The sequence below is a fragment of the Poeciliopsis prolifica genome, unplaced genomic scaffold (genome assembly GCF_027474105.1).
Source record: "Poeciliopsis prolifica strain line A6 unplaced genomic scaffold, Auburn_PproV2 SCAFFOLD072, whole genome shotgun sequence".
Lineage (NCBI taxonomy): Eukaryota > Metazoa > Chordata > Actinopteri > Cyprinodontiformes > Poeciliidae > Poeciliopsis > Poeciliopsis prolifica.
Window position 1 is genome coordinate 1,377,368 of NW_026562447.1, and position 132,446 is coordinate 1,509,813.

At 37.2% G+C, this 132,446-nt stretch overlaps 1 protein-coding gene and 1 long non-coding RNA gene across 7 annotated transcripts; both read left to right on the forward strand.

Moving 5' to 3' along the window:
• Window positions 1–12,492: 12,492 nt before the first annotated feature.
• Window positions 12,493–119,816, forward strand: LOC129352060 (RNA-binding Raly-like protein). Of its 6 annotated transcripts, XM_055020859.1 has the most exons (10): window positions 12,493–13,324; window positions 13,425–13,499; window positions 64,281–64,554; window positions 101,747–101,822; window positions 103,904–103,951; window positions 105,562–105,746; window positions 109,716–109,829; window positions 112,011–112,180; window positions 114,581–114,619; window positions 117,837–119,816. In XM_055020859.1, the coding sequence occupies exons 3-9, from the start codon at window positions 64,299–64,301 to the stop codon at window positions 114,611–114,613; spliced, it is 882 nt and encodes a 293-aa protein (XP_054876834.1). In that variant the 5' UTR covers window positions 12,493–13,324; window positions 13,425–13,499; window positions 64,281–64,298; the 3' UTR covers window positions 114,614–114,619; window positions 117,837–119,816. The 6 variants fall into 6 exon arrangements, with proteins under 6 accessions (XP_054876834.1, XP_054876833.1, XP_054876835.1 ...); XM_055020858.1 differs by having other exon boundaries at window positions 12,493–13,499; XM_055020860.1 differs by lacking the exon at window positions 13,425–13,499.
• On the forward strand, window positions 71,961–77,204 carry LOC129352063 (uncharacterized). The gene is made up of 3 exons (XR_008604849.1): window positions 71,961–72,101; window positions 72,835–73,044; window positions 76,357–77,204. It is a non-coding gene; the product is annotated as an uncharacterized LOC129352063 (long non-coding RNA).
• Window positions 119,817–132,446: the final 12,630 nt, after the last annotated feature.

A 132,446-nucleotide genomic window follows, 5' to 3' on the forward strand; every position in this document is an offset into this window, starting at 1 on the left:
TTTTTTTTTTTTTTTTTTTGTTTTTGGAAACCTAATTTTTCTTCTGTCTCACAGCAATGTTGGTGATGCAAGTTTTCTGTAATATTTTTATAAGTACATCAACTTTGCCTGAGGGTTGTTGTATGTCGTGTTTGTATGACTACATGGGATGATGATGAAAAAATATAATTATGTATTATATATATTATAATTATAAGGGCATTAGTAGCAGGGTTTTTTTACATTCTGTGTGAGTTGCTTTGGCAAAATAGTAGGAGATCTTTTACTGGAACTCATTTTGTTAAAGGGGAAGTATTATGTCTTTTTCAGGCACATAGTGCCATTTTGTAGCATAGAGAAATAACTGTTAAGATCATTTATTTAAAAAATGGCTACATATATCAGATATGACTTAAAATTATTTTTACTTTGTAATTTCACACCTTGACATTGGGCCTCTGTCTCTTTAAAAAACTGCTGACACTCCATCTTCAGGAAGTCAAAACAACATGGCTTCTTTAACAATGAAGAAACGATTTTATCAGCGTTGCAATGAGAAGTAGTTTTCTTACTGAGCTCAGCAGATGTCCAGTTCCACCAGATGTTTGCTAATTGCGACTAGCTAGTCTGGAGGAGCAGAGTGGGAGAGTGGCTCTGTGAGACATAAACTTTGAAACTGCAGCTCGGAGGAGGAGCCGCATCTCAAAGGTTTTACACCTCAACTGACAGTAGAGAAGCAGCATAGAGAGGTCTGTGGTGACTTTGGAGGAATCACAGAGATCTCCAGCTCAGGTGGAAGAATCTGTCTGGACCACTCCGTGTCATTATCGTTATTTAATACTGCTGTCAAAGAAATCATTATTTGAAAAATACACATTCTGTTTGCAACTGTAAAAAAATCTTTCTGAAAAATATCTCAAATAATTGAGTAAAATCCTTAAAATAATGACACTCCTTCCCAAACTGAATGTAAGTAGACATCAGTCTGAAACTGCACATAAAATATCAACAGATTGTTGAGATATTTTTCTGCCTCCCTCCGACACAAAGCAGCAAGCTTCTGTGTCGCCTCCTCTGATACATTTTCGTTTGACGTGCTCACTTATTTATATCCAGCTGTCATTAAACAAATTTCGTCGTTGTTTTTCATGTTCAGGAAACTGTTCCAGACTCAGAATTGCATTTTGTGCAGATTTTAAATTGCTTCAACCAGGTTTTTGTCAACAATGAGCCAACATCAAGAAATCTGGGTTATTATGTACATAATTACAGCATGATGAAAAGCTCTGGAACAATAACAAGGAGTTTGTCGTTCGTCTATTTGTTTTTCTTGTGCTCTGGTGATTCATGTATCGCCTAAAGAAAAGTCTCTAGCTGTTCATCTTCCATGGATGTGGCTGTTAAAAGAAACGCTTTAAAACACAAATGGTCGGAAGATGTGAACAGAGTGCAAAAACAAATTGTTTTAATTTTAATATTTGTTTTCATGCATATCTGACATATTCTTAGTGGTGTTAGGCTTACAGAGAAAAGGAGATACAGACACGGTTAATATTCATGTGCAAATCCCAGCTGACTTAACGCTTCGTTCTTGTTAGAAGTGTTTGTTTTTGTGGAGGAACAGAAAGAAAAAGAATTGCTGTTCGCATTTCCCACTTCATTCTGCATTTTTTGGAAAAAAAAAGATAATCTGCAATTATGTCAAATTACACAAATGTAGAATTTTTTTTGAAAACAATGTAAGAAAATGTCTTAGAGAGGACAATTTCGGATGATTGTTGATGATTGCCGTCAAAGTCGAACAAACAAGACAGAGAAAAACTCTGCCTTCCTCTTAGAAACACTAAAGACAAATCCTGCTTCTCTTATTTTTATTCTGATGAAAATATTGAAACACAGTAACAGCAGAGAAGCACTGAAATCATGTTTCTCACATTGCCAGTTCATTTAAGTTCAGAAAAATGTACATTCTTGGTGTGCTTTCTGAGTGGGAACCAATCAGTTTTTACAGCATGAACTCACGCCTGAATAAACCCGAGACTTGTTTTATATATTTTTTTGTACTTTAATTTTTATTGTTGCTGTTTGATGCCATTGGTTGTGGTCTAAATGATGGTGATTTTTTTCCTTAGAGGTTACGTCCACAAATTAACGATTAGAATATTGTATCAGACCGTTGAAAGCAAATCTGGGTTTAATGAAGTTCATGCTTAAAGGTTATTTTCAAAAGAAACCTAATCTGACAAGGATTCACACGAATGCATTCAAATTTATTGAATGTGACTTTATAAAAATTTAGCTGTAAAAACAGTGAAAAATGTGATGGCGGTTGAAACAGAAGAGGACAGGACAACGAGAGCTACAATAAAACTACAGTCTCAACTTCATCGCTTTATTCCCCCTGCAGAGACAGTAGCTTTGTAGCAAAATGAACCAATAAAATCATTAAAAAATAATTGTAAATTACAATAAAACACAACAATAACACAAAGTGTCATCATTGTAAATTTTAAACATCAACACAGCTTCAATCTGCACCTCCATGAGGTCCTGCAACAGTCTCTGCCCTACAGACTCTCTACATCTTGCAGCCAAGAGGTTTGAGGTAGCAGACAGCTCAGGTTGGACGTTTCCCAACTAGCTGAGCATCACAAGCCAAATGCACCAGGAAGGCATTCACTACCAATACGGGGCCTCACTGCAAGGGACAATTGTGGGCAAACAACCTCAGACACTGTTGCCCCCGTCTTTCTGCAAACTGGCTGCCAAACTACTGTTGGCCTCTTTCATGTGTGTTTCTTCCTTTCTTTCTTTTTTGTTTTTATCGTCTCTCTCCACTATCAGCTTCTGCAGAATCTGATTAAGAAGGATTTTCGTGGCTCCCGCCACGGCCGCTGGGAGCTCTTCTTCCAATCGCACCTGAACTGGCGAGCCAAAGACATTTTGGTTTGGCTGAAGCAGCAGAGCAAACAGCCTGGAAACCAGAGCACAGATGCATAAAGAAACACTTAATTTCTTGTATTACTTCACTTTTTAACTCTGAATCATTCTCATAGTTTATTTTTTTGCTGAATGAATGCTCTGTGTATTTTTAAACTTTAATGCAGCAGAGACAACTGCTTGCTTTCTTTTCAGATTCTGCTTAGTAGCACTTTGATGTTTTGCAGAGAAAACAGTCTGTCTTCTTGTCAGCAAAGAGTGAAGTGAGTGAGCAAAGTTTTGGCACTTCCTCAGCTAGAAACTTCATTCTAACACAAAGGAAAACCCAGTTTGAGCCAAAACTGACCTGCTTTATTCCAGACAGTTGTGAAAAACAAAAACATCTACACAACTTCTGCTTCTTTCAACTCAACCACATTAAATATTCTTTTCATTTTTCACTTCAGTGCCGGACATAATCAGTTAGGTTCATGTCGTGGCCAGGATTGCTTTGATTACTGTTTGAGTGAAACTTTTTATCTTGGAAAAACAAGCAGAGATACCAGGATCAAAATGTGCCACAATAAAAGAGAAACAGAATGACACTTTGAAATGTAGCTAATCAATTACAGTTACTGTCTTTAGAACAAGACAATTAGTTTGCACTTGCATAGATTTATCATGTTTATTCTTTTTTTTTTGTTGTTGCACAAAAATGTTTAAGGGCAAATAAATGTCATGTAAACCTCTCCATATCCATAGTTGAACAAATAAACTGTAATTAACCCAATTTTAATTGCATTTCACTACCAGCACCCAGATCTGTTTACTGCCACACTTACAGAATCAAGAAGTCACCTAAGTAGAAATTGTATGACAATTTGACAAAGGCTGAAAGTTCTGGAAAAACAACACATCATACTCCAGTTTTATAAAGTTAATAATATAAAAGAAACAAAGTCAATGCCAACATCATTTCTAAGGCTTTAGAACTTAAGCAAACCATATTCAGTCATTCTCCACAAAGGGAGAAAATACAAAACAGTAGTGAACCTCCCTGGGGTTGGCAGGTGCAGAAACTGATCAACTTATTCCAGAGATCACAAAACATCCCAGAATCTAAATAACATCTTCTTTTAATCAGCTGTGCTCATTATGAAAGTGAAAACTGCTCTAAAACATTTGAAGGTGGTTCAAATTGACAATGAAGCTTCACAGGCAACCTTGAAAATACAAGTCAACTAGAAAACTGATTTTGTTTTAACTCAAATTAAAGTCCACTAAGTTGATTTAACAGGAAACAAGTTGAGTATTGTTTTCCAAACCCTGATATCTGAAGTGAGTTATTACATAAACTGCAGTTTAAACCAAATAATTAGTTCACATTGTGCAGGAAAACAGCCCTCAAGTTAAAATATCTACTTGTTTTAAGTTCATTTTAATTTTTCAATCAGCTTGTATCAACAAAATATTATTTCAAACTGATCGTATCAATAAAATAGACATTTGCCTTGGTAACGCACAGGAGGTTCTCATGCTGCAACACACTGAAGTTCAAAATATAAAACTTGCTAAATTTATTTTGATGTAATGAGTAGAACTTGGTGGAAACAACTAAATGTGGCAAAAATATTTTACAGTGCACAGCTGGCAAAAAATAAAAAATTAAAAAATAAATTAAAAAATTCCCCATGAAGTTGTGATTCAAGTTTTTGTTTGTTTTCTTGACATTGCTCAGATTAGCATGTGCAGCAGGTAAAAACTTTTCAAAACACATTAAAACCCAGTTATCACATTTCATTTCTACACAATTTATTCCCAGATGTCACAGCTGGACCAATTTCATGGTCCTGTGAACAGACCAGTAAAATGTTATCCTGCTATCATCTTCCAAAATAAAAAAATCTTTCATAAAAAAATAAACAAAAAACAAAAGAGCCCTCTTTAAAACATTGCATCTCGCCATATGTTCCAAACATGAGCACACGAGGACAGCAGCACTGAGTGAAAATAAATTAGCGGTCATATTCTTCTATAAATGAATCATCATGCTGGTCCGAGCAGCACAAAGCACAATCAACCTGTGTCAGTCATACGCCGCTGGTTGCTGTGGTGAATTCAGGAGAGTCCTGTTACTTTGTGCTGAAAAGGTCAGCCTGCCTCGGTCTCTGTTGGTTCCTGCCACGGCCACGCAGAAATAGAAACGTCCCTGTGCGATGTGACAATTAAGCCGACAGCTGTTAACAAGCTAAGTACATAATGTGAACATTCTTTCAGCGTGACCTCTCCACTTCGGATTCACCCTCTGCTCCATTATCAGGTTTGTTTGTTTGTTTGTTTGTTTGTTTAAGATGTGAAGAAGTTCTGACGCTGTTTACCTTCCTTATGTTGTTCATCTGAACAGCAGTTGTTTTCTACTTTCTTCACAGTTTATTTAAACTGCTGTTAGACAAATTGATAAAAACAAAGAAGCAACTTTTAGATTAATAGAACTTTCACACTTTCCAAAAACCCTGTTTTTGGAAAGTGTGAATTCTTTCCTGATTTATTTTGGGTGTTTATATCTTATCGATTATGTTTAATTTTATGAACTTGTACAGCACTTCAGTCACCTTGGACATGTAATAAACTCTATAAACATATGCTAATTGATTGATTGATTGATTGATTGATGGATGTGTTGTCTAAAATCTTTTCTCTATCGATAATGTTTTGCAAAACAGTTTTAGTGTATTTGGTATTCATCAGTATTCAGATTCAGAATAACTTGTGTTAACTTGTCATTTGTCAAGTTAACACAAAGTCAACAATGCATTGAATGTTTGGTTATAATGTTAAGATGTAATAATAGCATCCAATAGGACTAAAACAAATATAGTAAACAACATAGTAAAATATAACAGTGTGATTATGAAGTATTTCACAGGTGGAAATATTATTTAAATGATTATTATTATTATTGTGTTGCAGGTTATTGTGAGTAATAAGTGACACTGAGACGAGTTTTAACAGTGAGTGGTGATGAAGTCATCATTGAGCATTGATTCAATATTATTTTGACACAACTGAGATCAAACTAAATATAATTAAATCATTTAACAGTGGATTGCATGTGAGCATTGTTGTCTTTCCATGGACTTAGTTTGCGGATTTAAATCCTTTGCTGCAAGAGCAGAAACAATACAAACCAAAATAGAGAGGAAATTACTCAACGTGACAATCCGAACGGCTTTTGTGTTGAAGAAAAGCAAAAGAAAAGAAGATTTGAGCGGAAGGAAGAAACTTGTAGATAATCTCTTAATGGAAAATTAAAACCATCTGTTTCTTAATTGAATAACCTTCTAAATCAGTCTATAGTAAGTCATAAAACCTTAATGGTTGGTGTAAGGCTGCACCAGAGGCAGATGTTAGAAACTCAGACACTGACTATTATTCATCCATCAGTAAACATGCCTTTGGTCTCGGCAGACTGAGAGGGGTCAGTCAGCTCCCTCAGATTTGAGGCATTGACAAGGATGAAAGAAAATGAGGCTGCTACATAAACACTTTGGAGAAGCATCCTGCCGAGTCTGATGGATGTAATGCACAGGCTGACATTATACCCACTGACCTAGCCTACACAAGCACATTCCAACCTTTTAAAATATGCATCATGGTGACAAAAAATCTTTTCCTGTAACGATTTCTTTACCGAGCCCATGCACCACTGCTCGTATTTGCAAACACAAACAATGAGAAACGGTTTCAGAATCTATTTATATTTTGTGTTTGTTTTTCTTTTTTCATAATCCTTCCATGTCAAGCTCCGGATTTGTAAAAGCAACCTATTTATTATAATGAGCGTTAAATCCACTTACAGTTGTGTCTGTACACTCATTTCACTTTTAATTAAAACATCTTGCAGAATCTATGCAGACTTCTTGACAATTGCTAATCAAAGAATAGAAAATACTTCCGTGGCTTTATAAAGACATTAATTCCTTCCTTTTTTTGTGCATAACAGGGTCGCGATGAAGTGGTTCTCCATGTAGCATGGGTGATAGTAATGTCATGTCTCTTTCTAAAGAATAATTAATCTCATTCTACATTAAAAGGTTAGCCTGGAAGTGAATATTGTGCTATTATATGTTCATCTTGAGCTTTGAGGATCTTTTTTTCCTTTACTACTATCTTATAACAGATCAGAGTACAACTTGACTGAAATTAAATCTCAACTTTCTCTTTTTTTCACTACACGGTGCACACTATTTCTATAAATAATGCAATATTATGTATCGATTCAGGAACCTCAAGAGGAACAAGAAAGCTCAAAAGCCCCAATGTTTTTGAGCTTTGCCTCAAATTGAAATTTTTTTTTATGGCCAGAGGCAATGCATGGTCTTTGCACTGTATTTCTGCTTATCACAATTTCATTTCAGGTAATGAATTATTATTATTTATTTAATTTTTTTGGCTTCATTTCTTATTTAGCTCAAGAAACATCCAGCAGTATATACACAAGGATTGCAAGTGGTTTTGGCGAGGCAGAGGTTCAGCAAAACTGAGCGCGTCACTGGCCTCGCTGAGCCTGCCGATCGGGCCGACTCCGTGTCAAAAGGTTGATATGATTGATACGTCTTATTTGAGAGATTCACGAAGGTCGTTAACCTTGTGAGTCTCTTTCTGGCGTGCAAGCAGGACCCTGATAACAGGAGCGAACCAGAAACCCGGAGCGAGCTTCACCGTAAAAGTGACAGCGTTCTCCAGCGTTTTACAGCCTGATGTGTAAATCATGTCGAGCGAAGGGTTCAGTCCTCACTCCTCTGCATATTTCACACAGTGTGAAAGTTATGCAGATTTAGAATGGAAGAAAAGATGATTTCAAGCCAAATGACTGTTAATAACATTGAGTCAATAAAGATGTCAAGTATTAGTCATAGTTTATTATAGAGTGCAGAACAGGATTAGATGGAATTATTTTGGCTGTGCTTTAATTGCTTAATTTTCTTCATTACCTCTCTGCCTACATCTTGGCAGCTGCATCTGTCTATGCTCCATCCAATACCTGAATGAGACCTATGTGTCTTTTTATCACAAGCAGCACGGCTACAGGACATTAGTAAAGCGACACATTCAAGTTCCACTGATCTATTGAGTTAATATGCAAAGTTATACCAGATTAACAGCAATAAAAAAAATGTATGGGTTTTTATTCCAGTGCCAGCAGTAAAAATGCACTACTGTCATATTTTATTCAAACGCAGAATTGCTGGCAATTAAAAATTTAAACCTTAGTCAAAACAAGATATATTTATAGTTCATTTAGTGAAATAAACACCCAAACTAAACAATCTAAAGGGCATAAATCCTAAATCCAGGCTACAGGCAAAGAGGTTACAGGCCATAAAGTTTAAAGAAATCTGAGATTCGTTAACCGCGTAGATGTCTCTCAAGAATCTTAAGAAAGAGCTTTTATAAACAAAGTTTTAGACTTTGAATGTTAGAAAATAATAATAATAGTAATATTTTGCAGCCAGTGCAAAATATTATTATGAAGAAGAATTAAACCAGAAAGAGACCGAAACAAACAATTAAAGTAGTCACAATGATTGTAAAGACTGCAGGTGTTTTCCCATTCGAAGTTTCAAACACAAAATCAAATCTATCTGGATATAAGATGTCCAGTACAGACTATTGCATTATGGGTAATGGAGGAATCAGACCCAGAATGGCCCAGAAAAGGTCAAACAAGTTTTATTGACAAGAAACAGACTGTGCAAAATGGACAGAAACTTTTTTTTAGTTTTTTCCTATGAAAAACATAGATAGTTGAGCGATTGATAAAATAAATGATTCATTATTCATCTTTATGCTCAAGCTAGCAATGGAGTTGCACTGCTGGCTGTTGCAAAAAGAACAAACAAACAAACACTGCTTGAAAAGTAAGCCAAAGGCTCATTAGGTTGTTGAGCTTTTGTTTTTTCAAGGAACATAAAATATTACAACAGATATTGAATCTTCATTTCTTATTCAAGGTCACTTAGAAGTTCTCGTTAATACAGCAGCAAAGCCAGATGCTAGCAGTGAATTAGGAAGTAGATGCTCAGAATAATACCAATTATTATTAGCTATTCTGTTATTCTGACGTATTATTTCTGCGTCAGAAAAAAAACCTCAGTTGCATCAACTGACCCTCTGGTTGGTATATTTCGTAGAAAAGCAAAAGAGAGAAAACACAGGTTGCTTCTCTCTGTAGAGGCTAGCGCCAAAACAGCATCACTATCTGTTAGCAGAAGCCAGAGTTTGAAAACTTTATAAACTCCAGATAACTATTTATAACAGTGAGTCATCAAAAACATCAGGCATTTTTTATAGTGTGTCATATTTGGTTGGAGGGAATTATTGTAGCTGTGCTTTAATTCCTTAATTTTCTTCATTACCTCCCTGCCTACATGTTGGCACAATAAACCATGAACAGTCCAGTTCCTGAATCAGACCATGTGCACCCTCAGGCATCAACAATTAAAGTGATGTCCTGCACAATGACTCACAGACCACTATCTTTAGTTTTCAAGCCCTGGACTGCCATGCCGTAGACAAACAGGGGCTGAGCATTACTAAATGCTGCAAAAGAGACCTCGAAGCAGCTTCAAGGGCTAAATGAAGAGAGGAAGCAAATGTGTGCGGCGGTAATATTGCCAGAGTTTGATCACAGTTCTTGAATGTATTCTTTGGGGATGGCAGAGCATGTTTTTTTTTTTTTACTCGGTGCCTCCCACAGGCATGGATGTGTTTTGAAACGTGAATTAAATTAGACAGTGCTTAAGGTGGGAGCACTGCACCGACCTCTGCTCTGATTTATGAATGATGACAGTTGTCTCCAACGCTGTGTGTTGCATAAACTTGTTCTGAATTCTGTCTGACAACCGCAGTCAGACTCTAATGCATCAATAGCACATTATTACTTTTCTGTCTGTTGCCATCAGCGATAACCTACATTTCTCAGGTGTATTTACTTAACGGATAAGAGCGGGAGAGCTGTGTGTGTGTGTGTGTGTGTGTGTGTGTGTGTGCGTGTGTGTGGTGTGTGTGTGTGTGTGTGTGCGTGTGTGTGTGTGTGTGTGTGTGTGTGTGGTGTGTGTGGGTGTGTGTGTGTGTGTGTGTGTGTGTGTGGAGTGGGGTCTATAAAAAAGTTGGGATGATGCTTGAAACTTTAAATGGCATGATACAACTTAATATTAGGTATTGTTTGGCCCTTTTCATGTAAAAAAAAAATACAAACAAATACATAATTAGGCAAAATCACAGTGTGTCTAAACATAGCAATTTTAACAACCTTCCAGCAAAACAATCATGTCGAGCTGTGCAGCAATTACTCAGTTTAGCTCCACAGACAGGCTTCTAATGCACGGCTCATACATGGGTTCAGAATTACAGCCAGCACAACCTTTAGGCCTAAATTGTATTACACCAGGTTTATTTCAGAACCAGGGACAGAGCCTCAACCACACACTGCTTGGTCTAATTGTTCTGGTTCTGTTCAGCTTCATCCAGGAGACGACGACCCAGAGCTCTCTGGGTTTCAGCACCATGGACAGCAGACTAACTGTTTCTGTGCTGGACAATTTCAGCACCACTGAAGAGACTATTAAACGTTTTCTCTCTTTTAAATTTACCACTTTGGTGAAATTTGTGTGCTTTACTCTCACTTGTTAAGGGCAAAGGTATCTTACGGGAAATTTGTTTTGTTGTATAATCCATCCTACTTTCAGATTCTTAGAAAGCACACAACGTTTTTTATTATTATTATTATTCAAATGTCATAGACAAGGTAAGCTGTGCTCTAATGTGTTATGCTTAAAAATTTTATTTCTCATTAGGAATAGAAAGCCAAGGATTGTGTGGCATAAAAATTCCTGTTTAATATTCAATTTGGGAGATTGAAATTGTACTTGTGTTGCTTTTAGGAAGCAGAAACAAACTACCTGCTGCAGGAAGGTGGAAAACCAGAGTAAAGTAAGCCAAAGACTTAAATTAAATTAAATTCTGTTTACATATCCAGCACTAATTCACAATAAATGTCATCTTAAGATACTTCACAAAAAAGGAGATCTAATTTATCTAAAAAATTATGATAAAGCAAATTATTTATGTAGATTTAAATCCAAATGCTTTTATTTGTAGCAATCTGTCTGCTGGAGCAAGTTTTCAAGATGGTTCTGATTTGATTATTTCTCTAAGAAAAGCTTAGTTATCCTTCCGATGTTCCTACGACTAAACGGAGTTCACCTGAGGTAAATTCAGTTGATTGAACTTGATTTGGAAAGGGACACGCCTGTCTATATAAAGACTCATAGGTGGCAGTGCAGGTCAGAGGTCAAACACCAAGCAGTAAATCAAAGTAATTGCCTGTAGACTTCTGAGACAGCGCTGTCTTGTGGCACAAATCTGGGGAAGAAACAAACATTTCTGCTCCTTTCAAAGTCCCAATGAATTCAGTGGTAAACGGAAGAAGTTTGGAACCGTGAGGAGAAAACATGAGAAGTGAGATTCTCTCCACTGATGAGACACAGATTGAACTATTTGGTGTGAATGTCAGGCATCATTGTTTTGAGGGAACCATGGACGGCTCCTTATAGTGAAGCACGTTGGTAGCAGCATCATACTAGGTGGCTGTTTTGCAGCAACAGGAACTGGCAGTCTGCTCAGGAAAGAGGAAAAGACGGATGCAGCAACGTACGAAGACATCCTGGATGAAAACCTGCTGCAGAGCACCTCAACCTCAAACTGGGGCGACTTCTCATTTTTCAGCAGAACGACGACTCCAAACACACGGACAAGATCTCAAAAGGGTGAATCTGACTGAACATCTCTGGAGCGAAATGAAAATGTCTGACAGATGTTTCCCATCCAACCTGATGGAGCTGGAGAAGAACAGCAGAGAAAAGATGGCTGAGCTCAGCTGAATTCAAAAAGACTCATTGATCCCAAAGATGAATCAACAAAGTGTTACACATGTACTTATGTGAATGTGATTTCTTGATTTTCTACTTTCAATAAGTTTGCAAAAACGTCAAACTATTTTTACCCACATTGCCAAGAGATTACTTTACTTGGAATCAGGTTGTAACATAAAGCGTGAATACTATGTTTGATTTATTCATTTTTGTTTCTTATTGCACCGTATTTTGTTCTAGGATCCATATGTTGGCTGATAACTCAAAGTGTTTTCTAACCTGCACCAAGGCTTCACCATATAGGACAAAGCTTTAATCAAAATATGACGCTCCAGTGTTTTTCTCCCCCCACCTTAACTGTTTATGTACTGATCATCATCAGACTGGTTCTGCTTCTCCCATCCACGCCTTATGTACAAGCTCACGAAGCCAGCGAAGGAATAAAAGAAAAATCCGCATGGCTTGATCGTCCCGTGGCGCTGACACAAAGAGAGAGCTGTGCACGTTCAAAATGCAGCAGAGAAACATAAAACCAGCTCAGTTGTAACCGTGGCATGATAAGGAGCGCATCTTTCTTTCTGTTTCCTTTCTTTTTTTTTTTTTTTTTTTTTTTTTTTTTTTGCTCCCCCGTACTTTTGTAAGAAGCCAAGCCTTTATAGGAGAGCATTCGGCATCATCAGCTGTTCGAGGTTGGACTCTCATTGCTGGAAGTCGGAGCTGAAGGAGTCACATGACAGAACTGGAGGCAGGGAGCTAGAGAGAGGGAAAGGCTCAGCATTCCGCCTCGCACCGCCATACTGTAGCCTCTTTTGAGCCATTTCACATTTTTATTGCAACATTTTACTCCCGCTCGGTGAGTACACTTCCACTGGCTATTTTTTTTTTCTGTTTTTATAAACAAAAACAATTTTTTTTGGTCTTCTAAATTCACCCCCTTCTTTTTCTTTTTTCCTTTTTTTGGGTTGTTTTTCCTCCTTTTGCTGGTGTTTGAATTGAGCATTTGCGTTGCTGGTTTGAAGCGTTTTTTCACCCCCCACCTCTACAGTCAGTCCATCCAGGCTTCAAGTTTTCAGCATTCGGTGATTCAGATCGAGAGGGTATAAAGAAAACGAGCGCGTTATCGGTCTCTGAGAAAGCCTCTCACTTTGCTTGCAGTTTTGCAGAAACCGAGCAGATTTTATCAGTACAGAGATTTTTCTTTTTCCTGCGCATTTACTGGTGGGTTTTGGGACATTTTTTTTTATTATTTTGATTTTTTTTTTTTTTTTTTTTTTTTTTTGGTTTTTGTTTTCTGTCGACTTTTGCTGTGGCTTTGGTTTGCATTTTGGCAGTGTGGTTTGTGATTTTGATGAATCTCGCCGGTGAAACCTCTCGCTTTCACTTTGTTGCTCTTTTCTTTGTCTTTCACCAAAAAAAGAAACAAGGCAATCCTTTTTAAATCCCCTCTCTGACGTTTTAACCTGACACTTTTCTTGCAGCTGAGCTCACAGGTTTGTGCTTTTTGTTTGATCTCTTTTTCCCCCCTATTTCCTGTTGTACTCTTGCAGATGGCAGTGTCAAGTATTTTTGGATGTAATTTTTTCTTACTAGATTCTTGGGAGAGTTCAATGCGTTTTTCTTGTTTTCTATTTCAACGAGGATGAACAGACATTTTCCCATTTACAGGTACATTAACAAATGTTTAAAATAAAGAATGAGGTACCTGAATTCTGCACCTGTGGCTGATGTGTTATTTTGTAAAGCTGACGAAAGTTGTTCCCTAGAGCAAACAATTTTTCATTGATTTCACCTGCTGAGATCACAATCAAGTTTCATTCATTTGGATTCTGTTTGCAAATATATTGACATCCTTTGGATTTTTTCATATTTTGTCACCTGACAGTCTCCAACTTTAATGTGTTTTACTGGGATTTGACTCGACAGACTGACTGACAGTAGCGAATGCGAAGACATAGTTGTAAGGAAGGATGCATGGTTTCTTAAATAATAAAACTGACACCCCTAAATAAAATCCAGTGTAGTTAATGGCTTTTAGAAGTCGGCTAATTTGTAAACCGAGCTCAAAGTTTGTCTCTTGTCAGAGCTGGTATATTTCTACCAGATTTTTCCATCCAGGGACTGAATTTTTGCCCATATTTCTCTGAACAGAAGCTCAGACTGTTAGCTTGGATAGATAACGGTCACTAAACTTGTCAAGGTTGCAGTCGATGGGATTTAAGTCTGTCTTACAAATGTGTACAGATACAAACTAGTAAGACAAGCATTTCAAGGTTTTTCTGACCTCTAAAGTTTGATCATCTGAGATTTGAACTGAGTTGTTAGATGAAATGAATTTGGAACAACAAATTGCTAAAAATGAATAACTAAAATAATAATTAAACAGCTTGATGCTGCTAATTATTGCAAGGGATAGCAATTGTGTTCGAATCTGGATTTCTTTCAGGATTAACAGTTTTTTCCCATCATGCTTTGCATTAGTTTTGACCTGTTTGCATCCCCACAGGATGATGCTGCCTCCTCCATCTCTCATCATAAGAGCAGCTGGTTTAAGTGATGTGCAGTTCTTATTGCTTTTAGGTCATAAAGATGTTTTAATTAATCTCATCATGAATGTTGACTCCATCTCATCATTACTTCAGACAAAATCTTACCTAAAATCCCTTTAAAGTATGGGATTTTACTTTATTTGCCCATCAAATAAAGTGAGCAACACATTATTTGACGGGTTATGAGTAAGACTGTCATGACACCGTCATAAACATGAGTAAGCCTTTGTGAATATTTATGACTAACGTGTTATTCGGTACAATTTTAACACAAAGCTGACATTATTCAAAATGTCTTCATTATGACAACTTGACATTAACCAAGAAATCATAATCTGACATACATTTGTTATAAAAGTAATACTGATTAAACTATAAAAATGATGTAGCTTCATGTTATTAAAGCTAAAGATTCATTCATAAAGACTTACTCATGTTCTTGACGGGTGTTATGTCTTATTCACAACCTGTCAAATAAAAGTGTTATCAAAGTATGTTCAAATTTGTGTTTACAGCTTTGATAAAATGTTGAAGGAGTTTAAAGGTTATATATACCTTTAAGTAACTGTTTTCAGAACCCTTGGAACGAATGCACCTATGGGATTATAAACTGGTATCCAAGCTGTATCCATAAATCGATCGGGAAAGGGCAAAAATAATCAATTCCTCTGAGTTGCAAGCATAAGTAGCTGAAGCAAATATATCGCCACTCATAAGTACCTGCCTTATTGCTGGACAAACTCAAATCGGCTTTCCCGGCCCTGCAGATACATAAAATACTTCCTGGATTTGTCAAATCTGATTTTTGCTGGAAATTAATAGAACCACAGACAGGACTAAGAGAGAGGCTTAGAGGAAATAAATCCCTCAACAGGAAGGTTTGACTTCAGATTATCGGTATGCTGAAGAAAATGCAAAAAAAGACATTGTATGGTTGCGGTGAAGGAGGGATTTGCAGGGAGTGTAACTGAGCCAACACAAGACTATGTCAGTTCATGACAAGTTTATTCCTGTTTGCCTTGAATCTCGTCTCAAATGCTATTAAACGTCACCAATTAACTCTCCGTATGTATCCAGCTTGACAGAACAGAACAAAGGTTTCATCGCCATAATATGGACCCATAAAACAAACGAGAGCGGACCATTAAGTCCGTGTATAGACCGTTAACTCAGGGAGTCATTAAACAGCTCACTGCAGTAGACCGGAAACAAGCATTTCTCTTTTTTTGACCCGATGGAATTGAATATTGATAAATACAGAATGCAGAACTCTGTGGGTAAACTTACATTTTTAATAAGGCCGGCTAATTAGAGCAGTTAAATTAAACATTGTATCCAGAGCTGAAAGGCTGTTAGTGTGTATTGATTCTGCTGCTGTCTGTTAAATCTATGCGGGTCATAAAGCAGGGGTGGATAAAAAGACGGGGTTGCTTTTAATGCCTTTTAATTTGCGAGGTATTTTGAGAAGTATTGCGTATTATCAGTCAGGGCTCACTTGTGTTTGGACTGACAAAAAGATTACAACTATCAGTAAATGTAAAAGGAAAAGTTACCATAGTGACTCGTTAGTTGTTTCAGAGCGACACCAGTTTGATTTGTGTTGTATATTTTCTGTAATCCACACAGTGAAATTCAAACGCACCTCCACTAATGTTTGGCTAGATGTCAAGTTACACTCTGAACTCAGTTTTTGTAAAACGGTAATTGGTCTTCACTTATATAGCTCTTTATCAAGTCCAAGGACTCCAAAGCACATTACACTACAATTGGTCTTTGTCCCGCAAAGGGCAAATGCAGGTGTCGCAAAGTGACAAGCAAACAAGCATGTAGATTCACACAGAGTCAGAAATATAATTAAAACAGATTAAAATATGAAATGTTCTGCAGCACGAGTCAAACTCAAGGTCTGCGGGTATTTTGAGCCACATAAATAGAACTGAAGAGATTTATTTTATCAGTCATTTTTTATTTGAATAGTGCCCACTTACATAAATGTGAAAAGATGCTACATATTTTAAGATTGCAGAGAAGGCTAATATGTTTTTTACCTTTGGATTCTGCCACAATCTGCCCTTTGTATCTGATTGTATGTAATCTTGAATAAAAATGAGTTTGGTAACCAGGCGTGACTGCAAGGACAAAAAATACACAAAAAAAAAACCGTGCAGTTATTTTCTAAAGCGTAATCCGATCCAACACAGATCATAAAAGTACAATTTCATTGAAGTTAAAGCCGTTGATGTGAAGTTAAACAATCTCCCAACATTTCATTTACTGTTTGGAGTGTGTCAGTTATGCTAAGAGTGAACAGACCTCAGCATGATGCTTCCACCTCCATGCTTACCAATCAGTACGATGCTCCGAGATTGAAATATCTCACTTTGACTACATAACTTCTGACCTTGTGAATAGCTGAATCTTTGTTCAGCTTTTGCATCTGACATTCGGCAAGCTTGAAGGAGGTGTATCTTCTTACTGAAAGTCTCTTGTCTCAACATCTTCTGTTTGTGTTGGAATTGATGCCAGGCTTTATCTTGAACATTTGAAGCATTTTTGTGTACATAGTTTGGGTTGGATTGGTCCAGTTGGATGTTCTGATGCAACAATGGACCCAGGCATGTGAAAATTCTCTAACATTATGCTTGACCTGAGTCCAACAGTGTTGAAAAAGAGGATCAGCTTTTTAAATATCCATCATCTATCCCGGTGGTTTCAAACTCCAGTCCTAATGTAAAACACCATTTAAAACTCAAGTTTATCCAAAAGTGTTTTACTGGGAAATAAAGCAACAAAGATGAAGAGACTCATGTTAAAACAGCATTAGTACAATAATGACTTAAATGAGTTGAATGCATGATAAAATACCACTTTTGGAAATATTTGTTCAAATATTGGGATAAATTTGGATATTTGAGCCTTTAATTGTATCTCTGTTTCCTAATGAATTCCTTCTTGTTTTTAAAATTGATTGACTTTATTGAAGAGACCAAGAGCTCAAAATTAATTACATCAATCTGAACTTTATCATATGTGAACTTGCACTGAAGTACATTCACTCTAATATTTGTTCAGCAACTTCCAGAAATCATTTAAAAAGAGATTTGAATTCATTCTTTTTGCACAGCCTATAGTCCTTTTACACATTTCCCATCCCTTTACCTAAATCAGTCCATCTTGTCAGCTTTTAAAACCTTGAGCCACTGCATCAAAACAAACCGACGTGTCCTCACACTCCGAGCAGAGAGGCGTTTCCGTCTCGCCGCCACGAGCCGAGCGCCTGCTAAGCATTATGATAGCTTCCATTACGTCCTGCAGTGTTGGTGTCTCTCGCCTCCAGGCAGGTTTGCTGTTATCTGGGCCAAGCCAGAACTGCACAGGAGACTCAGATAGAGAGAGAGAGAGGAGGAGGGTGTGAGAGCTCATGTGTGCCTTTACCTCTGCTGGCATAAATAAAATATCACGAAGGAATCTGCTGTATGCACCTAGCATGATCTTGGCTCTCTCAGGTGTGAGTGTGACCACATGGCTGCTTGTGGGTGTGAATAGAGATTGAGTTTTAGGGTAACACATAAAAAAATCATAAAAAAAGCGAATTACTGTGTATTCATGACAGGATGAGATGAGAATGGCAGATAGGTACTATTTTAACTTATACAAAATTCGCATTTTGCATGTTTTTGTATTTCCATTTGAGTCTCTACTGTTTCTAAAAGCAGCCCAAACGCTTTAGAAAAACCACCCAGCTATTTTTTTGCAATAGGTTCATGTGTTTTTAGTGTCTGGAAAATGACCCGTTTCAAAAATCTTCTGAATGTCAGTCAGCATGCATGGCCCGTCACCTAGCAATGCCAGTAAAGCCCAACCCATTACCAAGCAATAAAAACCACCTTTGGTCAAATGCCTTTACCACCGTATGCTGCTGGAAAAGTGTTTTGTTGTTGACTTGCCATCCAGAAACCACTTGCTGTCTTCCTGTTGATTGTGCAGGAAGCTCCACTTCTGCTTTTCAAAGATTTAGTGTTGCATAACTGCGCATCTGTTTTCATGTGCAAGCGTAAACATTGAGTTTGGAGGCAGCTGCTTAAAGTGACAGAGACCCTAAAACAGCAGAAAGGAGCTGAAAATAGGCAGAAATGACCAGACCAAAGAATGAATTTTGTGCATCAAATGTGAAATGTATAATCCGTGGACCGATCCTAACCTGTTAAAGGAAGTATAACAGGTCACCTTTGAACTTCCTATGCCCTAAACTTTTATTGGCTGCCATAGTAAAAAAAATATTCTGTTATTGTTCATTATTGATCTCAGTTTACCACGACAGAAAATTCATTTTGTCTCATTTCTGAGAAATGTCTCGGTTCATACCAAGACATTTAGAAACAAATTTCATGATTAGAGAAACAAATCATGATCATTTTTCACCCTTCAGACAGATGCCAATAGATTTTAATTCAAATTCCCCTGGTATTTAGAAGATTTCATTGATTTCATTCCCAGGCCCACAGCACCACACTTAAAAAGTCCCTTATTTCTCTAGCGTGTGTAAGTATGTATGTGTGTGCACGAATATGGGTTCATCTCCAAAATGCATTCAAATTCGGGTTTTAGGTGGGTTACTCCAGTTCATGTTTTTTGTTTATTGTGGATAGTGCTGTTGAGAGTGAAGAGAACAGCAGATATGAATGAAGTTTCTCATGTTGGAGCACAGATTTAACATTTTTTTGAGTCAAAATCATTTTGGTAACATTATTAAGATACGTGAAAGAACTCAATTTGGCGTCTTTACCGCCGAGTCTTTAGGGGAAATTGCTCATTTGCTTCTATTTTTGTCAAAATCTTGGAAATAATCACATATTAACGATGTGTTCCAGAGCTTATTTTGCCATCCCTGTCACCACGAGAAAAAGCTGTGATTTTAATTGGCTTTGGCAACATTCGGTTGTTTTCCTTAAAGATGAAAATTTCAATGCAGATCAAGCCTGCAGGAATTCAGGAAAAAAAATAATAAAAATCTGATTGGAATGCAGCAGAATTGCTTCAAAAGTCTGCAATTTTTTCCATTTTGTAATCCAACTTCAATCTATGTTTACAAGTTGCACTGTCTGTCTGTTTAGTGCAATATTGTAAATGCTGAAAACCAAATAGCATCTCAAAGACACTTCATCACTTTTTATAAAAAGTAGGCTCATGGAAGCATCTAAGCATTTATTACACCAGATAGTATCGGAGCTGCTTCTACTATAAAGCTAATGAGCTGTAATTAAGTCGTATTACCAGAATGGTTTTCAGTTATTCAGACTAGTTTCAGTCCTCTACACAAGAGATTAGTTTCCAGGATTTTAATAAACATATTTATCTTCAAGGCCTGAGTTGACTTCTGTTTTTTTCTAAAAGCAGATGAAATCTTCTTTTAAACCATTTCCTGTAGTTTAAACTCCTTTCAGTGAGAAGGCAGAGGCGGTGGGGGGTTTTCCTCAGGCCAGATGTAACCTTGAGTAACACTTGTCTTACCCCGCCTGCTGCTGCCAGCTGTCAGTCAGCTGCATGCGATCGCTGAATGAGCAGAAACCTCCTGAACTTTTACCCCTGTTGAAAAAGGAACACTGGTTTGTTGCTGTTTTTTTTTCTTTTCTTTTTGTTTAGGGATAAAAGGGACAGTCATGCCTCGGCTGTCTGTTCATTCTGTTTGGCAGCAAACCTCAGCAGCAATAAGCTGTTTTTATAGATATTGTATTTGCCTTTAAGAGTATTACTGCTTTCGTCACATATGATCATGTTACAATTCAAAATATTAATGTGTTTTATTGGGGTGAACAAGACTTCAGCAAAATCTGTTTGTCAACAAAAAAACACTTTTTGCCTCAATCCAAGTGCAAAACTTAGGGTTTCTACCTGGAGCTAAAGAATGTATTTTTTATTCGTTTATCTTATGATGTAGATTCTCTGTGAACGTTGGTTTTCTAGACTTTCCTCAGATTCCCAACTGGATTTAGATCCAAACTTAGACTGAGCCTTTCTAACACATAAGAACTTCTGGCCGAACCTTTCTAAAGTAGCTTCGACTGTTTTACCTCTTAATTTAACAATGAGTACAAAACACTTCCATTTTGCAAGGATTAAACTACAATCTTCACCCTTAAGTGTATTCGAAATCTGCAATCTGTGTTTTCTTAAACTTTGATAGCCAAGAACAATATGAATCATGTTTTAGTGACATTATTTAACTTTCATGTTTTAGTTTCAACTAAAACATGAAAGTTTCAACAACCTGAACCAGTTCAGATAGGTGTTGAGTACCTCACTACCCTTTTTCGAGCTCTTAATTTGATAAGTGAGGGGATGTCGGCTCATATTCTGGGCAATTAAACTCGTATTAAAAGAACTGGACCACAGTGAGTGTCTTCCTCACATTTGTACTGCTTGCTTTCGACGTACAGGGCAGCACTGAAATGAGTACTGCTGTCTGGCATGCTGAGGCCTGATTGTAATTTGAGGATCACACCAGAAAATATAATTTTGGTTTGTTTTATTACTAATTAACACCGACTGTGTCCTCATACTCAATATAATAGAGACAGGTCTATAAAGAAACAGATTATAATTTCATTTTTGATTTTTACAGAAAACAAGACAGATACTGTAGATGTGGTGTGTATTTGTGTAAAATGCTTAGTTTAGAGGTTAGGAAGGCCTAATTAGGCAAGAGTTACATCTTGTTGTGGAGGGAAAACTAATTCAAAAAGCACTTTTACAAGGCAAGCACAGTCTATTCACACCCGGATATTCTATAGTCAAGCTCAATCCAGGCAGGTATGCTCAAATCCATTTATGTCAAGTCAAATTTATTGCTGTTATAATAAAAAGTGAAATAAAATAGACTATAATATGGCAATTGCCTGTAAAAATGAAGCGCGCTGTCATGCTTCAAGCAGAGGAAGCATGTTGCAACAGATGAAATTTTCAGCAAACCTCACTTATTATGAGGAGGCAATTTAGAGGACAGGAAGGAGAAAATACACGCAATTCTCTCAGAGTCTGGATAATTAACAATGGGATTAAAAAAAAGAAACAAACCATATCTATGAAATACTATGTTAAACATTGAAGCACTGGGCCAGGATTATTTTAAACTCAGATTTGTTTCTGTGCCAGTTGCACTTTCTACACTGTAAAACATTTGAGCCTCATTTAGTTTCTATGTCCTACTCTTTAAATCAAATAAATTTACAATTTCAGATTTTGATCCTAAAAGTGTTTGTGAAAGATAAACCTACAGTAGTAACTTGCATTAACTTTTTATTAATTTTGTCAAACCTCCAAGTTGAATAAACAAGTTTTTAAATTGGCATGTAATTAAAAAAAACTGACAGAAGAAAAGGACAGGAGTGGGAACTATTTCCCAGAATGCTTAGCGGCATATTTCTGTATCCTGAGACGGAAGTGCAGTACATTAATCTGACTCTTGTGTTATTAAGGCAAATATTTATTTTAAATTCCTGTAAAGCACTTTGTTTTGCCTTGTTGCTGAAAATGTGCTACTTAAATAAAATTACCTTTAACTAGTGAATAAGAGACTTTAAAATTTTGGTTTTGTTTCTGATTAATTTTGAACTGAAAAGATAAAAAAGGTTCATTCTGTGCAAATCACAATCAAAAAGTGGAGTTTAATCTGTCATCATGCCAGTGTTATTGATCAACTTCATTGCCTGTTTCCCACATCTGTGTTGAGGGGCGAGTTAAAACATCCAGGAAGACTTTTTAATCAAATTACAGGCTATAGCAGCGTCACCAGGGATTCAAACATGAAAATTTGTTTTTAGATTATGTATAGATTTGGCGCCGCTGTCCCCGATACATATTGTTTCCTGATGACTTGGTCGGCACCACAACAAACTCTCGCCACAGCTCCTTGTAATTAAACTGCAGTGCTGGAGAATGATGGTCTGCCTGTGTGTAAATCTTGCTCCATCAGTCTTCTTGGCATATTAATGCGTGCTGCTCACATCCGTCTGCCAAATATGATCATTAAAGTTTAACCCGCAGGCAGGCGGGTGACCTTGCCAAAGATGATTCCCTCCTGTGTTTTTTCATGTGCTTGTCTTGTCTGAAAATGATGTGAAATCTTGGCTCCTGTACATGCGGATTGTCTGGAGATGTGACAGAAGTCAGCGTTGCGCCGTGAAACCTGTGAACGTGACATAAAACCTGCTGTATAGTAATTTAGACGAGCAAGAGCAGCAGAAAGAGCAGCAGAAACAACGACGCTCGGGAAATTTTTGCATCTGCTGTCCTTCAAAACACAAAAATTTTTTACTCCCTTTTTATTCACATCATTTATATTTAATTTCATTTTTAATGAGCAAGTAGAAACTAATTTAATGAGCATCAAAACTCTTTGTACTGTAAACTTGTAGTAATATTGAGATGAAAATATGAAAAAGAAAAGCAAAGCAAAACATTTAAATCATTAAATTATTCTGTGCAAAGCACTTTAAAATAAATGTATCTTTTAATGCAGCAGTCTAATCTCACAATGAAAAAGAAAATTAATCTTTTCATTTTGAGGGGAATTTATTCAGAGTGATAAAAGGTCAGGTTACCATATAGATTTTTACATAATATGTGCCACACATTTTTTTGCAAACAGGACTTATAACATGCAATAGATAGGAATTATGTCTAACTTTGTGATTTTTGTCATTTTAACCATTTTTGTGAAGAGGTGAACAAATGTTTTAGAGAAGGATCTAGTGATGGTGTGAAACCTACCAGAGACAACCATATATTTATTTAAAATACCCTGGTATTCCAAGAAGTTTATGATTATTCACTTAAATAAACTAAAAAGATTCATAGCTTCACAGTATGAGGTGCTTTTCTGTGGATTAATCCCGTTTCACATTCCCCTATTTTAGGGTCTCATTTAGAAAAGCTTAACTGTAGTCTCATCAGAACAACATACACAGTTCAGGTTGCATTTAGGAAACCTCACATGTTCATACATGTGATGGTAGAAAACTTGCCTGTTTGGTGCAGCTGTGTTAATGATGGAGAAAAATCATCCAAAGTAATTGGTGGCCATGTTAGCTAGAATGCACATTCACAGTAGAGGCTCCTCTATGGGTGTAGTAGCGCAGGAGAGAGCAATGGGCAACATACACGAGCTTGATAGACAGCGCTAAGACACTCCTTCTGGCTCTGATTGGTAGATTCATGCAGGAAGCGGTTTACAGCAGCAGGACCACAGGAGCTTGACTTTTTTTTCACAGATTCTCATATTGAACTGTCAAGACATAATGATAGTTTTCCTAAACAGTTTTAATATTGGATTTAAAGTAAAATTGAGCTGTGAGATTAAGTGGCGTTTTTAAAGCCACTTCTTAAAAAAAAAAAAACTCTAAATAAAAGGTGAACATATTTTTAAGTGGAAAGCAGAAAACACATGCAGTTTATATATTTTTTTTAAATCACTGAAACCCAAAGGTGCATAAAGTATGGAAGAGCAACATAAAATAGATACCAAGAAACAAAAAGAAATCCTCCAAAAATTCAATATCATTATATGTCTGGGAGTGGAGGCTAATTTCCGTTTAAGCGAATAGACTGAGAGGCAAATCTTCCATAATTATTTTATTGCTGTCGTGCAAAAGCGAATAATATACTGGTAATTTCAAGCTGACCAGAGCATGAACGTAGAAAGTGTACGACCAACATCTAATTGGTGAGATCATTTCTGTCTGCAAGTGTAGAAGCAATTGGGCATCGCTAACAGCAATTATTTCAGCTGAGACAGTTAGAGGACTGGTTTGATTGTGGCAGCACAGCACAAGTCAACAACTCCATACCTGCTTTTCAGGCACATATGGTGTCTAAATGGCTGTGTGATGTTATTATCTGGAAAAGGGAGGCAGAGTAGTGGCATGAACCCCTCCAGATGCTGCAGAGAGCCACCGAAGCAGATAATGTCCTGCCTGGATTACCACAGGGTTGGTGGTTACAGCGAGAGTCCTCCCCTCCTCTGGGTCCGGTCCAGCCGGTTCTGCAGGGATCAGCTGTTCTCTCCAGCCTGCTGCTGGCCTCAGCTGTCCCTCACCTGGTCCTGACTGGCTGCGGTTGTGTCTGCATACTGACACTCTTCCAAATTATTGACAGCCGTGACGGCTGGGTTTATTTATGGCTTGGACTGGGCAGTTTTTTTCTCGATGCCAGCTTCATCTGTGAAAGTTGCAGCATTGCAGAAAATCAACCAAAACGAGATGCAGCGTGATGGCAAAGTGATGCAAAGAGACAAAACTCTAAGCTGGGATCCAACACATTCTTCATGTCTCATTTTTATGCTTTTCCTGAGTTCCCGTAGCTTTCTTAAGCCATCCCTTAGAGCATAATTACAAAAACTTTCAACTAATTTTTGGCAGAAATTTCTACACTTTATGGATGAGTGGACGCACTGTAAAACCTAATTAGTTCTTACTTAATGCAAACTCATTGCCTCAAAATTCTTCAGCTTTCAATAACTTATGCAATTTTAGTAAATGTAACTTAACAAACTTCAATCTGGTATGTTGTAATGACATAAACAACGACCAAAGTTTTTCTTTTTTGCATAAACTGGAAAGATTTCTGAAGGCACTTTTTAAAAACATATACAAAAAGAAAATTAAGTAGTTGAAGCAGTACCTGACTTCTGCTTTTTACTTGATTCTCTCTAAAAAAATTGACAGAAAATAAAGCAGTAATAGTTTGCTCACTTTTTTCAGTAAGAGAGACAAAAGCATATGCAAGGCTGCACCCTCTGGCGAAGCAGGTTGTTCATAAAAATAAACATACGACTCACTCGTGGTGCATCTTCATGCATGCAAATATAAATTGCAAAAAAATCGCCAATAACAGCTGTATTGCTCCAAAGTCGGCTCATTATTGATGGACTGAATGCAAATGAAGTTTTGGAATCGCTTTAAACATCTCAAAACTAATTTTCATGACATAAAAAAGTGGATTAATTAGTGGCTGCTGGTGGTGGTGTCTTAATTCACCAGTTAATTTTTTTAATGTTTTTTTACATCAAAAGGCCCTCAGTTTATTTAAATAATGTTCCTATTATAACTGAATTTAAAAAAGTAAAATCCACAAATTAATTTGATTAAAGTAAAAATTGTAATTCACTATATATTAAAAAAATTCACTGGACTTTAACTGAGCGTTACCAAACGCTAGCTGAGAAGAAAACACACACAGCAACACTAAACTGCTATTGGGGCCACAAAATGGCCACACAGAGATGCAAACTATCTGTTAACAAGCTAAATGCCTGCAAAGAGACCAAAATCAGACCAAATATTACAGCATAATGGCTTTAATAAAATACTAACCACCATTAAGGAATACAAAAATACACAAGAGACCAAACAACAACCACAGAGAAGCACAAAATGACCACAAAGAGACAGAAAATAACTGCAGAGCGCCACAAAATGACAAAGACATGCAAATGGGCCCAAAAAACAGCTGCAAACAGACTTAAGCAAAACTCAAAGAATCACTTGAAAGCAACCTGAAAGAAAGATTAAATAAATCTTCTTAAAGAGACAAGATCATTGTGGAAAAGAAGAGAATTAAAAGATGCAAAACAAACCTTTCTGGGGGCAGTTTGGAGGTTCTGCTCAGCTGCTTTGCTTTGTCTGGACATCGTGCTCGCTTGTCGCTTCAGTGAAGAAACCGCTTTGGACTTAAATTTCAATTAGTCTTTCAGCGTTTGTGGGAGTGCATCAGACACAGAGCTAACCCTTACACACAGACTGCAAATTGAACGGGGCGTGATGGTAATTTTGTTGCAGTGCTTTTAAAAGGATGCGCTCCAGTGACTCAGGTGTGTTTACATTAAACACTTCCCCCAGAGCTGGGTGCAGCACGAGAAATTAAAGTGAAACTGTTCAGGTTGTAATTTATACATCATCAGTTGAAAGCCACGTTTGATTGTTGATCAATTTAAAGGTGATCTCTACAATTCCAGTTTGTCCTTTAGTTGGCTACAGTTTTCTAATTTCTGCAGAATTTTGCTGTAATATTTTTATCGTACTGTAATGAGATCCACATTTCATAAATTGACCTTTTATCTCCACAGATTTTCTGCCCACTTCAGCTAACCAGCTGAACTTTATGAGTTAGAAAATTAACTCTTAGTTTGGTTAACAAAATATTTGTCTGCTCTCAAAACTGTTATGGTGTCTGTGTTGGACTCTGAGGGGAAAAAAGCCCATAAAGGATAACCAACCATAATTATTCACTGTAATATTAAAGTTGTATCAATTTTAAAAATAGGATTTATTAATAATCTTTTAATTGAAATGAAAATCTAATTAATTAGAGGCTTTAGAATGAAGTCATCTCCATTAATCTCTCTTTTTTTATGTGTTTGTTGTGGTTTTAGATGCCAGATCTTTCATTTTTTTAATTTCAAATTGTTGCCCCTTTTCCTTAGAGTGGAAATAGGTAATTAAACTGAAAATGTGAAAAAACTGAAACACTGTCAAAAAGGTTAGTTACAGGTTTGTTTGTTTTTTAAATAATAATAATAATAATAATCCTGTAATTTAAGAACAAATCTGTTTGATCAATTCCCTTTTGATAGCTTCAGGTCATGAAATGTGACAGATCTAGGAGAATATAAATTTAAACTGACATTTTATACATTTTTTGCAACACCAGAAGTTAAAAAACTCAGATAATTAAGAAGATGCCCTCACACACTGAAATATCTCAGAGCAACTGTGGGGAAAATTTCCCAAATAGATATTTCAGGAAGATCCGCACTGAAACGGAGAATAAAGACGAGCATTTCCACATCGAGGCATCTTGACTCACATACTCACGAGGAGCATGACCTCAATTTTCAGCCGCCGTCACTGTAAGAGAAGCACAGGTGCACTCGAGGAGAGACGGCTATGCTAGCACGCTAGCTATTGAGTTTGTGTAACCCTCAGGGCAGAAACATGTTCACCGAGCAAACCTTTTTATGTTTCCCCCAACAAACGGATCACTCTGGGAAGCGAGGGGACTGTCGGCGGTGGAGGAAATGTATTCCTCCGCACGTTCAAAGTTGGATTTCTGCTGACAGCAAATCTTTTCCAGAATGCAGCATATGGATAAACATGGGGCTTAGTGGCAGGAGAGATTCACATGCAGCTTAATCTGATGTAGTTTCTAACTTAGAAAAGTTATCCACATCTATTTTGTTATCTTAGATTTTTTTGTTCTGTTTTGCACTAAGAGCAGAAGTGATCTTGGCATATCTTCGATTCACAGATTGAAGTCTGGCGTTCCAACTTTGTGATTACTGAGCTGTCTGATAACTCAGACTCCGTTTCCTCTGAGAAATCTGCACTTTAAAGAGAAACTCTCTCCCTCTGGTTTAAGGTTAAAGCAGAACTTCTGTTGCTTGATTTCTCCCAATTTGCTTCAAAGAAGGAGTCCACTTCAGACACATTATTAGTTTGTCAAGACTTTGCAGAGAGACACTTTAACTGCAGCTGGTGTGTTGCAGGTTGTCACATCAGAGGAAATCCAGGCATACGTTGCAGCATGTGTCCTGTGTTGGTGGCAGACGCTTCTGATTCGGTACTTAGCAATAAGTGTGAAAACCACTGATAGAAGCTCACCAAATCTTGAGAATCATGTCCAGTTTGTAGTGCAGCTAAAACATTTAAACAATCTTTGTGGAGAATTTATTTTCTTCAATTCATAAGTACTTTATTAATCCCATAAGGAAATCAGATGTTGTCACCCATATTTGTTCAGATGATGGAGGCCGAGGGCAGGAAGGATGAGACAAATATTTATTGTTTTTAATCTGTCATGTTTTTTAACCATCAGATTGATTCAAACATCTATTGTGGTCATTTGACGCAAACCCGGATTATTCTTTGAAAATATGGACTGTTGACGCTGACGTTAGCTTCCAGGATGTCGGCTCTGCTGCTGCATGTTTACCATCGACTTTCTACTTTAGGCAAAACTCACTTTAGAACAACGTCACTCTCAGTGTCCCGTCAGATTGAACAAGAGAGAAGCTGCACAATTCTGTCAGATTTACGGTCGTACTAGAAAAGACTGAATACAAATGTTCCATTTGGAAACTTCTGGCCTACCTATGTGTCTCTTCTGAGTGTGTTGTGCCTGGAGACCCTCCACAGGGAGCCACCCTGGAAACGTCATGATCTGACGCTCAAACCACTTGAACCGACTCTCTGTGATGTAGAGAGGGAACGGTTTTACTCCAAGCTCCACTTAGATAATCTCACCTTCACCTTTTCTCAAAGTCTGAGCTCATCCACTTGACCTAGTAATCTCATTTTTAGCCACTTCCCTCTGGGATCTTGTCCTCTCAGTTAAGTTTTCTGTCTCTTCACTGGAGACATACATGGACTAGTAAATCATGAGCTTTGCTTCTTAGCTCAGCTCAACCGAAGGAAGCACTGCGTGGATTCGATTCCAAGATGTTTGAACTCCTCTTTTTCAGGCAGACGCTGATCTCTTACTTGAGGGATCCTGCTTTGGAATAGTTCAAAATAAAGATTTGTTGTTCTCTTTCCATTTTCTGTGCTCTTTTTAGGATTGTTTAAAATTATGCAGGGTGCGAATCAAGGCTAAAAATAAAGAAAATAAGACTTTTTAAGTCAGAAGAGAAGACTGGTGCATGTATAAACAAACACACACACACACACAAAATCAGGGAAAAACATTTGACTTTTTCAGCTTTTTTAAATAGTTTCAACCAGATCACTAAAGAGATATTTTCTGTAGATGCTAACTGAAAAGAAAATCAATATCAGCAAGTCTGTGACAAGTCTGTGACAAGTCAGCAGATGACGGCGAATGTACTTGACAGGAATAGATGTAAAAGTCTGGAGCTGCAGGAGCTCGACAGCTCCACATTACAGGTGGAGTCACAGTTCCTGCAAGATGCAGAGCAACATCTGCACAGATTTCCACGTCTATCCCTCTCTCTCTGCAAGACACCTGTCAGTGACATCATCAGGGCGAGCATACGTAATTAAGTAATCAAGAAGATGCATCACATATGTAAATGACATTAATTGCAGACATGGGTTTGGAATACTCATTCAAATTAACCACATCGTTTAGGCATGGATCTCCTGCCAGCGTTAAAATCATTGTACTAATTGGGTCAGTCGGTGCGAGTTGAAACAATCTGAAAAGCAATTTCAGTTCCAATTAATTGTAAACTGAGAGAATAGGAGCAATAAGGGATCCACATGCGTGAAGGGACAGGAAGGACACAATAACATAGTCGCACGCACAAAAATAGACAACAATTACTGGAAATCATAAAGCAGAGCTGTGTCATTATTTGTCAAGAGCTACTGACTCAGATGTGACAGTCACCATTTTTTGGGCGAAAAATAAATGAATAGTTTCTAACCAGTTGGAAGAAATTGCACCATATTTTTTCCAAAAACAACTGTTTGTTTAGCTGTCTCAATTTAAAATATCAAAATGTCAGCTAAAATCCCATAATATGTTTATTTATGAAGAAAAACGACTTTAAAACGGCAGCTGGAAATATGGACATGGATATCGCTGCATGTTGGGAAATGGAGCATATTTTTCTTCGATTGATGGACTGTATGTTGTTGCTGTTATGCATATTGGGGTCAAGGCTGTGAACAATGTTTCTCTTTGTGTGTTTGGTCAGAGAGAATGGTTGCAAACTACGAAGGGCTTCATTAGTTGCTTCAGGTGTGTTTAAAATGGTTTTCAAAGGTCATAAATGCACCTAAAGTTACAGTTGGAAGCATCGTTTGCAAGTTTAGAGGTAAACTGATTAATTTGTTTGTTTATGGTGCCGCCATGGAAAGATTTATCTTTCCAAAGAGAAATCTTGAGTTGGTAAGCAGTCCATAATTTTCTATGACTTAACTTCAAGATGTACAGAACTACTGACTTCAGAAAAGTGAGCTCCAGTTTTTGCACAACTGTGTAAATAAAATAAGGTTTCAGGATTTGATTCAGTAAATGAAAGTTGCACGAATAAACGGATGATGAACAGATTAGTGATACAAACACAGCTCTGGAGAAAAAGAAGAGCCCACTGCACTGAACTCCACTCATTATTCCACCAAGTATTGATTTCTGGACTCTCCTGAGTTAAAACATTGGTATTGTTGTTTCTAAATGATTATAACTTTGTTTTCTTTGCATTATTTGAGGTCTGAAAGCGCTGCATCTTTTTCCATATTTTGACCATTTCTCATTTTCTGCAAATAAATAGTACATTTTTGCCTGGTATATTCAGAGACATGTTGTCTGTAGTTCACAGAATAAAAGAACAATGTTCATCTTACTCAAACATGTACCTAAAAACAGTAGAATCAGGTAAACTGGTCATTTTCTCTTAATTTCTTCCAGAGCTGTACATATGTGGATCAATTAATGTTGAACAAACAGATCAGTAGATGAATAAATGGATGCATGGCTAGACTATCGGATTTGGAATACACTCTGGAAATAAAAACATTTTTGCAAACTTTTATAGATCTGGAAGAAATCTAAATTCCTTGTTTTTTCCATGCTGTGTAGCAGCCATGTTTCCTCTACTTCTGCTGTGCTTGTTACATTTTGAAAACATAACCGATGGAGGATAATAAATCTGCTGGAATTGGTATATAATTCATGCTATTTGCTTTGTGAATTAAACAGCGGCGCTCTGCAGCAGAATATCTACATATACACTCAGGTGCAGTGCAGTCTTAGTGCTTAAGAGCTTGTAGGTCTTCACTAGCAGAAGTGAAGTTCAGCATTAGCCTGTGGGTCTGTGGATAAACACGTGAAATATGTCAGTCTTTATTTTATTTTATTTATGTCGACATAGCATAAGAATGGGCTTCCTGGCCAGTGCTGGATTTTTCCAAATCAAACAATAACAAGTAAACTGTTTCTTTCCATTGGACAGAAATGAAATGAGAATACTTTTCCAAACTACAATGAACCAGCTGCTGCTGAAACAATGCGATGTGTCCTTGGAGATCCTCCTACACTTGTTTTGTCTTTTATTTCCTCACCTTTCTGTTCAAGTTATCCTGATTCTCACTTCCTTCCTTCCTTCCATCCGTCTGTCCTGCAGCACTTCTTCACATCCCCTGTCTTAGAGATCTCACCCAGAAAGACAGCTGCTTTGTCCGTTCGTTCCGTAATTACATTCCTCTGCCAGATCTTTTCCAGGCTGATTATTTAGCTGCCTGCCGCGCTGCCTTTATCTGCTGCCAAGCCACTTTGTGCAGGTTAGTTCTGATTCGATAGAGAAGGAAAAGACTAATGTCATGTTCAGACATTAAAATCAAGGGGAAGAACTTGAACGGCCTGCCCGATTTGTGTTTACCTCATTAATGCGAATGTTGGTGATGAAAATAATGGCGGAGAGAAAAAGAGAAATGAAAAATCCTGTCATTTATTTCAGCTGACGACGCATTCTGCAAAATGAAGAAAAGGAAAAGGCATAAAGTTGGCTTGCAGGAAGCCAGGATCACCCGCCTGCCGGCTTTATTTCTTGGCTTCCTCTTTCGTACTCTCTTTAAGTCAGAGCATCACCAGCTGTTATGGCAGATGGGCAAAGCGGCATCCAATTCAGCATCTATCCATTTCTATGCAAGCACACATGAAGCCACGCCTCCCGCTGCGTGCCTCACTCCCCCTCTGGCTCCAACACCGTCTAAGTTGATTTCCTCTGCGACCCCACAGGAGGATGTCGGGTCGCTGCCTTTTTGATTCCAACACACAAACACTGTCAACTTCAGATGCAGAACTCTGCAACGGCAGCTTGTCAAATAAGAACTCCTTTGTGTTTTAATTTTTAAACATTCAGTGATATGATGTGTTTTAAATTCGAGTTGTGCCAATCAGATGGCTCGAGGTCAGATTGTGGTTCTAGTGATAAACTTTGATTTAATCTGTGATTGTTATAATAAAAATTAAAAAGTCACAATTTTATAATATTGACTTTTCTCGAAATATTATGACTTTATTCTCAAATAATTTAAACTTTATTCTTGTAAAATTCAGATTTTATTCTCATATTATTTCAGCTTTTTTCTTATAAACTTTTTGTGACTTTTTTCATATTACTACAACTTTATTCTTGTAATATTGGCTTTATTCTCATAATATTATGATTTAATTCTCATGATTTAATTTGATTATTTTTTATTTTTTTCTTACTGTGGCCGTAATACTTCATTATTTTAATCAGCTGATCAGTACTGAAAAAAATATTTTTCTTTCCTTTTGTTTCCAAAAAAGCATTTTGAGTTGAAGATGCTATAAATTAACTTGTCTAGCTTCATTCTATTTATTGAAGAAAAGAAAACTATCTTAACATGCAATTTATTAATTTAGCAAAAATGAGAAGGAAGTTTAGGGACATTTGATCGAAGTGAAACAAGGTCTGATTATTTGTGGAGCATCATCCAAAGACAAGACAACCCAGCAAGCTTTAGTGATCGAATATCAAAAACCTTTAAAGCTTCTCTAAAAAGAAGCTCGGACTTTATACGTGCATATGTGCATATCAGTATGTGGAGGAGTGAAGAAAATAGGTGTAGATGCTCATTAAACCAAGGTGAAAAGTTAAAGCCAGAGGAGAAACATTGAAGGCAGTGCTGGTCTCATTCTGAAATTACCTACAGCAACTTTTAAAGAGCACACAGAGTGATGAGTGTTGGGTTTTAGAAGACATTTCTACCCTTTTATGCATATTTTACTAAAGAAGCCTTTGGTGTCAAATATTCAGTTTCTCATGCAATACTTATTAAATACCTGCAATACCTCAGTGGAATGGCACACTTACCTGTCTGCTTGCCGTGTGGTGTGATATTAACTGGAAATGGGAACGCTGTGTTCATTTTCACATACAAAGAACTGTCTTTGCCAGAGCTTCACTTTGCTGCAAAACTGCATTTAGTTCATGGATTCTGCAGGATTCTGAGCAAATTCACTATCTTCCACTTCACCGCGTATTATAGTAAGGCGGTGCTTGTTTTCTGATCATGTTGAGCCTTTCTCAGATTATCGCAGGATGCATTGTATTTCCTTCTATCTACAGTAGAAAGCACTGCATGCAATTTAGGGCATTTTAGTAGATTTCAAATCATTTTGATCCAAGACTTCAAAGTAACAACGAAATACTATTATTTTGTCATTGCTGTCTCTTCAAAGTAAAAAAAAAAATACTTAACATTATAGAAAAATAGCTTTTTTGAGTTTTACATCATGTTATCATGTTATTTCTCAACAAAAACGTACCTGGAGTGTTGCTTTGATTCTTTCATCCTTTAATCTCCTGTGGCAACCACTTGCAGGTACCTAAATGTTTGGGGGACCAAGCAGCACCTTCTGCTGCTGCTGCTGTACCCCTCCTCAGAGTCTCCCCCACTCAGCTCCTTCAGACTAGCCAGAGGCAATCAGCAAACACCTGGTTGACCTGCACATCTGCTGAGTTCATTATACAAGCTCCTTCTCAGTGATAAAAATGCTGTTAAACATCAGCCTGTCACAATAAGGACTAAATTAAATGATTGCGTGATAAATTAAAACAAGCTCTAATTTCATCGTTTATCACTTTTATTTTTTCTCTTTTTCTACAAAAATCTGGATGACGAAAGTCTTCAGTCTGATACTTTTGTATGAACTACCCCCTTTATTTGAAGGGCAATTTGGTTTACAGAAACTACATATTTAACTTTATTTGTTGTTTCTGTTGTTTTCTCTATTCATTAATAAATTATTGAAATTATTTTTACAAATGATTATAATTTTTTTTCAGTTCCAGTGTTCATTTGAATTTATTGGCACTATACATAAAAAGTCCCCTGTAAATAATAACACAAATGGTGATTTAAAAGAAGAATTAAAATAAAGTAAATTGAAAAGGAAATAAATATATACAGAAAATGGACAATAATGAGTATTTGCATCCTTAAAACAATAAATATTTAAATTTCTTACAAAATATTCTTAGATAGGATTTCTTGTGTTAATAATGTATGCCGTTGGATACAGTATTTTGATTTTCTGGTTGTGATTGGTTGTTTTGTTTGTTTTTTATCCATTGTTTGCAAGGAATACTCTTACTGGATTAAAATGGCTGTTTGTGATTGGCTAGTGACACAGCTCATTTACATAATGATGGACACCTGCCGTTAAGGTCAGACTTTAGATACCAATGTCTTAAACCTTTATTGACTAAATTCTCACTTTATCCTGCACAAGTTTTATTCGATTGCATTTGTTGAAAACAATGGGTTTACAAAGAAACTGCAAGTATCCAAGAAAATGACTGAAACGCTCAAACCATCTCGTCTAAACTCGGCTCACGTTGGTGATTCAAGACCCAAAGTGTGCAAAGAAAATAATCCTATTGCATACAAAATTTTACTGTTTAGCTAAGGCATGTTGGCTCAGTGGAATTATTCTCGTTTTTTCACTTTTTTGTCCAGCTTTTGTGACTTTCTGCAGTGTCACAATATTATCTTTTCTTTCTGGCTCAGTATTGAACTCAGCACGGTTCCTCTGCTGTTGTATTTCTCATTACATGTCCACAGCAACCATTGTCAACAGGACTTTTCTGAATTCAGTTTTTCTTTTTGGTGCAAATTTCAAGGAAAAAACTCAGAACTCGAAGCACACGGTGGGGGTAAGGTGTGTGCATGTCTTGCCTCTCTGGTTAAACAAGTGGGAATGGAGAAGGTAACCTTCCAGAGAAAAGCCTTTTGGGACAAAAACAATTCAGACCTAATAATGGTAACAAGGTTGTTTTAATCAATTTCAGTTTGTTTCTGAGGCTTTATGCGGTATTGTTTGGCTCTCTGCTAATGGACGGCTGCTCTGGCGCACAGTACTTGGTCAACATCCCATTCTTTCTCCTTGTGAAGATAAATTTGTTTTTCAACCCGAGTCTACCCCTTATCTGAACTCAAGTCTAAAAGATTGATATTTAGTTAAAAAAGGAAAGAACCATTAAATGTAAAACATTTGTATTTGATATTGATATGAAAAGCTTGTTGAGCTTGCATGGAAGGCTTTCAGATGAATGGCTGGTTAAACACTTGTTTTGGAGCTGAAAGAAACTGAATAAACCACTGAAACAGATGAGAAACAGAGAAATGTTATCGTGGGATGAATAGTTTAAATAAACATAACAGTTTCAAGCTACTCTGGTGTCTTCTCTGCCTTTTAGAAAATATTTTTCTATAATATTTTGTACGATATTAGAAATACATTAATAAACAAGTAACACAATTCTCTTTCTAAATAGGAAAATGAGCATCACGTTACCTAACATGCAAGTGTACGCTTGTTCATTTGTAACATAAGATGCATCTGCAGATAAAAAAATAGCATCAACATATGAAACTCCTTGAGCTTTTCTTGATATCTATAAAATTCAAGGCTGATTTCTTGATTATTTTTTTGATTAACCAATTAATAACTGGATAGCAAAAGTTGCTTTGATAGATTTCTTTCATTCAGAATTGAAACCAGGTGTTCTGGGTAGATATCTACAGAAAAAGAAGGATTTTGTCTTGTTAATATTTATATATTTAAGCCAGTTGTGGCTTAATTGCTTCTCAGAGTGTGTTGTTCTTGCAACAAATGACATGCAGTCTCGACGATTAACGAATTAGTAAATGATTATTTCAATAGTTGATTTATCACTAATACAGCTCTGGAAAAAAATTAAGAGACCAACTCAAAATGATTAATTGTCTGATTTTACTTTTTATAGGTGTTTGGTCATGATAACATGTTTCTGAAATTCAAACCAAAATTTAGTGTTTATTTGCAGAAAATGATAACAAAAAAGATGCAGTGCTTTCAGACCTAAAATAATGCAAAGAAAAAAAGAAAATATTCATTTAGAAACAACAGTACTAATGTTTTAACTCAGAAATCAGAATTTGGTTGAATAACCAGCAGGTTTTCTATGGGGTTCAGTGCAGTGGGCTCTTAATCGGGGCTGTATAGAATCATGCTTTCAGACTGCTGTCCTTTCGCCCTTACCACAGCGCCCAGCTGTGGCAGTCTGCTGACTTCAGGGATGTGGGAATGTCTTGGTTCGGGTCCAGCATCAAACTCCTGCTTTGCACTGGGCTGGGCATTGCGTCTTATTGCAGAGGCTCGTTCTGTATCGCTCGCCTACATTTGTAAACAGCCCAATACTTCACATCCCCAACAAACTGCCTCCTCAGAGAGCAAAACACGCTTAACATTTTCAAGCAGTGCTGAATCATGTGCTTTCATATGGGAAATCAGCACATCAGAAGCAGCAAAAATACCTCATGTAAACTCTCAGGATGGCTTTCTGTATCCTGCTCATGCCTTCAAGTCCCGACTCCTGGCTTGGATCTTTGCCAGTGTCACAGCGATGTGTCAGAATGTGTCATCGTCTTATCCCTGCAACACTTTGGAGAGGAATGAGTCGAGAGCTGCTTTTTTTTTTTTTTCTAAGAGAGCTGTTGTGATGCAGCAGACACAATATAGACAGACCTTGGTTTATTTTTAAATGGCCTTTCTGCTGATTGTGATTTGGCTGATTTAATGGTGTCCTGGAAACCTTACTGGGTTAGAGACGTCAATCCAGAAAGGTCAGCAGTGAATTGTGAAGTAGGAGAGAAACTTAACCTTTCCTTGGTTTGACTGGCACACAGATGGCGGTGGCTTGATTGCAGCCATTGTGTACACTTGTGTTTGATGATAATTACATATCCTGTTGTTTGCTTGGATCCCTAAATAAATCACAAGCCCCTGTCGTAGACTCAGATGGAGCAGAAGTCATCCATAGCTCTAAATCAAAATACTCCCACCCTCAGTTTTTCCAGTTATACTGCCTTCCATAAAATTCACAGATTTCTCTTTCCTCCAAGTATAAAAACAAGCATTTTTAACCAACTCATCTGCACAGCTGTAAAAGGGACCTATTATGCAAAATTCACATTTAGCATATTTTTATGCTTCAATTTGAATCTCAAATGCTTCTAAAAACATCCCATAAAAAAAAAACACACACCCTGATGTTTTTGGTGCCTGGAAAATGAGCCGCTTCAAAATGTTACGTCACAATCGACCACTGTTACTTACCAACCCAAACCATGAGCTGTACAATGTCTGCTGGAAAAGACAAGTGTTTTGTTGCTGATTTGCCATCTAGAAACCACTTCCTGCATTCCTTTTGGTTGTCCAGGATGCTCTACTTCTGCTTTTCAAAGATGTACGGCTGTATGATTTTGCATTTGTTTTCATTTTCATTTGAGTGTAAACGTTAAAGTGACAGTAGGCCCTAAAACTGCTCATTCCAAAAAGAGCTCAAAATAGACAGAATTGAGCAGATTAAAATCTCATTATATAGAAATAAGTTTTGCGCAAACAAACCCAATGATGATGTTTTGTAGCCTATAAATCTACAGGAAATAACAGGCCACCTTTAAATATGTAACCTCCAAAATCGACAGACAATGTATGGATTTATTTAGACAATGCAAAACAGACCAAACTGTCACTATATATGACAATTTTACCACTCACATGCATCTGTTAGCTCTATTTTGCATGTAGTAACTAAAAGAGAGGAAGAACCCCCTTTCAGCTACATTGCTATGTTCTTTCAGAAGGACACAAGAAAAACAAAAAACTGACATGCTGCAGCATGAAAACGCTACATGATACATCTTGATCAACAGCTGCTGGGATGCCAACCCAGAGCTTCTGGCCGGGCTGCAGGATCTAAAAGGATAATTGTTACAGCACCTTTCTTCCTGCAAACCGCAACATGTCAGTTTTACAATTTGCGACCAGTACAGATTAGACAAATGAGTTAATTAGCGAGTTTTTAGAGGCTGGCTGTATCCCTATGCTTCCAGTCCTTAAACTAATTAGCTAATCAGTGCCTACTGCCTAACCCAATACACAGATATTGTGTATTTCTTCCAGATTATGTTCGTGAGCTCAAAAGAATCTGTAATAACACTCTCATTTTAAAGTTGCAATCTATCTTGTAGACACTTTTTAAATTTAAATTTTAATAACCCTGGTAGTCAGCATGTATTCATGAGATGATACAGCAATTTGGCACTTGCGTTATTGACTTTTTCAGATCCAAATTGCAAAATGTTAACATAAATTTGCATTTCCTGAGTTATTTGTAAACACTGTCTTTAAATGGGGGGCTGGGAAATTATTGTACCACCTTTCTGTGGGGATACTAAGTTGAGTTTTATTAGCATCCTTAATTAAATCCAGGTGGATTCACCTGGTGAATCCACCTGGTGAATATAAAAGACTGCTATGAAGGGAGTTTAGTGATCAGTGGATTTCCAGAATCCTCTGCAGAGGATTACAGGACACTCATTTCTTTTTTTTTTACCTGTTGTACCTGTTGCTCTCATGAAATGGTTTAGTTTAATCTTACCTTGCAATGCACATTATGGTGTGTGAAAACTAGCCACACATTATTTATGCTTTCTTAATTTTTTATTTCATTGATTAAGCCACACAATTAAAGGGGCAGCATGTATTTTCCAGGCACATAGTCCCATTTGTTACCTTCAGCTGTTAAACAAAGGCCAATTTCACACCCTGAAATTGGCCTCTGATTCTTTAAGAAGCTTATTTTCTTTTTGACCATAAAAAGATAGAAATGATTCAGATGAGGAGTCAGGAAGTTGATGTCAACAAAGAAAATACAGTTTCATAGAACAAAACGTGAATTTCTGCCTTTAAAATGTATTCTACTTAAAAAGAAAACAAATAAGCTTGCCGCTTCATTTTACAAAGAAAACTGGAGGATTCCCTGACTATTTTTCTGTTATTTATTGTCCCAGTAACTGGAGATTTATAAGGCTTTTCGCAGTGCATAGTAAACACACATAAATCCTGGCGAGCCAAAGCACCGTGGGTCACAAATGCACTTTTTTTTTAAAAAGCACTATGGATTGCTGATGAACATACAGTTAGACAAAAGTAAACACATTCAGATGAATGTTAAGTGAATACTTACTGCAAAAGAGTATCAATCAAACACTTAGGTAGGAGGGAATTTCAGAATAATCCACTTTAAATTAAAACAATTGAAACTTTAGCTGTATATTCACAGGATTGGTGATCTGTTTCCTACATAAAACCTGGTATTCTGTCACTTCCTAAACAGCTGTTGCACCATGTGTTTACGGCCAAAGTACAAACACTGATCACAAAAAAAAACTTTAGCACAGAAGTACTGAGACATAAATACTTTCTGGACACTTCCATGTTTCATGAATGTTATACAACAAGAACATTAGTTTTGTTTATAAAGAAGGGATGCATTAAGGTAAGTGTACTTTCTACAACAAGCGAAAATAAAGAGTAAATTCAAACATATTGCAAATGATTCATATGGAGAGCAGTAGGAGAAAATAGCAAAGTGAAGAAAAGTGGGCCAAGACTGACCAGAGAGACCTGATCACTCTGGATAACTTGTCTTATGTAAATAGTTACTTGACAAATATTTATGAAAGTGGGTATGCAGGATCACACATCAATCCAGGTCTAAGTAATTCTTCTAACAATTATAGTATCCAATAATTTGGATTTTTAACATCTTTGTTATTCTGTTTGGTTTCGCTGCAAAAAACAACAAAATCTCATCAAGTAATTTTTGTCTAGTTTCTAGTGCAAATATCTTAATACACTTGAAATAAGACAAACTAAAAAGTAACTTTTAAGCAATGCATAGAGGCTTGTTTTGTGTTAGTAATTCCTTAATATTAAAGAAAAAGTACCAGTTCCATTGACAGATAAATCAACTTATAACATGAGAAATATGTTTCTATATCTTTCTGAAAAGTTATTTTTAATTAATTTGGCTTATTTCAAGTGTAATATAATATCTGCACTAGAATCTAGACTAAAATATCTTGGTAAGATTTTGTGTTTTTGTAATGTTGCAGTGAAGTTTCATTGTGAAGACCTATAAACAGACTCAGACTACATACTGGGAGACGCTATTTATACAACAAAACATGTTTTTATTTTTCTATATTTCATAGAAATCAGTTTTCACTTTGACATCATAAAGGGCTTTTATTTTTTTTGGTATGAATTTGTGAACATAATTGATATGTAAACAGAAAAAGACTAAAACATCCAAGGGTGTGAGTACATTTTACATACACTGTATTTAGACATTTATACTAGAAGAACAGAGGTGAAATGCTTAAGACTGTTTGTCAAAAGCCGTCTGTTACTAACAACTCATAAAATCAATAACTTGGTGCTTTTCCAAAACACCTGACTGTCTGCTTCAAGAAATGTGGATGTAAACTGGAAATTGGCTGAAAGGAAAATGTGACAGACAAGGAACAAAGTGCTTCTAATTAATCCAGTTGATTTTTTTGCAGCGTTATTTTACATCATGTTCCATTGGCTTGACTTCACTTGGCTTTATGTGTCTATAAGAATAACAAATAGCCTATTTTATCACCACATTAGCAAGTTCAGTCATTAGTTTCATCTAATATTCAGATTTTTCTTCCAACTCGCCCTGAATGTCAACAATTTTGCATTATGCATCTGCAAAGGACCCACATCCAGGAAACTGCTCCCTCATCAGCCTCAACTGTAGGAGTTTTATTCCCAATTATTTCAGTTGCTGCTTGAAAATCCATTAGTTTGGGCCCACAATTTATGTAGTAATTTTGCTCCTACTGTGCAGTATGTTTTTCCTCAGATCTGTTCGTCATATATTTTATACTTTTGTCTTTGCGTGAACCTAGACGCCTCGATTGCTTGTCATTGTGCTGCTGACTTAGCACCTCCTGTTTCCCACTGTGGGAGAATAAAGGACTTATTATTTATTTTATTTTCTATTCTGGTCTGAATGGTTTAGGTTCTATTTTGGGTGCTGGACACAAAATAGTGCCATTTTGCTGTGACATATAGCTTTGTAGAAAAAAATAATTAAAAAAAGCAAAGAATATTGAAACATCTTTGCTTTTGTAAAGAAATAACAAAAATACCCATATTAAAACACTTTAAAATTAATGCACAGAATGTCTAGGTTGGTGCTGCACAGTTGTAATGAAAACCTTTTATTCTTTCAGATGGATGCTGATAAGCTGCTAGTTGAGTTTAGGTTCTTATGTTACTGATACAGAGCTTTTAATGAGAATTCAAAGCAGATACGCTGATTTTCACATAAAGAAAGATCCTTTCTTGTTTGAGTATTTTTATATTTAAAGATTGCCTTTACTGCACTTTATGTTTAATTACATGATTTCTCCATCAAGAAACACTTCGTCCATATTCTGTCAGGCAAGTCAAGTCATCTTTAAGCCAAAAATGTCTCTAAAAATGTTCTGACTAAATCCTGAGCTTTAGATTTAGCAAAAGTGTTTTGGGTGGCTTTTTGTTGTTGTCAGTGAACATTGGATACCTCAAGCCAAAAAGCTGCTCACATTTGAATGTTGTTTTATGTGACCCTTCATATCATCTGGGATTTAATCTGAACTGACAGTAGTGTCAAAGAGGCACTCACACTCTGCAGCGTCACATTTTAGAATCACGCAGAACCGCTGCTGTTCTTTCCATTTTCATTCAGCTAAGTCAGATCAAACTACCAAAAAAAAAAATCTAAGAAAGTCAATAAATTTACATTTTTCCTTCAGTTTGAAACAGATTCTCTTTTATGGTGCATTTTAAATTCTACTCCATCTAATTTTAATCCAATGCCAGATGCTGTTTTTGCATTAAAAAAAAAAAAAAGTTAAAGTCCCAGCATGCCATCTGCCCAGGAGAAAACAACAGACAGAGCCAGCGTGCAGCCAGTGACCATAGCAGAGGATTTAGCAGCCACAGTAAAGAGCAGACAGACATCTTCCTGGGGGTTTAGGTGTCAACTAAAGCAAGGCTAAAAGGAGAGTAAATATTGAATTTACATTCATAGCTGTGGCTTCAAACATGACTGCGGATGAATATTAATGTGGCACCATGTTGAGTGGATCCATAACAAGTGACTCTTCTAGTAATTAAGTGTTTTGTGACAAAGGAAGAATCAGTTGCATGTGATTTATCTTCCTCGGCTTCTTGCTCAATCTCAGATAAAACGTTAGATTTCTGCTTTATGTTTTGTAAAAAAATAATAATAATCAAAGCATTTGAATTGTGCTCTGAGCCTGGAGAATAATTTGCCTTCTATAATTTGTGCCTTTAAGAGTGGTAGTGCATAACTAATAGAGATTGAACAATTCAATATTAATCTCTGCATTTATGTCTGACGGAGGCAGTCAACCTATTGTGCGATTATTTATTTTAAATTGGTTGTTATGCTCCTAAATACACCGACTGAACAAAGTAAAGTTGTTTTTACATGTTTGACTAAACGTATAAAGCTTATAGGTGCTATGCTGGAGCAGAGTTATCAAAGACATTTGTAATACAGTAGATTTATATCTGTGTTTTAAATAAAGAAACGTTTTATGTTTTTGTGTCTCGATATCGATCCCAATTGTCACACTGCAAAAACACAAAATATTAGCAGGTATTTTTTGCTTAGTTTCTAGTGTAAGTATCTTAGTGCACTTGAAGTAACATTAAAAACTAACTCACAAATTTCTTTTCAGTAAAATTTATCAGCTTGTTAGCTGTAAATAATTTCTTAATATAGATGAAAAATGATCATTTCCATTGGCAGATTATTTCACTAATAACAACACATTTTTTTACATGTTATAAATGAAATAATCATTGTCATTGAAACATCTTATATCTTGCTGAAAACTTAGTTGTATGTTAATTTTGTCTTATTTCAAGTCTACTAAGATATTTGCAAATACTTGGTGAGATTTTGTGTTTTTACAGTGTAGATATGTGGATCGGTGCATTCCTAATGTTAACACATAACTTTAATACTAAGTTTTCTGTTCCAAATTATTTCAATCTTCTGCAACAACTACTCACATGTATGCTATTAAAGAACAGATTAGAAACATTTTCGATGGTACTGTTTAAAATATAACACATAAATTGCTTCCTAAAAACACTGGACAAAGACCACACAACATGTAATATCAGAGACTTGTTAAAGTCTAAATGCCCTGGGGACAAAATCTTCTCCATTCTGTGTCACAGCCAATTGAGATGCCTCCTGTTGCAGAGGCTGTGAAAATGGTATATGCTGTTGTCCATTATTTCTCTCAGTTTGTCCGATGTGGTCCTTTGTAACACCGTTTGTAATGACTTCAGGTCATTGCCAAGCACAGCACCGGGCCTTTTTCACCGTCTTATCCAGACAGCGTCCCCGAAACACCTCAGCAAATGTTTGCCGTGTGCTTCTGCTGGCGGAAGCCACTGAGGTTCTCACAGTAGGATAAGCTTTAATTTAAAAAAATGGCACGATTCAATAGTGTCTCAGAAAACTTTGAAACAAAAAAATTATGCATATTATAATCCGCTTGCTTTAAATTAAAACAGAAATACAACATAATGTTTGATGAGATGTTAAACTTAAAAAAATAAACCTTTGAAATCCAAAATTAGTTTTTGAAATCTTTAAATTTCACTTAATAGTACAAGAAGAGGACTTATGATGCAACTTTTTTCATGTTTTCACACTTTGATTTGGGTCTCAACTACTTCTAAAAACAGCCAGGCAGATTTTGGCAGTTTATGTGTCTTGGTGTCTCTGAAATGAGCCCTTTCAAAAGATTTCAGATTGTTGAGTCACAATTGACAGTTCCAGCAATAAGAGTTCCAGCATGTTTGCTCAGCTGGTTTTACCGCTGCATGCGCTGTACAATGGCTGCTGGAAAAAAGAAGTGTTTTGTTTCTGCTTTCCTGTTGTTTGTGCAGGAGGCTCCATTTCTGCTTTTCAAACATACATGGTGGTATGATTGAGCAACTCTTTGAAGACATTTTTCTGTGTGGGTATAAACATTGTGTTGGGGTCGTGGCCACCAGTTAATAGAGGCCCTAAACCAGCTCATTGTGAAAGGAGCTCAACTTAAAAATAAGGAACTGATTTGGTGCAAAAACATTTAACGACATGTTTTGTGTAGCCCATAGATCAGTCCTAAGATTGACAAAAGAGATTTGCTCTTGTATTGTGATGTATCATTATCAAATATCATAATTTTTTTTATCAAAATAGGATTTATTTTCCATATCACCAAGCATACAAGTGATTTTGATGTTTTTCAGTCAGTGTATCAGTGCAGCTTCATTTACATTCGTCCAAGACGGACCTTCAGTTTCCTGTCCCATTGGATCTAAACGAAGAGGACTGCTACAGTCCATAAGCCAGATCAGAAATCCTGCAGTCCGATGGAGCTGTTTGCATTGATATAATAAAGGAGAGGTGCAGTGCAGCAGGTATCAGTGAGCTAAGGAGGAGCAGAGGTGATAGACGGAGACACATCGGGCCTGCCGAAGCCGTGCTTTCAGCTCCTCTGAGAGATGTGAGGCAGTAAACACTATAAGCCGCCTGCAGCTGTGTCATACATATTATTAGGTTAGCTGAGGAAACCCGAGCCTAATCCTCTTCAACTCTGCAAGGCAAAGCAGGGAATCTGCGCACATTCATTATCGCACTACGGTGTTTATAGATTTTATTCAAGTAAATCCGTAACTTTGCGAGTGGCAAATAATAGCACGTGATAAGCAGGAACTTGATACTTAAGGTATTTTATTTGCAATCATTACAGGACTATAAACACCTTAAGAATCGTAAAGAGGAAGGAGGAACATCTCAGAACAGGAGTATTGTAATATTTCCTTATATATTATTTGCACAAATTGTCAAACAAATACTATGTTTACATGTAGTGTTGAAATGACGACTCACAATCAAAAGCATTTAACTGTTTTATTATGCTGCTGATTGATGAATTTATTAACCAGTAGAAGTTCTTAGTTTACAGAAAAGAAGAATAAACAGATTTGTCAGTATTTTTGCCTGCTGCTCACACATTGTGCGTCATAATTGTCCAATTCTGGGTGATAGTGGGTGAAGATTGTCCTATGACTGAGCCTTGAGGAACTCCTTATTTGGCCTCATGTAAAGTCGAACTAAGTGTTTGCTCCACCCATTCCCCTAATCACCAGTTAATCTTCTAACAATACACAGCTTGTTTAGAGATGTTTATGTTTTTATTTCCAGCAGGACTAAGTAAGAGAGGAGAGTAATGACCTTCTTTCTGCCAGTTGACTAGATAGGAGGCAGCAACCTGTGGGGGAGGGGGCATTGATGAAGCATTGCTCTGCTTCATCATTAAATACAGGCAGAGAAAAATGATGACTCTGCAGTTTTCTGTGGCCTCTGTAAGGCTGAAGGATGAGAAAGTTTTCAGCTTATTTATTTTAGATTTTCTTTTCTTGACAAAAAAAATTACAAAAAAATCTCTATTTTCCTTTCTTTGACCTCTTAGTGACCCTTCTGCCTCATTGGTTTATTTACATAACCATTATCCCACATTACACTGATTATACAGCCTGACAGTTTAGCACAAGGGGTCACTCAAAGCAAAAGACGAAGATGAGTGACAGGGAGAGGAAGATCAAAGGTTTAGGGTTCATTGAACCTCAAGTTGTTTTAGTATTTGACAGATATGCAGCTGCTAATCCTCATGAATAACGTTTCCTGTGTCATCGTTTTCCACCAAAGAAGTTCACAGACATTTTGGGGGAAAGTCTCTACATGGAGTCTTTGCTCCAGTCATAGTTCTGACTGTTCTCCATTAGTTTCAGTTAAATATTTTTAAATATTGTTTTGATTTTGACAGTCTGGACTTCTCAAGCTGTTACAGAAATTTGTGGGATTTCATACAGTCATAATTTATGCACCTTATTTTTGGTTTTCATAATGAGGGTGGAGCACCATGCATTTATAAGATTATTGTGTATAGTACACTCTATACTGGATATATTATTGGACAACTAAAGCATTTTTGGTGTCAACAGAAAATAACACATTTCCTTTTTGATGCAAAGGTGTTCACTGTTTTTAATTTGTCATTCAGGTTAATCAATCTGTGCTTTTATACCTGGTGAATCAGCCATATAACTGAAAAGAAAAGTCAACTGTGATAGTAGCGTCGGGAACGTTGGTGCTACTGCAACATGTCTAGCATTGAGTTGATACTTTAGCCTTGAATATCTTTGTTGTTAGGCTAACTCCCGTTAGCATGATGGTGCTAAAATAACAGTAGTTTTATTTCCTGCGTCCCATCAGATTATGTTTTGAAACAAACCTTTCTTAATTCCCGAGTGGAACTAAGAAAGGCGGCTTTGTCGTCCATCACTGTTTGCTGAAGTTGCTTGTGCGTCAGATTTCCAAGTGTACCAGAAACGTTCCAGCTGGAGTTAACATTTTTATCTATGCAATCGAAATTAACATGTTAACGTCACAGCCCTAAACAACACATAAATCATTTTGATAGCCATAATGCAGCTGAGAGATCTAGACCCCCTAATCAAACTTAAATTGTGTATTCAATACACAATTGTATTATCATTGCATATTGTGTATACAATAATAACTGTGTTTGTCTGTCTCTGAGGAAAGGGAGATTGTGCTGCAGTTTACTGTTTTTTTTCCTCAGGGAATTGATCAATTGAGATTTTAGTCTTTTACATCTGTGATCAGCGCAGGTTCAGTTATAACAGGGAGCCAGAAAATAAACAAATACTATGAAAACTGAGCCAAAGGTTGAACTGACAGGTCCAGATAACTATAGTTCAGGTTAATAGTTTTGAGATTTTTTTCCCCCTCTTATTGGCATCCATGTTTACTTTGTAATATCTCCAAATTTCAAAAGTGGTTTGACTTTCATTTGTCTCATTTTATTGCACATTAATTGCTTCTTCTTTATAAAACTACATTATTATTTGGTGAAATGTTTATGAATATCTTCCAGGGTTGTTCTTAAAGGATTGTATGTCTTTCAGACTTTTTTACTTTCAAAACAGGAAATATGTCTTGCTGCGATAAAAATAAATTCACAGATTTGCAAACCATTTTTTTCCAGAAACATCAAATGATTCTTTTATGACAACATTAACAAAGAGTGATGTCTGACTTCAAGTAGAGCAGTTTCAAATACATATGATGATGCCCTCTCTGACACTGAGTTGGTAGTTTTCTTCAGTGTCTATTTATACTTATTGTGTTTATTTCTTCGCTTCCAATTGAAGTTTTCCGAGCTTGTTGTGCACAAAGCCAGATGCGGCGCAGATTATATTTTTTCTTTTGTTACTCGTAGTTGCAGAATAAGTGTCGAGGGCAGCAAACTCTGTAAGCCTCCCCCGCAACACAAAAAGCAAGCGTGTGCTGTCAAACTGTCAAAACTCAAACTTCAAGGCTTGTGATCGGCCTGCCGTGTAAGGGTTCTCCGTCTCTTTCATATCCGCGGTGTTTGTGTACGCTGTTCTGTATGAGTGACTACAGGACTCCTGCTCATGTTTGTGTATTTTCTTCCTCAATGTGTGTGCATTTGAATATCCTCGACTTGAATGTTTATGAGTTTCCCTCATGTGAACAAGCCTCACCCTCTGATCCACTTTACTGACATTATACTCCACAAACAGGCCCGATAAATGGAGATATTACCCAGCGCAGTTCACTTGGGCAAATCTTATAGCTGCTGCAGTTTCTGCTTTTGAGCACAGATGGAAATTTAATATTTACAGTCAGAAATGAAGCATGTGCATGAGAGTCCTGATGGTGATTTAAAATATTAAAAACTAAATATACACTTAAAGGTCTTGCTTTTTTTTCCTACCTATTCATTCCAGTCCTGCCTTCCTCTCTTGTGTCCTAGTTCAAGTCCTTGCATTCTGCCTTCTCTTTTTGTCCTTGTTTCCTCCCATTCTTTTCTCCTTTCCCTCCATCATGTCTGCATCTTTTCCTGATTTCTTTTTATCGCTTTTTTCTTCCTGTCTTGTTTTCTGCAGGTGGCTTAATGAAATCCACCTCTTTGAACTTTCATATTTTACATTTTTAAATGAAGGAATGAGTTTGAGACTTCAAGTTAAATACATTTTCAGGTTGTAAACAGCGAAAGTTGAACTGGAACTTGCATGAAATATTTCAATTTGATTTGTTTGAATTAAACTATGATGTACCCCTTTGTTTAATCTCACACTTATTAATCCCTCCTGTCAACACCTTTTAAAAAGGTTTATACATCAAGTAAACAGATCAAAGACTGTCTTTGAGCAAATGGGTTAACACTCTTAAGTGTGTTTTCCCCAAGTCTGTGGGGTTTAAAAGAATGGAGTCGTAAGAGGCGTGATGGAAGTGTTTACAGATGGAGAGGGAGGGAGCCTTATGCTTCATATTAAATATAGATTTAACTGCTGCTGCACATGTCATCTCTTTTTGTTTCACATTTAATTGCTCCTGCAAGGCGCCCAGCATTTAGCATATTGGTGAGAATACAAAAAGCCCATTTTCTCCGCAACGACAGCAACTGGGTCCTCGTGGTATTAAGATTCAACTCTTAATCTTTGGGACAGCAAAGGCTGTGCCCTTCACCACAAGAGGCTACTCTGATATGCACATTCTGAAAGGAGAGAAATCAATTGAATTGAACTCCTAGCGAGCTCAGCTTTTCTCTGGGTTTTTATTGAAGCTTGCAAAGAAATATTTGATTTGCACACCTTTTCTAAAAGCTTATAAAGGCTTCAAATGGGATGAAGTGGGAGTGAGGATTAGGTTTGGCTTTGACCTGCTTTGCAGTAACATAAATAAACCTCAGATGGAGCTACGCAACATTTTATCTAAAGAAGTATGTTGACAACATTGGATCAGCAATAATTGAGAAGTTTAGTTGGAAAAGGAATACAGTTTGTTATACATTTATTTATGCAAAACATTCATTCTAAGACAATTACACGTTTCACTGAAGGATGTTGTCATTCTCTGCAAAAAAGTTCAATGTTTGACTCACAGATGAGAGTAAGATCAGAGATAGTACAGTCGACTTTGTACCAAATCTCTGACCAGTTGATAATAATTTCTCTTTAAAAATCTTGAATGTCAGAAAAAAAAATGTCAACACACCCAACTCAAATGATGAGGCGAGTTGAAAAATGCATTTTAACTCAATCAGCATAGAAAACACACAAAACAACGACTAATGTGAGCCTGAATAGTTACACCAAGACTTTAGAGTTTCACACACAAGGCAGTGAAGAGTTTGTACAGAAAGCTTTTGGGTGAGCAAGATGAACCCCCAGATCACCAGTAATAGCCCAGTTCACCTCAATGTTTAACTTAAAGCTCTAATGGGAATTTCATTTGACTTATTGGTTCTCTGCTGGCTGTAATTACCGAACGTCTTCAGCGAGGCTTTGTGTTTTCTCTCCAGCCAGGGACCGACTTTGTCTCAATTAGCTCTCGTTTTTATCTCCTCTCCCAACGCCTCACACCTCAGTGGCAACGTCGAGCATGTTTGTACCTGCTGCCTGACACCACGCCGCTATCAGTTCCATCCTTGCCGTGACTTTGAAGATTAGTCACTGACGTGTGAAGGAGCATTTGAAGTGTTGCCGATTCTTTGAAGTTTGTGACGCAAGGTTGGTCGGGGGTTTTATTTTATTTATTTTTTTCTTTCCACCTTGTCAAAGTGTTACACAAGGTTTCTGCCAGCTTTCAACATTTAAGGAATAAGTGGAGGGAGCAGTCAGAGGAATGAACATAACATGAGAGATTTGGATCATCAAAGTCCATCTTAGAGCTGTTTCAGACACCAGAGTACAGATGCTACTGGTCCCTTCACACTGACCTGTCAGTGTCATTTTTTAATAGCAAAACTTTGCTTGGCTATGAGATCCGCAGGTACACGACAACCTTGTATTTACTCATGTTCAGATTTAAATGTTACGTATGCTTCCCAGACACGAGTAGTGAAATGGACCTGAGGGAAATATGTCTCGATGTCTCCAGTCCTTTCACTCAGGCCTGTGTGCTGGTTTTCGCAATGTGTGTGTGATATTTAGCAGAGTTGATTCAAAGATGGAAAAATGGAAACTCTTTATTTCTAGCACCATAACAGTATAAAATAACAAATATAAACAAGGAAGGCAAGAGACAGATTCTTTTTCATGGCCACAGAAATTATAACATGTTTGAAACGGAGTTAAAAAAAACTTATAAACCATCCCATGAACTCATATTATGTTTTCAGATAGACCTTCAAGAAACAAGACATTATTCATGGATCAAAGGATATTTTTTAATATATCATCAAAATGACAGTTTGATAATTTCTGCTTAATAATGTAATGGGTAAAAGTTCCAAATGCCTTTTTAAATATGGAAAAATTACTTCAGCCTCTATTTTATGAATCATAAGTAATTGGCTGTTTTAGAGTCCCTATTCAGTGATCAGTCTAAGTGTTAATTCAATCAGGGTTGCAGGATTTTAACTTACTTGTAAAAAAGTCAGTGAAAAAGTAAATGTGACACAGAAATCATAATTAAAACCACATCTCAAGATTTCATTCTTCTATTTTCTCCTCTTAGAAAACAGAAACACACCATAAACACAATAGTGTTTTCTAAGACGCTGTTATTTGTCCACTGGTGTGTTTTTCACCTCAGGGCCACCATCTAAATGCTAATACCTTCTTAATATTTATTCTTCCCTTGAATCTGGCATAAACTTTGCATATATTGTGCACTTGACTAAATGATTATGACTAAAAACAAAATTGACATTGGAAACAGCAAAACGAGAAAAATCTGCCCACACAAAAGTAAAAAAGGAAAGCCGGCGCCAACGTTCCCGGCCAAAAGTCCACAGCTACGCTGCACTTCCCCGGCTTCGGACTTCCAAAACGAAACTGATGAAATCCCGGCGACTTGATAAATCGTGCCGCTTGCGGTGCAAACGTATGTCTGGACCGGCTGCATGTCACAGCAGAACCTTGCCTCTCGGTGAACCGATCAAATGGCTTCAGCACCCAGCTGTGCTGCAGGGAAGGGGAGCAGCTGCTGGACACAGCCTCTGCTGACCCTTTGGGTCACAGCAGCAGTGCAGATGTCCGACCAGCAGCTCTGCGTTGCACCACCAGAGGAGAAACCATGCCAAATTTATCTTCTTTGTATCCTATTGAAATTTGACTCATAAGCAGAAGAAACTGCTGACTGCAAATAAAAGACTAGCTGCATTAAAAAAAGGGATTTTGTTTGTTATTTTCATTTCTGCTAATAATATTTTAGGTTTCTTCATAGAGATTCTGCAAACAAACTAATTTTAAGGTTATTTAAAATCCTTTTAGCTGTTGCCAAGCGTTTGAAGCCAGAATATGTCTGTCATCGTCTTACAATACAGGCTCCTGAGTGCACGGCTCTCAGAGGCAGCAATAAATTGTTCTGCAAATTGTTAATTGTCGTGAGCTGACAACAAAATTAAATGAAATGCCCCGTTCAGTGGCGACATTTCACTGACTAACTGAGATGATGAAGCCAAGGCTGCAGCTTGTTCATTCAATGCGGTATATTTCAGATGGATGCTTTTAGTGAAACAATTGAGCATTTTAATCGTTCCTGAAGATGACAAATGGTGTTTTAACTTCATTTATCAGAATGCTGTCTCAGAAGCTGCAACCTTGAATAAAAATGATATGTTTGTCAAGTTTACTGGTTGCAACAGCTTTAATCTTACAAGAATATTTCAATATTTTAGTTGGTGTTACTGGTTTGACTTTTCGTCATGTTGATAAAACAAAATATCATCAAACAGTACATTTTGATTGAATTAAAATTAAAAAGTGTGCAAGCATGCAAACTGCATAAAGCTTGATAGCTCTAGCTATATCTACCATGAGGGCTTTCATTTTTTACATTTTAGGTTGGACTAAAAGTACAAAAGCGAGTTATTTCATGTACCATGAAACCGATTTTAAATTGGTGTCCAAAGACCACGACTTAAGGCTTTATTGCATCTTAAGCACTAAATTGAAAGTGGAAGTAAATGCCAGCAAAACACCCTGGAGCCAAAAACTTGTTGATTATAACAGTTTATACTTTTTATTAATAAGTGTAGGTAGCGGTGGAACGCCGTAATAAAAATCCAGGGTAAAAATCGGCTTTACTTATAGCTCTAAAGCAAACTTCCTAATCTTAATAATTGTTGTTTTTCTTTCTTTTCACTGTAAAATAACAAAGCGCTGTTAGCTGAGGTAGCTGGATAGCAGCAACCTGTTAAATCTCATCGGTAGACTTATGCAGCTTGTTATTAACGTCTTTTACAAATCTGAGATATTTTTCTGACAAAAATGTTGCTGTTCATTTAATCAGAAAAGTGGATCCAGATGCTTCTGTGGTTTATTTGTCTCAGTCGTTTTGCTCACTTTAAATGAAGATTGTAAAGCTAAGATTATGTCAATAAATATTACGTTCTATAATATGATTAGTGGTAAGGGTTAGATGCAGTCAAAGCAATACAGCTGCCCAAAAAGACAGAAAAAAAGTTTGAAATGCTTTTTTTATTATCACAAAGTGTCAAACTTTACGTTCACCTGTAGCACCTTGTTTTATTGCCACACTACCTCGCACTCCATCCACTGTATTCTTGGTAATGGTACTGAATAATCAATCATGTTATTAATCTCTCATAAAATCACAACAGCTGCAGTAAAATTGTTTGTTTTTGGATGTTGTGTGCTTTACTTTTTAAGTATTCTTTTCAGTAAGTGGTTAGCAGTTAGCTAACTTTCAAAATGCTTTCTTCCTTCACAATTATTGTGCTTCTTTGGACATGTCAACTTATAAATAGTCTATGCACAATTTACCGATGGTAATGTTATTATTGTTACATTTAATATGCAGAAGTTGATGCTTCCACATGTTTTTTGTTTGTCTCCATATGAAAATAATAAACTAAAAGAACTCAGGTGGAAACAAAACAATCAAAAATAAAGTAGAGCTGCTAGATAGAAAACAGATTTTTGAACTTTTCTATTCTAAAATGATTCATGTCTTTTTACACAATGCACTAAAACACGTTTATTCAATTCCAGAGATAAAATAGACAGATTTTTACATTTTTTTGGTTAATCAAATTGAATTAAAAACATAAATTATTTATTCTTATTCAAAAGCTGACCAGATTATTTTCATATTTCCATCTGATCATTAATTTTGAAATGCTCCTCGTCTCCACCAAGCACCAAACTGTCTTTGAACCAAAAAAAAAATATCAAAATCACACTTATCACCTGACGTCTAATACTCTGCAGCATAAATGAGTTTCTCCCAACTCCCAGGTGCAGGTAAATGAGAGCCAGCAGAGAAATTACTCCATTTGCATGTTAGCTAATTGTGTCATTGCTCTAGGCTTCCTAATAGTCAATGCATTTTCTGAGGAACAGAGTTCAGAGGGAATAAAAATGGCTGGAGCTTCAAAGCATGTAGAGACTATTTGTTGTGAAATGGGATTTGCCGCAGGTGAAAGGAAAAAGAGGTCCTGCTGTGAAGGGCTGTGGTATTGAAGTTGGGAAAGATATATGAGGCAAACATGGTATAATCTTTCTCTCAAGTCCATAACCACCCAAGTGAAGAAGAAGAAGAAGAAACAAATTATTAAGCCCATATAAAACACTGACCATTTATGTGGTCAAACTTTTGCATTTAACGTTGCCTTCGAGTTCCATTGTTACGTTTTCATTTCACCTCACCTGCTGCTAAATAAATGTAGCTAAAAATGTGAACCTAAGTGAATTAACACCAAAGGTCTTCTAGAGAAAACGTTTTTCTACTTTTACCATGTCGCAGTCGATGCACCACACAGTGCATCACTCAGTTATCATTATGAAGAGTGTCGTCTCTATAGATGCTTTAACAGATTGAAGGACGAATGGAAACAGTTTGAATATTTTATAGTTACTATTTACTCTGGGAAAGTATAGAAAATAAAATATGACTATTGAAAAATATTTTCACACTGTTGTCTAAATCTGACTTTCGTTCTGTCCTTCCTTCCTTCCTCAGTGTTTCTCTCTATGGTTTCTTCTTTTTCTTCTCTCTGTCCTTCTTCATGTCCTGTCTCTTCTTTTTGTTTTATTGCTTCATCCTTCACCTTTCCTGCCTTCCTGTTCCACTTATATCCATCCATCCTTCTGTCTGTTTTTCTTTCCCTCTTCCCTCATCACCTCGACCTTTACTTCTCATGACCTTTTCTCCTTCCTTCATTTGGTCCTTGTTTACCTTTTCTTTTTGTCACTTTTTTGTGTCCTCCTCCCCTTTTCATTTCCTAACATTTGTCCTTCTTCTCTTTCTCTTTCATCCCTCATTAACTTTTTGCAGTTGTTCCTCACTACCTTATGTCCTCCTTCCTTCCTGATGCTCCTATTTCCTTCTTTTCTTTCTTTCAATTTCCTTGTGTTCTACTTTCATTCTTGTCATTTCCTCCTTTCTTTCCTCACTTGTATCTTCTATAATTTATGTCCTTGTTTGCGTTTGCCTGTCCTACCGCCCTTTCTTCCTTCCCTCCCTATATTCTCTCATTTTCCCTTGTTTCCTACCTTTCTTATTTTCCATCTCTCTCCTTTTCTTACCCTTTTCTTTCTTCTTTCCTCAGGTTCGTCCTTCCAGTTTTGTTCTTCGCTCTTTATTTGTTTCTTTCACTGGAAAAACACAAAATACATGATATAAGACATGACTAACTTACAATATTTTTTGCAAAAAATGAAGGTTTATTTGAAATAAATAACTCCTTAGTATTGATAAAAATTAACTTATAACGTGGGGAAAATGCCTTGTCATAAGTGAAATATCCTGCCATTGAAAGTAGAACTTTTTTTTATCAATATTAAGAAATTATTTACTTAAAGCAAGTTCCTTTCTCTTGTTAAAAAATTACTTGTCTTTTTTTTCCTCATTTCAAGTGTACTGAGATATTTACACTGGGCATTAGACCAAAAGTACTTGGAAAGATCCTTCACCCTGTCATAATTTCATAATGATTTATTTATTTTTAATATTTTATATTCTAAGACCTTTGATCCACATTTTTTCCGTTTGGACATGAAAGATGGATAAACCCTTTCCTGTGGTGTTTTTAACCTTCTGGACTCTGCATTGCCATTTGTATAGCATCTAATTCCAACATTGCCAACAAAACCTGCTCCACATGAAAGGAGGAAAGCTGTTTATCCTCACAGCTGGTGGAAAGCTGCCATGACACAAGACATACAAGTTTCTTGTTTCTCTGTTTATTTGATTGCACTGCTTGTACATGTTTATCCAAAGCCACTTGGGGGGAATAAATTTAAATATACATATACTTTTTGTACAAAAATAGGTGTAACTAGCATTTGTTCTCATCATAAAGGAATTTGGAGAAAATGTAATACAGGAAGTAAAATATTGTTATGATTTTTACACTTGATTACTTTTCATTTAGACTGCCAGCTCCACTGAAAATATTCTATTTTCTGTACATGTTTTACATAAAACAGTTATCCTCTTTGCTATTTCATGTTTAGGTTTATCTTTGGTTCAGATTTGTGATTTAGATCTTGTTCATTTTTCAGTTAAACATTACTCCCAATTATAACCAAAACCATCCCTATTCATGGATTTTTTTCTAATATCTAAAATATTAGGGGGACAAAATGCAGATTAGGAAGCTGAAACATGTAGGTTTAATGGTATTTAAAGCCTTGCATTGGTATTGAAGCCAATGCAGGAGTGCAGTTCATTTTCCTTTTAGGTAAAATTCATTTTCAATTGATATCTGACAGGAAAAAGTTACTTGAAGTTAATCTGGATTGACTGTGAGTCATAATCTCCCTCATTCAGAGTTGACAGGGATCAGAACCACATCAGTGGAAATAAGTTGTAATAAAATCCTCACAATATGATGTACAGCTGTGTGACTATCGGTTTGTTGTTGGCATTTTTATGACTTTTTTTAAGGATTCAATGATTTTATTGTCATGGCATTTCGCAATTGCTTACTTGTGGTACCAAATTTGAACTCAAGTCCCAGATCAAAAAGTCTAATAAATAATGGAGTACTATATACTGTATATGTGTGTAAATAAATAAATTAATTTACAAAAAGCAAGAAGTAGCTGAATTATGTGCAGCTGGAGTACAGCAGTCTGACTGTAGCAGAGAAGAAATTGTTCTATATAACAGTTTTACATATACATGCTATCATTTCTAGCAATTGTCAGTGAAAATATTTACGCAAAAAATAAAGAAGAAGTGCATGGATATAAAAGATTTTGCAGATAAGAGACACAACACAAAAGCCTGTTGGAAAAACACTTCTGCAGAAATTAATAGACTGCATGGGAAGCATTGTTTTGTTTAGGTCAGTGTATTATGATCTGCTGGAGGCAGAGTGTCGGAAAGAGTAGAAGCTTCTTAAAGAGACAGAGTCCAATGTGAAGACGTCAAATGTCAAAGTCAAATTTCTTTTAAGTTGTATTTGATCAGCAGAGCGTTTTTATAAGTGGCAAAATATTGTGCTATAACAAAACACACAGTACCATCCATTTAAATGTTTTGTTTATTAAATACATTTTAATCTTGTTTGTCTGATCACTTTTAGGAGGGTTCACCACTTTCCATGTGACTCAGGTTTTCTGAATATTGAAATGTCTTCGTTGAAAAAAAAAACAAACATCTTTTCTCTGTATATAATTACGGAGCTCTCCAAGGAACATAAGAATTTTGTTTTTCTTTTGCTGATTAGTACAGTAAAAGGAAAAAAAAATCCCCCCTGTATATAATAATATAAATTCTGTAGTCAGATTATTTGATGTAATATATTTTGATATCAGCTCAGGAGTCAAAGAGGAAAAATAATGTTATGTTCAGTTTCAGGGGAAGTACATTTTACCTTTTCTCTATCAAACACACAACTGAAACCTCAGGGATGATTTATGATAACCAAAAATTCAGAGGTAGGATTATAGTCCCATCGAGGGTAATTTATCTCACATTTACTAAACTTCAAACAGCTTTTAAAGAGAAAATTCAAGGCATTCCTTCTTCTTTTTATAGACCCATGTTGCTTAGCCATTTTAAAATGTTGAATTGAATTCCAGCCCAGCAGTGTGCACCTCTACTCATAAAGCCAAAGGCAGTGGGTGATTGAAAATGTGGAGAAAATTAGTTTTATGTCTTTCCGTCTTGCGGATGGGAGCCATTTTTCAGGATAGGGGATTGATATGTGAAATGTCTAATTTGACATTAAATTCATTTAGTACCTCCTTTTTTTCTCATTGTGGATTTAATTTCTAACTCCAAATAAGGCAGAATGTGCCGACTGCAGGTTATCTTCATAGGGACGAGTCATTTTCAGTCAAGGTCCACAGACGTGCTCATATGAACGACGTGCTGTGCAGCAGAGATGCTTTGGAGGCCATCATACAAATAGAGACATTGATTTACAAATAGATGGGGAGCATTTTCACAGCTGTTCGCATTGCTTTTGCTGCAGAGACATGCACACAGACAAGATATTAATGGACAGAACCCACAAGGCAATTATTTCAGCTCTGCAGTACATGGCAGCGAGACCGATGGGAAAGGTGTATCAGGTTACCTTTCAGTGTTCTGAGTCAGTAAGCAGCATCTCCAGCTTCCTCTTGCCAGTCAAGCTGCCTTGGCAACAATCAGAGCAGAGTGGCTGAGGAGAAATGTACAGCGGTGGAGATTGCAACAGGAATCAATTCAGTCAGCTCCCTCCATGCTGAATAAATAAAGAACAGTGACATGTACTTATGTGTGCAGCTAGAGGAAATTATAAAAATGATTTAAAAAGATCAAGTCATAAGGAAAAAAAAAACAGTGATTCCTTTAGTTGTGGTTTTCTGTCTGATCATATCAGTTTTTAAGTTGTTTTGAAGGAATTTTCTCTCACTTTCCTCGAAGCTTTCGCTTCAGTTCTCAGGTATTTCTGATCGGGTCAATTAAGGCTGCAATATGTGACTTTTTTTGTACATATTTGCTAAAACTGTCACCATCTCGTGACAAATGATGTATGAAAAGAGCGAGCTCCTCCACCTCCATTCCAGAAAAGAAGCTTTTCTACAAAACATTTGCTCCAAGTCATACAATTTAAAAATACTCAGGAAATGTGAGTACACTTCTAAATTTGAGGAAATAAAAAATAAATCTGTATTTATCATCATGTCTCTAGAAATAATTTTGGTGATCCTAGCTGACAACATGAAACATTTGTTCCAATGTAATGTCAGACGGAATAAAAGACTTTTTGTCTTTTTGTGCAGCGTGTATAAAAGTTTGATTTTAACTGCTTATTAACTAAAAGTCAACGTGTGTCAGATGTTTGCGTTTGTCATTTTTAAAATGAGACCTTTTGAAAAACTGAAACAACCTTGCGCACATGAACATCCTGGCATGAAAGGAAAACTAAAGACCTGCCTGTTTTGTGCTCTTTATCGACAAGTTGTGATGCTACAAAAGCTGCAGCCGATTTCAAAGATGAGAGTCGCTTCAAAAGAAATCAATGAAAATCAAGATTTCTGGGATGCGGTTGTTTTATTCTGCTCTTTATCGGGGCAGTATTATGTAAAATTCTGTTTTTTAGCTTTAAATCATGTAGTCTTTCATGCATGTCTGAGAAATCCTATAATCTTCATAACAACCATTCACCATTTGTATGATGGACCTTCGAGGTGCACCTCTTCCTTGAAGCTGCTGCACAGAGCAGCCCTATCCCTTCTTTCAACCACTATGCTCCTTCAGACTAGGCAGCGGCAATTAGCAAACACCTTGTGGAACTTGCGCACCCGCTGAACTCGTCATATGAGCTACTTCTCAGTGCAACGCTGGCAAAAACATTGCTGAAAGGGTAAAAGAGGAGCGCTGTTGTGGTAACTTCCTGCAAGTGGAGTTTCACTTTTAGAGACAGAGGCCCAATTTCAAGCTGTCAAGTTACAAAGTCAAATTTCTTTCAAGTTCTATTTGATATATATAGCAATTTTATAACAACTGAAAGAATCACATTTACTTGACTGTGCTATAAAATAGCCCCATGTGCTTAGAAAACATGCTACTGCCCCTTGAAGTAATAAAGGGGCAATAGAAACTTAACTTTAATGTTAAGTTTTCTGCAACTCTCATCATGATGTGATCATGAGACGCTTGATGTAGGTTATAATTTTAGTTTAAAAAAAAGCAAGGTCAGATGGAGAACCACCGATAAAATAAATGTGCGTCCTTCCCCTAAGAAAACAACAGAGAGTCAGACATGAAGTACACCAGTACGGAGCTGTAAAATAGCCCCATGACCAGCAACCCCCCCTGATTTATCTGACAACAGAAGCAATCTAACGCTTCTGCTCTGATTTGTCATGTTCGCTGTGACCTGTCTGCAAACATCAATTTGAAGTTGGTGTCAGACTGCTGGTTGCATCCACCATAGGATGGAGGGGGAGCATGTACGTCTGTGTACCTGCAAGCACATTAATTTTCGACGTCGGCTGCAGATAAACATCAAGGCCACTTGACAGACTGCGAGCAGCTCTGGTTCCCCCCACATACACCAACCCACACAGAGGAACGACAAACTGGAGCAACATTATAGACATGAATCATCGCTCAGGCATATTGTTGTACATAAAAACAACCGTCACAACCTCTTATCTACCGATGAGTCGCTTCTGTTTTCATATGTAAGAACGGGGAAAAAATTAATTAAAAGGGATTTAGTCTGAAGGCATTTGCTGGGCTCTCACACAGGAAGGCGATCGTTGGATTTATGAGGCAGCAAACGCAGCATTCAGAGGTCAGAGGGGTCAGGTGTTGAACCTTCACACATGATCATAAAACTGCAGATCATTGTCACCGTGTGTTTGACTTAGAGCTTTTATTTGTTATCTCTTTTTTTGGTTTTAGTCACATTGCTGTGAAAAAGTGTGTTCTTCACTATTTCAGATCAAACAGATTTTGATATTAGATACTATGAATAAATGCAATGTTCAACTGATATTTTGATTTAATCTAAACAATGGTTTATGATTCTATAGCTTTCCTGAAGAGGGTAGAGTACCCAGATATTGTACTCAAGTAAAAGTAAAAAGTAACCAAGGAATTACTCAAGTAACAGTAAAAAAAAATAGGAATATAAAATAGGAATAAAAAAGTCTTCTCAAGCAGTAAGTGACTAATAAAATTATCAATCAACTAATATTTTAAAATGACAGAATAAGACAGATCAAAATACAAAGTTAGGTGAAAATGTGGTTATTTTAAAGACCAAAATGACAATAATTGATAAAAAATAATTGGTTTCCAGATTAGTTTCTTTCAATAAAAAAAAAAAACTTATGAAACTTGAACAGAAACTGAAGGTCTGTGTCTGGTAAAATTTTGGAAAAAGAACATTTGTGTTTTTCATTCAGTGGGAAGAAAATCCAGAAATTTAACTCAAGTAAGAGTAGCAAAACTTGATAGTAAAATTACTCAAGTAAAAGTAAAACAGAGAGCTAAAATACTCTTTTTGTTTTTGTATTTTTTAAAGTTTGTTATTGAGTAAATAAAACTAGTTATTACTGCACTCTGATAATTGCCTGGATGGATGGATTGTTTTTGCTGCAGTGCCACCACAGGCGAGGAGGGGAACATGTTTTTTCCAAAAGATTAGGATTGTTTCACAGTGTGGTGTGAAAGCAAACCACAGCGTCTGAAAATGTAACAAACGTTGCAATTTTAGTCCCAAAGCGAACTGAATCTACTGGACTGTCAGGTGTGAAAACAGCCTTCGATCCCAATGTGATCGGTGGACATTAATTGTGACAAATCAAAACATGTACTCAACAGCCTAATACCAGGTTGTTTAACTTCTTTTTTTCTGTATAACTATGGTATTTATGTGCCAGATGTAAGTAAGTTTGGAAGACCACCAACTCCTGGAAAGGTTCCCTCACTATTCCATGTTTTCTCCATTTTCTCTCTTTGTGGTTCACTGGAGATGAACCTCATTGGCTTTATTTATCTTGTTTTTGATAAAGCATATTCTCCTTTTTAGATCCTTTAGTTAACTTTGTGTGAACAGAGAAATTCAGAAAATACATTTATGATTTTGCAGGTGTGAAAAAATTTTTACTCCATCCCTTCATCATCTTCCACTTAATCTGGGAATTTCTGCACATCATCTCCAACCCAGAACGGACACTTTACCCTCTGAAAGCTGTCCATCACAGAACCAAACATCAAACTCGGCTTACTGAAAGAAACATGGTTAATCACTCATTTCATGCTTTAACAAAGGAGGCAATTATTTTCTCACATTTATATATAATTTCCGCTTTATTAAATTAAATCAATTGGCAGTGAGGATTTATCAAGGTTTTCATGGGCGCAACCGAGGAAGTCCTTTTTTCTAAAAATGTGGCACCAATTAGGAATAAGTGGGTTTCCAATGGTGTGAGATTTCTTTGTTGAAACAAAGAAACTAATCAAATAATCACAACTGTTTATTTTTGTTCAAATCAGTTAACATTGGTAGAATGAAAGGTGTGGATTATGTCTTTTATATCCTCTCCTGCTACAAAATACACTTAAAATCCACATTTCTCCACGCTGGGTTAAAGGAAACTAATAATCTGTTGGAAAAAATGCAAATCAAAATGAAATTTATGTGCCTGATAGAAGAAGACTGTTTAGCTAGTCTTTCTGAGTTGTATAAACTAAGCGTCGTTTTACCATAAAGAGTGCGTGCAATAAAGGAAGAAAGACACAAGTATGAGAAATGTGTGTCTGTGTGTGAGCATGATATTCCAACATCAGTGTTTCCTTGGTTACTAATCCTATTTACTGAGGACTGGATCCATTATTTAGGTTCTCAGTCTCAAAGCTGAGTAGTTGTTATCACCCTGTGTCAGGGACAGAGACTCAGAGCAGGTAAATATTGAATATTTAGTGTTTTCTCCACACCACTTCTGAGTGATTAATTCACTAAAGGGAAACAATTCGGGAAGCATAAGCTGTCATAAAAACCTAGATTTTTACAGCTAAAGTGAAACAAGCATTGAAGAGTGTCTTGTATCCATTCACCTATTGGTTTAATAATAGCTACGACAAACACAGCTGTAAGGTTGCATCCTTTCCACGGACTGGAATAGTTTTTCTGATCCTGCAGCTCCTCGTCTATCATTTGGGCCGTAAAAAAAGAATAAAAAAAACAGCCAGTAAAGTAAAAATAATCGCAGAGGGCTATAACAAAAGCAGAGGATGGTGTTTGCTGCAGAGTTGACACAAACAGAAAGTCTGAATAAAACAGCACCACAAATTACAGCCTCCTCACTTTGCACTCGATAAAAGGACACAATTGAAACAGGAAATCTTTCAAACTGGCGGCCTCTATGTTTGGCTTCTCACAAAGCAGAGATAACCACCATGACATTCACATATTGTTGCTCCTTCTTGTGTTGCCCAGTAATAACATTTCAGCCATGCAAAAAACACTGCGGCATGGTTAAACAGTTGACTGGCCAATGACCTCGTGTGTCACTTTACATTATTTACAGAAACTAAAGTGGATCTTTAACAAGACCCTCTTTCAGCAAGACTGCGTCTAACTTCATTTTGTTTCCGGCAAAACACTCAGCATGTCATGAAGCCTCAGGCTTTTCCATATAGCACAGATAAAAATGAAATATGTAATTGCTAGAGTAGCGGTAGTATAATTTAGCTCATCAATTGACAGATGTGTACAAGAGATTGGAAATAAATGATGCTACTCTTCTTTAGCAGAGTCTGGAGAAGTCTGAATGAAATTTAAAGTTTTTTCCCAAGTTTGGATGTAAATGGATTTAAAAAAATAATAACTTATAGTTTATATTTCCATTCTACTTTTTTCCTCTGTCAATCTCATTTTCATTTAATTTTTCTGAAGGAGATGTTGGTGGATTTCTCACTAAAATCCTGCTCATTACCAGATTTTGTACAGTACAATGTGTTCGACTTACTTAATGAGATATAAACCATCAGAAGTACAAACTACCAGTGCAAAGTGTATCTGGAGCCTGTGGAAGCCATTTTGAGCACAAAATCCCACCTGATTCAAGATTCAACTAACAAAATAAATTGAGATTGTGGCCAAATGGCTAATTTCCAATTGGAGGTTTTATTATGTTTAATAATAAGAAGAAAAAGCAGCTTCAGATTACTGCACAGTTAACTCTTCAAAAAAGAAAATGAAACAATTAAACAGTCATTTGCAAAAAATAAGTTACATCAGTAGTAGTACTCTGTAAGAGTTACTTAGGAATAACAATATTTTTTTCTTTTTTCACCTGGACTGGATACTTCTGATTTGGGTTTTCGTCTGTCTGCCATATTGGATTTAACCAATAACCAATTTTCTTGTATGTTAAATGGATGGCCAGTAGTTGATAGTGTATTGTATGATGCACTAGTGTCCACTTCAGTGGTCGGTGTGCATTTATTGCATAAAAATCTATAAGAAACTCAAGAAAATGGCTTTCGGAAAATCATTTTCAGAAATAGAAATGCAGTGATACCTATGCATGAAAATTGGATTTTTAATTTAATTTCGTTTGGGTACATAAATAGTTGTGTTACTCAGCTTCTAACCCACCATTCAATGTAATCTAAACATCAGTGCATTTTGATTAAATTACTAATTTAGTCAAAAAAGTTTGTGCCCCTTTCTGACCCCCCCTAAGCAAACAAATCTAGATACCCTCTGCTAAAAGCATTTGGTCCATTTTACATGTTATTTTAAGATTGTGCTGTTCAATATCAAACATGCTTGGTGTATTTTTCTCAGGTGCAGAATAAGCTGGAGCTGGCCTGTCAAGCCACTAAAGTTCTTCCCTTCCATTCCTTCCTTCCTCTGTGTCCCAGGAGGGCAACTGGAGGAGAATGACTGGTAAAACCCAGACCAGCAACGTGACCAATAAGAATGATCCTCGTTCCCTCAACTCCAGAGTCTTCATCGGGAACCTCAACACAGCCATCGTTAAGAAGACCGACATAGAGGTCATCTTCGCCAAGTACGGCAAGATAGTGGGTTGCTCTGTGCATAAAGGTTACGCGTTTGTACAGTACATAAACGAAAGGAACGCCCGAGCCGCCGTGGCAGGAGAAAACGCCCGGATCATTGCTGGACAGCCTCTAGGTGAGTCGTTTCTTACATTTCAGTTTTCATTCGAAACTAATGAGCGAGTGGAAAACTGCAGCCATTGCTGCACTTTCCCCTTGAAACAGAAAACATTTCAGCCAAGCCGGGAACAGGACTGCCTCCCCTGGGAACACCGAATGCCTCAGGCTTTCCTCAGACTTTCAGTTCAGAACCTCTATTGTCTCTGAAGTGCTGAACCCACTGAACTGTCTGTTTGTTGTCAATCTGTTTTGGAGAAAATCCCCTCTGAAAGTGTAAATCATCCACTTGGGGGACTTGATTTTGCCATTTACCAAACAGCAACTCACGTCAAAGCTCTCGTACCAAACAATTTAGAGCAGAACATGATATGTTAAGTGGCCTGGGATATCGCCGCAGTGTGATGTTTGAGAGTTTCCTTTTCTCCTGCACACAGACTTTGCAGTGGATTGTTTCAGAGGATTTTGAGGCTGTAATTTATCCTCTCTTTTATCACATCCAAAGAAATTAGAAAAATGTGGAAAGCAATAAAAAAATCCTGGTTGTTCAGATTTCCCTCTCCAAATTTAAAGCTGGAGTACGTAATTTTTATGAGACAGATAAAATGTAAAAAAATCAAGCTCCTCTGCCTTCCCCAGTAGCAACTAGAAGCAGCCAATCAGAGCCAGAAGGAGGGTCTTAGCGTTATCAATCATCCTCTTGTATGATACAGCTTCTTCCTGAGTGTGCCAGGACGAGTTATTATTGCCACAATGACAACAGATAAACAGTTTCCTGCAATGTTGCATTGTTTCTCCACCACTATCACAGTTAGCAGCGTGTAATGAAGTTGACTAGCAGCGCTAAGACCCGCCTCTTGGCTCTGATTGGCTGTTTCTGACCGGGAGCAGTATATTTCTGGAAGATCACAGAAGAGTTTGATCTTTTCACAGATAATCTGTCTCGTATTATGTCATTAGAACATGGTAATAGTTTAACAAATATGTAGAAATATATATTTTGTAAAAGTTACAAATTGTAGCTTTTAAAGAGCTGTTGCTCCTGTTTATTTTTTGAAGACGTTTTGTCTGTTCAGGTTGTATTTTACATTATATTACATTATTTATGGGCGGCTGTAAATGTTGGTAGTCCACTGTTCGGTTATTTTAGTATGACTTATGGCAGCTCAGATTGCTGGTGTTTTTCTTCCAGTTTTTCCACCCACTTAACTTTCCTTGTACTCTGTGAATAGCTATCTTCTTTAGTCGAAACCTGTTGTTACTTCTTGTCATTCGGAAGGGTGTCAATGATTGTCTGTTTGATTGTGTTGGCCAAGACATTTATGATTATTTGCTGGTTTTACGTAATAATATAATTTGCTCAAAAATTTAATTTCGGGTTTTTATTAGACATGATGAATAAACACTTCAGAAATATAATACTGTATTTGTAAGTTTCACTTTTTTCAAATAATTAATGAAATATGTCATTTATTGAGCTCCACCCATATATCCACCTTACAGAAACTTGCACAAATAATGTTTACGGTCATATTCTTTTACAAGAAACTCACTTAAAAAAGCAAAACTACCCCTTTCACTTGCTGATGTTAGAAATGTTGTTGCTAATACAGACACCAGAACTCAACCAGCTGGTAAAAAAGTAATATTTTCCAATAAAAAGACAGGAAATACATGCAGCAGGAAAGCTTCTGATTTTGTTGCAAAAGTCATTATGCATTCCTCGTGCGTTATCTTCTGCTTTTTTATTATTATTTATTATTTGAGAGAGAAAATAGAATTGAAATACTTTTATCCCCAGTGAGTTTGGTTCACACCAACCAGGGTATTGCGCCCTCGCCGTATTAGTCAATCTACAAGTTAGGTGGCGGGGGCAGGGATGGGAGATACATCCTTAATTGACAATTAAAGCCACACTCGGCCTCATCCTCTCAAGCTGATCCTTCTAATAATAACGCAGTGGAGAAATGAATCGGCTATATAATGATTTGGGTCGAGGAAGGACCTCTGCAAAGGATGCAGCTTCCAGCACAAAAACATTTCATTAAAGTGTTATTACTTGCAAGTTGATTGCATGCCGGTTTCAAAGGTAAGCGCGTATATTGTTGTTTCTGAAGGGACAGCGCTCATATTTTTCGATTTCAAGACATTATTGAGCATGTTTACTGAGTTCAGTTACACTGAAGTTAGAAAAAGGTGAAAAGGAAGTGACTGTTTTGACTTCAGAAATTGTTTCCAAGAGGTCAGAAACCTGGATCCACTAAAAAGTGCCTCTTCTCTCAGTGACACATAAGACTGTAGAGTCATCACAGGCTCCCACCACTGGAAATGAGACTGCGTGGAAACTGAATGTGTTTGTCTGCATCAGGATGAAGAACAGGATGAAAAATTCTACAATAACACAGCTGGAAGCGCCGCCTTCCGCTGGCGCTGAATGAAAAACTCAATGGTCCATTACTCCGTCAAATATGAAACGGAGTTAATGACGTCATAGCTTGCATTCAGAAAACAGCTTTCATTACTAAATAATGCTACGTGTAATACTGTTCTGAATTGCATTTTGCTCCTCAGTGGTGAAGATTGTAAGTACTTTGCATGAGGCAACATGTAAGATATTTTTAAATGCATTTTCTCTCTAAAATATACAGTTAAAGAAATCTATAAACGTAACAAAATGACAAACTCAAAAAAGTATGAAAGCCTATGTGATGTAGATAAACATGTTTTTCAGTAATAAGAAAATGGTTTAGTAAGATGATAATGTATTTTGATAGAAAAAGTCTGCTTTTAATTTAGTTTTTTAGATTTACACATAGTCCTAGATTCATCTTTCTACACATTTACAAACTACTAAAGATGTGCAATTAAACTTAAAATAAATTCCTTTTGGACTGGATTAGCAATATACTGGGTAAAAATGGCGCTTTATTCTATCTACTCTTTGCTTCATCTAGAGGCAATTACTTAGTGGAGATTTAAACATTTATCCATTTGCTACTTCTTTTCCAAAGATATCTGTGATGTGCTAGTTGGATGCTTTGAGGTTTACCAGAATTTGCCTCCACTATAAAAACATCCAAACAAGATGGCTGATATTGTTAATTCAATATTTGAAAGCGTGACCAACATGGACTGAATGTCTTTGTTCTCCTCCTCTGCTGCTTTTAGTAAAACTACAAAAAAAAATTCTGAAAATTGACATCATGATTCACAACATTTCCTTTTGTTCTCTGATTGGACCAGAAGAAATTCTTCAGGAGAAATCCAAGTGAATGGGAGAAAGTCCTAAAAGAGCACTGTAAGTCCAAGGTCCCCCAAAATAATACAACCTGCAGAAAGTATTACCATTACAAGAATGTATTGCTCAATGGTAGCTAAATATAAAGAAAAATGGCAATATAAAAACCCCCTGCTTTTTATTGTTTGCTTTTGCAATTCAGTAGATTTTTTGGGCTGCTTCGGTGACAACAAAATATATTTTACTTAAAAAACTGCAGATATGAACAAAATAGAAATCTTATTCAATGTCAAATAATCAGTCAACATGAATTAAAATCGGTTTATCAACATTTTTAGACCTTTTCTGCATTAATAGATGTTAAAACACACTGCTTCATGCGCTCTCAGCAAATATTGCTGGAGCTTCTGGTCTTATTTATGGTATTTATGACTTCAGTCTTGTTTTTCCCATTTCTGAAGGTGGTTATTTCAGCCGTGTCTTGTTGTGGCTTTTTGTGTATCTGCCCTGAGCCGGCCGATGAGTGATTGGCAGGAGGTGATTGAAGTCCTGATGGAAAAGGACAATGAAAGAATAGCATCCTACATTTTTCTGAGAGAGGCCTTGTGTAAAGGTGAAAGGAACTGTGCAAACTGGAAAGATTCAGACTAACAACATCTCCAGAGAGCCTGTCTTTTATAGTAGCAACGCATGATAAGCTGTCTGATGTGGACTTATTTTGAGTAGTTTGACCCTCCCTAAAGAGATCTGCACTCCCTTCACCTGGAAGTTTCATGGTGAAGGTCCATCCTATTACAATATTAATGACCACAGTGAAGGATAATGTGTGATGGATCACCAATCATCCTGCCTCCAAATGGCATTGGCAAGAGTTGGGCACATAAATAATAAAGTGATTTAGATGCAAAATCCATCCTAAGCGGATTACAAACGCAGTGGCACTGCAATCAATCGTCATTTTGGGCCAACAGGATGCATAGCAAACAGGATTCTGAGAGTAAACTATACGAGTAAGCAGCAGAGGAATGAGCAGAGAGGAAGAGGCAAAAAATTCAAGGAGTATGCAACTGAATGGCGTATATAGTCACACTTACCAACTCATTATTTTTCAAGAACAAGCTTTTAAAGCAAACCCTTGCACAAAGAATTACAAAACCCTGCATAACAAACATAGTGACTTTTCAACATTTTTTTTGAAATATCTTACTTTGTTAATTAATTTGAGTATTAAATAAAAGAGTTGTAAAACGTTAGATCAAGGCGTTTTTTCACAAAGGATTGATTTTGATTGATATATATATATATATATATATATATATATATATATATATATGTGTAATTTGACTTTTGTTTTCTTTAAATATGCTTGTCACTTATTTTCTATTTACATTGTGTAATTTTATACCATAATCAACCAGGTTATGTTACCGTCAGTTGATATAAAAATGCTGTATAAAGAAAAGAAAAACAGCTATATCTGATGCCTTGAAATTGGCCTCATCTCTCTCAGAAACCCCTTTCTGATACTCCCACACCGGTGCTACTCTGTGATAGAAGTTGGACTGAGAATTAGTTTGCATGATAAGCTCAGCAGATGCTCAGTTTCAGGTGTTTAGTAATTGCTGCTGCTAGTCTGGAGGAGTTGAGTGGGGGATGTGGGAGCTCCAAGAAATAGCTTTGTGTAAATAGGTGACACTTTCTGTTGCCCCTTTGCAACTACATCACTTAATTATTGGAGGCTCCATGATGGAAGTCAGCAGTGAGGGACGGGAGTATTGAACAGAGCAACTGAAATTGTTTTCCAAAGTTGTTTTCTACAGTTTATTCGTGGCTTTCACTTGTTCCAGCCGAGCTAATTTGTCTGTGAAGGTAACACACCTGGTTCATAAACGGCGGTGTTTACAAAAGTAGGAAACAGCTGGCTTAGAAACTGACCTGTACCTCCTCCTGACGTGTTGATTAAATTAACGACCTGACCTGAATTCACAACACTTGATTCATATGATTATAACATAAACACTGTTTCTCGTTAAACCGGAGCAGCCTTAAAAACCAACAAAAGACGAGATGCTAACCAGTTTTTTCCGTACATGCTAGGCCTACGTGTTGGCGTGGCATCGTCTCCATGATTACCAGTGGTTAGACGCACCTTCTCCATATTGCGATATTTGATATTTTTCTAATCACACTTACTTAAAAAGTATATGAATGTTAGTCTTCTTGTAAAAAATGTTAACGGTTACACCGAGAGCTGCCAGTCATCATGATTAATGGCTGCTTTCCATCACCGCAGTATCTTTCCTCATTAAAAGTTACAAAATAAAATGTCGAGTTGGGTTTGCATCCTTGCAGACATTGAGGTTTAAAGAAAACTTGGTCCACAACATAGCAAGAGACTCACATAATAGAAGTTATTGCAGCAACATGTGACTTCATGCAGTTTTTGTTTTTCAGTTTGTCGTCTTTGTTTAATGCTCTGTGAAACCAACAGTATGAAAATCAGCCTGGCTGTTGCTTTGTTTTCAGACCTTCAGCCATAGGACTGAGAACAAAGCTGGTTTTGTGCTGAACTCCACCGTTAACATTCAACAGGCCTGCATGTGTCTGATTTGCCTTGTGAAAAAGATATTGATTTGGCCCCATCTCCTTCAGTATGACACCAAATTCACTTGTAAAATGCCTGCAAGATGAAAAGACAGTTTAAAAGAAACGGCTACTTACCTAGACAAATATTAGGCAGTTGAGGCAGCAAAGAAAAATGCAGTACCTCTGTATAAAACTCGTGTGACTCAGTGAATAAATATCACAGGCTTAACATTGCGTGAGCGCCACAGCCCGGGGGGATTTCTTCTTTAATGTCGATCCAGCCCAATCCTCCTTCGTCTTCTCCACCTGGCTGTTGTAAGTCTTTCCATTTTCACCAACAGCATTCACAGGCTCGCTCCCCGCTTTGATATTTGTGCGGATAATTCAAAGGGTGTCTACAATGGCTGCACACTTCACTAACTTAACTTTGAGTGCCAGTTTTTTGAAGCATGAACAGCCGTGAGTGAGAGTCCCTGTGGGCGTTGCAGCGAGATGGGCCAATTCCTCCTGATCTGCTGGACTGAGCCGTGCCAAAGCTAACCCCACGAGGAAGTCTCGGTATCTTTCATGTCCCTTCCTTTGCCTCCAAGGCCGTAAGAATATTTAATGCATCTGAGCATGTGTGTGCAGGAAGCCATGCGAGAATTCAGCTTTGTGCCTCATTCGATTAAAGAAAAGAACTATTCCCCACAAATTGCTATATCAATATGTAATCTATTTCTTCTCCTTCCGCTCTTAGTCCCTCTTGCTATCTTTCTGTGTCCTTGTGGGTGATTAGAATGCACCCCGGTTGTCTGTCTGCTTCCTCATTAATCACGCTCTGAAGGAGAGGCCCGGACGTTGAATGCACAGTTAGCCTGACCCGGTCCTTAACAAAAGCCTCCAGATATAACACCAGGTATTGAGTTGCACACAGGCTCATGGTCATGCCAAACCAAAGCTTCTTTTTCTGCTACAACGATCAAGCTTGCTATTACGGTTTGCTATTTACCTCGCCTGCAAGATGCTTTTTTTTTGTTTGTTTTTTTTTTCATGCGGGCAAAATGCTTAGCTGGGGCCAGAGCCACTTTGTGGACTGGAAGTGAGATGGATTACCGTGTGGATTTTGGCATCAGACACTGCTGCTAATTTTCTGATTAGAAACCTAGGTTTCAACAGTCGAGAAACACTGAGCTGTGAATCAAAGTCGACTCTATGGGCTCTGGTGGTCTGGTGTTTGTTTCAGCTGCATTTTCTGTGTGCAGATTCAACTAAAACATGTAAGGGAGATAAATTCATAATATTTCAAGTATAACTTAACTAACAACTATGTATGAATCTGTTTTATCAGAATTAAGAGTGTATTCACATTTGGAAATCCTTCAATCTGCTCAACCAAAAGAAGACTTTTTTGTTTGGTTTCTTTCACGTTTTGCCTTTTTGCAAGCAGACATGTCTTGCTAACAAAGCTAAGCGGTTGATGATTATCGCTCCCATTGCTTGCCTAATTTTTGTTGTGCACATTTGTGCTTTTATTCAAATTCAAAACAACAACACTTTATTGATCCTGAAGGGGAATTAAATGTTGCTATAACAAAGTTTTTAAAAACGTACAACTGCAATAACTGAATGTGAAGAGCAGCTCGATCAAGGAAAGTTTCGTCATGTTTTAACTTTGGAATGGCTTCAGCAACAAAAGAAGTAAGAAGAGATGAGATCTCTGTGTCCTGACCAACAAGCTAAACTAAATGAAACAGAATCAGGTACAATTTGAGATTAATCCCTACATGCTCGTTGAAGCACAAGTGAGGGTGATAAAGTGGTTGTATGAAGTTCACAGCTCGGTCCTTTCATGATGCATCACTTTTCATTCGTGTCCTAATATCTTCCAGCTGACCAGCTCGCCACCTCAGATTCCAGGGAAATTCATCTTTCCTTTAACCGACTGAGGTGTTTTTCTAGTTGATAGCAGTTGCTAAATAGGCCTGTGGGGGCCCACTCTGAGCTGGGTGGTGTAGATGGCCTGAAACAGGATTAACATTGATACTAACAAGCATCCTGCAAGCGTTCATTAATATTACATCTATCTGTAGAAGCAAAGGAGAGGAAGACGACGAGCTGGGAGAGGCGTTGAGCAGCAGAGGGATCTCAGAGCTGTATAATTCTCATCTCTGCATAATCAAAGATGCTGGTGTGCTGTTGAGAGTTCAGGTTCACAACCGGGGCTTACAGATGCAGCCGGATGCAGGAGTCACAGGCTGATTGAGCCAGACTTCTATGCAATCAGAGCAATATCGAACAGCAGACATGAATTTGGGGAAAGACTGGATAACGTAATTGAAATGAGCACATTAACATAAGAGTCATGCATTCGCAGGGACTTTATCTACGAGTCTCAGCGTTGGAAGTAATGAGTTTTTTACGTTGGATTAGTGTCTTTCACTCGGGCATGCTGGGAGATAATACTTCAGTAAGTCGGTTGTGTGTTTGTGGCAGGTGATATGATGAAGACCTCTGTGGTGCAACCTTTACTCAAAGCCTCGACTAAATGAGCAGCCTCATAGCGGACCCGAGACATGGAAAATCTGCCCTTTAACACTTCATACAAGTCGAAGGGGGTTCGTCGTGTCTTTCTCTTAATTCAGACATTGACGCACAGGATGTGAAGGAGGAACCCGAGCGTTAGAAACAAGGAGCGTACAGCGCGTAAGTGATGATTTGTGACTTGTGATTACACATGCAGGGGTAATTACTGGGGCCCTGGAGCATTCCCGGGGACGCTGGGGCCCAAAGCCCAGACCCTCTGACTCTTCGCCTTTATCTTAAAGAGCATGACTTAAGAATCAGTGAGAATCAAATCAGGGCTAACAGAATAAAATTAAAAACGGCCGATAACCTCGCCCAGAGCAGTATCATGCTCCTTCATGTGTTTACTTCCCAAACTTCCTTTTTTGACTTTTCACTGACTCTCCCTCCACGTCTTTGCTCTCTCGCTCTCTCAGTTGTTGACTTCCATCCTTTTCTTATTCCCTCATACTAATTACACTGCAGAGATGAGGACTGGTGACTTAGGGCATCCACTTCCTGCTGCAGGAAATCCAGATTAAGGGTATTTCAGTGTTTTTTATATATGTCACACCAAGTTTGATATCCGAAGTTTTTCTGCACCAGGAAAACTGTTTCTATTACTTTTGAACAGAATCCAGTAAAATCTCTCCCCATTTTGTTCTGTTACGACCAAAAACCTTAATTTACTTAAAATTTTATTGGGATTTCATATGATAGACCAACAGAAAGTAGAGCTTAATTCACACCAGCCATGTTTAGCCTGCATTAGTCAAACTCCAGTTTGTCTGGTTAGCTGTGAATCTAACTCTGATATGAACCTAAAAGCTCCTAAAAAATCTTGGTGTCGAGTCAAATAAAGCGAACTCTTGTAGAGTTTGAATGCAGGAAGCAAACTGTAGCACACTGCATTCTGGGTAAATGCAGCAAAGCAAACCCAAGAGTGTGACACTTGCCGTCGAAATGGGTTGTGATTTTTTTTACCAAAGTGAAAAAAGAAATCCTACGTCCACTGAAATATGAGCCCATTGCATTTTGTCAAGGAAGAAGTTACGCTTCATAAACAACTTCTTCGTGTTGTTTCCTTCAGTAGTTTTGGGTACAGCGCCACCAAAGGCCAGGGAGGGAACAGGTTTTTCAAAAGGTTGGATTCATTTGACATAGTGCGATGTGTAAGTGAAATAAAAATGACGTAGCTTTATGTTATTCATGAATTACTCATGTTCATGACATGTCATGTTTATGACGGTGTCATGACAGTCTTGTTCATAACCCGTCAAATCAAATACATCATGCTTCTGGGTTCAACATAACAATCCCAAGAAGTTTAATAGTCCTGGTGCATGAGAGTCACCCAAAGGTAAGAGAAGATCTTTACAAATCTATCTGACCTACTGAGACGAGCTGTAAGTAATGGAGATAATTTTCCTTCCTTATTTCCTGATAAATAACAACCAGAACTTCATTAGTTAAATACGGTTTTGCAGCCTCCTCCTATTTCTATTAAAATCTTATCTGGAAGCTTAAAAGTATTACGCTCAACTCAGCCTCTTGTGGTTTATCAACCTCCTCTCTGCGACTGTACAGATTTAATTAGGGACATCACTCAGAAGGGGGGGATAATGACTTCCACCTGTGCTGACCTCTTTGTAAAAAAGTGTCCAGAATATTTTGCATAATCTCTGCAGATTTGATTAAGACACTGAACTGTCTGCTGACTCGCTGCGACTTGCCTCAGATAAGAGTTGAGTCCATGGAATCAAAGACGTCCTTATTAGTAATAAGCGCTGGGAGACGGGGAGAGTAGCGCACAGATGTTGGCTGTTGTGTCTCAGAGGGGAAACGGACAAGCGGCAGCTTTACGGATGCAGATAGCAGCTGGTTAGAGGAGCGGTCCTGACCTTGGCCAATCCTTGTGGCTCGTTCACACTTTTTTACTACTCTGCGACAAAGAAGGTGGGAAACAGGTTTCAAAACTAATTATGATGTGGGTATTTTGTGCATCATAAATCTTTAAATTGATGGGCAATCCAAAACAAAGTGATTTAAAGTGGATTATTGCGAAACCTGAGCACCGCATGGGTTCCATGCCCTAAAGTGTGTCACCGTTTGCTCAGTAGCCCACCTGTGTGACAGAACTATTAATGAGCTCTGTCTGGATTTATGGGCCTCATCTAACTGAGGAGGATGGGCTGCCTTTGTGCTGCCTGTCCTGTCAAGTGAAATTTGAGGCCCGGCCGAGACGAGCGCCTGTTATCATAAAAAAAGGCAAATTCATCAGGTATTAAATTGTGTTGAAATGATGGGTCAAGACAGCCGCAGTTGGATGTGAGCTACATGAGTCTCATTGAGGCAGGAGCGTTTGGTTTTCGGAAGGCTAGCCTTGACTGTGTGGTCACATACTGCCGCCCCGTGGTGATAGTTATTACAGACCTGTGCAGATTGTTTTATTCATTGAAAATCTTATATTTGGTTTTTTCTGTTATTCTGAGTTTTAATACAGTTTGCAGAAGCCTGGAATTTGATTTTAGTATTTTCTGGTTTTCACTCATACCTTCCTTGTCTCCTTTTTTTTTCTTTACATTTTTCCTACTTTTTGTGGATTTTCTTCCTTTCTTACATATGTCCCACTTTTCTTTTTCCTGTTCTGTTTTCTACTTCCTTTGTCTTTCTTTGCATTTGTTTTTCCTTCCTATCTTCCTACATTTCTCAAGTCCTTTTTTTCTTCATCTTTTTCTCCTTTTCTTTTTTGCTTAGTCATTGTCTAACCTTTATCTTTATTTATTTTTCTTTCTACATTATTTTGGTACTTTATAGTCATGCAAATGCACTATTTTCTGAAATATTTATACAATATATTACATATAATAATGATTACAGTATTACCTCAAAACTTTGAGTTTTTACATTCAAAAAGTGATGTAACTGCTTCAGTAACGTTGAATTAACTAATATTAGCATATTTCATAAAAATATATTTCTGTTTTGCTGCTTTATTCTCCTACATCAAAAAATAAATAAAGTGCTGTTTTGGAAAAACAAACAATAATAACCCTAGAGAATCAGGGATTTTGTTATTTAAAAGGACAAACTTTTAATAGTATTTTGCTTAAGATTACTGAAAGTTTCTGTAAGAAAATCAAACACATAAAAATAAAATTAAAATCTTCTATTTAGGTTTTCTCATTTTAATACTTTAATAATGAACAAACATGGATGAATAACTCCAACACAGATGATGCTACTACTATTACTACCTTCCTGCTAGTATATTATTACTCTTTTATGTTAACTTTATGTATAAACCAGTGCTGCTGATAATACTACTGTACAGCTGGGAAAATAAATTTCTACTTCGAACTTGTGCTTTTATCCAACATTGTTTTACATCCCATATTCTAACCAAATCCAGATGAAATTGATGAGCTTCTTTCTCTTTGACTCTCACTGCAGATCTCAGGATCATTTGTGAACTTCATTGTCCATGAGGAATCCTGCATCACTTCATCTGTCAACCCGTCCATCACCACTGCAAACAAAATGGGGCCCATGGCTGCTGCAGATGTATTCACACCCATGACTCCATGAATCCATGAATCCATGAAACCATGTGACCCTCCCACTGCACACCTCACTGCTATCTTCCTGCTGACCTTCTCCATGTCTTGCACCGCACCTCCCAGCCATCCATCACTTTATATATAGATATAGGTGCACTTATATATGTATATATATGCATGGGAAAAATCTAAGACCACTTTTCATTTATCAGTTCGCTGGTTTTACTCTTTATACGTGTATATATGTGTTTGCGTAAAATTAAAACTGTTTTTATTCTATGAACTACTGACATGTCTCTAAAATTCCAAGCAAACATTTTGTCTTTATTTGCAGAAAATGACTGAATATAATTTATAGGTGGAGTGATAGATGAAGCATCGGTGGGTTTTTCAGCAGGAAAAGGATTCAGTGAACATGTGTGCCGCTTAATGATTCAGGAAACCAATTGAAAGGTTTTTGAGTGGTCTAGTCAAAGTCTCAATCAAATCTGGCTAATCTGCTGTGGAATATCTATTTTTTTCAAAAATGAAAATTTATGCTAGAAAACTTTTCAGTGTGGCTCAATTAAAGTACTCCAACTCCAAGAAGAGTGAATCAAAACTGTTATGGACTAAAGTGCGACCTGGGGGACCTTTGTCGGTTTTGGAGTAGTTTTTTTTTTGTTGCTGTTGTTGTTGTTGCTCTGCATTGTAGGAATGGTTAAAATGATACTTCAACAAATTACTTTTTGTGTTTTCTTTGTGAGATTTTTAATTAAAAAAAAATTTACATCTTAAATAATAAATTTTAGGTACAAAACATGTTTTTCTTTTATTAGCTGAATCTTTTTGTTTGCTTTGTTTGTTTGTTTTGTTTTGTTTCATTTTAGTGTCAGAAGTCAGGCCAAAAATCTCCAACATTTTTTTACTCACATCCAATAACTAAACGGGCTAAATGCAGTTTAGAGTTTCCAAACGTTGCTCATTTTTGCTGCAGGGAATGAACTAAAATCTTCACCAACATGTACAACTTTGAGATCCTTTTCAGGCATTTTTAATTAAAATATATGTTTTGTTGCTGAGCAAGTAGAAAGAAAAAAATTCACATTAAAATAGTTTTTTATTTTTAACTGGAAAAATTGTGGCTTAACTTGTTAATTTTGCTCCATGGTGCAAATATATGTCTATAGAAATTGACCAAAATACTCTACAGTATGCATATGATTTCTTTGTTTTTCTCACAGAACTCAAATCTTTTGGACTTTGCACTGTTATGTCACAGACAGTCCACCGTTAAGTTGGTGTTTTCCCTGGGTACTTGTGCTTCCTGCTATACTCCCAAAGAATTAACATTATTGTGTTCATTAGTGACTAAAATGTCCTTTAATAAGTTCACATTGTTCACTGTTTTAATGGCTCTTCCAGCTCTGCCAAAGAATTCACAGCCTCGTTAATCTCAGATGCAGGAGTTCAGAGTGAGGAATGAAGTGAGATCCATCAGCCTCGCTCTTTCTTTTCATGGCCATTTGGTTAAAATCATTCAGCAGGCAACACTTCTGTGTTTTCTAGCTCCATTACGTCCTGGAAACATTACTGTATGCGTATTGGATTGATCTAACCCTGGCCACCCTGTGCGGCTTCTATTATCTCTGCTGAGTGGATCAACGACCACGACACCGATAGCGTCAGAGCTGAATTAGATTTGGCAGGCGTTAATGCTTGTGTGAATCCCAATTGCAGCTAGAAAAATTTGCATTTCCTGGGAAGAGACAGTGTGAATGTTGTAAGATTTTTAGTGAAAATTACATAAGCATTTGAAGTCGACTGCAAAAAACATGCAGAAATGTAAGAAATATGGAGAAGCAACAGAATAAAGCAAAAGCTTGTGAAACACAAACTCTGGAGATAAACTGGGGAGTGAAAATTTTCAGTTAATGCAAAAATCTCAGCCAAAGAATATTAGAAAGTTGTGCAGAACACAGTTTACAAATCTGTAAAGTCACAAAAGTTTATGAGCTAACGTGTGCTAATAAGCTAACACTAGTTGTAGGTCAAGACTTGCATCTTTAATACTGCAGTAACATACTCTATGCAGTATTAAAACATACATGTTAAAGCTAAAATTGAAGCTAAAGCAAGATAAAATAATGATGGTAGCAGCTAGGCTAGCACTAGCATAGTGACCTATAGTAATACATTCCACACAGAAATGTAATAAGCAGAAACATTGAAGCTAAACTTTCTGATATTCTGAAGAATATAAACAATAAGAAAAATTATTTAGGTCATCTAGTGCAGACCATGTCATAACCTGAAATTAGCTAAAGAATATAGATTATACTAATGGTTGTGGGTCAATACTGTGGTTTATGACATTAAATTGTTAAAATAGCAATGTATAAAATGTTAATTGAAAGCTAATATTAGATTAAATGCTGTTAATAGCATCTTGTCTAACATTGACTAAATTTAGTAGGTTTTCATGAAATGAAGTCAATATGATGTTAGCTAAAATTTTAGCCCACATGACATCACTCTGAAGAGAGTTGGAAGGCCGGTTGGAATTGGTTCTATACCCAGAAACAATGGCCTATGTCTTATGAAACTGTTTTAAAGTTAAAGAAAGTAAACTGTGCATAGTTGTTTGCGAAGTTCTGTGATTTTATTCCAGGGTCAGAAAATCCATGTTTGATCCAGAAATCAGAGAAAAATATTTATTACAGTCAGAAAGACTTAATGGAAAAGCACAGTTGGTCAGATTTTATACATCACTGGATGTTTATGCATTTTTTAAATTATTGTTATTGTTATTATTTTTATTATTATTTTAAAACATAGAAATATGTAACATGCTATGTACTAAACCATAACAAAAATTAAAAACAAAAGACAAGATAGTTTTTTACACAATTATGTTATCAAGATCTGCAGGAACTTTTTTAAGATACTTTCCCTGTCATGCTTTATTTTGACCACTAAGGTGTGCTATTGTACAGGTTTTGGTTGCAGTTAGCATCTGAGCCGGAGTAATCCTCCCATTAAAACCTTGGGGCGATATTTCTTGTAGCTTCAGCTCAGACAGGAATCCTATTAGTAGCTCTTGTGTTGCATAAGCCTTTCTTTGTCCTTGTCGCTCTGCAGATTTTTGCTGCATCAACTCCAGCATAAAATATCTCGTGCAACTGAACCAGAGGCCCATCCAAGTCCATCAAAATGGAGCCAAATTTCACTGTTCACAGGGAGCACCAGGACATTTATGACACAGATGGGCTTGAAGCTTGGCTGATGAGTCGCCTGGCCTCTGTAAGCGTGATCTGAACAAACACTGACAGTTTGCTATCGGCTTCAGCAGTTGATATGTTTGTAATTACTTAGAGCCAAAAGCAGCGGCTGTCAAATGAGCTAAAAAGATCTGCAAGTCGCAGGCCGACGTGATCCGATGGCTTGAGCAACTTGTATCTATCATGGAGGAAATCTTCCCCCTGGGCGTCGTCTGTTTCCCTTTGTCTCCTGCATAAATGAGGCTCTTTTTTTCCCTAAAAAGGCACTTTAATGCTGGTTGTGCTGTTTGAGAATGCAAAGCAATTGAGATTCAGAGCAGCCTGAAGTTTGTGTGTATTTTGTGTAGATCTTTGTGCTGGAATCGGGTAATGATGTGCTGCAGGAGTTCAGAGATGGCTTATTGTTTCAGAAATTATATTACAGCCTCATGTGTGCTTATCTACATCAGTCATAACTCAATATAATTCTCAGCTGTTATGAAATTAGCTTTATGGGAAGTAGTTAATGCAGTTATGTGGGAAAATTCTAGCTCTTCATATTAAGCACATTCCACACCTGGTATAAATGTATTTAGAAAAAATAAACCTTATAAAAAATCTGCTTCATGCAGTAGCGTTATCCCTCATCAAAAACAAGCTGAAGATTTAGTTTTTACTTATTTATATGGAGTTTTAAAGCTGATTATAGAAGCTGTTGGAGTCTTCTTTGTGTAATCAATGTCCCGAGTTACTCTTAGTTATTCTTCAAAATGGAAAAGACAAGAGAACATGCTTTTCAGAATGTGTCTGTTTTCATGATTCAGAACAAATGTTCAAATTTCACTAATGATTTTTCCTGATGGATTCTTGAAGAGAAATCGGCCCACAGCATCACATTTATTTCAACATACTCATTTTTTGCTTCAAAAGGTTTATGCTTATGAAGCATAAGATTGGAATCAATAAATTAAAGATAAGATTTCCGTTTAGAAAACACTTAGGTTACAGTTATTTTACAAATTGTTTGTTGTTTTGACCATTTCTCATTTTCTGCAAATAAATACTAGATTTTTGCCTGGAATTTCGGAAGCATGTTGTCAATAGTTCACAGAATAAAAGAACAATGTTCATTTTGCTTAAACATATTGTTCTAAAAAGTAAAATCAGAGAAGCTGATGGTTTTAAATCATCTCAATTTTTTCCAGAGCTGCATAAATAAACCCTTTATTGATCCCCATGAAAATTATGCAAATTGACAGGATGCATTAATTTATAATGGACAGCAGATGTCTCCACTTTACTCTTAAAAGCATTTTTATTCTACTATTGATTGATTCTGAATGTAGCATGTTCAAAAGATGCCAGTTATTGTTAAAAATAATGTTTTTAGCTGAGATTCACAGCATAAAGGAGACAATGTTTACCAAAAATCCCTTTGACCTGGAGCCCAATGCATGGAGCTGTAATCATACTCTCTCCATTCTGTGGGATTTCATTCTTTCTCTTCTTTAAAGCCAGAAAAGTTAGAAGGAGACTTTCTCATTCGGGGGTGATGTGAGAGCCAAAGCAGTTTTAGATTTATTGATCGAATCCCAGCTACGACCAAAGGCTTGGCTCTAACTCCACCACACATCTAATCTTGAATACCAACAAAAACAATTGTTGGTATTCAGTCCACAATGCAATAATGTGATATAGTGGAATAAATTAACCAAATTCAGTCTGCTTTTGTACATTCATCTCCTTGGCAACAGTCTACCTCTGCAAGCAAAATGAGATGTGCTTTTTTAGTGATGTGCTGGAGGTTATTATTGAATCACTTTTATCCCAGTGACATTGTTTGCACATTGGTGTGATAGTAAGACTGGTGTTCCAGCTGGCAGTGGTTAAAACCTCGCATTGAGTCATATTTTAAGGTTTGTGGTTTAATCGAAGCAGCATCGTTGTAAAATTCTGCTCCATGTTCAAACGTCGGCAGCATCCTGAGCAATATAAATGGTATTACGAGCTACTCTGAAAGATAATAGGCTTGTATTATAGATACTAACATTATCATTAGTTGTTGTGAAGATAAACTGTTTTATGTCCAATTCTGGTGTTTTTATAGTATACAGGTACTAATTAACTGGCTGTCTAATTTATTAAATTAATTGTCATCAACTTTTGACAAAGCTGATTTCAACACATTGATGGATGGACAGGAAAGGTTTGTGGAGTTGTTGGATACTGTAAAAAAAAAATATTGGTTCATATCCTATTTAATAATAAATCAGAGAACAAAACTCATGTGGGGTTCCCCACAGCTCCATTCTCAGGTCACTTTGTTTTACACATACAGTTGAAACCAGAGGTTTACATACCCCAAAAAAATATGCACACCTTTTTTTCTCACTTTCTGAAGTTAAATCAGACTAAAACATCTCATTTTAGGTTAGGCAGAATAACCAAAATTATTTCTTTTAGCTAAATGCCACAATATGTGGAGAACACATGTTAGAAATTTACATACATTTGGTCAGTATCTGGGATAATTCTTCTGAATTTTCAACCAAACTATAACTCATAGAGTTGTGAAACTCCCTAAATCCTATTTATTCTTGGGTCCTGTGTCCAGACTCATGAAAATGTGATGTTAATTGGTTTAAATAATTGCCCAGCAAGAGGCTTTGTGTCCCAGATATGAACAAAGAGTAGGTGTAAAATGTGAGAATATACAGCAGAAAGAAAAATACCATCAGAAAATCCTGTCTGAATCTGGTAACAGAGTGTAATTATTCTCAGAAGAAAAAAAGTCCAGAAGTAAAGCCACTTAGTAAGGAAGAAGCAATTACTCCAAAACTAACATATAAAACCAGATTGCAGTTTGCAAATGCAACAGCCATGTCCTCTGGTCGGAAACTAAAATAAATGTTTTGGTCATGATGACCATTGCTAAATTTAGAGTGAAAAAGCATTAAAATCGTTGTGTTGCTGCAGGAGGGACTGGTGCACTTCCTAAAACAGAAAGAAGATGATGCTGAAACATTGAAACAGCCAGGAATTTAACTTTCATTACAACTGAATCTCCCAAACAGACAAAGAAAACATAATAACAAGATGGAAAATTAGTTACAAATTTGAAAAGATTATAAAAAAAATATATGTGCAATCATAAAACTCCACTGTCTCAATCCAATCTGCAAGACAATCCAAGACAATCTAAAAAAAACTGACTCCAGTGACATCAAGTTTATCTGTGTAGCACATTTCAGCAAAAGGCAGTTCAACGTGATTTACATCATACAAACACAAAAATAAGAAGTCATGAAAATAACATACAGGGAATGGGCAAAAAATCCAGCGAAAATATTGTAAACAAGATCTTAATCTAATACAGTCCTTCCAAATATAGACAAATATGTAAACTTATAAATATGAGCCACATAAAAGAAAATAATAGATTAATTTTGTTAATTCTACCTGATCTGAAATAGTGTTTATGTTTTTTAGTTTGTAGACCCATCATCTACTCCAACCTTGATTAGAGAAAAAAAATCTTTGTCATTATAAAATGTATTTTCGATTATCCAGTTGATGTTACCCTTGTCTGAACTTTATGAACGTATCAGATATCGATGGTTGACAGCAGGGATATTGTAACCTAACATGCAGTACAGATGACTGTTTCTGCGGGTTTGTCCGCGGTGGAGACTCTCTGCCGGTAGCCCGGGTCCGCCCCCTCTCCCCGGCCACATCATGGTACGATCCGCGCTGAAGAAGCGCCCTCAGTTCCTCCGTCTGGCTCTCAGAGGCTGATTCACCGCACATTTCTGACCCGGAAAGTCTCGCTGCACGCCGCGTTCTCGTCTCCTCCCCGCTTCTTGTTGCTGCCTGTCTGTGAAAAGCGCAAAGCTGGACCGGTACATAATGACCATGTACAAGGGGAAGCGTCGCAACCATCGCTGTAAGTTTGCACGGCATCCTGAGCGGACAGGTGATAATAACACTGGGGACATTTTCTCTGCGCTGCTTTGCTTTGCTTAGAAGCTGCAAACTGCTTCAGGAGACAAATATGAGTTGCTGCTGTGTAATAAATTGATCTGCACTGAAGTATTTTTGCTGCAGCCTATATTGCACCTGCTTCTGCTTTTGTTGGTTTCATGTGTTAATTGGGTCTATGGAGGGATAAACAATTATTTCTGTTTTGCAGTTGCATTCAAAAACTGCATACACTGCATGATTTTTGGAGGGATGGAAAGTATTCAGGCGGTTAGTGAGCATAAATGTCTGCTTATGTGCATTATTTTTAATCCAAATCATTTCACTTATATTTTGTAGCTTTTCATGTTTCAGTTTTGAAGCCTTCAAATTTCCACGTTTATAGTATAAGATAACTGTGGTTCATGGAAGAGGGATCTATACGCTGCTTTGGCTTGACAAAAGGAAATTGAAAATGCAGAAATGGACCCTGCTTTACCTCTTTCTGGTTCTGCACACATTTGAACAATACACAGAGGAGTAAGTGTTACGAGAGAAAAACGTCAAAAAGGTGTTTTCAAGCAGAAGAGGCAGGAAACCTGTGCAGTCAGATTGATGAAAAGCTGCTTCCAGCTGCTTTTTAGGTTTTAAAATGGCGAGTTTGCTTTTATTTTCATATTTATCTTTGCAAATTGCATAAAGTCTAGTAAATTCACAGCTTAACTGACTCTCGGCGTCATATGCAGCTTGTTCAATACTCAGCCCATCCAGTACTCAGAATATATAAGAATATATGTATATATAATTGCAGAGAGAGCGCGTTGAAGGGTGAGCAATGTCAAGCTGGGTGAGATGATCAAAAAGTGCCGCGGTGTTGCTGTAACTGGTGAATGAAAATGTGTTCTTGGAGAGAGGAGTGTTTTCTTTCTTTTTGGCTTGTTTATCCGCCTCTACTGAACATTCCCCTAAAGCAGTCAGCGACTGAGAATGCACCAGCATGAAACTTTAAAGGGCATATGTAACCATTTTCACTACTTTTTATTTTAAGGTGTGTCTGGACTGATATTTATATTTTCTTCTATTTCCAAAGTTGCTAAATATGTTTGGGTTTTTTTTAAAGGAATGAAAAATTAGCTGAAAATTCCCCAGAATTCACGATGGAACAAATTGGCCACAGTATTGATATAAAAGTCTCCAGGGTGAGTGAAATTAATAGGTGGAAGATTTATATGATGACTTCTCTGGTGAGGAGGAGGATGTCAGGAGAAATGTTATATGAATACAACAGGAAACAAAAAAAAAACTCCAACCAGGGATTTAAAATCACTGACGTTCAGGCAGCAATCAGACAGGTGTTGTGATTTCTGCTCCTGTTCTGACCAGCATTGTTATATTAGCAAGTCATGCTACATGGAACTAGCTGAAAGCCTTACTGATCTACACTGCAGCAGAATAGTGAATCTGTCATGATATTATTTCAGACACAGTGGCTTTCACTCCAATTTTAATGTTAAAACTCTGCCACTGGATTTCTCATATGATTTGTTTCTTGTTTTATCTGCTACATGTAGAGCTGCATACTATTTAATCACACTCATAGCCTTTCATATCACAACTGCAAAGAACTGCTTGGATCCAGTGGTTGGTCAGCAATGCAAAGTTTTGCATATCAATATTAAATTTGGTACTTGATGTATTAGTAGCTGTGATGTTGAAGCTCAGACTGTATTCTATGAAATAAAAAAGCAAAAATTTAATATAATTAACATTGTTGCAATTTTCAGCAATTCACACTTATATATTTTCCTGACATTGTGCAGATCTGCTTGGAGCGCAGTGAGAACGCTGATTCATAAACTGTTGTTCAATAGATTAAGATGCTGAGAAATAAACAAGTTTCAGCTGGAGCAAATAACTGAGTGGAAACATGCAGAAGGAATGATTGGAGTGAGTGAGTCTTAAATTATGAAAGCAATCCATAGATGACAGCAGGCGTTTTATGGTGAGACACAAAGCAACACATTTTCTTACCTGAGAGACTTTATGATTATGAAGAAACACAGAGGTTTTTCCAATGGTCTGGCTGTTGACTCTGGTACAACTATCTGTGATTACCATAAACGTTCTTCTTAATTTAAATGTGTACAAGAGAGAGACCATTTTGCTGGATGAGAAAAACTTTTCCAGAAAATAAAAGTGCTTACCCAACCCTTTTTTAATGTACTTATTTAAAAAACACTGATTCAATTTTCTTCCAAAACATTCCACATTTTTCTCATCAGTCCACAGTATATTTTTCCAAAAGTCTTAGAGATCATGACAATTACTTTGGCAAATCTGAGATATTCCTTTGTGATGTTTAAGCAGAAAAAATAATCGCATACCCTGTTGCCAGTGGAAAGGAGGCAGTTGTTTTGTATCTGTCCTTAATCGAGGCATGCTATGTTACTTTTTGAGATCTTTTAGTCCACTTCATGTTGTCCGACAGGTTCTATTTAAGTAATATATTGATTCTATTGGTTTAGGCGTAAAACCAGAGCTGCAATGGCATGTTTTGATCAAATTATATTTATACATTAGAATGGTCTTGAATCTAACTGTGGAAACCTGAGCAGGATTACTATTGCAACAGCACATTATCAGTCGGGTAAAACTAACCTGTCTCACAACAGTCTAAACCCAAATCACGTTCCCTATTAGTGGATGAACAATCCAACGCTTGGTGAATTATGCTTCACAGTGATAGAAAGAGACGACGTCAAAAAGTGACGTCGCCACAAGCCCGTTATTCCTGTGGTGACTTTTCTGACACCTCCTGCTTTCAAGACGTTTTTCCATCCACTGTAACTGAGTTTGAGCTATTTAGCAAAGAACAATTAACAAAAATGTAAGTCTCGAGTTGTGCAGGGATGTATGTGTATGTTTGCTAGACTTCGCTTGAAAATTTTGGAGCTCTGTCACAAGCACAACCACAGAAAAATGTTTTCAAAACCATTTTAATCAAAAAATATTTACTTAATAACTTCAGATAGTTGGCAGCACAGGCCAAATGATTTTACGCAAATATACAGAGTAGCTGGTCTAAAATGTCTGGGCAAGCTGCTAGATTTCCAGAAAGATTTTCTCTGGGACAGTTTTTTTTGTGTGTGTGTGTGTTTTCAGAGTTTGTATGTGAGACTGTGCTGTTTGTCTCTACAGACTACACTTCTTTGCCCAGAAATTCAGCGTGCATGTCCGTGGGAAGGCATGCTAATCAGGCGCAACACAGTCCATGCTGTAGCGATTCGAGGGGGCAGCTCTACTTCCCTTTAATAAGCCACCAGCAATTCCAGGATTTAATCCGTTCAGAACATTTTAGTTCTCACGTAAGATGCAAGTTGCAGCTACTGAAAAAAAAAAAAAAAACTCCAGCTGTGCCAAAAATCTGACTCCCTCTTTTCAGTTCTGCACAAGCCAAAGGCAGCACACTTCTGTCTGTGCTGGAAATATGATTTCATCTATCTGTCACAGAAGACCTAATGTGCCTCCCTTGTCGATGATGAAATAATGTGACAGAGCTGTCACAAGATGTTGCTCCCGAAGAGCATCTTTGGACCACCGGCTGCCAGGACATAAAGTAGTGACACAGAAAGAGGGAGAATTAATAAGAAACAGATATCTGTCTATCTGTCTGTCCAGATGAAAGAGTTAGCTTCCTCACAATGAAAGCTACTATACTCGGTTTGTTTGGGCTAAATGTCATTTTTAAGTCTCTTTTCCCACCACTAGCCTTCCTCTCCATACTGCATTCATCTGTCTTGAGTTTTATGCTTTTTAGTTGCTACATCTGAGATATTCAAATGTAGTATTTTCCGGGTCTGGATTAGTAAAGGAAAAAGTCATTGGTGCATGAAAAACGGCTTGTATTTAAATCAGGCCAGTCTTTAAAAAATTTCAACTTCTGTCTTTAAGGTGACCTGTTATGCTAAAACCAAATCACAGAGTGTGCTGGAGCTGCGCTGGGGTTGCTAGGTTTTTGAAACTGGTCGTTTTTCAGACACCAAAAAGACATGAACTGATTGCCAAACACCATCTGGGTGTTTTTGGCATGTTTTTACAAATAGTTAAAACCCAAATGAAAGTACAAAAATGTGCAAAATGTAAAATTTTCGTAGCAGGTTCCCTTAAATATTTTTTATCAAACATAAATGAAAGTGAAATAGAAATATAATTTTCATCTCTCAGTTAGTATATCCTCTCCTTCTTTATATTCTTTTGTCCACCCAGCCATTTTTCCAGGGTTTGTAAAGCTTGATCTTCATAGAAGAAGCTCTTTTTGAGCCTTTATATATGCTACAATTTAATTTGCAAAAAGGTATAAAAGCTGTGGAACAAGTATGAAATGGACTTGAAATGTTAAGAACCCAGAGTGCTTCATTGTTCAGTCGGATAGGAGAGCTCCTGGTGTTTATGGGTCACACAGAGGGATGTGACCCCAGACTAACGCTGTGCCTTTATCTGTTGAGGCAGTGCCTGCAGGTGCTGCGGATCATGAGCCGATTCTCCCAAAATATGGCCTATGCAACTGCAGAAAGGCACTGAGGGTACTGAAAATGTTTTTTGTGTTTTCTCAAATAGAATAAGTTTTTTTTTTAAATGCTGAACTCTGTAACACAATGCAGTTCAGGTTTGTTTTAGGGTTCAAATTATAAATGATGAAATGCAATCCAGTGTTGTTTAATTGAGCTTTGGATAACTATTAATGAATGCAATTACTAATAAAATAAAATTATGTATTTAATATATTACGAACAATAGACAAAGGATTTAAGTTTAGCATTAGCATATAATAACCAAATTAAGCACAAACTACTTCTTACATCAACAAACTCACTAATAAAATCCAACAATTATGAAACAATTAACAAACAGTGCAATTAAAAAAAAAATCTAACTAATATAAATGCTGCAATTTACAATTTGGTATGAACTGTAAATGTTAATAAATCAGGTTTATTTAAGCAGAATCTGATAAAAAGGACAAATTAGCTTTCAACCACTTGAAAGCTAATTTGTTGTGATTAACTCACACTCCTGCACCAGAATATATAAGAATAAAACCTGAACTATAAAAATAGAATGATTTGAGGATTCGATAATCAATAATAGTTAGCTAGCGTTTAGCTCTTACATTAGCATGTCAGCTAACGGACATAGCTTAGCTCTGCTTTGAGGAATATTGCAGGCTAGTGATTAGACAGGAAAGGGAAAATACCAATAAAACTGCACCACCAACTGCGCCGCTGTCCAGCCCAGCAAGACCATTTGCCTGATAAAATTACTTTTTCACACAGGCCCAAGTTAATTTGTATTCACTGTGGGTAGCTCTGTTTAGAAAAAAGCAAAAATAAGAAATCTGTAAGAGGGCAACTGTTTTTGGGGATTCTTTTCATGGTGATGAACAATAACTCCAAATTGCAGGAAAACAAAAAAAGGATGTTTGTCTTTTATCTTTTTCTGTTCAACTGAAGTTGAAATGTCAAATTGGCAACAAGATCTGATTGGTTCATTATATTTGGACTGGAAAGAGAGACCAGATTAATAGTTTTAACATTTACCAATTTTTTGTTTCTCCATGAAGACAAAATCCTGCTAATGTTTCTTTGTTTGTATAGAAAAAGGAAAATGCTGTTTTAGCAGCATTTAACATGACGGACATTTTCTTATTACTTGTCTTGCAGGGAAGAAACTCGTTCTTTTGTTCAGTGATAACTTCATTAATTTCTCACTTCTTAAAAGCATAATCAAATCAAAACCTCTCAACTGGTCTATAAAACTAAATTGGGTCTCTGGAGCTTAAAGATAGCTGTAGTCAGTTTACATTGAAAGCTAAAGACGATGCTAGTTTTATGAACTCGCTGCAATAAATGGACTGTAAATTAAATTTTGTGCTTACCGTGTTTTTTCACAGAAACTAAAGTGTCAATCACAGAAATGAATTAATTAGCAACGCAGTAATGGATTTTGTTCCCTCCCAGGTTCAGATGAGGTGTGCAGCTCGTCTTATCTCTTCTTTTGAGTAATTGTTTAATTTCTCTGTCCATAAAATGTAATAAAATAAATTATGAAACTCATTAAACCTTACACCCCAAGATGACGTTTTGAAACTGCTAATTTTCTTAAGTTAATTGTGCATAAATTATTTTTATATAGTTCCCTGAACTATTACAACAAATATGGAAATATTTTAAAACTATTATACTGCTGTATTATTTATGGTTCAGCAAATGATGTTTGAATTAGTTTGTGTTGTTTTTCAGCATCTCAATACTTGAGATTCTTGTTGAAGTTTTTTTACAATAAAATAAAAAAAATAACTTATTTCATTCCTTTCATAAAGTGATAGATTTTGATTATTTATTCTTTAATTCTAATAATTGCGTCTTACAGTTAATAAAACACAAAGTTTTGCTTCTTAGGAAATTTCTACTTTACAATCATGTAAAATCCAGAAATTTAAGCCATGAAAAGCCGCTGAAACAAGCTAAAGAAACCAACAGTTCAGAAACATGAATCCAAGCATTTTATTGGAAAGTTGAGTGTAAGAAAAAATTATGTTAGAAAATTGTGGGCACTCTATGTGTTCTTAGCACCTCTGCACCACTAAAGGCTAACTACACCCATGCCATGTTGCATTGATGCTAACAAGTGTTCATATCTGTTAAAATAATTTATTGTTCTTATGTAACATTACATTTTTTGTGAGAAATCTGAGTTTTTGGGCTTCATTTGGTGTATTCAGAATCTTTTTAAGTAATAAAAAGAACCTTTCTTTGTCCTTTCTTGACTTAAATCTAATTTCACAGTAGTGTTGTAAAATAATACAGCATGTCCACAATTGAAGACTTCTGCTTAAACTGGTTCTCCTCAACTGTTTGGTGATGTTTGATCTTCAAAGGATTGACGTGTAGCACCTTTGATATGCAGATAGCTTCCTGCTTCGCTGCTGTCTTTTTCCATGTAATTAGACCAGCAGTAAATCCAGCCTCTGTTGTTGCTGGGAGGTGTCGGTAAACAAAGCAATTTTCTGCCGATGTGTAAGATTTTTCAAATTCTGATTCAGGAAAATGTCGTGTTATATTTACTCTCCTGCCTCAAGAGACTGATGCATGTTTTCCTCTTAACTTGGAACTCTGCAAGCAGAGAAAATTAAGAGTAAGGGTTGGTTTCTAGGAGTGAAGGAATCATGAGGTCTGAGTGAAGCAGAAAGACCTTTGTCTACATCTCCAGAATATTGATAACACGTTTTATTGCCCCTGTGAGATTCAGTGAAAATCTGCCCTTGGAAATCCTTTAGTAGAGCAAAGATGAAAGCTTTTATGAGATCCAGACCAGCTGCTGGTCCTCAGTCCTTATTAGATGCAGCAATTTCTTTATCTCTGCCTCCTGCCTTCGTCACACACCTGTCCAGCTTCACAATTCAGCGAGAGACTCGTGTCAAAGACATCTGAGCTAAATCTGGAGCAAAGATATATTCCCTACATCTCCACCTATCACCCTCTGAACATCGATCTCTGTCAGCTACTTTATGTCTTTTCTAGGGAACAACTTTGTAATATTACTTTTTACAATTAATTATTTTAAAATAATGTGCTTTTTTTTCCACTAGCAGATGATTGGCAGCCCTTTCTATGTCCTGTTTTTTTTTTTTTTTTCACCTCTGCATTCAATGTTTATCTCATCAAAATGACTCCTGGCCTTGCTTGGAAATGGGGAACATTATAAAGGAATATAAAAGAAGCATAAAAGAAGGGAACATCGTGATATGGAGTCACCTTGCAGGGTTTTTGGAAAAGAAAGGAGCCATTACTCATTCCTTGAAGGCTCTAGTTGATACGTCTCAGAGGTGGCTTATTGTAGTCAATCACTTGTGCTGCACGTCTAAAATTTGATGTGCTGCACAGGCTGTACTAAGGCACTTTAATCAGGTGGAGACAGACTTTCTGTACCTCATTAACAGCAGGATGCTCTGCTGTAGAGCCAATTTTGCGCATTTTTAGTTTTCAAAATTGAAAATCATTCCTAAGCATTGTGGGTATTAAAAAGTGAACCAATATTTATAGGCATTTCATCAGTCTTCCTAAAATCCGTCCTAGAAGGGGTTCCAGTCTTCATGCAGCCATGATGACAGCATTTTGTGAAGTACAGTATTTTCTCCTGCAGCAAAACACATTACTGACATGATGCTGCCACTTTTCTGGGATGATATTTGTATGCTTACAAGTTTTATACCCAAATACAACAATGTACATTATAGCTAAATACTCTTATTTTGTTTCATTAGACAAAAGAACAGAGTTAGCTTCTTCTGTTCAGGAATGTTTTACAGGAATGTTTTACATTCCTGTAAAACATTACAGGAATGTTTTCAATGTATCCTCCAAAAACATAAAATCTTACTAAACATTTCATCTAGTTTTGAGTACAACTATCTTTTCACTCTTCAAATAAGACAAAACTAACTTACAAGTACCTTTTCATTAAGACAAGCTTATTTTGTGGGGGAATTTTTCTGCCATAATTTGATACCATATATTTTCAGGCTGAAAGCAGGATTTTGTGTCTTTTGTTCTCAAAACGTTAAAAACCTGCACTTTCCTTTCCAGTTTGAAAGCAGGACATAATTTCTTTCTTCTGAAAACGTGTAATTCTTATACTCAAAACGTATGTGCTCTTTCAAATATTCACTGTCTCTGCTCAGATAAGATCTCTGCTCGTTTGCAAATCATTTTCTGCTTGCACTTGGTAAAAATGGTAAAAAAATGGTAAAAAATAGTACCGTCGCCTAGTAACCTCTCAGCCTATATATATATATATATATATATATATATATATATATATATATATATATATATATATATATATATATATATATATATATATATATATATATATATATATATATATATATATAGCTGACTGGATAGCTCAATACATAAGGCATCAGTATATCACCCGAGAGGGCAGGGTTCGAATCCAGTCTGAGTCCTTAGGCAAGACCCTTCAAGCTACTGCCTACCTCATACCATGAGAGATACTAAGTTGCATAACATGCCGGCTCAGACGTCGCCCGGCCAAACAAGGTCTGCGTCAGGTGTTGGGGAACCAGAGCACCTTGATGACAAATGGGCTACTGGAACAAGACGGAAATGGGCGAGAGATGAAAATGTGGATCTGTTGGAATGCTACTACTCAAGTAACCCTAGTGAGAGAGGTTACATGCAAAGACTGGGGAAGGAATGGTTACTTCGACATCCCCAGTCAACACTAAGCGCTAAACAACTAGTAGCTCAGTGTTCCAACATCCACAAACGGCAACTGCTATCACAACTTGAGATTGACGAGATACAACACAAATGCTACGGCAAAAGGAAGGAACCCGGATGTCAGGACTATGGGGACTTAACTACAAGTCCCCACCCAGTGAGGGGATACACGGCCCCAATGAGCGAAACAGAGCTGAACGAGACAGCTGCTGACCTGAGAGAGAGAATCATGACCCGAATGACAACCAGGCCTCCCCGGCGCCAATTACAACGGCTGAGTGAAGTACCATCTGAAAGTCTCATTGAGAATGTGAATGCAGCATTGAGAACGATCCCTACCAACACCATAACAGAAACCAATGAGCTGATCTACAACTCAGCATCAGTGATCCTTGAGATACTTGGCTATAAGAGCAACCATGAGACCCAATACCCACCATGGAAAAGACGGTTAGAGGCTAAAATCAAGGTAACAAGGAGGGAAGTGAGCCAACTGTCAGAGCTCCACAAGGGTGCAATGAAAAGACCAGTACCCAGAAAGTACAGCCAGATGCCCATACCTGAAGCACTCGAGACTGCCAAACAGAGGCTCCAAGCCTTGGCCAGCCGCCTAAAGAGATACACAAGGGAGAATGAATCCAGAAGGATTAACCGGCTCTTCTCCACTCAACCAGCTAAGGTGTACTCTCAATGGCAGGGTAACAATAACAACAGAGCAGACCCACCAAGGCTGGAGACGGAACAATACTGGAAAGGCATATGGGAAAGGGAGGCGTCCCACAACAGCAATGCACAGTGGCTGATCTCTCTACGAGAGGACCACAGCAACCTCCCTGAGCAAGCCCCGGTAACCATCACTGTGACAGATGTCCAAGAAAGAGTCTCAGGTATGAAAAAACTGGACAGCACCAGGGCCTGACATGATCCATGCCTACTGGCTAAAGAAACTCACTGCTCTCCATGAGCGAATGGCAGCCCAAATGAACCAGCTGCTACAAAGTGGGACTTACCCTGAATGGTTAACTGAAGGGCGGACAATCCTAATCCAGAAGGATCCATCAAAGGGTCCAGTCCCACCCAACTACCGACCATAACCTGCCTCTCCACAACCTGGAAGCTCATGTCAGGCATCATAGCGGCCAAGATAAGCAAACACATGGATAAACACATGAGCACGGCACAGAAGGGTATCGGTGTAAATAGCAGAGGAGCCAAACACCAACTCCTCGTAGACCGCACAGTTGCCCGAGACTGCAAAACCCGACACACCAACCTGTGCATGGCTTGGATCGATTACAAGAAAGCCTATGACTCAATGCCGCATACTTGGATCATTGAATGCTTAGAGATGTATAACATCACAGGACTCTGAGAGCCTTCATTGCAAACTCGATGAGGCTGTGGAAAACCACCCTTGAAGCCAACTGCAAACCACTTGCACAAGTGTCCATCAAATGTGCCATATACCAAGGAGATGCTCTGTCCCCGCTACTGTTCTGCATAGGCCTGAACCCCCTCAGCCAAGTTATCAACAAGACTGGCTACGGATACAGACTCAAAAATGGGGCCAATATCAGTCACCTACTCTACATGGATGACATCAAGCTGTACGCCAAGTGTGAGCGAGACATCGACTCACTGATCCACACCACCAGGATCTACAGCACTGACATTGGGATGTCATTCGGACTAGAGAAATGTGGTCGGCTGATCACAAAGAGGGGGAAGGTGATCCACACAGAAGGAGTCTCACTCCCACAAGGAACAATAGCAGACATAGAGGACAGTTACAAGTACCTAGGTATACCACAAGCAAATGGCAACCTCGATGAGGTCACAAGGAAAGGAGCCACAGCTAAATACCTCCAACGAATAAGGCAAGTCCTGAGAAGCCAGCTCAATGGCAAGAACAAAATCCGTGCGATAAACAGCTATGCCCTGCCAGTAATCAGATACCCTGCTGGAATAATTAGCTGGCCAAAGGAGGAGATAAAAGCCACAGATATTAAGACTAGAAAGCTACTAACCATGCATGGAGGGTTCCATCCCAAATCCAGCACCCTGAGACTGTACACGAGCCGCAAGGACGGAGGCAGAGGACTAGTGAGTGTGAGAACCACTGTCCAGGACGAAACAACTAAGATCCATAAATACATCAGGGACAAAGCCTCAACAGACAATGTGCTCAGTGAATGTCTCAGACAACAGGGAACGGAGGTTGAGGTGCCAGAGATACCATCATGGGAGGACAAACCCCTACATGGGATGTACCACCAGCAAAATAACCCAAGTGGCTGATATAAGTAAATCCTACCAATGGCTGGAAAAAGCTGGACTCAAGGACAGCACAGAGGCCCTCATCCTGGCAGCCCAGGAACAGGCCCTAAACACCAGAGCAATAGAGGCCCAGATCTACCCACACCAGACAAGACCCAAGGTGTAGGTTGTGCAAGGAGGCCCCTGAGACAGTACAGCACATAACAGCAGGGTGCAAGATACTGGCAGGGAAAGCGTACATGGAGCGACATAACCAAGTGGCAGGCATAGTGTACAGAAACATCTGTGCAGAATATGGACTGGAAACCCCAAGATCAAAGTGGGAAACACCCCCAAAGGTGGTGGAGAACGCCAGAGCTAAGATCCTGTGGGACTTCCAGATCCAGACAGACAAAATGGTAATGGCGAACCAACCAGACATTGTCGTAGTGGATAAACAACAGAGGAAAGCCGTTGTGGTAGATGTAGCAATACCAAGTGATTGCAACATCAGGAAAAAGGAGCACGAGAAACTGGAGAAATACCAGGGCCTCAGGGAGGAACTGGAGAGGGCCTGGAAGGTGAAGACCACAGTGGTGCCTGTGGTCATCGGGGCCCTCGGGGCAGTAACCCCCAAACTGGAGCAATGGCTACAACAGATCCCAGGAACAACATCAGACATCTCAGTCCAGAAATGTGCAGTCCTTGGCACAGCCAAGATACTGCGCAGAACCCTCAAGCTCCCAGGCCTCTGGTAGAGGACCCGAGCTCAGAGGATAAGAACCACCCGAGGTGGGTGAGAAGGGAATTTTTTTTTATATATATATATAATATATATATATATATATATATATATATAATATATATATATATATATAATATTGTGCTAATATAAAATTAGCACAGAACTGGGTGGTTTCTTTGTCTGTCGTTTTACTAAATTAGCAATTGGAACATGGCAACTTGAATCAGGATTATAACCAAGCATATAATTGCTAATAATGAGCCTAGTTTTACTGCATAGCAACATTACACACACAATGCCTCATCTGATTTAAATCTCCAATGTTTGCCTCACTTTGTAAATAAGTCCAGAAATAAATCCTTAATCTTTTAATATGATTTCTGCCGTTCGTGTGCAAAAATACGAATGGCCAATTACCACTACAATAAATGCCATTTTGTTGCAAACATTCTCTTTGTCTTACTGGGTCATTTTATTTCAAGATGAACCCAAATAGCTCTGGAATAAGCCTATTATAATATAGAAACATTTTCAAAACTAAATAAGATAAAGCATGTGAAACAGCTGGTAAAGGGATTATTTTTTTCTTTTTAAAAACTGATTCTCCACATGTTTATTTCCAGTCTGTGGATGGAGGCCCACACACACACACACACACACACACACACACACACACACACACACACACACACACACACACACACCTACACACACACACACCCGCACACACACACGCACACATGAATAGCTATTGTCTCAATTATATCAATTATAGCCTATATGTTTCTTTGCTGCAGGTGTACAAACAGGTCATTTGCAGCAACGGAAACCAACAAAGTCAGTTGCCAAGGTGTTTTTTAGTAGGCTGGATATTTCTTTTATTTTTCTTATAGAAATATGCTGGAGCTTGACAGAAAAATTACCTCTTTCTGGCTTACAGTGGGTGTAATTCCTAACAAGGTGATTCGCTTTCTCTTTTTTGCTTAATCATTATGTAATACAGCTTTTCATTTCGATTCTAATCCTTTTCTTAATGGAAACAAAAGCCAAAAAGAATATATTTAGAGCAGAGAAATCATTCATTAGAATTGTGTTGGTTACTTGGAGCTGCAAATAATTTCTGTTTCAGATGTTGAATGTTGCTACAGGCCTGAATTTTTTTAATATTCAGTTACTAGGGACGGAAACCTGGAGCTAAAATCACTAACACAATTCACTGGGAGGTGAATGTTTATGAGGCAAAGATGAAACATCTGTGCTTTGTATCTAAATCAAAATCACACATTTAACTATTTACAACTATTGATTTTTTTTTTTTCATGATCGATTAATTGTTAACTTGAGAATGGAAACTCAGAAAAGGTTATTTTCTGAAAGAACAGAGTTAGAGCAGAAATTTGGCCAAAACTAAATAAAAAATATTTACAGCTATGAAACAATTGAGACACCACTTAAAATTATTAGTTTCTCTGATAAAAGAGTTCTGTTTTTGGATTTTAAGCAATTAAAAAAGGAATTACTTTTTAATTTTTTGGCTATTTTTGTGTAGAAATGACAAAAATAGCCGGCACATTTAACTTGGTTAAATGTGCCGATTTCTTCATCCGCTTTGTTGTAAGAATCGTCTGCAGAAAAAACAGTCACTAAAATAATTATAAATTTAACTGAATCACAAATAAACTGTCATTTCTGGATTTGCAAAATGAGCCTCAGGAGTTTTTAAATCTTTCAGAAAACATCTTAAACAACAAAAAGTGTCAGTTTTGTTGCTGAACCTCCACCCATCTCTTCTGACCTTCTGTTGACTCCTGCTAGCCATCGCCTGTTAGCTCCTCTCTGAGCCTCGGGCTATTAGCTGGTGTTCCCCTTGTTCCGTCTGAAGGAGGGAGAGAGATTTTCAGAGAGGAAGATAAAGCTGCAGAGACAGAGTGGGATTTGTTGTGGCTTCTTCTGGTCCGACAGCTCACACTCCCTCCAGGAATGAGATTTGCATTCCCTCCGTTCACTTTTCTGTTTTCGTTTCCAGTAAATTGTCTTACATCTCGGCTTATGGCCTCGATTTATTGGGAAACGCATTGTTTTTATTGTGCTGCTGTTTTTCCACCCTTGTTAATGAAAGAAGATGGGAAGTAGGAGCTTTCTTCAGCTGTGCAGGTGTCACGCAGAAAAGACCCCGCAGCTCTGAAACGTCTCATAATGAGCCGCCTCAGTGTGAAGAGACGGAGAGAAGAAACGCAGCGTCTGATCAGGCGACGGAGGGTGATCGGGGCTAGATACTGTCTTTTGTGAGTGTGAAGGAGAAGGAGGAGACGTTGAAGGATTGGATGATGCTCAGGTTACAGAAGGATGCACAAGGAAGAGGAGGGTGAGGGAGACGGAGATGTAAGGCAACAAATGAGACCAATAAAACACAGGGGCAGCTTCCTCCGGGGAGTCACGGATCCTTGTTTTCCTGACAGAAGAACACAAGCCTGTCTGGGTGATTACTTGCACTCTGTGGCTCAATCTTTCCGCTGCAGTTTTACTCTTCTTTTTTTTTTTTTTTTTACCCATAACAATGCTCACTCATTGAAACAAAGCTCTGCTCATCGCAGTCTCTGCTGACGGACAGGGACCTTCCTTCTGAGAATAACAGTAAAGGAGAATCAAGCTCAAACCTGCCTAAGCAAGTTGTTGGGGCATCAAAATTCACGTTGCATCATGTGCACATTTACATAGCTGCGAGCTGGAGCTGTCTTTTTGTTTTTAGACCACAGACAGAAACCTTCAGAAGCCTCTTTAACTTATGCAGCACCACAGACAGCTCCATCTCCTTCTCTGGCTCCCCCAGCTGCACATCGAGCTGCCAAACAAGTCAGAACAACAGAACAAAGGGAGGAAACTAAGTAAAGGAAAAAACAACCAGTGTGGTCACTTACCCAGGGAACTGCTCATACATACACGGAGGAGAGTTTGTGGCTGCAGGGGAGCAACGTGTTCAGAGAGAATAAACTGAGAAAGACCTCAACAGAATAAACTGCTATTGCTCTTCACAACACGTCCAATCCATCTGTTCTTTAGCTCATCAATTCATTGACCCGGCTTCCAATCTTTTAATAATCCCATCTATCAATTCGTCTCGTCTTTTTGATCCATCAATTCATTAATACATCAAATCAGTGTCTGTTCTGCCTTGGTCTTGATGGACCTTGAGATGGTTCTGAAAAAGAAGCAATAGGTTCTTGTACTATTTGGTCAGTCACTGCAGAAAGGAATCCTGAGTCGATGCATAAATGGCTTCAACTTCTTCTGTTTTCACACCTAATCGATTGGAGACCAAAGTTCACTTTCCACTGTGTCAAACGATCCAAACCCTTTGAAAAACTTGTTCTACCCCCTCACCTGTGGGGGCGCTGCACCAAAACCTCTGAAGAAATCACCAAGTGCAACTTTCTTTTCTTCATGAAATGTAAACAAAAATAGAGTGGTGCAGGATTTCTCTTTTGTCTTTGGTAAAAAGACTATCGAGTTAAAGACAACCATTAGTTTTGGTTGTATTTACCCAGCATGCTCTGCATTACAGTCCACTTCCTACTTTTGAAGGGGTTTCTATATTTGAGCGTTAGAAACTAGATGGTCCAGAAAATCTTTGCCTTTCTGCTCTGAATTCAATGTTTGCGCCTCACTTTTCCTGACAGCTTCACTCAGCAAATGTTGAAGCCGTATCACCCAAAATCCCAACATAGAACAGGAGGGATATGGGCCACATGTTGTTTACATCAAACTTGTTGTGTCTGGGATTGTTTTTAATTGCTTTTGGGGTTCGGATGATATAATTGCCATGCTGGCTGCCTGGCGCTAATTGAAGGTTTGCCTCCGATGTTGGTAAACCTCCAGGTTAATGAGCAAAACTGTAATTATCTTGTAAGTCGGCACTGAGGTCAAACTCTATCAAGCATGCTGACACAAAAACACGCTCATCTGGTCGTTCCACTCTTAAGAGGTGAGCGTACATAAACACACGGATTTAATCTTCTTTCTTCTGGTAGAAGGAGTTCGCCAGCAGCTTATTTCTACACCAGTGCCATCCCACTCTGAGGGATTTGGGCGCCTCCTTTTATTTGGCATCGGAAAAGCAGACGCGTGAAATATTTAGGAAAATATGTACAGCTGGAAGGGTAAAAGTGTCACAGACCGTCTTGAAGGTCTATAAGGGATTAATTCTGAGCTCTTATTTAAAATAACTTTACAAGGTTTAAGTTTCTTTGCAATGTTCATGACAATATTTCTGTTAAGTCATTACCTTAAATCAGTTATGAAGCAGAGTGCTTCTTCTCGAGTGCTTCTGTAAGCGTGATCCCAGGGACAACATAAAAAGAAGTACATGATGGGATTCTTGCACTGCCTTTAGTCAATTTACAAGGAAAGAGTTTTCCCACTTTTTGCTTCAAGTCTTTCATTTTTCACAGCTTTTATTGCGTCATTTTAACATTTAAAAGAGAATATTTGCACTGCCTATATTACATCCTGTGCATAAAACTTTCGCTCACTTAATGCAACTTTAAATACCGATGCTAAGACTGCATGTGTTGCTATGAGGTTGACTTAAAATAAAGCCAATATTTATGTATTTCATCTGAAATATTTTTTCTTTTATACATCGAGAAAGAGAAAACAGAATCATGTATTTTCAATCACTTTTTTAAACTAAATCCTAATAAAATACAATTTTATTAAAAAGGAATTAAACTCTGACATTATCGCTTTTTTTTTGTTCCTTTTATCTCCTCTCATTTTAATCCTTTATCATCTTTATCATATGCTCATAATTTTTGTTGCTGCTTATCTAAAAGGCGCGTAAATAATTGCTCCAGATATTATTGGCTGTATGAAAATTAAATTTGGCATCCAAAATAAGCAAAGTAAATCTAAATAATATTGGAGCGAGATCATTGTCCATTATTGACTCATGTTTAAAAACAAATTTCTCGTTTTACAGTATCTGTTCTGCTCTGTATGACTGCAGTTGTTCCCTTACAGTACAGACGGCGCACAGTTTAACTTCTTTCTGATTATTTTAAGGTTTGTTCATCATAATCCTAAACCATTTGTCTGAGAGATACATTTTTAAAGTGAATACTTTATTGTTAGTTAACCACTTAATAATCACAACAATGAATCACAAGTACATTGAAAAGAATATTTAGCCTCTTTTCTAATATTTTAAGATATTTAGCTAATTTTTTTAAGAAAAATTTGCTTGAAAATTGCAAAAATAATGTTTCTTTTTGTTAAACTGATATTTTGAGACTTGATACTGATTCTGGTACCTTTTTTTTCTTTTAGATTTTATTGCATTTTGAACAGTAAATTGTCAGAAAATAGGTTGGAGAAAGAAGGATAAGACATGCTTCAAATGGTCCAAAGCTCAGGGTGACGCCACCAAGGACTTTTCACTATTTCTCTTTTTTTTTTCTTAGAAATGTGAGGTCAATAAACTGAATCAGGTGGATTTTGAAGCTGGGATGATTCAGATTCATGTTAGAAATAAGTGGCCTTACAATCAGAAAGTATTTATTAGAAAATTAACAGAGTTGCCGGATAAAAATACTGTTTCTGGAAGCAGATTTTGCAGAAATGTGGGAAAATTTTAGACCCTTCCACATTGCGCAGACATTTTGCAGATAATTAGACAACCCAGATTGAAGGGTAACATCTTATTTTTGCTGTGTGGAGTGTTATCTGTGAATTTTCCTTGGATGTACCTTGACTGACGAGTTTTTTCTCTTTTTGTTTTTACAGACATAAACATGGCGGGCGAGCCCAAGCCTTACAGGCCCAAAGGCGGCTCCAAGCGGCCGCTCTCAGCTGTTTACAGGTACGACTCGTCCTCCTTTGAACATTCAGCGAGTTCATTCACCACCGTCATGAATATTAACCTGCTTTTGCATCCAGCTGCTGCTGATGTAAATCTGCTGTAATCTTTAAAATATGAGGATTCCTTATTATGCTTCCCTCCTTCCCCTCGTTTGAACCTTGCATTTCCAATTAACGGCATGATTTTTGCATTTCTGAGGCCTGACTTCAGTTTATACAGCAGAAGCAGTGAAAGCTCAGAGGAATTAATGTTGTGTGAGCTTCATTAAACATGACCCCGATTTTCTGCCCAGTGCGCATTTCATTTCGTGCAAAGAACCCTGACAGCATGTTTACTGGAGTCTGACGTGACAAAGGTCCAGATTTGTTTCGTATTCAAAGGAACGCTCATGTTTTCTGATACTTTTCCTAAAGTTAACAATCCAACAAATTAACTCTGCCTTTTGTTGTTAGTTTTTCATTACATGTCTGGTTTAAGTAATTTATCAGCTTGTGTAGTGTTACCATGCATCCTCATTTGCATTTTGTTGCTGCGAGAAGGATGTGAAATGGTAATTATAGCCCACAAGTGAGAGAGATTTCTCCTAAATGAAACATCATAAATTTTAAGTTAAATTCCCGCAGGACAAACTGGACTGTTTTATTTTAATTCTTTTTTCATTTCAGGCATCGTCCACATTTTTAAGTCCTAAAGTCATTTATTTTCTCGCTTTCTGGAGTTTTTTAAAAGAAAAAAAATTTTCCATGGTACAACAGGTATAATAAAACAAAATGACATAAAAAATGTTCTAGTTCAGTATTTCAATCTAAAAAGAGGAAAAAACCAATTGTCAAAATGTTTTTCTGATCTTTTTGAAATGACAGAAAATACACAAACAGCAAAAACAAACAAAGAAATTGATTAAAACTTTGACTAAAATTTAATTTAAAAAAAAGCAATTTCTGGAGTAATTGACAACAATTACTCAGATGAATGTGTCAAACATCATTTTTCATGTACTTTGGTTTCCTTCTGACATAAGAAGAGCTGACTGAGGGTAAAGGTTTGAAAGATTTCCCCAGAAAATATAAACATATCCATTCCATTGTATGGAAAATAAAAGCGCGCATGCCGAGATGCGGCTATTCAAAGAAGATCAGGGTCAGAATACCTTCACTAAACCTACTTCATGTTGATGTTAGAGCTGCAGTTTGTAACTTTTATAAACAATTTATTTTTCACATATAAATTGTCACCATGTTAAGAAACAGATAATCTGTAAAAAATAATAAAATAAAATAAAAAAATAGGGAGGAAGGAAGAAAGCAAACATGTGAGTCTAATGCTAAAGTCTTTTGCCAAAGGAAGGAAAGAAAGGAAGGAAATCAAACTTACCACCTCCTCCCTGTGCTCCTTTTGTCATCTACAGAACCAGGAGGAAGGTCTTAGCGCTGTCAATCATGCATGTGTCCTGTATGTGCTGGTCAATGTGCTAGTTTATCCGCCATCATCGGTGAAAATGCTAACTACCCTGAGCATCCACAGCAGGCTGCAGTGTGGAGAATCAGCCGTAGTATAGCACACAGTAAGTGGAAGGTCTTGAGCAGCATGTACACAGGAATGATTGACAGCGCTAAGACCCTTGTCTTGGCTCTGATTGGTTCTTTCTGACTGAGCTGTGTATTTCTCTACATAACACTTGGGAGAAGGCGGAGAAGTTATATTATTTTTATTTAAACCAATCATCTGTCTCATATTCTACTGTCAGGATGTAGTGACAATTTTAACAAATATGCAAAAGACATTCTTTATAAAAGTCTCATTAAGTGCATGGCCTGAAGCTAGCTTTCATCTCCCATAAGCAACAAGGAAACCATGAAGGTTTTTTTTTTTTTTTACCTGTGATGGAAATCACCTTGATATGTGAACATTTCTCAGTGCACAGCTGAATATTTAAGGGTGTGAAGATGCATTTTTATAGGAGAGAATGTGTTTTTTTCTCTCAGTGCGATAATTATGGCTCACAGCAAATGAAAACAGAGCAGCTGACCTCGCAGAGAGTAAGGGAGTTTTTCTCTTTGTCTCTTCTGTTTCTCTTGTAGCGGTTACGAGTTTGATTACGAATACTACAGGGATGATTTCTACAGCAGGTATGCATCATCCATTTTTATATCTTAAGATTGTTGTTACCTGTTGCCCAAGCCAGTCCCGTCTCAGTTAATGTTGCAGGAAGGTAAAACTGAAATACAGTGAAAGGAAGTGTTTATAATCCTTAACATTTGTCATATTTTATTGCATTACAAACACAAACTTTGGTGTGTTTTATTGAGATTTTATGTGATGGACCAAGACAAGTTGTCAAATCTTACAAGTGCAGGGAGTTTTTACTGCGCCTACATCTAAGTCTTATGGTATAAATCTCTACCAGCTTCGTACATCCAGTGGCTGACTGGTTTTATTTTCTCATGTGAAATAGCTTGAGCTTAGTCAGGCCGGAAGGAGCATCTCAGAGTATCAGTTTTCAAGTCAAGTCCACATATTTCCAGGTCGATCTGAACTTTGACAGGACAATTCCCATGTATTTAGCTTAATCTATTTTCCCATTGCCTCAGGTTTCGTCTTAAAGGCTAGCATTTCCACAGCATGATGTCATGAAAATGTGCGTGTTTGTCTGTGTGCAGTTTCTGCCCAGTTTAATCAAACTCCAGTTTGTTTGAATTGAACTCTGATTAGCTTTCAGTCCACCTAAAATCGGAGTTCTCTGTTTGTTGGAACTGAACTCTGGTACGGTTTGAATGCCAGGGAGACTGCGAACTATAGCGCAGGGCATTCTGGGTAAATACAACCAAAACAAACGTGTGAGTCTAATGCGCAGAGACTTTTGCCAAAGACAGAAGAGAAATCCAATAATTACATTTGGAGCTACTCCATTTTTATTTACATTTCATGAAGAAGGACACTGCCCTCCATGTCTTCTTCTGTGGTTTTTATGTCATTTCCCTCAGTGGTTTTTGATGCAGCACCCCCATAGACAAGGAGGAGAAATGGATATCATGAAAGCGAACCAAATGTAACAAATGTTGTAATTTTGGCAAATCTTTGAGGCCTTCACTGAACCCTTTTTGTTTTGAGTGGGGACCAGCAAATGGAAAATCATCTTTTTTGCAGCCGGCTGATTAAAATTCTCTGTTTTGTTAAACACAGTCATTTGAAAACAGAAACTGTCAACTTCTCAAAACGGTTGGACATGTGAGCGCCTGACTTAAACACGTTGATGAAGGAATGTTTTGTTTTCACTCATTTATGCAGCGGCAGTAATCAGAGCACTTATCTATGGAGGCACTTTCCATTTTCTAAATGTCAGCCGTGTTGAGGTTGAGCTGCGACACCATTTGTAACTGAGAACAATCAAAGATGACGCCCTCGTTTCTCATTTAGCAGCCTCTTCTTTTCATCCTCGTCACATCCAGAGGATGTGTGGAGTGGGAAACTCGACGGCGAAAAAAAACGGAAGATATTGGTAGATTTAATCGGTAATTTCTGCCCTTTGTTTCTCTTTGCCGTCTGAAAAACAGAACAGAGAGTAAATCTATCTTGAAATACAATTCGGGGAAAAAGAGAGTCGACTTTAAAAAGAGCTGATGTGAGATAGAAACTCTTTTTAGCTCTAATAAATGGGCAAACTCTCAGCGTGATAGAGCCTCTTGTGATTTACAGAAAAAGTGTAAGTGTAATAATAGAGGTTTTTCTTTCTCTCAAGGCTTTTCGACTACCATGGCAGAGTCGCCCCCCCACCCAGAGCTGTGATCCCCCTGAAACGCTCCAGGGTCCTCGCTCCTTCCTCTCGCCGTGGGAAGACTTCCTTCCCTGTCAAAACATCCTCCTCTTCTTCCTCTTCATCCTCCAGACCTCCAACATCATCATCCTCCTCCTCAGGTGTCAAATGTACGTACAACAAGACTTTTCTACTCCGTTTTTTGCACCAATTACATGTACGATTTTTGCAAGCTGTGCTCCTGCAGTTCAGGACAAGCTGAACCAAATCGCAGAGCCGGCTCACGTCGTCTTTCCAGCCAGACTGCACACATCTGGATCTAATTTGCTTCCCTAATTAACTCGATAGGCATTAAAACATGCTAGGTGTAATTAAAGCGAGATTGAGAACATCTCTGTGGGTCAGCTGTGCTTTCCCAAACATTAGTCTCCATCTATCTAGTGTAATTGTTTGTTTCACAGTTGGCAGTCTGGGCCGGTGTTATCAGCGTTAGCAGCTTGGTGAGTTCTGTCAGGAGGACTCTGCTGCAGAGCCTACATACTATTACAGCCACGAAAGGGGGGAAAAAAAGACAATCTCCTGTCCTCTTTTTTGGGGGAAAAAGTCAATAAATTCTCTGCTGTGTCTAAGCTGAACTTCTGTACTTTGGGGAGACTAATTTTCCCTTGCCAAGACAATGAAAAGTCCGGGTTTGTATTGACTTTGACTCAAATAGAATACATTTAGAATATCTAATCCGTCTGCTGCCAGGTTAACCTGAAATAGATGCACAATTAATTATTCACTTTAGGAAAACAAAGCAAAAAACTAATCAAAATAATATCTGTTTAATGAGATTTGTGATTTAGGTGCATTTCCACTGCAGGAAGTTGGCTCAAATCTCACAAATAAAGGAATAATCTATTAACCACTCTGAAGTAAAAGTTTGTCACAATATTTTGTAGTACAATTGTGACTAAAAACAACAATGAGAAGTATTGATTACTTTTTTAGGCTGCTCTTGAGCAACTAATTTTATGTCTTTCTAGCGAACATCAAATTTATTAGGTTAATTTGTCTTCGTAAATTGTGCCTAGTGATGAATGTATCTACGCACGGCCCTCCCATTGTGCCTGTTCTCCTACTCACTGGTTGCTGGTCCGTGACAAGACCACCATGCATACACACACACCCACACACACACACACACACACCCACACACTCACTTCTATTTTAAAGATAAATGCATATTTTTGGACTTGAAGAAAGCAAGAGCACTCATGCACTTGAGTAAGATAAAAGACCAGGATTTTATCTGCATTATGACGCATCCTGTTCTGTAACACAAGTCTGCCTGTGTTTGACCTTGCTCGCCTCATGTGGTTTATTTCGATAACGAGTCATTTTATCACCAATCGTTCTTGGTTTTCACTGCAAAAAGTGATATTCAGGTCTGTTTTCTTGATCTTCTCAATCAAAGCAGAGCATTCTCGGCTTTTCAGGCTCTGTGTCCTGGTAGTTTTGTTGTCAGGAAGTGAAGCAATAATGGAGATTTTAGAACAAAGTCTGGAGGATTTGAAATAATGAAAAAGTCAAGTCAGGATTTTTGCTGGAAAGCTGACATGAATAATTTGGTGCTGAAGTTCTTGTTAGATTGGATTTACAATCGTGTGGTCAAATTTTACTAATGTGCAATTAATTTGTGTAACTCTGATTACCATTTTGTAGTTTTAAAAGTCCCTCAGTATTTGATTCTTGTGCGGTTTTGCAGGATTTACTCAATATTCCTCAAACAGAATATTTGTTTGTCACAATGAGGTCATAAAATGCCTAAAATTAGACCAATTGCTCATCCCCTAGAGCTTCGCTGAAGCTTCCTAAATAACAACAGATTTTTCCGTATCTTTCCACTGAAAGCGCAGCTATCTAAGATGCAGTTGATGAATCATCTGCTAGATACGAGTGCATACGTTTCCTCTCAGCAGCTTAGTAGTTGATAACACAAAAGGAAAGAGGCCTGGAGGTCCAGATAAATTAAAAACTGTTCCACTCTGTTTTATCATCAAAGGACTCCCAGTGAGCTTCCCAGAGCCGGCGGAAATGTTGCTGGAATATCACTGGACTTAGAAAGAGAGTGTATTTACAGATACCGTTTTGTAGGTGATGCAGGAGATAGAAACACTTTACTCTTCCCCTGGACTTCCCCCATATAGATGTGATTATATGTCTGGTGTCTTCGCCCTTTTTTATTTTATCAACAATAAGTAGCAGCTTTAGAAAACAATATGAGAACAGCTCCTGCGGTTTACTATAACAAATTACCTTTAGATTCTAATCACTGCAGCTATATTTTTTGGGCTTTCTTTCTTTATTACATGGACATATTAATCTTCCAGCTTCATCTAAAAAACATTGTGCATTGACGGATATGTAGCAGAGGAAACTGGATCATTATGAAAACTGGTGAAAGATTAAAATGTGCTTCACTCTGAGGGAATTCGTATTTTGTTTTTTGTTTTTTTTGTTTTGGGTTTTTTCAGACGGTTATGTTTCATTCATGATTTTTTGTTTTTGTTCACAGACTTTGGCTGCGATCTGTGTTGTGATGAGTGGGTGTACATATGCACATACATCACAGAATCATGCTTTCTTGATAGCAAACTAGTGTGTTTTTGTTTTATTTCCTCCGCGTTTCCTTCCTCTGGTTTCCAGCTCACGCTTTGCAGGAACTTGTGGGCTTGTTTATAGATTGAATCTGATAGGTGTCAAGCCGAATTTTCTGTTTTCTTCTCAACTTTTAGCATCTGTATTTCCGCCCGCCTCTTCAGATATGACACACTTCATCCACCGAGGGTTGAGAAATAAGATTATGTTATTACCTCATGGTCTGAGTTCCTTAATCTGCTCAGCTTGAGCACGTCCTCGTTTCAGCTGTCTGAATTTATTGCGGCAGCTCCTCTGATAAGTGCTTTTATTTTCAGCTGCTATTTCCTATTTCCTTATGACATATCAAGGTTAAGTCTCAAACTTTGACATAATCCAGTTCTGCTTCAGCCCCTCAACCTAAACCCTCGGTGCGTTGTTGAGAAACAGCTTGAGACCTAAAGCACAAATTACTTAAAAGTCTGTAAACAGACACTGCAGGGGGCGGGAGCGGGGGGTAAAATTATCCTGCAGCTTTCAACACTGACTTATGTTAAAATATAAAGATTCATATCTCAATATATAGGGATGTTATGTATTTAAAGGCATTTTGACTAATAAAATGATTTCTTCCCTAAATTGTAATCACCTAATTTTGATTTTACTGTTGTCAAATTTGGATTAATGGACATAATCCAATAATAATGAACATAAAGAAGGATAGTTTAGATTTTTAAGGTGGTCTTAATTTTTTTTTATTTTGGTCTGAAGTAATTAGTACTCCAAAATTTCTAAAAGTAATAAGCCAAGGTATGCCCTGCAAAAATACAAAATCTTACCAACTATTTTTAGTCTAATTTCTAGTGCAAATATCTTAGTACATTTGACATAAGACAAAATAACTTACAAGCAACTTTCAGCAAGATATAGGAGCTTGTTTTAAGTAAATAATTCCTTAAAATTTATAAAAAAGTATTTGTTTCACTGGCAGATTATTTCACTTATTAAATGTTTTGTTATAAGTGAAATAATCTGCCAATGGAACAAGTACTATTCTGTCAATATTAAGGAATTTCTTACTTAAAACAAGCTCCTATTTCTTGCTAAAATTGCATAGTCTGTAGGTACTTGCTTCTAAGACTGAGAAGTCAAAAATCCACCTTTTACATCATTATGCATGCTTTAGGGTCTGCAATGTCATGCTGTAAAACATTTTTTGGTTTGTTTTTTTTTGTCAGATGCTGGCACTGCTTGTGGGAAACGTGCTGCTGCACGGCATGGTGGCTGTAAGCTGTGCACTAATCTTTAAATTGAAAAACAGCACGTCTTCAGTCTTAGCTGGATAACCTGTCAGTAAAGTTCTGATTGAGACGCTCTTTCCCCGTGGAAGATTTGACTCGGTGTGATGAGGGGATTAATGAGAAACATCAAACAGTAAAATTAAATCACTGCAGAACCAGAACCAGCCAGTTAGGGCTACCTGAGGTAATCCTTTGTGTTCCTTCTTGTGCTTACAGTGAAGACGGACCAGCTCCAGACCATTAAACGAGAGCTCACCCAGATCAAAATGAAGATCGACTCTTTACTGGGACGCCTGGAGAAGATTGAGAAGCAGCAGAGGACAGAATCCGGTGAGCGGCAGACACGGGGCGAAGGGAGGGAGGAGACCGAAGCACGGCGAGCGGTTACGGAAACGGAAATTAAAACGCTCACGTCGGCCATAAGTCTTTTTGACATGTTGGGAGATAAGAGCAGCAGAGCTCTCTGTCATATCAGCAGACAGATGTCAGCCCCACGCTGACTCTGTTTAAATGAGGTCTTTATAGATGTCCTACTCTGTGGGACAACCTCACAGCAGATCACTGTGAAGGTTATTCAGGAAAGGCAATGAAAAGGCCATGTCACGTGATTTTCCACCAAGAGTATTGCTCATTTCATGTTAATTCCTCACATATTGTCATAGAGCTTCAGATTTCACCAACTCATTTAGTAATCGATAAATCTGCAGCTTGAGTTTAGTGTTGCCATACTCAGACAAAATGGCTGAAAAACATAAAATATAAGCATTAAATTTTATATCAGTCAATATTAATGACTATTGATTAGTTTTTTTGTTTTAAATATTTGAAATGGCACCAAGTGGTGGTGTGACATTTCCTATTTTATCCAGTTTTCACTTCACGCTGTTGTGAATATGTCACAGGAAAAAAGACAATTAAGCTGCTTGGTGAAGTAGATGGAGGATCCATATGCAGGATTTGGAAACGCCGACGAGAAAACAATTTGCGAGGACCTCAAACACTTCCAGTCCATGTGATTGCAGGAGTCGAGGCGCATTGGCTCAGGGGAAAGAGGAGCAGCCACATTGATTTGTTGGGTTGGTCGAACACGGGTCAACAAAAAGACTAACAAGGAGCGAGACACGACTACACAGACACACAAATACTGAGCAGGTAGATAAAACCGACCGTGGGTCTTTATAAATGAGCTGAAGCAAACACAGATTCATTTAGACTTTGAGAAACAGTAAATGTTTAATTCCAGATTACTCAGTTGCCAATCAGCAGGAATGAAAATAAAGGGCACTCCTGGATTGGCTGGTTTGTAATGAGCAGCCATTAGCATGTCAAGTAATTCTTATTGTACTTAGCTACAGTTTGACAAAAGTCAGTTACTTTTATATTTTCTAAAGGTATTGGCAAAAAAAAGAAAGTCAAAGTGTAAATGATAAAAATATATAGCTTCTTATCCAAAATTAATTTCCTGCACATTTTTGTGCTTCCATTTGTGTCTCTACTGCTTCTAAAAACAGTCCAGCCATTTTCTGGCAACAAATTAATGTTTTTTATTTCATTCATCTCCCAGGTTATACTCTGCAATTTATGCTTTCAATTAACTTTAAATTACAGAGCCAAAGTTCGGTGTTTTTGTTGTAAGAACATCATTTACACACTAGTAATTTGCATTAAATTGTGTTGCTAAAATCCCCTGAACTTAGTGGAAAGCACAGATGTCGCCTCCCAATGTCTCCACAAATACAGAGAAAATATTTCTATAGTTAATGCTTTCTTTAAAGTTTTTAGCCGGTAATGTAAATACATTTTACGCCTGCTTATGACTCGAGATACAGATTAAAGCAATAACAACTTCCCTCAGAGTGTTGATTATGCATTGGCTGTGGTTGGGTTCCTACAAGACACATATTGCAGGTTTTAATTATTCCAGACCTGTGACTAATAAACGTTTTTCAAATTAAAATTGCTTTAATCTAGTTTCGGATCCTAACAGCAGTAAAATTGTGATAGTGATATTTTTGTTTATATTTTGTGTAGAAGGATGTTGAGTTCAATGTCTTCTGAGATTTTTATGTAATTTCCTCTGGTGGTTCTTGGTGCAGCGACCCCCACAGGCGAAGAGGGGAACAGGTTTTTCAAAGGTTTTGGTTCGTTCGACGCAGTGCGGCGTGAAAATGGAACAAATGGTGCATGTTTTGGTCTCTAATCAAAGCGAGTCCACTGCACTATCGTGGGTGAAAACACCCTAAGAGTGCAATGCAAAATTTCTGAAAGCTTTTTGCTTGTTGTTAAATCTTATGCCATTTTTTTCCCTAAACCTTTCACAATAATTTGGAGATCTCATCAACAGTGCTCTGAACTAATTCAACTTTTTAGTAATATGAACGGTTTATAAACACTATTTGAAGTGACTTATGAGTTCACATTTAACCCGGTTACCTGTTTAAGTGCTTGCTGCCTTCTGAATGAAAGAAAGGTGCAGTCTGTTCTCATTTTCCATGCCCTGCTCCGTTTCAGAGGTTCAAAGAAAATACGAAGACAACTGCGACTCCCTGCATGAGGAGTCTGTGTCAGAGACAGCAGAAAACTCTGGGGAGGAGGCAGGCGAGGGCGCGCTGGAAGTGGAGGCGGGCGAGATGACCGATGGAGGGGAGGACGACTACGACGAGGAGGGCAGCCACCATCTGGTAAGTGGAAAAAGGTTGACAGGGCTGACGCACTTTGGGAGATCTCAACTTGGCGCAGCCCTCACCGACTGAAAGCTAATCTTCCAGAATTATTCATGAGCACATTTCTGACAGATCAGGGCTTCGCATGAGCAAATGACACTCTATTCCAGTCTGCCCTGGCTGAAACCAGGGAAGAAAGGCTCTTCAGAGCCCCGCACTGCACACTCATACGACGCAGTAAGAGCAGGAGCCTCTACAAATACATTGCCTACATTTACAGTGAAGTGCTGGATGTAGAACAGCAGAATCTTCTTTCTCCAACAAGGTCACTGAAGGAAAACCAGAAAGAAAGTTCTGTTCAGATTTGAATAGATTAGATTCTATGTAACTTTAAAAAAAATAAAAAGTACTTTTGCATATTTCTCAAAACTATCACCAGGTAGTGACAATATGGTATAAGACAGATAATCTGTGAAAAAAAAAAGATTGAGTTCCTCTGTATCCTCCAGTGCTGTCTAAAAACAACCAATCACAACCTGGAGGCGGGTCTTAGTGCTGCCAATCACAATCTCTTTCCGTATCTCTGCCTACAGTTTTCAGATCCTTTTTCTGAATGCTAGGCTAGTTAGCATAGCCACCAATGATGACAGATAAATGTTTTCCCTGGGCAGTAAGTACATGCGGCTGATTGGCAGCATTAAGACCTGCCTCCTGGCTCTGATTGGTCGTTTTCATGCATTTCTTCAGATGGCAATAGTATCTCAGGGAGGAGATTTAGCTTCTCACAGATTATCTGTCTCATAACAAACTATTTTGTCACGGTTACAGTTTTAACAAATATGTAAAAAACAAAGTTACATACTACAACTTTAAGTCAGTAACAATTAAACAGAATGTCATGATGAATTTGTGCCAAAAAACTCTAAATTCTTGACCAGGTTGGTGTTACTACATTGTATTTTACTGCTTTCCATTACAAATAAAGAAAAACGGTTTGAATCCCACATTGTAGAAAACAGAAAATTAAATCAATCGATGACTCCAGTGAAGAAGCGGGTCTCATCAGTCTTCCATCTAATGTGATTGTTCTCTCAAAGCTTGTATCGATTGAATTCACTGAACCATTTGATCCCAGTGAGCTCGCGCTCCCAACGCTCATTTGTCACAACATTGATTCCAAAGGCAAACTGCAACAAGAAGCCATTTTTTTATCTGCATGTGGTTTTTCTAACCAAAGATAAACCTGCAGGTTCACTAGATTGGTTTGTATTTTCTTCTTTTTTTTATGTATTACATGTTTTCTGCAGATTTAAAAAGATGGAGGTCACTGTTGCTTTAAAAGCAAAATTTAATTCTGGTATTTTTTTAATATGCTTTGCACAAATTGATGCCCTTGTGGCTTGAAATTATGTTTTTGAAATTATTAAGAAAGCTCTGAAGCCAGAGCTTTTTAAAAGCCTTTAGTGTTTAACATTATTCCTGTAAATGATTTACGGTGGTTCTTTGCCTACTTGTGGCTTTTTCTTGTATTGCTGAAATGGAAAAACCTTTTAACAAAGACAGTTCTGTGTCCTGAGCCCAAATGTTTGCTGCAGAAAGGAGAACAGCACATCAAATCCCCATATATTCTCATTCTGAACAATTGAGGTTTCTCAAAGTTTTTTAAAATCTTCCATAAATCCATCCACAAAGTCACATAATCCCACCTACAGTACAATCTTGAACATCCGGTTACTGGACCAAGTTATCTTTCGTTTATGTCACTGATGTGTCATTTCGGTACCAAAAGAATCCAGACGCATTCATCTGGATTTAAATAAATTAAAATTCTGATTATGAACTTATCATAAAACGCATCACATTTCCCTAAAAATTTGTTTCTATGAGTTGCGCTTCTTTCATCTTGCTATGATTCTGTGGCCATACTGTTGGCTCTAAGTTTAAAATTGATCCATTATTACGTCTCTTCTAATGCAGGCTTTTCTGCAAAAAATAATAAAATTTGAGTGTTAGCATCTGCTGTGTGAACGTAGCTTTAGCGTTTTTCTCTGCCATGTTTCTATTTTATTTTTTTGCTGTTCGAAGGTAAATCTTCAGTTTATATCTGTGTAATCAGAGTACTAAAATTGATTATTTTTTTATTATTATTATTTTACATTTACTGAGTATAAACCAGTAAACAAAACTGTGCATTTCTTCATGAAAGCTTGCCCTACCTTCCTGTTTGAGATTTTTCAGCAACATATGAAAGCAGTTTTGCTCCCTGAAGGTTTCTTGATTACAATTTATGATAATGTATCACAAATACGGCTCTGTAAGCGCCTGCTCCAGTTGAGCTCGTATCAGCCGTGACCTTTAGAAAAACTGAAAGTACGACGAGTGAGCTCAGTCCCTTTCTCTGCATCTTCTGCCTTTCAGATAGAGAACCACGTGTCGGACATCGACAACTGAGATAAGGTAAGAGCTCTGGACTTAAAAGTCTGCGCTATGACCGGTTGTTCAGCAAAACTCCTCGTTAAAAAGACTCGCATCCAGACCTGATAGCCACTGAACTGTGTGGAGCATTTCTAAACATTCGTTAATCATCTCAGAAGTCATAAGCTCCATGACATTTAAAGAACTGGCTTTGCTGAAGGGCAGTTAATATGGAGTTCAGCAGAGGGAGCATTAATGGCATTTCAATGGGGCAGAACAGCCGATAAACAACATTCATATAATTGAATTGTGAGGTATGGGGGTGTGAATGGTTGGCCTAAAGTAAAGAGTTTCATGGCCTGCATGGTGTGGATAATGAACCAGCACCGACATCACGGCCATGATGTGATGTGCTTCAAAGTTGCTACTTTGAAACACTCAAACTGTTTCATTTTGTCACATTTCAGTGGATTTTATTCAATGCAATTTATATATGCAACAGACCACATGTTTCAAACTCGAGGCCTGTGGGCCAAACACAGCCCGTCACAGCTTTTTATCTGGCCCTCTGCGTTCTAGAATGAGATTATTTTTCAGATTGATCAATAAGTATGCTTAAATATTACTTAATCAATCAAATCAACTGAGTTTTATCTGTTGCTAAATTATATCAATCAGTCCCTCCAGTTTCTTGCAAATTATTGTGGAAATTCACACAAAATCAAGAAATCCCTGCACTTTTTCACATTAATGCATAATTGGGAGTTTATTGCAGATTTTTCTCAAAAATTGTCAAAAACTTTCCCATTTGTACCAAACAGCTGCCTCAATATTAATTAATGTCAGTTTATATCCACCAATCTGCACAGTGACTAATAAAAAGTTGCATTTACCAACATAAATAAATGCAAATATTTCCAAATTAGTACTGCAAACACTTTGATATTTATAGCAAGAAGTCACAAAACAATCATATAATTACGGAAAGACTGAAAAAATTTTCAGTGTTGTTTATTTTTAAGAATTTATTGGTATTTTAACAGTTGGTAAATGGGTTTTATCAATACATTCTGATACAACTGGCTCTTTAAAAACATCCATGATGTTGATTTGGCCCAAAACAAAAATGAGTTTGACACCCTGCAACAGACCAACACAAATTTTGGGGTCTAGTTTCAGGTGCAGATATCTTACTACACTTGAAATAAGACAAACAAACTTAAAAGGAACTTTTTAGTAAAATATAGAGGCTTGTTTTAAGTCAGTAATTGAAAACAAGCCTCTATTTCTTGCTAATGAGCTAATTGCAGGCAAGTTAGTGCAAATACTAAGATATTTCCACTAAAGTAGACCAAAAGTACTTGGTAAGATACACAGAAAAAAACTTCACCTTTTTATCAAATTGTAGCTTCATTGTCCTTAAAGAAAAAGGAATTTTTCCGTTTCTATTAATAGTTTATAAAAGAATAATTAACTTCAATTGCTGCCTTCAGTTTCTTCATCAATATTTGCTCCTCATGAGGAAAAAAAGGTTCAATTTGCATTTGATTCACATCCTCACATGGATTTAGGACTGAAGCAGGGGGATGTTCATCCTCTTTTATTCTCCAGGGCTGCCGTCAGCGTGGCTCTGTGCTTTGGGTTGCTGTCATGTTGAAAGGCAGACACTCTTCTCATGTTCGCCTGCATAATGCAGGAGAGTTTTCCCCCATGCGTTGGCTGGTTATTTTCTCCAATTCTCCTTTTCAAACAGAAGACTGTCATACTGTTTGCATAGTAGTTTAGCGATCCCTCATACACATGTATAAATGTGTAAAAACCCTTAAAATGAGTCAATCTTTTAGTGCGGTGAGAGTATCTTTAAATTAAATTGGTATAATTTTGCTTTTTTACCAATTGGTCGGCATTTTTATATTTAATTTTACGTCTGGTAAATCATTTTGTGTTATTTATTTGTATTTCAATTTAAAAAAAAACAGTGAGGACCCATTTTTAGTTTTCTACTCAGAGTTGGGTAGAAAATGTTCCTATTGAAGTGATTTACAGTCACAGCATCACACATCCTCAACTATACATAACAATGACAATGAGGTACTTTTTGGCATATCTATCAGTATATTCATTGGTCCAGTTAATTCCAAGTAGCATTCACAAAACTCAAAATATTTGTTTGTAACAGAAAACAGTTACTTTTGAATATCCCTCCCAAAAAAAGAAAAAGTTTTGCTTCTGAAGCATGCGTGTCGAACTCAAGACACCAAATTACGTCAATCAATTCATCCAGTTTTTCACAATTTTGTAACCGTGGAAATTTACAGATTCAATTTTAGTGCAATTAGGTCTGCAAAAAAATTGCATTAGTTCAATTTTTCACACTAATAAGAAACTGAGAGTTTATTCAGAATTTTTCCCAAAAATGGTGAAAGATTTGGTTTCATCCCACCTTCAGGCGGCACTATTTATTTAATTTTACAACCATCCTCAGTCTTGCTTCATGTCAAGTTGTATTCAATACGCCGAGTAACAAAAAGTCACATTTACTGTCTTGCGTAAGAAACAAATTTTCAAACTTTCTCGCAGATATTTCTGGTGGCTGCACAAAATCAGTGATTGAGATTTTTGTAAAAATCACAAAAATAATTGTAAAATCCTGCAGTGTATTTATCAAAGCTAGTTATTAATACTTTAACAACTTTTCAATGGGTTTTATCAGTACATACTGGCACAACTGGCCCTTGAAGACATTGAAGATCTTGATATTATAATAAAAATTTGTGGACTCGTTATTTAAAGAGACAGCAATCATTCTGTATGTAAACTTTTATGTTTCTAAATGCTTAAACTTTCTTTAAATTTAAGGCAAAATGTTTTAAAACAAAAGGTGGATTTTTTGTTCTGTATTCACCCCAGAGCTCCTTCTGGCAGCTGCTTGACCCACTTTCATCCAGCTCTAAAGAAATCACATAAAGCTTGTACTTTCCATGTCCTTTCCAATTTTTTTTGTCAGAGTTCACTTCAGAAAGCCTCTTTGCATGACATGTATTTAAAAACTGAAAAATCCCTCTTGAGTTTGGGCAAAATGCATGGATGGTTTCACTTGCAGGCCTGGGAAACTGTTTCTGCATTTTTAAATCTATTTATAACTGGGAAGCTTTAACATTTCTGCCTAATCCGCCTCGGATTTACGGCGTGTAAACAAACAGTGAGCATGTAGGTCTGCAGGAGAAATGGTCACTGCGTTTCTTCTTTTCCTCTGCAGGGCAAAGATTCAAGCTTCCCTGGTTGTAGGTTTTAGATTTCATCACCACCTTCGAGAGGCAGAATGAAAGGCATTTGTGAAAGATGGGGATTCTGGGACTGTAAGTTGTGTTTTGGAGACGCCAAGTCATGTTTGCAGCACAAACTGTTCAAGTAAATTTACCCAAGACCTGTTTTAACGTTTTTCTCCTGGAGTTTACTTCAAAAAGCAGCTTGTGTCACGCGGCACGAAAGGAAACAGGAAGATTTATAAATATTTGTTGATGCTTTTATGAAATGTGCTTGCGCTGTAATCTTACTACTCCTTTCTTTAGGCGTTTTTATTTCTCAAACATCAAATGAATAAATGAAGGTAAGGACAATCTCCGGTCGTAGCGTGGTGTTCAGAAAATAAATGAGACACCGCCGCCGTCTGCTTTTGGATTTGGACTCATGCATAAGCCAATAGCTGTGAGCAAAACGCCATCCAGCTTTATCCATTTATCACACAAGCGTCCCTGTGGGGCTGTTCCACCGTGCTTCTCCGCTCCTGCCAAGTTTCAGAAGCTGCGAGGGCTTCCTGTGGCAGAGCGAGCCAACCCTGGCAGGGACCTCCTGATGGGGAAGCAGGGCGCCGCTCGGCCCCGCGCATCCCAACATGCACTGCTGCTGTTCTCCCGCTTCATCTCCGTCATTCTGCACTGATTCACAGCATCTCATTCAGGCGAGTGAGCGAAGCTTTCAAAATGATCGAGGGTTTGTTTGTTTTTTCATGTGTAAGGGCCAGACTAAGAAAATCAAAAAATATATGAATAAAAGTCATAATATTATGGAAATAAACAAGATTAAAACCATAGTAATATTACAACTTTATTCTCATTGCAACTTTATTCACATATTATTTCAACTTTATTTTTGCAAAACTGCGACTTTATTCTCCTGCAGTTTTATTGTCAGAATTTTATTATCTTAACCTCATAATATTATTTAAACTTTATTCTCTTAAGTTCACATTATTTTGACTTCATTTTTTATGACTTTATTGTCATGCAAGTTTATTTTCATAATAAGACTTTATTATTAGTTTATTGAGACTTAATTCTCATTACAACTTTAGTCACATTTTTTCAACTTCATTTTTTACTTTATTCTCAAATTTATTCCCATAATTTACAGGTTAAATTATGTTGTATTCTTAAGTAAAATACAAATTTCTCTTCTTAAAATGAAATTAAAATAGATTTTTTTTACCACTTTGTAGCCATTAGTTTCTTAAAATAAATTAAGAGAAGCAGATGTTGAAACTTTAAAGCAGAATGTAAAGAAAAGCTCACTTCTCTCACTTTCATGAACAAACCCATCAGTCCTCGCAGTGCTGCCAAAAAACTGCTTAAAAAATAATGAACTGCCTTCAGCTCATTCAGTGTCTGTTTAATAATGATAAAGTGTAATATTTAGCACTATTTTTGTATCAGGACACATTTATTGAGAGAGATCTGGTTCATGTTTTCTTTATTTTGTTTTTTTATTAAGCAGTACGGTGATGCATCACATCTTTTGCAAATAAAAATAATCACACTCACAAAGAAAAAGAACAACTTCAAAAAAAGAAAACACTCCTTTCTTTCATCTGTCATCGTTTATCTGGGTCACTTCGGAGCGTTTCTGGCTCATCGCGTTCACATTCGCTGTAATTAATCCCTTCCATGTTTATTTCAGCCGACGACGACTTGTAGCAAAGTGACGCTGTGCTGACAGTTTGTTGAAAACTGGCTCGCTCCAGTATTGTGGGACTTGTAGAGACGTGTAAGTGACAACTGTTGTATAGAAATGTACATTTTTTTGTAAAGATATTTTTATCAAACGGCATGTTTACTGTAACTTTGTATTTTCAGTTTTCATTATTACTCTAACTGTTGTGAGGCTGCTGGAGTCATTGTCCTTGTAGATAACTTTGTGTTCTTATTGGTGAATAAAACTATGTGTCCTGTATTTAAATCTATCCGGTTTCATTGATTCTCTTTTTCATTTTAAACAATTAGTTTTGAAATTATAATAATAAAACCCTGAAATTATGCAACAAAAAATAAAACTGCCACACTGTCGTAAGAACTAATAAAATGAGTTTAAATTTCAGCCTGAAAATGATAGTTTCATCTTTAAAATATGCTACATAAAAAACCAAATCCTTTTGCTTCCTAATGTAATTTTAATGGCTGCATATAAATATTGATTTTTTGATAATTTTAAGACTTCTGCAGCATGTTGTTTGTTTACTGTGTTGCCATAACCAAACCAAGTCACCAATTTCAAGGGAACTTTTACTGAAATTGCTGCTTAAATAATTAAGTATTTTTATACTTAAACCTCCCCTTTATAGAGTTTAGTTTTCCAACCTAAATTAAGAAAACCAGTGAGATGAACAGACTTACATAAATGTGTTTTCAGATAGATGGAAAAGGACTTTATAGTTTTTTCTGCGTTCTGAATGTCGGCCTTACTTGTCACTTACACCCTGCAAAGGTGAACTGTCAGCAACAGATGGCTGATTCAAAGCACTCCAATTATCCTAAGTAAAAGGTAATGGTTAAAGGTTAACAAGGGCCAACTTCAATGCAACAAGTAATTAGCGAGCTGAATAAAATCCACAGGGCCGGCGCTTAGGATGGCTGGACGCAGCTGTTTAACCTCCACACGAAACTTTTCACTTCTTATTAAAGGGCTGCAGTTTATTCATCTGTATAGTTAAGACTGGAAACTCTGAGGTAAAGGAAGGAAGACTCTGTTAGTGACTATTCAGTGAAAATGAACAAGAGAATTTGCACCATTTATAGGTTTGTTCAGCCGTTTTTGATTAATGTGGAGTGGCAGACCAAGGAAATCAATCTACCTCCTTAATACTGAACAAAAATGTTCTTTTGTTACTCAAACTTGTTAGTTTTGCTTTTTTTTTTTTGTCACACAACTGTAAATTTTATGGTTAAGAATTAGAGCTGAAACTAAATATTTACTTGTATTTACAGTGAAATTGAGTCTTTTTTTTTTACCTATTTAAGGATTTTGAATAGTTATGTGTTTCCACTAATTATTTAATTGGACAAATTGAAATTACATGAACAAATTTGCTTAAGGCAAACATGTCAATTTTGAAAAAAGCTCAAATGTTTTGATTTACAATATTGTTGCAGTACGATGAGGTGTTTTTTCTGCAGTTTTCTGGCCGATCACAGATTCAAAAGCCTGACTTGTTGATTCCAATTTTGGCCCATTTTTTTTTGTCTAAAATATTGCTCAATATAGCAAGAAACTGGCGGCTACTGTTAACTGTAAATGTGTGGGCCGGTCTGTTAGTCAAACCTCTCTCATGGTGGAGCAGAAGAGGATTTTTAGATCTTTATCAAAGTAGATAAGATCGGCTTCACATGTAAAACTATAATTAAGAAAATCTGCATTTATAAATCAGTGGAATCTCAGCGGAACTGGTTTTGTTTTTATCTATATTAATTACACTTTTCCTTAAAACAAACTGCTTCATCTTGCTGAAATTAATTGTACATTATTTTTGTATGATTCCAAATGCATTTAGAGTAGAAACTAGACCAAAAGTAGAGTTTGTGTTTTTGCAGTGAACATCTAACGCTGATTTAAGTCGCTCTTACGTGTTTGACTTGAAAAATAAATGTTTCCACTGTTGAAACATAAAGTCCTAACTGGTTCCCAGGAGAAAATCTGACTTCAGAGTTTTGCAGTTGATTTTTTTGACTGGGAAGCCTGAATTTCCCAGTTCAACTGGAACAGAGCATAAATGGAAAATCGTCATAGCATAAACATGAATTATGGCTGGATTATATCATTACAGAAGTAATTTTTGCTGCCCCAATTATATCATCTTGGACACGCATACAGAAAATGACTCTACATGTTTATAGGAGTTTATTAACTCACTTCACTAAATGTAATTTCCATTTGGGAACCACGTTATGCGATCGGTTCACTCTCAAGCTGTGAGACTGCAAAAGCATTTGCATTTTCAAATTGCAGGGAATACAGTGATGGAAAGTAAACATAATTTAGAGTAACGCTCACCAAGATGTTTAATAAAGATTTATGCGGTAGATCATCGTCTGTAAATATGTTTTTTTTTTTCTGTACAAGCTAAGCAAGTGTATGTCGGGAAACAACCTGCGACCTTTTCCATGCTGGCATTCAAAGCTGGAGAGCATTTTCTCAATTGTAAACATTTGTTTCTCCAGCTCACCGTATAAAAAGTAATTAACATTTATATTATATTAGCTTAGGGGGCGGTGGGTTGCATGATGCGCATACTTTCAAGGTTTCATTTAATAAACAAATGAATTAATCGCATTTGGAGATGAGATTCTTTTTTTTATCTGTGCAGAAGCTTTAATGAAATTGATAACAGTGATGGATCATAAGTTGCAAAGTCACCAGGTTCAACTGGAGGAGCAACCATGAGCTAGCTCTCAGAAACCCATTTTGTCATTTCAGATATTTTTTAATGGCTCAAAAGCTTAATAATAGTTTCAATTTTTCTTCCCCTGAATATGATCAGACATGAAAGCATCTAAATGCCACACTACATCTCTCCAAATTGTTTTATTGCCAGATGATATCGCATTGATTCAGTCGCAAAGGCGATCAATCAGTTCCCCCTGGCCTGGGATGGAAAAGTCATCCGGGTTTTACAGATGGAATCAATCATGATGAATTGAAAACGCGACACAGTGATGTATGTCAAAGGTAGAGTGGAGAGCAGGGCGAATTGTAATGGTTAATTCTGCTGAATGCAAGTCATGAGAAGACCGCCGTTTGACGGATGACGTTGGGATTTGGAGGTTTTTTTCAGACAGCAGAACTCAAAAAGGTAAAACTTGTTGATCTTAACAACAGAAACTGACCACCATGCAAAGTTTAGTGGCTTCCTATCACTGTATTCAACAGGTTTTTGATGTAATAAATAAAATACAACAGATTATGTCAAATGAAAAAGAAAAAATCGAAACACAGTTAATCGTTGTTTCACAGCAGTCTATCATTTTTGCAGCTTTAAGTGACTATTTACTTTCAGAGACACTTAATGACAGTTACAAAGTCGGCCTTCCATCACCTGATGAACATTTCCAGGATTAAAAGACTCAGAAACTCTATAGAAACTCATCCATGCATTTAATGCATAATAACTGGAATATTGACCAACATTTTTCATGTGTATCAATGATTTTAATGATGGTAGTTGACAAAATGTACTTTGAACTGCCTTGTTGCTGAAATGCTCTATAAAAATAAACCTGACTGATTTCAGTGGCATTTTTTAAACCCAAAATGCTTTACAGAGAAACTTTCTAAGTTAATGTATAACACTAGAAACACTAATAAAATGTCAGCCATCTTAGTAAAACACATTTCTCTGCAGCTAATAAGGGAGTGATCTTTAATATACAGCTATGAGGGCCGCGTTATCCCCTCAGTGTTGCACTAATTGCTCTGGATCAATAAAAATGTTTAATTCAAAAGAAACGTTCTCCGTCACACTGAAAGCACGAGGACCTTCAGGTAGACGAGAATCATTTATCTGTGTTTTCTGCTGCAGTCTGGAGGAATACCTGTCTGAAGAGCGACAGAGAGGAAGGCAGACAGGAGATAAAGGAGAGGAAGCATAATGACTGATCTCTTCTGAAGCTGCATGGTGCGCCTGCATGCCTCCAGGTGTCACGTCGTTATTGAATCACTTCCTTTGTTCTGTGGAGAGGTCGACGGGGATCAGGGACAGATTTACAGCCATGTCAAGAATACCTCCAACCCCTGCCTATAATAACCCAGCATATGCAGCTTCACCTACTCAAAATGCCAAATCAGGCGGGAAATAATATAACTAATGAGTTTTGTAACTGTTTTTATTTTCTCTTGAAAGATTTTTAGAGGAAACCGGTTTAAAGATTATAAAGCTTATTTAAATGTATCATATTTTTCGACTCTACTTTTTTCCCACGTTTTGAACCATGAGGCTTGTAGCCCGGTGCGGTATTTCTGTATATTCTTCTTCAACCACCAGGGGGCTCTTTAGCAGGAAGTGACTCATTGGAAGTCTAAATTGGAAATGAAAGAAGAAAGTGCTGATTTTCATTTAGAACAAGCACACGCTAGCAGCAGGCATGATGGAGAAATTTCTTCAAACTCATATGATGCAGCTTTTAAGTTGCTGTTGATCTGGCAGGACAGGAGTGAAATGGAGTCGCTGCATGTGAACTCATCCAGGCCTAATATATTTTGCACTGTTTCCATTAACTATAAAGTTAAGGAAATTGAAATTACAAAAATGAATTCTCTTAATAAAAACACAATTTTGAAAAAAAAATTAACAATAATTTACAAGGCATTTCAAAGTATATTACCTCATAAAACTAACAACAACAAAAAAGTCAGAAGGTCAAGAAGAAAAGATTTTCTTTAATATTTCCAAATGTTTTAGGCACCAATGTTAGTTGTATAACAGTTCTCCTTTTTACTGTACAGTTTCTGAATACTCATCATTGTTTTTTTGCGATTTCTCCACAATAGAAAAAACAAAAAAACAGAGAAAATAGAGTTTTGAGAGATGAATTTTGCCTGATCCCTTGGCGACTCATTCCAAGGCCAAATTGACTATTGATCTTCATCTCTTTGTCTATTAAGGGGAACCTTGCATGCCAAAATTGGCCACAGCCATGACGGCAGCCATATCTCAACGCTGATTGATTCCAAGCACGCTGTGGCGGACCAAGGTTATGGGAAGTGTGTGTGTGTGTGTGTGTGTGTGTGTGTGTGTGTGTGTGTGTGTGTGTGTGTGCGTGTGTGCGTGTGTGTGTGTGTGTGTGTGTGTGTGTGTGTGTGTGTGCGTGTGTGTCGGTATATGTGTGTGCGTGCATGTGTGTGTGTGTGTGTGTGTGTGTGTGTGTGTGTGTGTGTGTGTGTGTGTGGGTGTGTGTGTGCGTGCGTGCGTGCGTGTGTGTGTGTGTGTGTGTGTGTGTGTGTGTGTGCGTGTGTGTGTGTGTGTGTGTGTGTGTGTGTGTGTGTGTGTGTGTGTGTGTGTGTGTGTGTGTGTGTTCACATTATCAGTACACTGCAAAAACACAAAATCTTACCAAGTAGTTTTGTCTAGTTTCTACTGTAAATATCTTAGTAAGACAAAACTACTAAGACATAGGACACGTGTGTCAAACTCAAGGCCTGGGGGCCAAATGTGGGCCACCTTAGCTTTTTATGTGGCCCTGCAGTCTCCAAATTGCATGAATAAGTCCTTCCAGTTTTTCAACAAATCTACAAAACTCACTCAAAGTTCACACAAAATCTACAGATTCCCACATTTTGTCTATTTTTTACTGCTATTTTGTCTGAAAATTGGCCAAAACCATTGAGTTGAAGTTACCACTGCCTCAGCCGACGTCAAGTTATAGTCCATGAGCAATAAGCAATTAAAAAATAACATCATTTTTATCAATGCACGCTGTGCGAATGTAACAGCTTTCATTGGAACACATTATAAAAATTTCTTACAAATATTTCTAAATTAAATTAGCATCACACAATCTGTGACTTTTGACTTATTGAATTCCGAAATACACAGCTATTTATTGATATTTGAATATCAATAAATAGCTGAACAAACTGGAGTCCGTTTGGGTCGGGAAAAAAGGGTTTATCAATACATTCTGGAACAACCGGCCCTTGAAGACATTCCTGTTTTTAATTTAACAGGTTCCAGCTGGAAGAGTTCCAGCTCCACTGGGAGATTAATTTACTTATTACACATTTTTTCCATGTTATAAGTGAAATAAACTGCCAACCCAGTAATTTTTTATGAAATTTAAGGAATTATTGACTGCAATAAAGCTCCTCCATCTTGCTAAAAGGTTACATGTAAGTTAATTTTGTCTTATTTCAAGTATTTGACCAAAAAACTTAAAATTCTGTGTTTTTGCAGTGTAACGCAGATCTCCACACCTTTTGGTGATTTTTTTTAGCCACAAGTTGGGAAACTAATGGGATACAGACTGACACTGTGTCCCTCGTTTTGGAGGTGCTGGCACGCTCCGGCAGAGCAGAGAAGGAGAAAGCTTCAGGTAACAGGAAAAAGAAAAGGAAAACCTCTCCTATGCAACCCAGCATGAACGGTTTCTCTGATTGCTTTTTCTCTCCAAAGGAGTTCTCATCTGTGGCTTTGACTGGTTTGAATAAAAGGAATTGATTTTCTAAAAAGTGCCTCTGAATTTCAGAGCACTTACTCCTTTCAGCTCAAATTTAACTTAATAAATTAAATTTTTCACATGTTTGTTTTGCAAAAGAATGAGAATTGCTTGAACCCACTGATGGAAGTTTTCTAAAGTGTTTGAAGCTTCCTAAGTTTGTCGATAATTAATGTGAAACTGCAGCCGAAGCTGCTTTTACTCCCACTTCACATCTCTGATCTATAATTAAAATGCATTTTCTCTCATGATACTCGTCAGCAATGTCACTCCTATCATTATTTTATGTGTTTTCTCTGTTTTAACTGCAATATGACTCACAAAGTCTTATCACAGAAAGAATTTGGTTTAGGAATCCTGATCCTTTTTTCAATTTTTTTCACAGTATTTGCATCGCACTGCAAAAACACAAAATCTTGTTACATATTTTTGTCCAGTTTCAAGTTCTAGAAGATTACAAGTAATTTTTTATTAAGATATAGGACATTTTTTAAAGTGAATAATTCCTGAATATTATTTTTTTTTAAAGTACTAGTTCTACTGGTAGATTACTTTAAATTACAACATGGGAAAAATGTCTGATTTAAGTTAAATAACCAGTATTTTTTTATCATTATTAAGGAATTATTGACTAACAACAACCTTCAATTAATTGATAACAAGTAACTTATGAGTTAGTTCTACCTTATTTCAGGTTTACTGGGATATTTGCACTTGAAACTAAATATATTTACATGGTAAGATTTTACATTTTTGCACTGCAAATTAATCTTTTCATATTTCTGCACATTAAAACCACAAACATCAATGTGCTTTACTGAGATTTTATATAGCAGACTGATGCAAAATTGCACATCTTTGTGGAATGGAAGAAAATGAATGATTTTAATGACTTATTTTGCTGCAACTGTACAAGCATGTCACTACATGTCTTACAAATATAAAGATAAAAATATTAATTATCTTTTGGTTTTGCTGGTCTATCAGATGAAATCCTGATAATATAAATTGAAGATTGGGTTTGAAGTAAACTCAGGTAGCAAAATTACAAATATATTAACGTTAATTTAAATTCAATTGAAAACACCTATTTATCCAAAAGGAAAGTGAAATGTTGCGGCGACTCCTTCTCTGCAAATCAGCTCCTCGCATTGTAAAAGCAACACCTTGTTTCCAAGATTACGCATCATCGCAACCGTACGAAAAGTAAACACTCTTCTAGCTGCACGGCGTCAAAACCTAGACGTGCAACGCTTCAACTAAAAACACCAAGAATAACAAGAAGAAATGGTTTCTATAATAACTGCTAGATCAGGCAATGAAATGTAATTTCAACCAGTAGAAAAAACATTTCTCTGCAGGTTTTAAGCTAAAACCCAAACGTCTTCTTTCTCTTATGGTGCGCCGGCAAAAGCAAATGAGCCGTTTCTGAAATGTCAGATGAAACGCTGCAACCTTTTAAAAGGTTAGGCATAACAAGAGGAGTCCATACTGTACAAACACCACGTGTCTGAGAGTCAGATTAACCTCCCTGCAAACCACTGGGCAGATAATGAAGACATCAGAATGGCTACCAATCATAAACCGTGTTAGATTAGTTTTATTCACAGTGTGAATATTAATGTCGGCTCTAAAGCATCAATAAATCATGAGTTATGCTGAGTTTTTGAATTATATCTTCATGCATAATTTGATTCTCCAAACAGACGCTCAGGGCGATGTGGGGGTTTGTGACGGGGGATCGATGGAGAAGGAGGAATCCTAAAGATGGCCTCCAGCACCAGAGGAAGGCCTGGGAAAATATTCTGGATGTGATTTAGGTATCCGTGTGAAGCTGTCTGAGTCGATCTGCTTCTTCTAGAACATCTTAATTTGTAAAAGAGACACAATTAAACCAGAGCAGATGCAAATACACCTGGTTAAATTCTCTAATTAGCTTTCAAATTCTAACATGCAGCTCAAACTTCTTCCAGCATTAAATAGATGTTTATTTTTATCCTCCAGCTCTGCAGAGCACAGAATGGAAAAGCTCATTTTAAAAAAACACTTGACAGAAATACATCTCTAATGTGATGATCTCAGTATGAGAAGGAGATGTAAAGTTGTTTCGCTACTTTAAATTAGCCGTATTGTACAAAATTGACTTTGAAAACAATAAACCCAATATTTGCTGTTAATTTTCTACTGTATAATTTTACAACCATAGACCTGAGTTCCTTGGAGTCACTGAGTTAACATAATCTCTCTCCTCTGTATACCAAAGTATTCCAGAGTCCGATCTGAGCCCATCTGTCCAACAGACCGATCCCGGCCCAAACGGCTCAACTGATACCAAACAAAGCTGCAAATCCACAACAATGAGGCCGAAAAACAGAAGAATTAACAGTTTGCGATTAAACTGTTGTGGGGCCGAAAGAGAGCTGCAGAGAAAACAAAAATGTCTGCAAACCTCAATAAGCTGAAGGCCAATTCCTCCACAGTGATAAAGTGATAAAGAAAATCATTTCTTCAGGTCATTGCAGCTAAACGTTGCTGTACAATATTAAATCACAGGTGTCACTTAATTTTTCCACGACTGTATTAGAAGTTATGAACACCCTCATATATTTTTTTTTATTAAATTCCTGGTTATTACAAGCCAGACAAGCATTTTTCTTTAGAGTCCTCTCATGTTCTCGGCGCTGTGGCTCCTGCTGCATTGCCTTGATTCATTTCTACGCCTTCACACTCATTCTGAAACTCTGTGAAGCCTTTTTCCCCATTACCTCCAAAACATCCGCCTGTGAGGCATGGAGGCCCTGAGGCGCCAAAGCAAAATAACTCTGGGAGAGTTAGCGCTTTACAAAACAACACAATGCTGCTGATAAAGCTGCAGCAGGCAAACTGAGAGACAGATATTAACTCAGTTAACAACTTTAATAGCTTATTGTGATCAGACTCCCACATGCTGGCTATCAGTTTTTATTTGGAGGAAGTTTCTTTGCTGCTAACTGTTGGTATCTAGTTTCTGTATCTAGTTTCTGTATCTAGTTTCTGAAATTGCTCCATCAATTATTATTGGAGACTGATCAGTGATTTTGTTTATGGCACTAAAAAATGATCAGATAATTGTGCAAATAGGAATTTGTCGTAAAATTAAGAATATTGCTGAGAATCCTGCGCATACTCTTGTCTCCGATCAGAGGCTTCTCTAGATTTGCTGTAACACTGACTGCTACAGGAGCTCCTTTCATTAACAACTTGTATATAAATGACATTTCATTTCCCTTTAGTATGAATAACATTTTATGCATTAGATTCTCCATAAATACTCGACCAGCATCCATAACGTCCACATTAATAAAAAGAAATGTTTACTTTCATTGGATGGGAAAATCTGCCTTTGAATCCAGTTTGAGATTTTGACAAACTCTGGTTTGCACATATTTGGTGCAAGGAAAAAGCAGGGTCCTTATAAATTAAAAATCTACCTTTCATTTTTTATTTAGTGAGTTAGATTTTTTTTTTTTTTGCATTATTATTTACATTGAAATAGTATCATTTCAGTTCATTTAATTCATATTCAGTCTTAGAGTTCAAGATCATAAAAGGTTAGAGCTAAAGTGTAAAGAAAAACTTCGAGACCTTCAGAAAGCCTGTCTATTGATCACAACCACCTTAAAAGGTTACAAGAAAGAGAAAATTAAATAACATGAATTAAAGCTTTGCCAAAACAGTTTCTGCCAAAGTTGAGGTTAATAAGGTTGAAAATTCTTAGTGTTGTTTCCACCATCATTATAAAAGTTTAACTAGAAGAATTTATTACTGATTTTAAATGTCCCAAAGCAGCTTCAAATAATAAAAATGAGATTTTATCTGTTTCTTAAAACATGAACCCTTTGGGCAGTATTCCCTGTTAATGACAGTGGCTATTTAAAACACATTTATGGCTTCAGGACTAATGAGTTCATTGGCTCTTCAAATGGTTTCTAAACATTCTCTTGTTCATAAGCCTACTGCGTTTTACCAAATCCATTTTTTTTGTTATTTTTCATAACCAGAAAGAAAAGTGTGAAGGAAATATATGCTACAACGCAGATTATGCTGCACACCAATATGTTTGTGGGCTCATTAATGTTGATGCAGATGTTATAAACTGGAAATGGAACACAGATGGGTTTTTGCACAGTTCATTACTTAGGCTGAAAACACAGTTTGTTTATGTGTGCACACATCGATGCATCGTGCTCTGAGTGAGTGAAGCTGAGCCGCGGCAGAAGGTTGCTCCTGCAGACGCTGGGAGGCTCAGGAGACGCTTTCCCTTGCTGTTCACCAGTAAGCTGGGTGAAGCTGTGGAATCGACGGGGTGTCCAGTTTTTTTTTTTTTAATCAATCGATAAAGACAGTGAGGTGGAAATTGCATTTCCCCCTCTTACACATTCCTGCTGTTTTTGGCCAAACTTAAAAGGTTCAAACGTTTAAATAAATAATACCTGGAACCTTCATATACTTGTGGTTTGGTATTTAGTTGGAGAGTGAGAAAACCCACTTTAATGGGGATTTTTGAGAGCATGTTGGAAACATAAAGGCAGCATATTAGGCGTCTTGGAAATTTCTGAGCTTTAAACTTAAGAAATTTGCCTAAAAAAAATAAAAACATTAAACAAATTCAGGACAAAAAGCAAGAAAATTTCTGACCCTTAAAAGCTGAAAATTTGCTTCAAAAATTATTAAAAGAAAACACAGATTTTTTTAAAGCTTAAGAATCAAAAAATTGCTATAAAAAACTCAGATAATTTTAGATTAATCTTAAAAATGTCCAAGAAAAAAAGCAAGGACATTTCTGACCTTTTTCTAGAAAACAGACATTTTTGAGTTTCATATACTGATAGAAAAATCTCAGACATTTGAGATTAACCTCAGAAACTTTGCAGTAATTTTCACATGTCTCTCTTTTCACATTATTTGGATTTAAAACAGGGGTCCAAAGTTTGATCCACTGATTTAAAGTGACAAGAGACCCTAAAACAGCTCAAAACAGGCTGATCTGACCAGACTAAAATCTAATTTTCTAATAGTTTTGTGCAAAAAAAAAAAAGAAAAATGTAATAAACATGTTCTGTAAAGCCCGTATCCTAACCTGCTCAGGGACGCATAATAAGTCACTAGATCTAAATTCCTCATTTACAATTTGATGAGGATGTCAGACATTTCCAAATTACAGAGAAGCGTGACCATTTGCAGATGAAAATCTGCTGTCTCCGCCAAATCATTTACACGTAGCAAACTGGATCTCGATAACAATCAAATGCCCAAACAAACAATCCCAAGCTTCTGCAGCTCTATTTTCCCTCTGCACCGAACCAGCAGAGCGTCACACCACTGCAAGCTGTTTGGTTGGGTATGAAATAGGCTTCACACTTGAAGAAACACAGCACATGGAGCTGCATGTGCGTGTTTGTGTGTGTGTGATCAACAATAGGAACCTGGACACAATGCTGGAGTCTCAGGTGAGGTCCCAACCTGCAGGTAAAAGGGTCCGGTGCAGGAAGAGCCGGCTCAGGAGAGATGTGTGGAGAGGACAGGAGAGCGTGTTTTGCTTGTCAGTGAAGACAGAGAAAGGCGAGTGCGCCTTGCTACACCTGTCAGACGGATGAACAAAGTACATCTGTTCGTCCCCTCATCCTTTGTAAGGTGTCACCCACTAAGAACATGGCTTTCTAAAAGACGGATTTCTGCTGTCGGGCCGTTGCTTTGTTTTTCTAAAGCTCGAACAAAGTGATTCAAAACTTAGACACAACAATCCACAGTCAGATTCACATTTTTGGTGTCAAAAAAACGACATTCTTAAGTAACATGACACTGATAAAAATGAAGGAGTCTTCATCAATGGTTATGACTGTTGTCACGAAGTGTCTTTTGGTAATAATGACACTTTTAATTTACTTTCAATGGAGCTCAGCATCCATTAAATCCAGTGGCTATGCTAACTAGCCTTAGCATTCACAGCAGGCTGCAGTGTGGGGAAGGAGCTTTACGGTAGCAGAAAGCAGGAGGGAGGGTGGAGCGGTGCACACACAAGCTTGATTGACAGCGCTAACACCCTCCTCCTGGCTCTGACTGGTTGTGTCTGACTGGGAGCGTTGCATTTCTGCTTTTGACAGTTGAACCACAGGGAGGAGGCAGATTATTGTCTCATGTTTCATTGTCATGATGGTTTCAACAAACATAAACTTTTTGTTTGTAAAAGCTAAATATTGAACCTTTAAAATTTCCAGAAATAACCATCTGAAATATATCCCTCATCATATGATGAATGTTCTCAATATTTTGAGGCAAGCGTTTGTTTGTTTGTTTGTTTTTGTTTTGTTTGTTTTTTGTTGGGGTTTTTTGTTCAGTACATAATTTCC

What these genes read in the sequence shown, in the direction of transcription:
- LOC129352060 (XM_055020858.1), top strand. Translation starts at nt 64,299, where the DNA reads ATGACTGGTAAAACCCAGACCAGCAACGTGACCAATAAGAATGATCCT. An exon ending in CCGCTCTCAGCTGTTTACAG is followed by an intron (nt 101,823 to 103,903) that starts GTACGACTCGTC and finishes TTTCTCTTGTAG; the next exon opens with CGGTTACGAGTTTGATTACG. An exon ending in AGGGATGATTTCTACAGCAG is followed by an intron (nt 103,952 to 105,561) that starts GTATGCATCATC and finishes CTTTCTCTCAAG; the next exon opens with GCTTTTCGACTACCATGGCA.